The 126269-nt window shown below is 41.8% G+C and overlaps 20 protein-coding genes and 1 long non-coding RNA gene across 27 annotated transcripts in view; 12 read left to right on the forward strand and 9 right to left on the reverse strand.

Annotated features, from left to right (window-relative positions):
• LOC135650791 (protein ROS1A-like) overlaps window positions 1-6460 on the reverse strand; it is a 12066-nt gene extending 5606 nt beyond the window's left edge. Inside the window, exons 1-6 of one of the 2 annotated variants that reach the window (XM_065170388.1) lie at window positions 6304-6460; window positions 6084-6200; window positions 4909-5700; window positions 2409-4826; window positions 1437-1527; window positions 1-1310 (exon numbers count right to left, since the gene is read on the reverse strand). The exon at window positions 1-1310 is cut by the window's left edge and continues 212 nt beyond it. In XM_065170388.1, coding sequence (XP_065026460.1) covers window positions 1-1310; window positions 1437-1527; window positions 2409-4826; window positions 4909-5503 — 4414 coding nt within the window. In that variant the 5' untranslated portion in view covers window positions 5504-5700; window positions 6084-6200; window positions 6304-6460. Of the gene's footprint in view, window positions 1311-1436; window positions 1528-2408; window positions 4827-4908; window positions 5701-5792; window positions 6060-6083; window positions 6201-6303 lie in introns of those variants that run through there. The other variant, XM_065170389.1, reaches the window with a different exon arrangement.
• Window positions 6461-15820: 9360 nt separating this feature from the next.
• On the forward strand, window positions 15821-19040 carry LOC104000734 (peroxiredoxin-2E-2, chloroplastic). Of its 2 annotated transcripts, none has more exons than XM_065172608.1 (2): window positions 15821-16633; window positions 18310-19040. In XM_065172608.1, the coding sequence occupies exon 1, from the start codon at window positions 15907-15909 to the stop codon at window positions 16597-16599; it is 693 nt and encodes a 230-aa protein (XP_065028680.1). In that variant the 5' UTR covers window positions 15821-15906; the 3' UTR covers window positions 16600-16633; window positions 18310-19040. The 2 variants fall into 2 exon arrangements, with proteins under 2 accessions (XP_065028680.1, XP_009421123.1); XM_009422848.3 differs by lacking the exon at window positions 18310-19040 and adding an exon at window positions 17407-17585 and having other exon boundaries at window positions 15822-16633.
• A 5636-nt stretch (window positions 19041-24676) lies between these two features.
• Window positions 24677-29694, forward strand: LOC104000733 (glucomannan 4-beta-mannosyltransferase 9). Its single transcript, XM_009422847.3, has 9 exons — window positions 24677-25411; window positions 25512-25610; window positions 26137-26389; window positions 27626-27736; window positions 27821-27957; window positions 28100-28213; window positions 28311-28510; window positions 28599-28793; window positions 28965-29694. Exons 1-9 carry the CDS (start codon window positions 25082-25084, stop codon window positions 29125-29127), a joined length of 1602 nt encoding a protein of 533 aa, XP_009421122.2. The 5' UTR covers window positions 24677-25081; the 3' UTR covers window positions 29128-29694.
• A 694-nt stretch (window positions 29695-30388) lies between these two features.
• On the forward strand, window positions 30389-36314 carry LOC135582896 (peptidyl-prolyl cis-trans isomerase CYP21-4-like). 2 transcript variants are annotated; one of them, XM_065169909.1, is made up of 8 exons: window positions 30389-30595; window positions 31646-31806; window positions 31987-32026; window positions 32298-32348; window positions 32552-32637; window positions 34660-34797; window positions 34921-35071; window positions 35909-36314. In XM_065169909.1, exons 2-8 carry the CDS (start codon window positions 31655-31657, stop codon window positions 35993-35995), a joined length of 705 nt encoding a protein of 234 aa, XP_065025981.1. In that variant the 5' UTR covers window positions 30389-30595; window positions 31646-31654; the 3' UTR covers window positions 35996-36314. The 2 variants fall into 2 exon arrangements, with proteins under 2 accessions (XP_065025981.1, XP_065025982.1); XM_065169910.1 differs by having other exon boundaries at window positions 30410-30595; window positions 31624-31806.
• Window positions 36315-36632: 318 nt separating this feature from the next.
• LOC104000731 (UDP-D-apiose/UDP-D-xylose synthase 2) lies at window positions 36633-40814 on the reverse strand. The gene is made up of 10 exons (XM_009422844.3): window positions 40657-40814; window positions 40216-40542; window positions 39841-39933; window positions 39632-39739; window positions 37939-38053; window positions 37723-37856; window positions 37531-37632; window positions 37362-37454; window positions 37153-37288; window positions 36633-37049 (listed from the first exon to the last, which is right to left on the reverse strand). The coding sequence occupies exons 2-10, from the start codon at window positions 40510-40512 to the stop codon at window positions 36931-36933; spliced, it is 1197 nt and encodes a 398-aa protein (XP_009421119.1). The 5' UTR covers window positions 40513-40542; window positions 40657-40814; the 3' UTR covers window positions 36633-36930.
• A 3139-nt stretch (window positions 40815-43953) lies between these two features.
• LOC135650505 (uncharacterized) lies at window positions 43954-45087 on the reverse strand. The gene is made up of 4 exons (XM_065169911.1): window positions 44856-45087; window positions 44572-44760; window positions 44302-44484; window positions 43954-44197 (listed from the first exon to the last, which is right to left on the reverse strand). Exons 1-4 carry the CDS (start codon window positions 44859-44861, stop codon window positions 44141-44143), a joined length of 435 nt encoding a protein of 144 aa, XP_065025983.1. The 5' UTR covers window positions 44862-45087; the 3' UTR covers window positions 43954-44140.
• Window positions 45088-47111: 2024 nt separating this feature from the next.
• LOC104000728 (uncharacterized) lies at window positions 47112-50109 on the forward strand. Its single transcript, XM_009422839.3, has 7 exons — window positions 47112-47841; window positions 47906-48178; window positions 48280-48796; window positions 48873-49072; window positions 49329-49441; window positions 49654-49794; window positions 49871-50109. The coding sequence occupies exons 1-7, from the start codon at window positions 47278-47280 to the stop codon at window positions 49950-49952; spliced, it is 1890 nt and encodes a 629-aa protein (XP_009421114.2). The 5' UTR covers window positions 47112-47277; the 3' UTR covers window positions 49953-50109.
• Window positions 50110-50134: 25 nt separating this feature from the next.
• LOC135651065 (pathogen-related protein-like) lies at window positions 50135-51302 on the reverse strand. Its single transcript, XM_065170854.1, has 4 exons — window positions 51142-51302; window positions 50949-51081; window positions 50524-50825; window positions 50135-50414 (listed from the first exon to the last, which is right to left on the reverse strand). Exons 1-4 carry the CDS (start codon window positions 51274-51276, stop codon window positions 50292-50294), a joined length of 693 nt encoding a protein of 230 aa, XP_065026926.1. The 5' UTR covers window positions 51277-51302; the 3' UTR covers window positions 50135-50291.
• A 4626-nt stretch (window positions 51303-55928) lies between these two features.
• Window positions 55929-56606, forward strand: LOC104000726 (stigma-specific STIG1-like protein 3). The gene has a single exon (XM_009422838.3). The coding sequence runs from the start codon at window positions 56007-56009 to the stop codon at window positions 56376-56378; it is 372 nt and encodes a 123-aa protein (XP_009421113.3). The 5' UTR covers window positions 55929-56006; the 3' UTR covers window positions 56379-56606.
• Window positions 56607-61919: 5313 nt separating this feature from the next.
• On the forward strand, window positions 61920-66433 carry LOC104000786 (myosin-binding protein 2). The gene is made up of 4 exons (XM_009422917.3): window positions 61920-63748; window positions 63881-64060; window positions 64184-65565; window positions 65924-66433. The coding sequence occupies exons 1-3, from the start codon at window positions 62047-62049 to the stop codon at window positions 65545-65547; spliced, it is 3246 nt and encodes a 1081-aa protein (XP_009421192.2). The 5' UTR covers window positions 61920-62046; the 3' UTR covers window positions 65548-65565; window positions 65924-66433.
• A 1417-nt stretch (window positions 66434-67850) lies between these two features.
• LOC135650394 (chemocyanin-like) lies at window positions 67851-68550 on the reverse strand. Its single transcript, XM_065169669.1, has 2 exons — window positions 68316-68550; window positions 67851-68206 (listed from the first exon to the last, which is right to left on the reverse strand). The coding sequence occupies exons 1-2, from the start codon at window positions 68485-68487 to the stop codon at window positions 68007-68009; spliced, it is 372 nt and encodes a 123-aa protein (XP_065025741.1). The 5' UTR covers window positions 68488-68550; the 3' UTR covers window positions 67851-68006.
• Window positions 68551-70038: 1488 nt separating this feature from the next.
• LOC104000724 (homologous-pairing protein 2 homolog) lies at window positions 70039-73460 on the forward strand. The gene is made up of 6 exons (XM_009422836.3): window positions 70039-70165; window positions 70256-70281; window positions 72258-72525; window positions 72717-72787; window positions 72880-73068; window positions 73157-73460. The coding sequence occupies exons 1-6, from the start codon at window positions 70138-70140 to the stop codon at window positions 73253-73255; spliced, it is 681 nt and encodes a 226-aa protein (XP_009421111.2). The 5' UTR covers window positions 70039-70137; the 3' UTR covers window positions 73256-73460.
• A 125-nt stretch (window positions 73461-73585) lies between these two features.
• LOC135651171 (uncharacterized) lies at window positions 73586-75449 on the reverse strand. The gene is made up of 5 exons (XM_065171043.1): window positions 75258-75449; window positions 75076-75176; window positions 74828-74999; window positions 74636-74758; window positions 73586-74544 (listed from the first exon to the last, which is right to left on the reverse strand). The coding sequence occupies exons 1-5, from the start codon at window positions 75447-75449 to the stop codon at window positions 73702-73704; spliced, it is 1431 nt and encodes a 476-aa protein (XP_065027115.1). The 3' UTR covers window positions 73586-73701.
• A 4716-nt stretch (window positions 75450-80165) lies between these two features.
• LOC135650642 (probable carboxylesterase 17) lies at window positions 80166-82225 on the forward strand. Its single transcript, XM_065170136.1, has one exon. It carries the CDS (start codon window positions 80382-80384, stop codon window positions 81405-81407), a length of 1026 nt encoding a protein of 341 aa, XP_065026208.1. The 5' UTR covers window positions 80166-80381; the 3' UTR covers window positions 81408-82225.
• Window positions 82226-84671: 2446 nt separating this feature from the next.
• On the forward strand, window positions 84672-86416 carry LOC104000722 (U-box domain-containing protein 4). The gene is made up of 2 exons (XM_009422834.3): window positions 84672-86039; window positions 86165-86416. The coding sequence occupies exons 1-2, from the start codon at window positions 85029-85031 to the stop codon at window positions 86222-86224; spliced, it is 1071 nt and encodes a 356-aa protein (XP_009421109.2). The 5' UTR covers window positions 84672-85028; the 3' UTR covers window positions 86225-86416.
• Window positions 86417-89970: 3554 nt separating this feature from the next.
• Window positions 89971-93988, reverse strand: LOC104000721 (uncharacterized). Of its 2 annotated transcripts, none has more exons than XM_065170549.1 (4): window positions 93762-93988; window positions 91177-91330; window positions 90912-91023; window positions 89971-90819 (listed from the first exon to the last, which is right to left on the reverse strand). In XM_065170549.1, the coding sequence occupies exons 1-4, from the start codon at window positions 93887-93889 to the stop codon at window positions 90218-90220; spliced, it is 996 nt and encodes a 331-aa protein (XP_065026621.1). In that variant the 5' UTR covers window positions 93890-93988; the 3' UTR covers window positions 89971-90217. The 2 variants fall into 2 exon arrangements, with proteins under 2 accessions (XP_065026621.1, XP_009421108.2); XM_009422833.3 differs by having other exon boundaries at window positions 90912-90969; window positions 93762-93985.
• A 907-nt stretch (window positions 93989-94895) lies between these two features.
• LOC135650651 (glucan endo-1,3-beta-glucosidase 7-like) lies at window positions 94896-98227 on the forward strand. Its single transcript, XM_065170146.1, has 4 exons — window positions 94896-95307; window positions 95393-96397; window positions 96722-96808; window positions 98014-98227. Exons 1-3 carry the CDS (start codon window positions 95244-95246, stop codon window positions 96751-96753), a joined length of 1101 nt encoding a protein of 366 aa, XP_065026218.1. The 5' UTR covers window positions 94896-95243; the 3' UTR covers window positions 96754-96808; window positions 98014-98227.
• Window positions 98228-99119: 892 nt separating this feature from the next.
• On the forward strand, window positions 99120-106578 carry LOC135650422 (vacuolar-sorting receptor 3-like). The gene is made up of 12 exons (XM_065169739.1): window positions 99120-99658; window positions 100934-101626; window positions 101989-102077; window positions 102226-102295; window positions 102362-102445; window positions 102548-102624; window positions 102690-102771; window positions 103850-103932; window positions 104072-104138; window positions 104345-104473; window positions 104554-104663; window positions 106247-106578. Exons 1-12 carry the CDS (start codon window positions 99343-99345, stop codon window positions 106346-106348), a joined length of 1902 nt encoding a protein of 633 aa, XP_065025811.1. The 5' UTR covers window positions 99120-99342; the 3' UTR covers window positions 106349-106578.
• Window positions 106579-108920: 2342 nt separating this feature from the next.
• LOC104000718 (BTB/POZ domain-containing protein NPY4) lies at window positions 108921-116635 on the forward strand. The gene is made up of 5 exons (XM_009422828.3): window positions 108921-109292; window positions 109960-110506; window positions 113538-113607; window positions 114191-115372; window positions 115535-116635. The coding sequence occupies exons 2-5, from the start codon at window positions 110445-110447 to the stop codon at window positions 116030-116032; spliced, it is 1812 nt and encodes a 603-aa protein (XP_009421103.2). The 5' UTR covers window positions 108921-109292; window positions 109960-110444; the 3' UTR covers window positions 116033-116635.
• Window positions 116636-118159: 1524 nt separating this feature from the next.
• Window positions 118160-120165, reverse strand: LOC135651170 (probable N-acetyltransferase HLS1-like). The gene is made up of 3 exons (XM_065171042.1): window positions 119621-120165; window positions 119348-119535; window positions 118160-119249 (listed from the first exon to the last, which is right to left on the reverse strand). Exons 1-3 carry the CDS (start codon window positions 119798-119800, stop codon window positions 118391-118393), a joined length of 1227 nt encoding a protein of 408 aa, XP_065027114.1. The 5' UTR covers window positions 119801-120165; the 3' UTR covers window positions 118160-118390.
• Window positions 120166-122948: 2783 nt separating this feature from the next.
• LOC104000715 (uncharacterized) lies at window positions 122949-125521 on the reverse strand. Of its 3 annotated transcripts, none has more exons than XR_010501855.1 (4): window positions 125363-125521; window positions 124645-125289; window positions 124462-124547; window positions 122949-123491 (listed from the first exon to the last, which is right to left on the reverse strand). It is a non-coding gene; the product is annotated as an uncharacterized LOC104000715 (long non-coding RNA). The 3 variants fall into 3 exon arrangements; XR_010501854.1 differs by lacking the exon at window positions 122949-123491 and having other exon boundaries at window positions 123840-124547; window positions 124645-125070; window positions 125159-125289; XR_001975761.2 differs by lacking the exon at window positions 122949-123491 and having other exon boundaries at window positions 123840-124547.
• Between the last annotated feature and the right edge of the window lie 748 nt (window positions 125522-126269).

Genomic DNA, 126269 nt, shown 5'->3' on the forward strand with positions numbered 1-126269 from the left:
TTGACTTTCTTTTTGGTGTTTCAGCTGAAATCTTTTTAGAAACATATGCATCATCCTTCAAGTCTAATTGTACTTTCTCAGAAGCTTCCAGTGGATTCCCATTATTATGCAAATTTGGAAAATTTTGCTGGTTGTCAGAATTCTGCTTCAGAAGTTGAAACTGAACTGCCTGTTTCGTGCTTTCAACTTCGAATTGCCTTTTCTCGTCCTTCTGAAATTTTACTATATTATCATCTGGTAAAAGCGAGTATTTCTGGGAAATGGATTCGCACATGGGGGCTTCATTTATGTCTGTCTGAAGGTTACCAGGACAGCAGAACTGCTTTATAAGGAATGATTCTGCTTCTGGACTAGCTGAAGGTTGTATAAAGTGTTTGTATGTTGGTGCATATATATCAACTGCAGGTAGAGATCTAGGGATTGCTGCCAAATTCTGCTGTCTTAGAAGTTCAGAGATATTGCCTACTGAATGCTCACTTGATGACTCCATTTTTCCAAAGTTGCTTGTGGTTTTTTCCCCAGAACTTGAATCTTGATTAAATATGCTTTCATCACTGAGTGCATTGACACACTCCATTACCACCAATCCTGAACTTGATGATTCGTGGAAGTGATGAGGCAATGGAAGAGAAGCAGATATACTTGCCTCAACAAGATTTGCATCTTGAAGATTGGTAATAGATGTTGACATGGATGACTTTACATCTCTGAGATTACCTGAGACATCCAACACAGAGTTTAGAAGCTCTGTAAATGAAGTCGAATTGGCCATATTGTCACATACACTTTGAATTGTCACATTTTCTACTCTAATGCTTGACAAGGAGTTTATTCCAATCGGATCAGCTGTCTGAACTGGGTTTTCTGAAAAATTTTGTGAAGAAACAACAGAGTTTTGTGACGAACCAGCGTCCTCCACTGACCATCTGTCTTCAGCCTCTGCTACACTTGCACTTCCTGTAAGGGTGACTGGCGTGCCTGACTCAGTATCAGGTGATTCATGACTGACGTCTGTTACTGTATCCTTTGAGTCCAGATAGACTTTTGAATAGTCAACTACTTTTCCACTAATATTACTTCCAAATGATTCATTACTGTTTGCAGTTTCATTGTCTCCTACAATCACTAGAGAACTTGGATCATGCAACTCTTTATCTGATATCTGTCCTTGCCATTCGTTGGTGTTGCCATCAGGGGTTACAATGCAGCTACCTTCATGCTTGATACATGAATCCGTTTCTTGTGCATTGGTTTCTGAACCATGGCATCCTGACAGAGGGAATCTTGCAGCAAGTGCCATGAAGGCAGAGCTGTGAAGATCAAAAAGATTATCAATGGAGTATGAAGGTGAAAGCAGGAGTAAATAGTTATTACTAAAATGTCTAATTTGCATCTGCATATTTCATTTACCATCCAATCTTGATATTTTACTTTACCTTGATAGATGGTCTGAAACATTCTGGGTAAGAAAGACACCAACAACCGAGTCCACAACCGAACCTTTCCACTTAGAGAAACGCCTATCCCCTGCATTAAGAAACACCACAAGAAGTAAAATTTATAGGAAATGAAGTAGAGGAACAAATCATGGTCAGTAGCTGGTAAAGTATCACAGATGAAGATTTAATGTTATTGCACTGTCATGTCTATTTTATATTATCACGTAGAGCTATAAAAAGTGGTTTATAGTCAGTACAAATATGTCAGATATATATATATATATATATATATATATATATATATATATATATAAAATTCTTGCAGCATAAAATTTAGCTGGACATATGATATAATTGATGACTGAGAAAAGAAGCAACAGTTCGTCATACATTACTCTTAAAATCCTGTAAGGAAAACCTTTAGCACAAAAGGACTTATATAGGAAACAACCAAGAGTAAGCACATCATAGTAATCTTATCAGAAGCCTTTGTTAATGAAGCAAAGGCAAAAATAAATGCTGACCTATAAAAACACCACCAGAATTTGTTAGAATCTAATGGAAAGTTTGTCATGAAGTCTTTTAAGGTAAAAAGCCATATTGAAGTGTAAACAATGTTTACCACACTCAGGAAGGAAAGATAAATACTCCTAAAACATAGAGAATTTTAGTAAAACCAATAGTATGACTTTTATTGTGGTGCACAATCTGATGTTGTTTCAGATTATTATAAATTATGTCTTTCTTCAGGGATCTTGTACTATGTTCCATCACTATTTAGATGTTTTCAGCAGTGCATTTTTGTTCAAGATTCACTCCAAGTTGAACATCACAGCACTACCATGGTTGTATTGGCATTAGAGAAGAGAACTAATGAACTGGGACCACTTAAGCATATTGATCCCTCGATATGCAGAAATTTAGATAGAAACTTTGATAATATACAGAAGTTAAGAGTTCGAGTGATACCTTGGACAAGATGCATTCGTGCAATGAATGAATCTACCCGTCCACAGAAAACTCGCCTTTCTTCTGCCCACCATTTCTCTTTTTCACGTTCTGTTCCATCACCCACTTCACCGCCTTCTTTGCCCATCAGAAGATTCCAGACCCTGTTTGTCTCAGAATCTAAATCAACCTTGGGTCGAGGGCGACGTCTTTTAGCAAGATCAAATAGGCCCCCATATGGAATAATCACACCAGCTCCTTCATAAGGGACGATAGCATTCTGTGTTTTAGCTGTATCAGCCTTATGGAGCCCATTTATTGTCAGATGTCTTAACTTCCAAATGATATCATCTAAGGGATCTCCATATAATACTATTGCTCCAGGATTTAAGCAACTACCACTAGAGGTATGTGAAACTTCCGTTCTGAAATCTTGTGAAATTAGTGAAGTTGCCTCCGGAATCTTTTGACCAGGACAATTCTTGAATCTACATGAAGCAGCCACTTGTCTTTGAAATTCTACTTGGTTGGCATTTATCAGATGATTGACAAGCTGCACTTCTTCCTTTCTTTGTTGCTTTGTTCTCGTTCTTGATTTGTTGCTTACCACTTGGTTTTGCATGCAGGTTAGGAATTCATGATTCTGACTTTGTCGACCATCAGTACCTGAAAATGGCTGAGGAGGAGATGAGAGCTTGTTATGGTCCATGGCATACTGTCCAGTTTGGTTCCCATGTTTTCTTATATGGCCAAAGTTCACCGAAGAACTCAACGAATTAGCAGAATGCAGTTCAAAGGGTGGCTCTGATCTCTTTGCTGCACTGTTTATGGTTTCATAAATTGCTGGCACATCTTCTGCTATTAGCTGTCTTTTGGGGCCCATTAAGTTTTGTGGATCAGCTGAAGTAAAAACTTCAGCAGTATTTGCCTCCCTCTGGTGTGTTATAAAATCATTCAAAGGCATGCATGTGAAAGCAGTAGCAGATGTGAGTCCATTTTCATGCTCGATTCTTTGCTTCTTGTAACCCTGAGATGCACATGGATCATTGCAAGTTGCACCATGTAATTCACCTAGTCCATCGACCCTGTCACAGGCATGCATGAACTGTGTATTTGTCGAATTTGGAACATCATGATCGAGAATATGGTTGTTTTGTGTCCTGAGCAGCAAATTTGGTGTTTCATGCGAGGCGAACTGATTTATATGAGCTTCTTGAGATCTATCTGGATTGGAAGTGATCCTAAGGAAGTTCTTCCTAGCTAGTTTCTTCAAGTTCTCCCTTTTGTAAGGCCGAGGAGGTGTTGTTGGATTTTCTGGCATTGTTCTACATTCACCTAGAATCTGATCAGCTCTCACTGTTTCTCTTCTATTATGTTGAGGACGTGGGATTGGATTTTCCACGAATCTTATGTACTCATTTGCAACTTTATCTCTTGCACTGTGGAGGACAACTGGATCCCCTGGTGCGAGGTTGTCTGCCGCTGCCACTGCTCGAGCATAATGTAAGCTCGGAGCCACATCTATGCTGATGGTGTTGCCCCCCACAGTGCATGACTCTTGAGCTTGAGATCCTGCATTGTTTGCAAAATTCAGCACTGATTCTGGAAATCCACCTCTGGCTTTTGGAGCCTCTGCATCAAAGTTCAGACATCGTCTAACTGATTTAGTTCCATGACTACTCTCTGGATCTGCAGTTACCCCTGGTATGCTGAGGGGATTGTCTGAAGAGTTCTCAATTTTTTTCTTACGCACATACTTCCTCTTGCCGGAGGGGTTGTCTTCTTTATTCTTCACAGACCTTCGAACTGATTTGGTCCCGTCCATGCTGCCTGGAGCAGCAGCTTCTTCCTCTGGCTCACCGGAGGGGTTCTCAGAGGCCACCTGAACTTTGTTCCTTCGCACATACTTCCTCTTACCGGAAGGGTTTACGGGCTTGGGAGTGGCTGGCTTCGGAGTTCTTTTCGGTTTGCCTTCTCGGATGACCTTGGGCCTGTGCTTCTTCCTTTTAGGCTTCTGCCGTGGCGTCTTGTTCAGGTCGATGCCGTTGTTTTCTACGTTGCCTTGTGCCTCTGCATTCAGCGGCCGATCGATGCCTTCTTCAGATGTGACAACTGCCCTCGTTTCGGGTTGCTGTTGCTGGGAGAGGACCACTTCAAATGACATTACCGTGGTTAAAGAAGATGATGGTGCTACAGGATCCTCCGAAAAGCAAAGTTCGACTTGGTTCGCGACCGGGGCTTGCGGCCTCCCTGCCTCCTCTCCGCCGGGACTATCGTCCACCAGGTCGATGACTTGAAGAGGCAAGCCATCTTGCACGAGCTTATTTTTCTCCAGACTCACTGGGGTGCGTGGATATTGCATCAAATCTCTCGTAGCATAGCTTACTGTTTCCTCCCAGGAGGAATTAAGATTTGGAAGAGCACTCATGGTTAATTCATCTGCAATAATTCAAGCTGAGAGAATCAATCTACTTAATTCGTAGAAGAGGAGAGCAGTTGGTCAGGTGGAAGAGAGACTCACTCTGTGCTCCCATAATGGGGCTAAGATTACAACAAGAAAGGCTTGAGTTCAGCAACACCTTTCCATTCAGCAACAACTGGTTCGCAGATTCAGGCATTCTGTGGCCGCCTTCGATCTGCGAAAGCATGAGCGGCGTGAAAAATGGGACCTTGCTCGCGGCGGCGGCCGCTTCGGCAAAGGCCATCAGGTTCATGTGAGGCGTCTGCGTCCATCCGTCGGAGGGATTGCCGAAAACGGACATGCCCGGCCCCAGCCCCAAATTGTAATTGCTGACTTGGGGGTCATGGATTTGGCCGGAATAAGCCAATGCCGCCGCCTCGTCGATGGTGTTGAGATCCTGCAACCGGCCGACATAGCCCGCCGCACTGGAGGCATTCGATCCCGAGAAAAGGGCGTCCTGCGAGAAGCCGCCACCGTCGCTTCCGTTCAAGACGTCGAGCCAGCTCGGCGCTGGCGGTGCGTGGCTTATCTGGCCATGGCCGGGGACGAGTGTCCTCCTCGCCGGGACGGGCTTTGCCGGCGTAATTGGCGCCCAAGGACTCTGGATCTCGAAATCCTGCTCTTGCCAAAGAGGAACTTCTCGATTGAAGTCCATCCCCAGGCGACAAGCTCGGTTCTGACACCTCAGTCTTCGCCGAGAGCTTCAGATCCCATCGTCTCAAGCCACGCCGCAGCAGATCTCACTCCATCCCTGCCTTCCCCTCTCCAAGTGATGCCTCCGAATGAAGATAGGCAAGAAGGAAAAGGGCACGGAAGGAAGGGAGCGTTGGGGTTTCCTCAATGCTTCTTGTCCTGGAAACAGAGGAAGATGGAAAGAGTAAATAGACGATCAAACCTGAATCTTGACACTATCTCTGCACTTAAAGGCCACAAGATCTCCCCACCAGGAGTCCCGCTCCCTCTGTCTCTCTCACGCACACAGATTTAAGGCAAAATGGGGAAATCTGTATCAACTTGGAAAACAGTAAAACAGATTTATGTCAAGCAAATTCGGACAACCGGCAGATGAAGCAAGGAGGAGAAATCGTGAAGATGAATCAGGAAGGAAGGTCAAAAGAAACCAAAAGCGAAAAGAATAATCGGAGAAAAATGAGAGGAAAACAGCAACTCGATCCGGCAGTTTCTTCCCCACACAGACCACCACGGAAGGAATGGCGAACGCCTCAGAATCTCACCCGGTCGAAAAATCTCGAGGTTCTTCACCCCCTTCGCTCTCGAATCTCGCAGGGGAATGAAGATACGAAAAGAAGGAGAAAAGAATTAACTGCATCAAATCTCGAGGTTCTTCGCCCCTGCGAGAAATAGGGAAAAAATAAAAGCAATTACTTGTGGATTTTTGCAGGAAATTCTTCCGAGAGAGAGAGAACAATTAAAGCAAGACGAAAGAAAACGCACTTCTTCTTCACTCTACATAGCGGAAGCCATTCAATGCAGGTTGCGAAGGCGGAGGAAAAGATTACGAGTGTAGAGCAGGAAGGATCGAGGAGAGATGAGAGACCAGAGGGGGAAGGAGGGAAGGGGGGGAGGGGGGGGGGAAAGAGAGGGAAGACTCGTTCTTGCTGTTCCTCTTCTTCTTATTAGAGTCAGCCTTTTTCCAACTCGCTCCTTTGGTTCCTATCTTTGTTTTTGTTTTTGTTTTCGTCTTCTTCGTCGTCGCCGTCGTCGTCGTCGTTATTTGATAGCGTAATAGTTATAATGATAGGAAAATACATAGCCACCACCACTTATAACGTAGTCTGCAATTAGACAAAGGGAATTTACCGTTGGATTGGTAACTCAAAATAAATATTAAATATAAGTAAATAGAACTGTGGAAACTGATGCTCGTGAGAGTCTGTGACGGACTTGTCAACTAACCAAACGGCCTTTGGCGGGTCGCTTGCTGCCTGCAACTCCTGCACGCATTTCCGGGCATCATACACGCCTCCTTCCTTTCCCACATGTTTATTCCGTGATTACTATTGCTTTTATTCTTATACCTCCTGTCTTTTTTAAAATAATTATTATATTTTTTTATACTTTATTAAATAATTTTGTGTGCATTAGAAATATATATATTTTTAAAAAACATACGTTTTTATAAAATAATCAAATATTATATTTTAATAAAAATTTATCGATATAAAAAAATGATTAGTATATAAGGAGATAGATTGAGAAGAAATTAATATATACGGTCTTACCCTTCGAAGTCTACGAGTAAAGAAAAAATTATTTTTGTAAGTCAAACGTAAACCTCAGTCAACCATGTCTTAAGTGAGAAATCATATCATAATATCAAAACACGATTTTATTAAATTAATTATGATTATTGAAGCATCAAAAGAATTGTTTATTTATTTTTTAATTTAAAAGGTACCATGTCATTCACACGACGTTGACATGACAATGATACGACAATCGACATGTGGCGATGATGCAGCAATCATGTGTACTTCACATGTGGCTAAAATTTTGATGGTAATATGACACGTGGCTTCCACGTCATAAATCGGAAATTGAAGGTGATTTATTCATTTTTCGTAGACGTGTAAATGAAGGTTAACGGGGTTGATGAAGCAGTCGGTGAGGCGTAAAATAGAACCGGAGGAAGGATGATGATGAAGTGGTCCAAAGGGTGTGCGAGTGATGCGCCACTGGCTTTGGCTGCTTTTGCTTTAGAGACCGTGTGCTGCTGCCTTTAATTATGAGGGTTCCTTGTCTTTGCGTTGGCTTCTTACTGTTTGCTCTTCTCCCCATGGTTAGGAGGTGTGTAAACAACGTGAGCACTCTGACCAAGGTAAAATAGGACCACACTCTGTTATTACCCCATCTCCATGGCACCAACGTAATGGCGCATCTTCCATGGCTGGTTAGATCTGAGCCGCCATCCTCGTGCGTGTATGTTTCATCTTTGTCTCGTGACGCATTATATTTTGCATTATCATATATGGGCTCATTCGACGAGAGACGTGAAAAATAAAATATTATGAATTTAGTTAAAATTATCACGAAGGTCAACCTCAGTAGAATCTTGTTTATGAACGGATGTGTCGTGGCTCGATAGTCAGCACGGTCTGATCCACGGGTCGATGTCGAGAGTGTCCCGTCGGTTGAGCTGGACGTCGAAACGTCGATCGACCCTCGGTGTCGGGTTCTTGGTCAGCGTTCCTCAGCCTGGAGGCTGAATAGTCGATGGCTCGCCTGCGAGGTCGTCGGTCGACGGCTTTTGAGGTTAGGGCGCCCGTGAATCGTGGGTGGTCGCTTTCCTGTAGAAAAAGACTTTCGCCGGGTGATCCCCGACCGTGATCCCTCCGACGAGCAAATTAGTTGAATGTTTTTCCCCTCCCGAAATCCCCCTTTTGTGGGTATCCACGAAGGGTTCTTATACCATGGCATGAGGGTGGGTCGTACACGGTTCGAGGTGATGAGTGTGTCAGACAGTGTCTCAGCACGCATGGACTCTGACCTTGCATGAGAGGGTGGTGACATCCTGGATTTATCGAAATGAGGTGTGTGGAATGTCATGACGTGTGACATTTTGGTATGGATTCAGACTGTACGTGTGGGATGTGGTCACGTGTCTCGAGTCCATAATTTGTCATATCAAATCTCGTATCAAAAGATCTATAAAATAAAAAGTTGATTAAATTTGAAAACGAACGATACATAAATTTTTACACCATGATTAAAAGTTAACAAGAACATAATGATTTTGAATAGTGAAAAAGATATCAGGAAGTCTAACATCAATCACTTAACCCAGTATCAAGTCGTTTGATAAGGTTACGTAAGCTTTTATTTATTATTTATTTTTATTTTAAGATTAATATGTCGCACATGATAACAAATATAGATGATGATAGTGTTACGATGATAAATAATTTTGGATTCATCAAACGGTTGTCGTTAAAAGAAAAGGAATCTTAATATGAAAATGACATCTTATCAATGAAAAATTCAAAAACAATTAAGATATGATTATTCTATAAATATCTTCACAAGTTTCTCTTTATGAATTTAAAGAGGATAAAAAAAAAGGATTAGTATTTCAGTTGAGTTTAACTCAAGGAAAGTATGTTAAAGTGGTGTGAAGTTTTATTTCCTATTGTAAGAGTTATCAAACTATGTTAATTTAACATCAATTTTTTGGTTTGTTAAATATAAATTCTTCTTCTTCTTCTTTTTTATAATCATCTCTCGCCCTAAGCAAGAGATAATAACCACAAACTTCATTTAATTATTTTCTACTCAATTACATGCACCGAACATTCGACCCACCAATTTGTTCTTAGATGTTGCTCACTTGCAAACTCCCTAAATTGCAATGTGATGAAATCATAAGATTTAGAGAGTTATTGGAGTGCGAAAGAACGAGATATTATTATTGGAGTGTTGGTAAACAATAAGAGGCTCGTCGCATGTGAGAAATAAATGACAGACCAATCGGCTCACAACCACCTCATGTTACTCATCATATCAAACATTAATCACCATCTGACTCGAATCTACCAACACATAACCATCACACCGATGCCAACCAACTTGTCTTCGGCTTAATAACAATGTTACTGAAATTATATACAGTTAAAAGAGAAATTAATACTAATAATAATAATTAGAATAAAAAGTAAAATTTTTTACTACCAATTCAGTCATGCACTACAGAAAAAAAAAGAATGGAAGAAAATAAGAACAATATAGTTATATTGTTATATATATATATATATATATATATATATATATATATATATATATATATATATATATATATATATATATATATATATATATATATATTACTACCAATTCAGTTATATATTACTACCAATTCAGTTATATATATATATATATATATATATATATATATATATATATATATATATATATATATATATATATATATATATATATATATATATATATATATATATAACACCTCAATATTCTTCCGGTCTCTTTCTCCGCTCATCTTAGAGATTTGAGCATTGAAAAGTCAGTCCAAGTTGAGAATATATCAAACAACAATGATTTTTTCCTATAGATAAAGACACGAGAAGTTTTGCTAATCTCCTGAAAAGACACTCGAGGTGGATAGTTTCACATTTGTGTCGAAATTTTGGATCAAAACCCGATTGAATCATCATGCGATTCAAATTGATGATTAACTTTGGAACTAACAAATTACGAGGAAAAAAAATCCATATTGGAAAGTTAAATGTAGAGACTCTAACGACAAGTCATAATCATCGAAGAATAATTCAATTGGAGGAATATTTGTGCATACTAAAATTTCAAGCATTTGTTAAATCATGTGATTGTATCGTAGCTCATAAAACATCAAAAATATTTTAATCCACCGAGGTTTTACGAGTTTATACAAACTTTATGCTACTTTAGTAAGATAAAAGATAATATGATGCACAAGACAATATGGTACTGATGGAGGAGTTGGTTAGAGAGAGACTAAATTGAAATCCTCAACCCTCCATCCACTGCTCGATTCGACCTAACTTCCTAACGCATTGAAAAGTCCTAAGTTATCTAAGGAGGCCAAGCAATAAGTGGTGGAGATGGGTTGATGACGAGTTGAGAGAAGAAACCACGCAAAGATTGATAAGGACCGTTCGATAGGAAGAGGAAAACGAGATATCTTACCCAACAAAAACGGTTTAGATGTTGTCGTAAGGAGATATCTTAGTACATGCATAGGAGTCATAACTCGCGTGAGGTGTACTCCTAATTGACATTAATATGTGGGCCAAACGTTGAATTGATGTTAAGCTGTGTTAAATGGGATATTAAAGTTTCAACCCTACGAAAATAATCTGTTGTTGCTTGGTGTTGTTGACCGGAAAGCCAATAGGGCCTAGTTTTCTCAAAGGTACAGTTTCATTTTGGGGGCTCACCTCATGATGGGTATGTGACGTGACCGGACGACCAAGGTGACAAGTGAACTTCCGAAGTGTTGCATGTTCTCGATGATTGACCCGCGGTCATCTCAAGGAATAGCTTATCTATTCAAGGAAGTTCGTGACTTGGTCTTACTTGGAAGTACTCAGTGTTGTCTCAAGGTGTTCTTTAGACGTGTCGGAGTCTTACATAAGCGATAAGTGTCGGGGATGTCCCGGCCCAACTCTTCCAATGTTTAAGTCATTATAATAAGTGAATGGAGGTTTAGTAAAGCTTAGAAGAGTTTAGATACAGCCCGATTATCCTTATTTGGCCTGAGGACTTAGTTTTTATACTTGAGCTGTTGATGGCGTAAAGCCGGTGGTGGGTTAGGTAATCTTTACCTTGTCTGGAGAATCATTAATTGTCGTTGATGGGCATATCCTCCAAAAGATGACGTCAGGATGGAACAACTGCGATGATGTATATTGCTTGGGCTTTTGACTCATCTGAGATAAGCAGAGGATGGTCCTCTGTGTCGTTCGTCCCGAAAGGAGGAGCTTGATAAGTCCAAAACTTAAAAAGACATCAAAGAATCGCGTACTTAAAGAATTATAATTTCATTATTATTGTTGTGGTTGTACTACTAAAACTTGAAAAGACATCGAAAGAATGGCATCCAAAACTTCCAAATCAGTTCAAGCGACAAATCATCGGATTGGTTTCGTCATGTCACCTCCAAAATGCTGGTGGATATCATTTTAATATGAAACGTGATGCGATGGGTGGATTTGCCCACACTTAAAACCAATCCAAACTAATATGAAGTTCGTATCATTTCAATTTTCTCAAAGTGATAACTCCGCTTTGACCTTCATTACTAGAGGTGCCAATGTGAGATAAGAAATTATCCTCGCCAAGTCCAACAATTACTTACTAGCAGCATCGGCTTAGATACTACTTACTGTTCTAATCCTTTCTTTAATAACTTGTTAAAGTATATTTTAATTAATGTGAGATAAAAAATTATCCTAGTCAAGTCCAACAACTACTTACTATTAGCATCGACTTAAATGCTACTTACTATTCTAATCTTTTCTTTAATAAATTGTTAAAGTATATTTTAATTATTCGACTAACATGAAATTAATGTCTTACTCGTTATCTATCTAGTTTTGGATGAAAAGATCCCCCAACTGAACCCAACAATCTTACATTCTTAATGAAATCTTCGTATAGTTTGTTTGAGAGTAAATATATCGAAAGAGTTTAAGCTTTAAGAATATACTTTGAGGAGTCTTTTTATAGCGTTGTTTAGTGCCATTGTAATTAAATTCATGGTCAAATGTCGAGAATGGTAATATAATAAATGTGATCATATATTATTGAAATCGAAGAACATTAAGTAATGATATCGATCACGATGTGTTAAAGTCTTGGTCACGTGGTAATAAAAGATCGATAATCTTTCATGTGTCATTATATCAATATCACAACTTAATTATAAAAAATATTAAATAAAATACAAAGTACTCTTAAACAACTTACCACCATAACAAGGCTTTTAATTAAGGGTATTAATAAGAAAGATTCTAAGATCTCGACTAAGTTAGATATTGGTCAGAGCGATGGGCCCATTCTGTTGTTCTTTTTCGTAATGGGCTGAGTCCAAAACGATAGAAAATGAAGTTATGCTCGTTACCAATCACTTGAACAAAAGATTAATTACTTTTGGTTAACATGGTGTTGGATTTCGACTAGACTTGGATCAGCCCTCCTCTATGTTTGATGTTTACCACCGTACACCAATTTATTTCCCGTGTTAATAATATCAGCTCAAGATCTAAAACATTGTGCTACTTATGTTATTCCATATGGTGATTCTCTCTCTCTCTCTCTCTCGATATATATATATATATATATATATATATATATATATATATATATATATATATATATATATATTTATATTTATATTTATATTTATATATGAATCAAAAGTTTTTCTAATGACAAGCAAATCATTACTTGCATTTTTTTTCAGTCTCTCTATATTTGAATCATTAAATTTCTTTAATAATCCATAATAAAATTATTTTTTTAATGATAAACTAAATACCGATGCTATATTTTTCTAATAACATAATTAAGTTTCTTTTGGTTATCAATAATTTTCTTAACCTAGTTGACCTTCATGATATTTGTATGCATTCATCAAGCATTTGATCTATTTATCTATGTCGAGCTTGGATAATACATGAATTCGATGGATAGTCTATGAATAGTATATAGACTAATATGAAATATTTGTCATCTCACTCGATCTTACTAATATGAAATATGCTTAGAACAACGTGACCAAGTTGGAATCTAACATGAAAACGGATTGACTTAACTCAAAGTATCGAGGAGTAGAAATGAACCGATAAATGGTATTAAAATACTATGGTGGAATCTCTTAAAATTATGCTTCGAATGTCCTGTTGTGGAGTCGAAAAGTGTCTAAAGGATAAAATATTCGATATTTTTGACTCGATCACTCACTCGATGCATAAGTTGTGTGAAGATTTTGTAATTGTACGAGAGTTCGTACGAATGAGAGAGAAAAGTACATACTATTTATAGTTAAAGCTTTGTTATCATAATATTCTCACGTGGAGGATTGAGTGACTGCTGATACACAATTCGACTCAGTAAATCTTATCATTTTACGCCGGAAAAGATAAATTTACCATTGACAGGGTTGATCGGATGTACTGCAAGAAGTAAGCCTCGTTGTGCACCGACGACAGCTTCGCCGTGACATTTTTTGGGGTACGCGTGAAGGAGCAGTCGGCATCTTCCTTTAATGGCCTCCCTCTTTCTCCATCGGATGCAGCAATGTGCTGATACACTCATTATTCCCCATCATCACCCACCTCATGCCTTCCCAAAAATATCGAGCACGGCAAGCTGGCTCTCCTCCTTTGGGAGATTCAAGTTTCGTGGAACTCCATATTTCTCATTTATGCTCAAATGGGACGAATCCTTTTCTTCGGTTATTAGACTTCGTCTGGCAGAGGAAAATTCTATGAACACAAGAGATCAATTAGACATCTTAGACCAATCTTAGTCCACTTGGAAAATGCTTTCTCGTCTCGGCTCAAAGGACCACATGTTTCATTCTTTTGTGTCTATTCCTTCATGTGCTTCGTGGACTCTGCAAAGAATGGGATCGATCGTGCATTTGGGTGTCCTACATAGTTCATGTTCTATGGGAATCCCATCTTGTTCGAGAAGGGCAGCCATCGTATGAGGCAGAACCCAAAGGAAAAGAAAGAGAGACACTGCCTCTTTTTCTCCTTGGACAGAGCTCTCTCTCTCTCTCTCTCTCTCTCTCTCTCTGGACGTATTGTTTAAGTAGAAACGAAGCAGATCAATTGGGCTTCGGTTGCTGCGTCTTTGTTATGTCCTCTTTAGGCAGTGGAATTTAGCTCAAAAGAAGAGAAGCAACGACAAGTGCATGATGGTGAAGGGAGATGCCATGCCGGCGCATGATTAGTGTCCAATGGATTCTCTTCTCTTCCTTTTCCGAGCACTATTTATGTAGGGCTCTGATCGACGGGAGCTCTGCTCCTCAATTTTGTCCTTTGAGATGCGTGTGGGATGGATCATGATGAGTCATTCATGATCATGACGTGGATGATCAGAAGCCATGTACTGTTTCCTAATATTTGGTGTTCTATATTATATAGGCGGATAATCTATCGTAAAAAATGGGTATAAAAAACATAAATCTTCATATGCGATACATTATTTTTTTAGATTAAATAAATAATAATAATGTAACGGATATATTATTTTGCGAATTCACTTTGATAACATCTTGATTTGCTTTAGAATGCTTAGTCTTTGCAGCAGGTAAAGCCAAGTGAGAGACTGAGCTGAGCTATTACCTACCTTTTTCCCTTTCCCCTACAAAGTCACTGAGCTTGGGCTTCTCTGTCACGCCCACGCTCTGCAGCTTCTGCACCACGTCGGTGCTTCCAATGCCTCAGTGCTGCTGATCGAGGCATCGTCTATGGATGTGTCAGTCGTACGTGTTCCATGCACTTAAAAGATTAATGCAGGACAAAAGCAATACGGCAAGTCGATTCATCATACGATATATATACATAATGTGTCGGGCGGGCATCTCGCTCGAGCACCTTTCTTTAATTTCCGGGTGCAGTCTCGAGGCTGTGAAACGTTGTAGCCAACTTAGCTCTCTCTCTCTCTCTCTCTCTCTCTCTCTCTCTCTCCTCAGTCAATTTAGGTGGGCCATTGTGGTGGAATCATTCATCAATAAGCTTCACGAGAATTGGGACCATTGTCCTTTCCAGTCTGACCTCTGATAAGAAAAGAGAGGACTCTCTCTCTCCTCTAGGAAAGTGACGTTGGATCAACAGACCCATGATTTCCCCCTCTCCTACTCACATCAGAGCTAATCGAGATCAATTAATAGCCACAAGCATTCATCACGGTAATGGGCCAAGCCACCGCCACTGATCATAGTGGGCCGACCCATTTTTTAATCTCTGGGCCTATCGTTAATACTTGTTTGGGTTGAACTAAGCTGAGCCCAACTAATCTCGAAAAGGTTGGCCGCTCGCTCGATCGAAACCTCGGATGGCTCGTTCTGAGGGGGAGCGGTGAGGACCCCTTCAATTTAAAGTGATGGATGTGCACTGTCACATCAAATAAATAAATAATATGCGTTCTTAGAGGAGTTTCGGATGAAAGAGCACGCCCGCATCCGATCCATCCAACCATTGAAGCTCCGAAGAGACGGGGAGACAACGCCGTTCCCTGCCGTCCAAGCAATGAGCAAAGCGAAACAGAAGAGACAATAAAAATTGTACACTTACACCGCCGAGGCTTACCCTTCTCCCATACCATGAGAGTCCGGGGTCCACTGGAGGTCCTGACAGAACTCAAATGGCTTCAGCAGTATTTGTCGGGTAGATCGGGAAAACGAAATATCAACGTTCCCTTTCCCTGATATAATCCGGCCACATTGTGTGTATCGAACCATATATCCCCTCGGTCTCGTCCACGCCACCCGCTCAAACCCCCAAAGATCAGGTAGACCAGATAGGGAGGAGAAAGATGGCAACTTCCGTCGCCGCAAAGCTCGTCGCCCCCGTCTCGCTATCCTCCTCCGTCGTCCGGCTCGTCCCGGCCGTCGCCGCCGCCGCTCGCATCCCCCGCCTCCATTCCCCAGCTGTCGCCCCCCTCCGCCTCCGCGCTCGCCGTCCCGCTACCTACCCCCGCTTCTTCGCTTCATCTGTTTCCGCCCCCGCCACGTCGGCAACCATCTCCATTGGCGACAAGCTCCCCGACGCCACCCTTTCCTACTTCGGCGCTGATGGGGAACTCAAGACCGTCACCGTGTCCGAACTCACCAAGGGCAAGAAGGCCGTCCTCTTCGCGGTTCCCGGGGCCTTCACCCCGACGTGCTCCCAGAAGCATCTCCCCGGGTTCGTGGAGAAGGCAGGTGAGTTGCGCGCCAAGGGCGTGGATACCATAGCTTGCATCTCCGTCAACGACGCCTTCGTGATGCGGGCATGGAAGGAGGACCTCAAGATCGGGGACGAGGTACTGCTGCTCGCCGACGGGAACGGGGAGTTCACCAAGGCCCTCGGTGTGGAGCTCGACCTGCGAGACAAGCCCGTAGGACTGGGCGTCCGGTCCCGGCGCTACGCGATGCTGGCGGACGATGGGGTCGTCAAAGTTCTCAACTTGGAGGAGGGTGGCGCCTTCACCTTCAGCAGCGCCGACGACATGCTTAAGGCCCTTTAATGCCTTTCCTAACTCATCTTGCCGTCTCCACCAGGTTTGCAGTCTACTTTTTGTTTCTTAGCGCTCTCTTCCATACAATGAATTTGGAGATTTGACATCTCACTACGTCTCTTTGTAATCTGTTCCGGTCTCGTATTACGAAATAATGGAGTCTTATCGCCGTTAACGCCTTTCTGTATTATTTTATTGCAAGTTCCCGAGTTTTTGGACAGCACATGATGCACGCATGTTGTGCAACTGTGAATGGTGTGGCCGGAGATGTGTTTGTTGAAATGCCGGACTAGAAAATCTAAGTAGTGAACATGGAAGTCTGGTGGCAACACTAAAAAAGACACCACGTGATGCACGCATATTGTGTCGCTAGAATGGTGTGGCAGAAGAAGTGTTTGTTGGAATGCCAGACTAGAAATTCCATGGGTGAAAAGTCTGGTGAGAATACTTGAGACATAGGTCATTCAATGTAGGAAACATATCTTAGGAGTGTTTGCAGCATTATATTACAAGCATCTGTGCACAACTTTATTCCTTAGCCATCTCAGATTAATTTTAGGAAAGTCTGCTAGTTTTGGTGACATAATTTATTTATTTCCCTGCTATATTTTTTGTCATATGCATTCTTGTCAATGTGGTATGATCATCAGTCTTTCATATCATGACTGTTTAAGGTTGCTAGGAGATCATAGAGTCAATGTTTGTCCAGGATAGTTATTTGATTTCTCAAAGTTAAAGAACTAGAAATATATGCCTGATATATTGGCAAGAGTTTTCATTTCTGAAAGTAATATGGATTTAAATTGCTTGAAACAGGGCTTCCACTTGAGACAAAGCAAAGCATAACAGAGACACTGCCAACAATTTTTATCTTCTTACATATGATTGACAATGTCCACAAATTGACAGCTTCACTTTTTGGTTGTGGGTGCTAAATCATCCATCAAGGAAGGAATATGTTAAATACCCTTTATAAAACTATTCTTGATGTGTCATTCTAGTAGCAAATTCAACCTAATTGCACATCAAATGCCTTCCAATTTCCAAAATGATATCCTAGGAATCGGCTAGCTGTGCTGTCTTTTACCTTTTTCTATTTTGCAGCTAAGCTCATATTATTTATTTATCTAGAGCATGTATGTTTTTTAATACTGTCTTATTGTCAAATCTCCTTTTGTTGATTTTAATTAGATCTCCATAGTTGGAGTATCAATAGACTTCATAAATCTTCAGGACTTATACTAAATCTCTTCTGGATATCTTCGTATTCTCATTTTGAATATTCTCATTAAGGATATAATCTTTTGCGGAGCTTAGTGACAGTAAAACTTTCATATAGTCGATCCCAAATAATTAAGATGTTGCAGTTTATTATTTTTGTTATTGTTGCTATAGAGAGTACTTTAAACCGTAAAATCACATCAGGGAAGACCAGTATTTTGCTATGGTAGAAACTGCTTTGGCAACCAGTATTTGTTTTTCTACAAGAGATTTGTTTTAAGAATCAGTGATGCATCAACCTTGCAGTACAAAACCTCATAGTAGTTGTCAATTTCTTGTTAAAAGGCAATTGAAAACCCAAAAAATAAACATGTTAACATGTGAATCAGGGAAAATTTTATAGGTACACTTTTGCTCTCAAGTTGCAAAATAATAGTTACCCTTCTGATGTTAATGAACTTCAACGAAAATGCATTTCTTTTTACAATTTCCTTTCAGGATTCAGAAAGAAGGTTGAATGAGTTTGTGACCGGCCGGCCCAAAGTGTGATAACATTTTATTACAATGCACTATTTGGATACATGGTGATTGATGTTAATAGTTTGTTCATTTATGCTACTGATAACTAATACGACATTGATCTTTCTGATGATTCATATGGTGACTCTTCGTTGGTTCTCCCATCGCTTCTACAGAAATGAGAAATCAGATCACGTTAATCTGTTGTACTCGATTAGGTCGGACTAGTACTGGATCCAATTGAGCTAACTGCAACACGTACAACAGGAATGGAATGGGTCGGGCTGAGATGAGATAGCGAGGACCTAAATGGATGGCCTCAACCGTACTTGATCCAGTAGCGAGTTGAGATGGGTCTGTTTAGCCCAAGTACACCTTTGTTGGGTCAATGGGTTGGGTTAAGGTCAAATACTCGGAGATGACTGCGTACGGAAAAAGCTGCAAAGCCTCGTTTCGCGAAGATGCGTTAGCCGAAGGAACCATGGCTTTCTTGGGAAGGCATCAGAAACTATGGTTGCACGCGGAGTGAGTGGTCTGAGATATCAGACAAGACGACTCTTCTCCATCAGAGTTTTCCTGTAGCTGCAGGGGTAAGGTGAAAGTGTTGGCTTGAAGGAGAATCAATTGAGATGGTGAATTATTCCTCTGGCTGTTGCATGTGCAGTCATAGTGAACACTTGTGCTGCTGCGGCTGGGTCTCGCTGTAAGAACTTGTATCTTTATTTAGGCCATGGTCATGGATTTCGAAGCTGAGATAGCTTCAAGGATCCAACAACTCATAGGACAGCCTCAAGTCGATCTTAAGGACGGTCCAGAAATCGCTTCGCCGTGAAGGTTCATCATTAGCGGGAAGGCCTAAACTGGAGTCGACGGCTACAAGCCAGTTATGCTCTACTGCAGCTAAAGGCGCACAGGGTCCCACAGAGTAAGTTTCGCACATGTGGCCTCGTGGGCTCTGGGTTGGCACCACCGGTGGTGGTGTTGGCGTATCAGAGGGACACAAGTCAGTGACAGCTTTCGTACGCCGGAAGTCATGGCGAGTTGCTACGTGTTCAGAGACGCCCGTGCCTCATTATTCATAGGCCAGTCGACATAAAAAGCTTTTAACCCATCTGGCCGCTTGTTCTATACGATACTGGCAATCTCCACTTTCACGTGGTAGCAGTCGGACTTCTTCCTGCCACGGAGAGCGAGTCCACCACAAACTCACGCCTCCGGCCATCTTTATTAATTGACTTCCATCTAAAATCATGCGTTAACATTAACAAACTTGTCCGATCGAGCCCATTTAATCTTCCTTGCTTTATCCATTTAGCTATAGGAAGCACATTTGCTCAGATTAAGAAAAAGGAACGGGTTCATTAATTTTTATTTCCTCTTTAAGTCGGCTCGTCCATTGACTCACCTAATACGGGTACGATCTTTAGAACATTAGTAAAGCTCGATTAGCCAAAAGGCACCATGAAGATGACAAGGTCGGTGTTGAATTCGTCGCCAATATGGAACGGGTCTTCGTCTCAGTGATGCTGTCAATGCCTGCTGCTGCCTTCTCCTCAGCTTCACCGCTTCTCTTTCTTCGACAATGTCCTTTTCTTTTATCTTTTGGGTCATTGGTTGAGAAGGATGAACCAACAAAGAGTAGACAAGCAAGGTTTACTAAAAGCACATCCTAACAGTCCCAATGATTAGATATTTGACCTTGATATTGAATATTTATATGAACTATATATATATATATGTGTATATATATACACACACACACAAACTCTTGAAGTGGCTCCTACAATTGAAAGGTATTTGCAACCTAAACGGCACTCAACTCCATAATCCACACAAGGAGCCTACAAAAGATGAAGCCACCACAAGATCAAGGATTGGGCAGCTTAATGCGTCAGTGACAGAGATATAATACCCTCTAATTCTGTTGATTAGTCAATACAAAACCTTCATCTGTGAATTTTTTGTGCTGTGCCTCTATTATTATTCGGACGACACGAAATGTAAACACCCGCTGCGTACTCTAAAATGTTTTCTATGGAAGAAAGGTTCTACACAGATTTCCACATGAGGACGCATGGTTTGGTTCTTCCGTCTCTCATTATTGTATCTGCTTTGAGAATCGGAATGTGCTCTCTGATATCTGCATTCATTATTACTTTCTATCTGTGCACTCTGTTCGAACGAGTCTTCGCCTCATGTCGGTTGTAAATGGAGGAGGAAGAAGAAGAAGAAGGAGAAGAAAACTAATCATGCAGAAATTTCATTTCCCAATCCATTGACAGACTTGAATACCATGTTGATCATCTGGAATACAGCGATAGACCACCAAAATGATGAAAGCCACGTACCAACTCCAAGCCACTGAGCTACTCAATCAGGCAAACTTTTTCCACCATGTCTGCGGCCTGCTTTCTTCTACCAAAACCCAATAATGTATCTTCTTAGCTTCTAGTTCATGATGCTACTCTCCTGCTCGGAAGGAGAAATGGATGGCATACCCACTGAATTGACATCACAACCAATATGAGACCGGCGGTATACGTCTAGCCTGGCTGTAGGACTCTCTGCAGCTGCTGCTTGAAAGCTTATGTGATGTTTACTCTCTTTAATACTCGGTTGTTTTGTCCCGATTCCATCGTGCCCACAATTTAGTTAGAAGAAGCACCCCTACAGGAACACCTTGTCGGTATGAAGCTTTGGCAAGTTGCTGGATTGAGAAGCCATATTTAGCCTGCGGCAAGAGGAATATACCACCATCACGTATAATATAGTGTGCTTCTAAGGCCTCTCTGCTTTGATGAAAGCTACAGTGTTGTTAGTAATTAACATGAGATGATCAAACAATATATCTCTGCGTGGATTCAGTTCTTATATGCACCACACACATACAATACAATCTTCAGGATATGTTCCTCCCTACCGAATTCAGCACAGATCACTCTCTATTATAATTATTGATCGAGATGCACTCAATCATCAAGTCGGCTCCAAGAAGAACTCAGTTGTTAGGAGATTCACGTCCTAATAAAAACATAAATCCAAAGATGCAACAGCATCAAAATTTGTTTGTTTTATGCGCATGATGAGCATCATGGGCCATGATGCCTTTTGTTCCACAGAAGCCTTTTCTTTTCATTGTTTTCTCTTTTTTTAGTGCTACTTCGAACATATAAACAGCAAACATTTTAATTTTACTCATAAATAATTTTCCACTTGAAATTAGATTGCTGGGTTCATGTACTAATGTTGTCAAAACTTGCAGATTCTTGTATTGGAATACTCCATCGCAACTCATGATGATAACATCATCAAAGCGATATGCTTGTGTCTTCTTTTCCACCTTTCCCCCCCATTATTTTACCATCAAAATGGCATGCATCAAAATCCAGTAGATTAGTCTTCTTCCGGTAGCCTTTAGCTAAAGTGAGTTGCTGAACTAAAAGTAAAGACAGCTAATTCTTTGTCGACATAAAAATGGTGCCTACATCTCTCTTTCTCTGATGCATCTCTTTTCCCCTCCTACCAAATGCTGCAACTTGGTCCACTTGTTGCGGGTGAAAGGTCATGTTCATTCAGACTATTAGTATATGAGTAAGATATCTTTTCCTCTTCTTTTTTCTTTTTTCTGGGAGATAGCAAAGAGAAATATTTTAGTTAGATAAATAAATATGTATTCACAATGTATTAGTATTTATATCATGTGCAAACTTTCTTATGAGTTTAGGAATAAGGTCTGAAACACCAACAAGAAAGCTATTATTTGACTGAGTAATTAGGTACACACTTTATTCTTTTATGTGTTCTTTCCTGTTCTTATCATTATTAATGGCTCGAGTTATTATCGCTGATGACATATATGATTCATGCAATATTTATGTCTACATCAAATTTGTATTCATATCAAAACGAAGATACAATTTCTTGTCAGCCTAAAATACTATACATTCTCACATTTGCTGGCCGAAATCAATGATAAAGACATTACTAATCAAATCTGCGACCTTCGGGGATAGGCACAGACAGCAGGGGTTCCCACCACCCCTTATAAACCTTAAGCGAAGCTAATCATATTATGTCACACCATATGGAGAATCCTTAGTTCTCTTTATATGCTACATCATGTCACGTCCTGTAAATATATTTCTAAGATCAAAACTAAGCCCACCACGACATATAAGTTTTGAACGCTCTGATCATTTCTTGGTTGAGTCTGCGTGGCTCAGGTGCTCCTCCTCAGTGTAATCTTGTCGGTGTATACAGCATTGCTACAAGCTAAAACCTTCAAGCTGTCGTTTTAGTCGTCGTCCTCCATTTGAGACCGCACCGAACGTCATGTTTCCCTAAGCAAAAAAATAAGCGGCGGCGTGTTCTTCATGGAGATGCTAACAACACGCACCCTCAGCTAGCTTCAAATCTACTGAGCGTGACGATGTGGAGCCGCTTGCAGAATCGAATCTCGCATAGAAAAAGGTACACCAGCACAGAAATGGACAAAGGAAACAAAGGAGACCTCTTCGGGCTCTTCTTTCATTGGCTTAACAGCAAGCAATGTGATCGATAAACGAATTTGGATCCCGTGGAATTAATTCTGTGAGCACAAGGAAGCTAAGAAATCCGAAGGAAGTGTAGATGGGAGATGTGACGCCACGCAAGTGAATTCTTGATGCCTCGAGCGGCTTCTCCTACCTACTAAACTGTCGGCAATCCTTGAGAATTGCACTAGAATATGCTCTCCAGCACCACCTTAATTACTAGGTGGGTGCAATTAGGCTGTTGCTTCGACCTTGCATTACACCTTGAACAGCGTCTTCGTACCCAAGAAAATTACAGGAACCTCAAAGGCATTGCATATAAGGGAAAAAATGGGTTAATTAATATAATATTAAGGTCCTGAAACGTGCCTGTTAGATAAAATAAATGGTCTACTTGTACAAAACCAAGAATACAGGATTATAAATCGACCACAAATGAGATATAAAATAATTATACCTAAAGTAGGTTCAACCTTCACCGGCGCTTTATCATATAATAAGTGTTAAGTTGCTTTACAGACTCCTGTAACATATTCAAGTGTACCAAGTTTGAGATTGCATGCCCACTCTCTTTAAGAAGAAGAAGAAGAAGAAGAAGAAGAAGAAGAAGCTGGTCCATGTTATGCGCCTCAATCTATGAATTGAGATCTCTTGGACCTCATGAAGGAGATGTCTATAAGGATAGAAGTAACTTTTGACTCCAATGAGACCTTGATTCTCTACTCTCTACTTAGATGAAGCATATTCTCTTTATGAAATAATCTGGCAGCTGGAACCTCTTTCTGTTTACTTCTTCTCTCTCTTCTAAGATATAAAATATGAATTGATGTGGTAATCACCCAATCTTCAATGCCACTAGAAAAGAAATGATCTCCCAATCAGTGACAATTACGCCCCACCGACAACATGCGCGGCCAAAACTACGTTCCGTTCTTCGCATGTATCCACCTTCTGTTACCGCGCACGCAAAGATGGTGTTGGATGCATGTGGGTGGCGGAGTCCGGTCGTAATCGTCAGACTACAATCTATTTCTTTGCCATGTCCATTTGTTATTGTGTCTCAGGTGGTGTTGTGACTGCAATTTTCAGTGTACCGATTTGTTTGGATCAAACAACTACAAATCTTACTGTTTGTACGTTAGCTAAATTCTCTGTCAAAGCTTGTGCTCCGTATAGTGTGTGTGTGTGTATTTGCCTTTTGTTTGGAAGGGAATGCATGTGTACTTTTGATGCACTTGTTGTATAAACATGACTAGATTATTCTCTGTCTATACGCTAAGATCGATTGAGATGTTTCACTTCTCAATGTAAGCATACTTAAATTAATGAGTTGAGTAGATGAGAGGCACATATATAAACCTTGTGCTTACTCTACAAAAGAAAGAGTTTGCTGGAAACTTTTGATGCTATGGACTGCCCGTCGCTTTTATTTGTTTTTGCAGATGTATTGATGTGGACTGTCCATCGTCATTAGTTGGATTGTATTTCATAGATCAAAATTTACGTAAAATGATAAATATGTAAGTTTATAATTGAAAGTAATTTGAAATGACAGCATGATTCAATCGTAGTTTTTGCTATCAGCAGTGAAAAGTGTTTGTATATATGACAAATGGTGCTGTTAACTGATAGAAAGGATGGGAGTGTCTCAGTATGAGAGGTTCTAAGAAGCAAGAAGGGGATGTGCTGCACCGGTCGGTCTACGGTCCTATTTCTTGTTTGTTCTTCCTTCCACGGTTCATATATTAAACTACAATAAAAAACCATGGACGTGTCCTTTCTCTCCTTTCCTTTCATTGGAGGGGTTTATTTAAGGCTCGTGCTCGCGACCCTTGCGTCTCTGCCTGCTCGTCTCTCCCTCCTCTGCATCCTGTCCTTTTTCTTGCCGACTACCGTCACATTACTAGGGGAGGAGGAAAAGAGACGTGAGCAGGGCTAAGCGCACTGTGAAGGACGCCCAATTCCGACAATATAAGACCAGCGGCGTGGTTCACCTTCGGCTTACCGCTCTCGATCTCTCGCTGTCGTCCTGGTTCCCGTGGATCTAACTAGGAGGAGAAGGGCTCTGCTCTTGTTTCTATTCCTCTGTTATTTCCAAGTCCGTTTCGAAGTAGTGCTGCGCCAAGCACCGACAGTCCGCATTTCCTCTGTTCTTTCTTTCCGTCTCTGCTCTCCACCGCTTTGTAGGAGAGCGAAGGAAAGAAGAGAAGTAGAAAGGAATGGATAGGCTTTCGTCGACGGCCCTTCTCCCGGAGGCGTTCCAGGGGACGAGGGACGACATTACGCAGCAGATGGGGATCGTGTGGGAGCAGATCAGGACGCCGGTGGTCGTCCCCCTGCTCCGGCTCTCTGTGTTCTTGTGCCTGGTCATGTCCGTCATGCTCTTCGTGGAGAAGGTGTACATGGCCGTCGTCATCGTCCTCGTCAAGCTCTTCCGGTGGCGGCCCGAGACGCGCTACAAATGTGAGCCTATGGGGGACGATCCCGAGCTCGGCAATGCCGGTTACCCCATGGTCCTCATCCAAATCCCCATGTACAACGAAAAAGAGGTGTCCTTTGTTTCCTTTTTGGTTGCCAGTTTCAGCATCTCGATCCGTTCCTCCCCCCTCTCCACAACGTACATGCATTAACTGTAATCGACTTTTACAGGTCTACCAGCTCTCCATTGGAGCTGCATGCGGTCTTTCATGGCCATCGGATCGTATCATAATCCAAGTGCTCGACGACTCCACAGATCCAGCAATCAAGGTAGCTACTCTTCACTGCATCGAACCAACACAGGAGACTTAATTTTGAGATAGTAGTTGATCTAAAGCGTAAATCCTCCATCTTATTCTCTCAAAATTTCCATCTATATGTTCATATATGTAGCTATCAGTTAACATCAGTAATTACTACATAAAATGCTCCATGTGATACTTCCTCAGAGCATTAATTTCGTCCGGAAAGATTCGTCGACCCTTTTCTTATCAGTAAATAAGAACAATGTTTCCAGGCTCATTTTCACGGAAACAATAGCAAAACAACAACTTCACATCCTACTCTCTGCCCTGTACATTCTCACAGTTCCTCTCATTTCTCTACTGCAGCAGTAGTATCTTCAACAGGGCCCTCTGTGACAAATAAGCTCATCCTGAATCCATTTCATCAGTGTATTTTGTGTGATCATCTGACTTATTGTCGGTCCAGATTTTACGATACATAATTGCATGGCACCTAAAGTTTGGCAATGACATCTTACATCAAACATGGACGGTGGCGGTGTGCATGGCAGGAACTGGTCCAGATAGAGTGCCAGCGGTGGGCGAGCAAAGGGGTGAACATCAAATACGAGATCAGGGACAACAGGAACGGCTACAAGGCCGGGGCGCTCAAGGAGGGGATGAAGCACAGCTACGTGAAGCACTGCGACTACGTGGCCATCTTCGACGCCGACTTCCAGCCCGAGCCCGACTTCCTCTGGCGCACCATCCCCTTCCTCGAGCACAACCCCCGGATCGGCCTCGTCCAAGGACGCTGGAAATTTGGTAATCTTCTTCTCTCTTCTGCAACTCCACTCCAGTGAAACATCTGCTGCTGCTTCACTCCGAGCAGTCAAAATCTCTATTAGTGAGAGAGGAGAATCATATATCACATCGTTCAAATGATACGAGTAACGGGCCTCGATTCAATCATGGGGAGTAAGTTAGGTTGGAGGAAGAAAGAGTGTCGGTGGTCGTTCTTTATTAGATTTTCTCTATCTAACGTATCTTTCTGCCTGGATTTACCTACCATCCCATTCTCCCTTTAGAATCCAATGCCCTTCTCAGACGCCTTCCTCTAAACGTTCGTCTGAAGGTTTTCTTTGGGTCATCCTTTTCTATATTGTTTTGCCTTAGTATAATAATAGATCTCGTTAAGACCTTTCACCTGCCTTGACTCCTAAAAGCAATAGCAGTTACTCAGCATACTTCACCATATTTATTTTACCTGTAAAAACTATTTTTATTTCTCTTCGAAGAAAAACATAATAATATTTTAACGTATATTGAGACTTGTGGACCTCCTGAAACTGGTTGACAATTGAAGAGGCCCACCAATAATAGTTATAGCGACAAATGTACCACCGTAGGGAAGCCCTACGCATCAGTAGAACATGAGACCCACGTAGTCGGTAAAGGTTCGTTGTTTGAACTCCATCTTGATCGAGACGGATCAGCCACACCACACCATTATTGATGTCTAACCTATGATTGCCTTGCAAATGACCATGGTTGGGTCTGAGTCGCATCCGATTGGCTCCTACGGTGTCAATTCGCAAATGAAATTGCTAAATATATTTGCAGTGCTATGTATATAATTTTCTCATTTTCGTAGACCACCATATCACCCTTTGCTGAGAACTCATAAAAATTCCTGAAATAAAATACTCAAATATATAATTTAAATGTGCTTTCATACATTTAGACCAAGAAAGTGACATGTCTACTTTTGGGCCACGTGTTCGTGTGGATCCCATCACCTGTGTCAGTAAGTGGTTTCCATGTCACCCATGAATCTTTGCGTGTGGCTGTGGCCACATTCCAAATATTTGGAACAAGGAAAATGGTCCCATGTTTTGAGCTTGGTATAAATGTACTGTTATACTGTAAGGCTATACAGAAGAGTAATATCTTCTGTAGCAATTGACTTTACTTGTCGGTCACACGTTATACTGCAGAATAGTCTTGAATGGATCGGAGTCCGTTGATTCTTCTAACCAAACCTTACAATACGCAACGCAGTGAACTCGAATGACTGTTTGATGACGAGGATGCAGGAGATGTCTCTGGATTACCATTTCACTGTGGAGCAGGAAGTGGGTTCCTCCACCTACGCCTTCTTCGGCTTCAACGGTGAGCTCTTCGTACATCGATTACTGGGAAAGGCTACCTTTTATCTCAATGTTAAGCACATTGTTGACTCGGTTCTCTTCACAGGGACTGCCGGCGTGTGGCGGATTAACGCTCTCAATGAAGCCGGAGGTTGGAAGGACCGCACCACGGTAGAAGACATGGATTTGGCTGTTCGAGCGAGCCTCAAGGGCTGGAAATTCATATTCCTTGGAGATCTCAGAGTACGTATTTGTTGTTATGATCATCTGAGTATAATATTAGAGCTATATACAGATATCTGCTGTTAAACCTGATGTTGCTTTATCGAGTTGGGGGTCTTCTCATCAGTTCATTTCATGATTTCTATTGAATCCCTGAGTTCAGGTTAAAAGTGAGCTGCCGAGTACTCTTACGGCCTACCGCTATCAGCAACATAGATGGTCTTGCGGACCGGCAAACTTGTTTAGGAAAATGGTGCTGGAGATTGCCAAGAACAAGGTCGGTTCCCTTTTCATTATGTCAGGTGATTGAAGAAAAGACAGAGTCACCTTTCTATGAATTCTGATCAGTTTATATACCTTCTTTGATGATACAGAAAGTAACACTGTGGACGAAAGTTCATGTGATCTACAGCTTCTTCTTCGTTCGGAAGATCGTCGCTCACATCGTGACCTTCATATTTTACTGCGTCGTGATCCCTGCAACTGTTCTGGTCCCCGAAGTACAAGTACCAAAGTGGGGTTTAGTCTACATTCCCTCCATAATAACACTTCTGAATGCTGTCGGAACACCGAGGTACGGAATGGACTCAAACTTCTCTTCTGCGTTCTCCCCGAGATTCATGGTTAGACGTCAAGGAAACTCTGCTGAATTCGATGCACAGGTCTCTTCACTTGCTAGTGTTCTGGATCCTTTTCGAGAACGTCATGTCTCTCCACAGAACAAAAGCCACCTTCATCGGCCTCTTGGAAGCAGGGAGAGTGAATGAATGGGTGGTCACTGAGAAGCTGGGGGACGGCATGAAGACCAAAGCGGGTGCCAAAGCAGCTAAGATACCAAGAATCAGGATCGGTGAGAGGTAAATCCATAATTCTGTGTCATCTATCAGCCAACTCTCTTAGATGAACCTGCAGCACCGAAATCACAAAAAGCTAATTTTTTATCATCAAATCACGCACAAAAAAAACACCAAAATTTAAGTGCAGCCCATATCTATTGCATTAAAGTTTACCTTCGTCATCAAAACCAGGTTACATCTGCTGGAGCTCTTGACTGGAGCTTACCTCGTCTTCTGTGGGTGCTATGATTTGGCCTTTGGGAAGAACTATTACTACCTCTACCTCTTCTTCCAAGCAGTTGCTTTCTTCATCGTTGGGTTTGGTTACGTTGGCACCTTCGTTCCACATCCTTAATGGTCATAGTTTGCTATACCAGCGAACACCTTGCGGTATACATTGTGGCACAGATGTATCTTTTACCTGGATTGCATAGATAAGCTTTTGAGCAGCCATGGAGGTCAATAAATAAACCTCAATTCATTAGCCATGCAAGGCAGATTTCAGCCTGATAGGATCCCCCCGTGTGCATATTATGTTGAGCAATATAAGTATCATGGTCTACACAAATATGATAGATAGGAATGATTCAGTCTCCCCACAACAGCTGCGACTGCAGTAGTAGTGAGTGAATTTATCATGTCTGGAGTCAAACACCGGTAGAAGTATTATGATCATTGGACAAGCCGACAATCTTTTGTTGCATGTGTTATATCCAGAAGAAGAAGAAGAAGAAGAAGAAACAAAATTGTAGCCACAATTTGTTAGGTTTCAAATACTGAAGTCTTTTTTTGCGGTCATCATGATATGCAGACACTAAAGCCATTCAGTTTCTTGCAAGATCTAAGTTCTTTGTGCAGTTGTGTTTGTAAAATGAAATGCTTCTACAATGAGAATGAGGAATCCCATGTGTGCTTTGCTTTCCGTTGAGCAGCTAAATATATACTGCTGAAGCAGCACACTGATGCTTTGTGTTGTTCTGTTCTTAACATCATAACAATTGCGAGATCCAAACAGTGTAGAGCAAAGCTGGTATACCGATAAAGAGAAGGGGCAACCATAGTCGGACTCGCCCTCGTTAACAGGCTGCTCCGCTCTCACAGTAACGTCACATCTCTGCTTTCAGTCTTCTCGGTGGTGGGGCGGGAGGTGTTTCGGATTACTTGGTTCTGTTTCGTCTTCTTCCCGTGGCGATCATTGAACGAGTCGTCAGGCATTGGGGTGCTAAAGCACATTCTCAAAGTAGACGATGGAAGACGAAAGATGTGACAGACTGGCCGATCGCGATGAAAGAGAAGTGATGGGATGTGGTGCAGCAGGACTTCGCAGATGCGTCGCTTGGCGGCACTGATGGCAGAACCCGGGCGGAGACGGCAGGTTCGCTATTTCTCCCCCTCCTCGCTCGGGGACGCACCCAACCCCAACTTGAGCCGACAGATAACAGTGGAAACCATGTGAGTAAAAGCAGACCTCTTTTGGGCCGGTTTAGGATCCAAGAACACACACTGGGCCGGAAATCATCAACCCGTGTTCGTTCAAAGAGGGACCACCATGTCACGTGCGATTGCACGACCCGCATCGGTGTCACTTACGATTGCACGACGCATATCGGTCCATCACCTCTCCCGCTGGCGATGGATGAATCTTCTTCGTCTGACGGTCTTCTACCAACCGCGTTGGACGCCGTAGGAAGCAAACCGAATCCTCTTTCCTTCCGCTCCCTTTCACCCTCCTTTAAATCTGTCTCTCTCTCTCTTTCTCGTTCGATCCCCGCACCGGAATAGGAAGGGCAAAGGAACGAGGCGAGGAACAGCCGCTCTACCTTGTGAGTCCCCCTTTCGTCTCTTGCGCTGCACGGTGTTCTTCTCTCTCAATTTCTTCGACCTGCCAATCCCTAATTCTGTTCGCTGTATTATATTCATAAGATCTGCATGCTTACCCGCCTTTATTAACGAATCGATGAAGCGATTAAGTTCTTCTTGAAAGATGATCTTGAGGGTTTGCTTCTCCTGATCTTTGCGTCCAGTTCTCCACTGTACCCCTTGCTATTAGCGAACCGATGAAGCGATCTAAAATCTTCTTGATTTAATTTGCTGAAAGAAAGTAGTCGGGGCAGTGCTGCTTGTCGTCAAGAATTTATTTGCTTGTTACTCGTTTGAACACGACAAGAATCGATGTAATCACCAAATTTTTACTGTCCAATCAAGAAGCAATTTATCGAGGGTTTCTTTTTAATCGATGTGGAACTGATCGCTTAGAATAAGAAGAAACAAGACGAAGTGAATCTTTGTAGTTTGTTAGATATTATATCATCTTATATATAACTATTCGAGCAAAAAATTGCCAAGTGATGGAAGGGGAAAGGATAGCGAGTAAGGTTCAGGAAACTTGTTTCTTGACTAATTATTGCTTTTCTGATATTTGTTTCCGTCAAGGATAAGGGGGAGGATTCAGAGAATTTGTTTCTAGACTAATTGTTACTATCTTGATATTTATTATAGTCACGCATCAGCTTGCATGTCCTCAATCGTGACCAACATGTACTGATAGTTATTACATGATGATCATCATAAATACACATCCATATTTGTGTGGTTTTAGTTACTTGGAATTTCAAGTAGTGGGTTCATTTGACACCTTGTATAAGACTATTTTGTGCTATGTCATATAAACAGAAGGGTAGTTTTGCACTTTTGAGGTAGTTGTATATTCAATTCTTTGATCAAAATTAACATTAAGCGAAGCAAAAGTCTACAGAGATAGGTTCTTTAGTTACTTATTTATAAGCTTGCTTAGACTCATATGAACCTTATGTAAATTAGTGATAATTTGTCCTTGATTGTTCAAAGACAGCTTTTGTCTTTATTTTTTGCAGAAGCATCTCATGGCTAAAATCAAACCACAAGCATTACTACTACAGAGTAAAAAGAAGAAGGGACCAACTCGAATCAATCCTAGTACTGTCATTACTTGCAACATCATTGTTATATTGATTGTATTGTCCCTATATGCTACGTACAGAAACTGGTTTAACAGGTTAGCCTCTTTAGCTGCAATTTGTTTCATGCACATGTATATGCTCTTGCTACTGCAATTGATTTATTAATTTTTTTCATTGTGAGTTCAAAATTACAGAAAGTTTTATCAGTCTGCAACATAATATTCTGTTAGTAACTGTTTGTAAAGTATTCTTAATGTTGATCAATTTTATTGAAGGTCAAGCAATCAATTAGGGAACGGCTTGGAAAATTTTGAGGTATATAACTGAGATTTCACATTTCTTTAACTCGTTCATGAACTCATTACTCTCTTTAACTCTTTGGAAGTACTTAGCTTTCTTGAATCTTTCTAGCTTGCTGCAGTTAGTTTACTATTTACATCTGTTAACTTCATGACGAGACTATTCTGTTGAATCTCCATGTTAAGTTCTTACCTGAACCTTAACTATCTGGCTATCTGTAGTTCACCATTAGTTTTTGATATGATATTAGTGAAGTCTGATTGATTTTTTTCTCTTTTTGTTGAAGCATTCAGTAACATCTGGACAATCAACAGGAACTCATCTTCCTAGCTATGCTGTAAGTTTCTTCATCTGTGTGATGTCTTGTCAATTTGTTATTGAATTTATTTTTTATATCTAGTCGAAATTATTTTTTTATTAACGCTTGTGCATTGCATATTGACTTTCATCAAGTTTGAAGATTACATCTTTGGATATATTTTCAGTGAAGTATTTCCTGTATTCTTGAATTAGTTCTAAATCATTGTTATTTTTTAATAGATTTTCAATACTGCAAAGGGTTCAATAACTATTGAGCTCTACAAGGATGCTTCTCGTGATGTGGTGAATAAGTTTGTGAATTTATGGTAAGCACTTTTGATGATTCTGCAGGTTATATATTTTTTTTCTTTGGTTCATGAAAGTAGTGGAGAATTAACTACCATCTTTGCCTGCATTAGATCAGACAACATTCCACATAGAAAGCTATATTAATGCAAAGATTCTAGAAGTGAGAATCTGAGATATTGAAAAGAAGATCACGGTGCTTCAGAAAGAAAGAATAGAGTTTAGGAGGAAAAAAGATGTATAATACAAATGTCTGAGAAGCAAGGACAAGGTTTAGAAGGAAAAGAAGAGGAAATTGAACAGGGAAAGAAAAAAGTACAAGCCTATTTATTGATATCATGTATAGGGACATTCTTTGCTTCTTTTAGTGATATAGTTTTGCGCTCTCTGTTATAAAATAGTTGTCACTAGATTTGAATAGCTGTCCAAAAGTGGCTTTGGCAACTGATCAAACTGGCATGGTACCGGCACATAGGCAGTATACCAACTTCGACCACCCAATACAGTTGAAGAAAAAAAAGTTAAATATTAACTGGTAGCAACCCACACAGTCCAGTGCTAGTCCTTGGTCGAAACAATAAGTACCAGTCGGGTATGTATTGACCGACCGGTATTTAAAACCTTGTTATGAACTAAGAAAAGTTTACACTTTGTATTGTCATAATGGATATTATGTTAATCCATTGATTGTATTTAGCTGCAATAGTACAATTAGTATTGCATTTTTTAAGGGCCAAGAAGTTTTAGTATTATAAATGTAAAAATTTACTGTTGATAGTAAGACACTATTATTTAAGTTCATAAATGATACACATGTATACAAGTGAATAAAAGGATGTCAAGTATTGTTGGGTCTAACAGCCATCTTATTCTTCATAGCATATAGCACTAGTAGTTGCATCACACCTACCCACCCAATTCCCTTACAAAAAAAGAATTGAAAGAAAACAGAACGTTGCTCGGTTGAAACTGAGAACGAGAAAGTTCCATTACAGGCTTCTTCTTTGTTTACCGTGCATATAGATTCATGATACCATAAGTTAAATGACCAAGAAATAACATTTTAGGATTAGCAGGAATATCAAATTGAGCATTGGTGAATTTATTTATCTTGACCCCTCCTGAATATATACAAATTTGACTTAGAATTTCTTTTGTCTTCTGTAACAGAGAACCATAGTAGATTTTTATTTGTGAAATAGTCTACAAGGAGGTGGAAATGGTTTCTAATGGCTGCCACATGATTGGCAAGCAAGTGCAATTTTGTGGGTGGATAACATGGCATGAAGGATTGGGTTATCAAGAAGTGGGCTATCAAGAAGAGAAGAGAGACAAGGTCGTGTTTGGTGCTATAGATCATAGTTATCCAAATCGAACTGGGAAGCGACCCTGTCAAGTCTTGGATCACTAGGTTACTCATTGAATTGGTGGGTCAACTGGCCAGACCGAATGTTTAATTATTATTTTTAAGTATTAAATAAATTAAAATTATAAAAATCAAAATTTTAAGAATTAATAAAAATATATATAATGATAATATCAACCAATATTATAAACATAAATATTGGTGGTGATTACACTAAATTAAATCAGTTTTAATTTATTTCTCACATCAACTCTAATTTATTATTGACGTAAATGCCCTCTTAAACAAATAATAAAAAAAATGTGAGTTAAGGCATTTAAGTAATCTTTCGTTATATTACAAAACTGGATCAGTTCATGTGACCCGGTAAGTTCATGCAGGTTATCCAAAAATCGGGCAAGTCAATCAGTTCATGCTAGTTTTTCAACACATCCGATCCAATAATTGAATCAGACCAGTTAATGGTCCAATCCCCGATTTTTCTGGTCCGAACACCCAGTTCGATCTGGAACTGGTAACTATGCTCTAGATTGTATGCAGAACATCGTTGTTGTAAACACTGAAAATATACATCTTTGTTGTATGTTTGTACTCCTACGTTTTGGTGCTTGATTAGTTTGCTCATCTCACTCTGTCCTTGCATCTCATCCTCATGAAGAATCTAATCTTTGTTCAGTCAGAAGGGATATTTTAAAGGGATGCTTTTCAACCATGTCATTAAAAATTTTGTAATTCAAGGAGGGCATTCACAAAAACTTGAAGGTGCAGGAGACTGGATACTGAAAGGAAAAGCCCACAGTCAGCTTGCTACAAGGTTATTTAGCCTTCAACTTTTGATAAAAGGGACACCTTTTCTTCTTACACAATGTTATTATATTGTGCTTTTTTTTTTGCCAAAATTTGCTTCTATTTGAAACTTCTGGTCATGTATGTGCAGCCCAAAGCATGAGGCTTTTATGCTTGGAACCTTAAAGCCTAATAAGGACAGCAAAGAATTTGAGCTTTTTATAACAACAGCACCGATTCCTGACCTAAGTGATAAACTTATCATCTTCGGACGGGTCATCAAGGGGGAGGATGTTGTCCAGGTAGTTAACTTGGTCCCCTTTGTTTTTCACTATTCCGGTGATTTATGTCTAAACACATTTTGTTTTGGTCACTTTAGTTTAGTTAGTTATTTTTTATTTATATTCGTAATTTAACAAAAGCAGGACATTGGCTTGATGCAAAGCGATGCACTGGGTTGCACAAATGGATTCACAAAACTAAGAAGCTATGAAACTCAGTTCAGTTCGATTAGAGGTTTAAGAACTAATTATGGTGGCAAATGGGATAACTTTCATATGAATTCAGCTCGAGACTCAAACAAACGTGGCCAGGCATATATAATCTAGGGAACCTACACTAACGTGTATATTATCATCATAACGTATGATATTCCTAAGGATGTATAACATATGTAAAAATCATATACTTCACCCAAGTGTCAGAATGGCCAGCCAGTAACAAAAACTAGTAAGGAACAGGAAGGTAAAAACAACAATGTTGTGGTGTGTGAATGCTGGTAACCCCTCAAGCTTAAAACAGTCTTTGTTATCATTTTTTTTTTTTCAATGCATTCGACCCTGTTATGTGCAGTTGCATCTTGTACATTCCTCTGGCCAGAAATGCATTTTATGCCCCCTTTATGTCTAGTGGTATTAATATTTAGCTTTTGCTTGCATTGCCTCTCGACTAGCACGTTCAGCATGAAGCTGACAAACTTTTGCATGGGCTTATGTTTACGATGATACGGAAAGAAAGTTCCAATAAAGGGCTAAACTTTTGTGCTTCTGTCAGGTTTAGGAAATTGAAGTTGGAAATTTTATTATTACAGGCTTTTGCTTGGGCTCATGTATTTTCTTTTTCTGGAATTACTTCCCTAGGAAATTGAGGAAGTTGACACTGATGAACATTATCGACCCAAATCACCTGTGGGGATTGTAGACATTGCATTGAAGCAGGAAGCTTGAGTAAATATAGGTGTGTTTCTCTTATGGCTCCACTCAAAACGAGTGTTCAGGTATGCGAGCCCCAAATGTGTTTCTCAGAGAATTTTGGCAACAACTTTAGTCAAATATGTGGGTCGAATCAAGATTGAGTTGTAGTAATCCTTACAGTTGATGCTATCAGTTGCTGTTTTGAATTCGAAGGGTTTTAAAGACAAAGATACGTGTTAACTTTTATAGAATGTATCAGTTGACTGATTCATTCTCCGTTTTGGGGCTGTATATTGAAGAAATTTTGTCGTTTATGCATCAAGAACATAGGAGGATGTGAATCTTCTGCTTATCATGGCCGTGGCCTGCATATTCATTGAATTTAATGAATTTTTTATGTGGGTCATCTTGATCCCGAGTTATTTTTTATTTGGGTAAATATAGAGAGTTTAATGAATTTTTGATTTTTTATTGAACTCTATTTTGATCATGTGGATGTTTTCTATAGCCGCTCTGGCATTTGGCTACAACTGGTAAAAAACAAGGTGGGGCAGCTGGTCTAATACCTATCATGAGACTCCTAGCACAAAATTCTCGTACGTGCCAAAATCCCAAGCAAAGACGAAGAAGGTGCAATTCTCGTACAATCTCCGTAACAGAAAAACCACGATGAATATGACCATGGCAATAGCTCATGGTCCCCGTAAATCACACGTAATATAAGCCTTAGGATCACACCTTTGTCATGGCATATACAAACAGTCGCTATCCTACAGTCAATAATTTCTTCAAAAATAGGTAAAAGAAAAAAAAATTATCAGTCACAAACTCCACATTAACTACTAAGAGAATGAATAAAATGCAACTGGCTGATAAAATGTATGGCCTTCAAAATGGATTAAAGCAAAAAATATGCTTCAGCTATGCCTTGTAGGAGAGAACCAATTCAAGAACCTAATTCAAAGCATCTAGCTGGATGATGCAACAGGTTTAGCCATTGCCCTCTTGATGGCCTCTGCGTAGGTCCTATGCTGATAGGTCAGTGTTGAGTCCAGCAAGTCCCACAGGGATGTCTTCGGATTCCAACCTGCATTTGCAACATCTCTTTAGCTACAGTTTTTCTCTGACATCATTATTAGGAAAAATGAAAAACCCACTTAATGTAAATATGATGGGGGCGGATTATATACCAAGTTGCTTATTGATTATGGTCATGTCAGGAATCCGCTTATCACTGTCATCGTATCCCTCACCATAGAACTCCTTGGAACTCACATCGATAGTGGCCACCTCCAGAGGAGGCTCCCCTGATACCTTTGAATATACCTGCAGAGCAGACGATAACATAAAGACTGTCAAACATCTGCAATCTTCCCATGGCAAATATGCATTGCCATACCTGTGTCATAATTTCAGCAAGTTGCTTTACAGTGACTTCATTGTTGGGATTTCCCACATTAAAGATGTGGCCATTAGCTCGCTCAGGATTTTCCTACAGTAGATTAGAACAGTATTTATATCACCATAAAGGTACAAGAGAGATAACAAGATGACAGGAAAACACGCACAATCATGAGGAGAACAGCTTCTATTGCATCCTTGATGTAGACAAAAGTTCTTTGGGACTGACCACCATCGACAAGTTTCAGAGGCTCACGTCGCAGGAGATTCTGCATTATGTAAATAACTAGGTGATCTTAATAGTGTAGAAAGGCCAATGAAACTATTTTCTCCTGAATCATGAGGACCATGATACATACATTACTGAAGCATGCCAAAACCCTGGGAACACCCTCGCTAGGACCATCGATTCCAGGGATAAAGTCCATCCTTGGTCCAATCCAATTAAAAGGTCTCACAATGGTGAATTCAAGACCATTCTCCGCACCCTCAGCTTGGAATGGACCAAATAAAATATATAAGGACAAGGTATAAGTACAGCATTACTGTAACTAAAAATTAGTAAGTGAACTCACCATAAATCAGCCTCTCAATAAGTTGCTTTGCACATGCATAAGACCATCTCTGCTTCTCGATAGAACCAAAAATGCATGGGGAGGCATCTTCCTTAAGTACATAGAAGTCGGGTTCCTATTTGATCACATATATTCTCAATGGTAGAGTAGAAAAACATATAAATGTTTCAAGAAAAAATATACTCGAAAAACAGAAGTAACATCAAGAGTACATTATGGATAGCACAACGTAGATGTCACTTATTGTGTAGAAACAAATATAAGAACTGAGGTTGCCAATCATATGTCACAACAAGTCACTATGTCCCACCAATAATTTCCTGAAGAGGGTACCACTGATAAAAATTGACAAGATCATAAAGAATTTATAAAGTAAAGTCCCCCAACAAAATTGATTTCATGTTACACAAATGCTCGTCTTTAAGCACACATGAAAATTCCAGACAGGACTTTAAGTATAGGAATTTAGACCACTACTTTCTCCATATATAATATGCATCCTATTTGAATAGTTACCTCATGTATAGAATACAGAAAGTCCAACTAAGCATAACTTATGCACAATATCATGGAACATTAGCTAATTGGTGTGATGGGGTACATATCCATCAACCATTGCAATTAAAAGATTATATACTACATTGGTGTCTTGCTCATACAACAGTTACAGCACATTAACAGTGCTTTGTGCCATTCCGTATGTTGCAGCTATTCTGAACCAAAAATAAGAAAAATATAGGCTATTCAACATTAAGTTTTTCACTTAGCTATCATCAGCAGCACTACCAGAGACGATTGTCAGCCTCTGAAACATTTCATCATTCCCAAATTTCACTTCCATGAACTTACAATAAGAACATAATGCAAGTAGTATATTTGATTATAAAGTTCAAAAGTAAACTAAGAGTTGTACACTTTCAAGAACATGCACAACGTACCATAAGCAGATTTAAATAATTTTTAAAATTTAAGGTACAAGGCTTCTTATGGATTTATCATTTAATAATTATCATTCTCAACAATAAAGGTACATACATAGCTTAATCTAGTGAGCCATATGTCTCCCATACAACCTAACATCACATTTTTCTCATTGCTATATCAAACGCTATAATATACTTCCAAATTTGATATTTTTGCTTATGTATCCAGGCAACAATTCAAAGGCTTTGTCAAAAATGTGTCACACAAGTTTCAACCATGTAATAAACTTTAATGATTTCATATTCATATGATACAAAATCTTCTCCTGTTTTACATATCCACCAATTTTTATAATGAAGTCCATAAAAGGCATAATGACACTCCTAGGGTCTACATAGCTATATGCAGAATTTGAGAGTGGAAAATACAAGCAAATGTGTGTGAAGAAATTACAAATATACTATAAGAAAGTCACACTGATGTACAGTATGCTTTACATGAAAAGTCATGCAAACAACAAACTAGTTTTTTCTTTTCTGATTCCGAGGAGTTACATCAACAAGCTGTCTCTAATCACACCATAAGAAGCTTCAATAGTGTCCATCATACATGAATTGCAAGTTTGACATCATATAAGCACTGGTTTTCAAGTTGAACATAAGTCGTTACCATATGGAACCAAATATTACTAAGCTACGAAAGATTTAGAAGTAATTTTCGATATAAAACATATCCTCACGCATTTCAAAGAATCATTTCAGAGAAATACCTTTCTTAGAGGGTGATCCTTGGGAAGGAAGCTGCCAATTGTTTTCCCATACACTTCACAAGTGGAGAAGTGAATCAGGCGCTTGTTGTTTTCTGAGCAGTATCTAACCTGCACAACCATGTTCTGAAGAAATCACACCCAAACACACACACACACCAAGATTCTAGAAAGCCAAATAGAAGAGAAGAGACAGGAATTCCCAAACTTACAACTGGGAGAGCATCGATGAAATTACTGTAGATGGTGTCTAGTGGACGGGTGTTATAATCCGCTGGTGTACATATTGCTGCCAGGTTGATCGTCTGTAGAGCAAAATAAAATTGAAAACTACTTCATCAAGATTCCTTGTCAGAGGGAAACACAACGACAGTTGAGCAGGTCCGCAGGAAGAATTAACAACAGATGAAAAGAGACCAGTTCCTAAATCCAAAGAAACACTGCAGAAAAAGCAGGGAGAGGTAAAAGAAGAAGCAGATCTGTGTAGATCAAATGGTAAAGTGGGAAAAAGACCCAGAGGCCGAGATCTGATTCAAGAATTAATGTGCAACGAGGACGAGGGAATGGTAATTGCAGCAGGGTCAAACCAGATCGGACATCTTGATGAGGCCCTCGAGCCTGGAGTCGTGCTTGATGTTAAGGCGGTGGAACTGGATCCGGCCATCCCAGGAGTGGCGGGCCTGCTGTCCCTCCGCAGCCGTCGGTGGATCGAGGAGGTGCTTGATCTTGTCGCTGTAGACGTCGACGGCCAGCACCGTGTGCGGCGTCTCCGCCATCAGCTTCTCGCAGAGGTGGGATCCAATGAACCCCCCGGCCCCGATCATGCAGATCGTCATCGGCCTAATCGGGTTCCCGTCAAGATCCAACCGCCCAGCCGCTGCCATCTCCGAATCCCCTCAACAAACCCTCACAAACTGCAAGATCCGCACCGACAAATCGGACGAGATCAAGAAAACACACTCAAAGAAACTGAGACAAAGGGCGAAGTCGGTGAGGGATCAAGAAAGGAATGCAGGAGCGTGGTGTACCTCTCCGAGCGAGAAACGCGGATCGGAATGGAGAAAGAGCGGAGGAGCGACGGATCTCGAGCGATCAGCGCGGAGAGGCGGATGTATTGGTGAGGCGAGGGGGGATGCGAGCGTGGGCTATTTAAACACCCACCATCTCCCATACGCCTCTTCGCCCCTCTCTTTGGTTTATTAATGATGTGGTTTGTTTGATTAATGACGGTGATTTTTCACTTAAACCTCGTCGTCCTCCAAACAAACTGAAACAAACAAACAAACAAACAAGAAGAAAGTCGACATCAAAAAAAATTAAAGGGAAAAAAACTCAATTTTTGCAATTTTATTTGGATATAATTTTGATTAAAATGGTCTATTTATTCCTAAAAAACTTTTTAATATTAATTTATTAAAACATTTATAATTGCATCTCTCAGGATCACGTTATGGTGGGTCCGACGGCCAGGTTGGAGTGACCGACAGTTCCGCCGAGTGACCAGCCTCTCATTTAAGTGGAGGCGGCTATGCGTGATGTTGCTCACCGGGTTTACGATTGCGATAGAAGAGGAAACGAGTGATCGCGAGACACCACCGACAAGCGGTGTGTGTGGCAGAGCGACGAGGCATGTACCACGTTTTCGGCGACAGCTGATCACTCGAGAGAGGGGTACGAGTGTGCGTCATTCTATTTACAAATGTCGTGACAGTCTGGAATAGCTTCGAGGTGGAAGACAGACTAGACTTATATATGGAGTAGTAGTAGTAGTAGTCCGATTCAATGAAAGAGGGGGAAAACATCATAGCCGGCTATTGCCCCCTCCACGTGTAGCTTTCCACAATCGTCACATAAAGGGATGATTAGGCTGAAATGACAGCTTACATTATCCTCTGTGAGAAAGTTACATACCACCCGATCTAAGGGGATTAGAGATATATCTCAAATGTACCGCAAGTCCCATATCAGAGGGCGTAAAGATAGACGGCTCGAATCTCATGCTATGTTCGAGTCGCAAGGACCAATAGAGAAGGCGTAAATTCTTCCAACGCTGTGGACTGGGCTTATTGCGGAGGATTAGAGGGAGGATTAGGCACCGAGATATTAGTCCTCATATCAGCTCCATCGGTCGGCGCGCAGTTGTCCTTCACGTGAATCCCTGCGGGGGCCGCGGCGGCTCTCCCGCCCCTCGGTTTGACAAACGCAGTGGTCTGTGTGCTGCGTTTGGCGGAAAGGCTCCTGTTGCATCGCGACGAGGGGACAAGTGTTGCCCCGTTTCGGCTTCGTCGTTGCTATCCCTTTGTCGCCATCCGATGCTCGGCCCCGCGGCTCCGGCGAGCTTGTTACGTGCGACATCAAGAAAGGGGAGGAAGAGGGAACGAGGAAATGGAGTTGGAGGAGGACGGGGGTAGGAAGAGAGAATGGGCATGCGTGGATTGCTCCCTGATGGGCCATGCGTTGCACGTGAACTGCCTCGTGGCTTCTCTTGGGCTTCTGCAGCTCGCTGCGCGCTCGGCGTTCCCAGCATCCGCGAATCTCCCGGAGCGAGGCTCGGGAAAGAGCTTTTCCGCCAATACAGTCTCAGTCTAATATATATATATATATATATATATATATATATATATATATATGACATCGATCATCTATGTGTTTTTGCATGAATAATGTATAGTACACAACGTCATCTATTTCTCGATATGTCACAGACGCATCCATATTTCTCGTAATTTTGAGTTTATGAAGGAATCCAAAGAATCATGAGATTTCATGGTTTAATTTGATCGTATTATACCATCCAATCGCTGCAAATTTGATGGGACAGTAAAACTGATGACGTTGTGTGCATCTGTAAGTAATAAAACGTAGTCAATGGAGGCCCAGCTTTACGTGAAACCTTGCCAATCACAGAGATTGCAACCTTGGAAATGAACCCTAGGAATACTCTCCTGCTCTGAGACTTCAGTTAACTCTCTCTCTCTCTCTCTCTCTCTCTCTCTCTCTCTCTCTCTCTCTCTCTCTCTCTCCTCTCCTACAATAACCTGAGGTTGGTAGTCCACAATGAACTCGGTTGTTTTGGATACAAATTTTGCTGTTTCTATCTTGACCCCATGTTGACACCAATCGATCCAACCCCACTTCTGCCTGAGCCATTTTGCTTTGGTAACACTCACATTTTAGTGACTGTCCTCATCTGTCACCACCACCAAGGGAGTTTCATGTACATGGAGTAGCCCAAGCTTAACTACTAAAGTACAGTTTGCCCTCAAGCTTTAAACAGACACCATTAATCCCCCACTAGAAGCTGGATTGCCTTTTAGAAAGGTTACAATTTGAAAGACAAAGAAGTCCTCAACTTATCTGATCACCATCTTTTTCTTGTGCTTCCGTTGGTTGCAAACTTGGTCCTTGTCCGAGTCCTAAGATATGGCACAAAGGATTACAAGGTGGTATTATGGAACGAGAAGTAGTACGAAAAGGACAACCTCACATTATAGCACCATAGCCTTTGAGGGACACAGCAAGCAGCTTTTTTAGGAAATAGCACTATTGTAAACACGCCGACTGGCAGCTCGGGAACCCCCAAAATGATGAGGACTTGATGGCACAGAGGACCGGGCAGGGCCTCAAGATTGCCACTTCTAATGGGTTGAAGTGATTGATTTAGAGAACTAAGTACGTGACATGGGAAGAAGGAAAGAAAAATTCTTCTCATGCGAGTTAGCAAATATGCTTAAGATTTTGAGCCAACACTGTCCTCGAAAAATAGCCCACCTGCATTCTCCTCCTGTGCTGAAATTATTTGGTTCTCCCAAGTACTTTCCATTTTGTGTAAATTTTGTTTGAAATAAGAACTCTTGTAATGATTATAACGACTGTGGTAATGATTTTAGGATGATGTTATGTGGGAAGAACAGCCATTCTCACTGTTCATCAAATATATATATACACATGAAGTTTGACATGTTGCTTGATTTTGATAGTCACAAAATAACAATGATTTGATTTGGTTTTTTTCCGTTTGGGGGCTATGATAAGTTATGGTAGTATGTTAAAGGGGGAAAAAAAAGATTAAAATGGGAGGAGATCTCATACGCAAATAGTAGTATATATATCTCAGTTTGCTAAGAAGTAACTTGAACCTGAGTGATATATCAGTAGCATTTCTGAGAAGCTTTCTACTGTAGAAATTTGCAGGATAACTTTGAATAGTATTGACACAAGCCATATCCTGCCAAATAAATGGCTGATTACCAGACCAGTCTCTCTTTCATTAATTTATAGCCTACAACAAAAACCATATATATATATATATATATATATATATATATATATATATATATATACCCTTCACTTCTGACTGAGAGAAGTCACTGTTCAATGATATATCACATCACATTGATCAAAGCCTGGAAAAGATCACAACGGCGACTGAAGAGGGAAAATAAAAAGGATCTCCATGGTGCTAAAGCTTCGGCATGCGATGCGCTCTCACTCCATCGGTCGTTCGTCCTCTCAGGCAACGCTATTGAGTCCCATACATCCTGACCATAACTTCTTTAACGATCTCTTCTGCAAACAGGAAAAGGAATTGGCCGAGTTTGTCAGATACATACACTGGCACGGAAGAAGAAGAAATCTGTGTAGGAAAGGGAGCAAACAGGAGTGAGAGATACCCTCTTGGGCTTCTGGTAGAGGAGCTCAGGTGGGATCTTGTACAAGTCCTCGTCCACGGCCTTGGGAGCTCTATGCCTCCTCGGGGTGGCTTGGATCTTCAGGTCGCTGATTACCTTCACTTGCTTCCTCTGCTGCCCTTTACCGTAGTGCTTCTCTCCTCCTATATCACCAGCCTTTTTCACCTAAAACCAAAATTTGATCAATGACACAAGTCAAGGCATGAGATACATGTAGTTGGAAAGAGTATGTAGTCTGAGATCAATGATAACCTTTCTCTGGTGGTTAAGATAAGCCGGTCTCACTTGGGCTGACACGTTAAAGAGATCGTCATCTTCACCAAAAAAATGGCCTCGGATCAACCCAGCCTGCACTGCTGACTCGAAGTAGCGGGTGATGGGAAGCTCGTCGCAGTAATCCCAGTACCCAAATGCTGGAACCTGGTGCCTCTTCATCATGCCCTGTGACCAAAGGTAAGCACAAACATCAGCTGCTAAAGCCACACTTCATACTCCAACGAGAAAAATAACCAAAGCTCGTGGCCATGTTTACATACCTCCATCGTCGTATATGTATACGAAGAAGCCAATCTGTGTGAAGTGACCAAGCAATCGTTGAAGCGTTGGTGGTTAATATATAGGAGACCCCAAGGGAGCAGTAGTAGCAGCAGCAGTAGCGGGGGGTAAGGTGAAGTCTCAATCACAAGGACAAGGGAAGGAAGTGCTTTGGCCTTCTTTATCAGGCATGGCCTGCCCTCAGCTTAGGAAGCTTACTCATTGCCACTCAAAGACCCCATTCTTTTCCTCTCCCACCAAGTCTCTGGCTTTTTGGCTCTTGTCCCAAAGCCAACAGTAGTGATTCTTTTGCCCCCCGCCATGCCTGGATACACGAGTCCTCAAAGGATTAGGCCTTTGACGTTTTGGCCTCGAAAGCTGGGGTCAGGAGGGGGCCGCCGTTTAAGATTCTTTTACCTCGGTTGCCATGCGCAGTCATGTGAAACCCTTATCCCCCCTCTCTCTCTCTCTCTCTCTCTCGATTTTTTAGGTCTACTCTGCCACTGACTGCGCAGCATGCGTAATGTATGGAGACCAACCAGGAAAGGATGGTTTTATTGATTGTTAACCAGACTGATGAACGGCTTCCTTTCTCTTTCGAAAAGTTGTGTGTTGGGAAGCAGGAACGAGAGCCTCCGGTTTTTGTGGATTCAGCGATTGGATGAATGAGATGGGAAATGTTTTGGCAAGGAAAAGAAAGGTTCTAATGGCTCGTACTGAGTTACAATCTACGAAACCGACAAGGACATGGAATGAGGCCTTTCAATTATGACATCTTGTTGGGGTACGCATGGCGATGGTTAGTCATAGACAGCCTTTTCCGTTAGCTTTCCACTGTAACTTCACTCCGCTCTCTTCACATATTTTATTAGCACCCTCATAATTCCGCACTAATTGCGCAGGCTTCGTAGCAAATGCGATGGTTGAGTGCGTACCAGAGGAACACTCTCGGCCTGTCAAGGGTTTCTAGCTACGTACTACGCAACATGGGAAAAGATATTACGTAGCTACGTAAGCATATCCTCGAAACATACTTAAAAGCGTTTTAGGATTTAACAGAAACACTTATGTTTTGCAAGAGGAACAAAGCTGTTGATGTTGGCTGACAGAGAGAAAAGATGGAGTAGTAGAAACGACCAAAGCTTGCATCTGCATTCAGCGAGTACGGATGTACTAATCATGATTGTGATTGGTGAAGAGTCTGCTGCATTGCATCGGAAAGGAAGGAAGAGGAGCACGCTGCATTAGAAAGCGCCCAAACCAGGGTTATAATTGTGATTGGTCAATGCAAAGCCCAGCACGAGAAGAAGACATGCGAATCAATGCCACATGTCAATCATGCGAAAACTTTTAGTTGTTATGTATCGGGCAAATAGTGTTCGCACTTTGGGGAACAAAGGTCCGGCGACGGTCAAATCACGGTGTTGACTCATAGCGGTCATTTTTCTGTGCTGCCTTTTCATTAAAACATTTGTCAATTCGATTAAAATAATAGTTTGATCATATGAGACTCGAATAAATGTAATATATCCTTTTGCTGAAATGAAGATTTTGGTTACTCAATGCATATTAATAAATGTACGTTTGGGTTTTTTTACATATTAATATATATATAATATAATACCATGATGGGTGCTCAAGGAATGTTAGTTAGTTATGTTATATATAAACTGACACAGAATGATGGGCCACGTAATGACCATGGATGGATCGGCCTGCCCAGGTTGATCGTGGTTTGGTAAGCCGAAGTTTGACCTCCTTTGTCTGCGTCGAAGTCAACAGGGCCTGCCTCTTTGGTGGGGTCGCATCCGCCCATCCATAGCGAGGTCTCACCAGCGCCGCATGCATCACATCACAGCAAGGGGAGTCGCCTACTCCTCTTAAACCTCCCATTGCACCGCGCAGATCTTACCGTCTCTTTCGGCGTCGCAACGCTCCAACGTCCCAAAGTTCCAACTTTATTATGGGCCTCACAGGCACTATCATTTCCGACTTCTCCATCGCAAACTGACGAAGAACATGAAAACAGTTATCTCCAGTCCTCCGATATTTCTCGCGGAAGAACATGAAACACGAAAATGAGGGGAAATATCGAAGTAATGAGTTCATTGGCTACGAAGTTGATTTCAATTGGAAGATATTTTCATAGCGCAAGCAGGGGAAGAAACAAGAGAACAAATCAAATCGAGGCAATGAGATATTTTCCTGGTTTAATCAAGAAAAAGAAAAGAAGGAATGAAATCAGAGGAACGTGTTGTTGTAAGATATTTTCCAGTGCAAACAAAATAACACATCTATATCTATCTAGCCATGGTTGTCGAGTGGTATAGATCGAACTAAGTGATCCATGTGGTTGCCGCTGCGTGATCCTAAAGGAAGTTCTTATCTTGCCAAGGCTACGTTCTGACACCCTACTGCAGTTGCATGGTCATGGCTGCTCCGGCTGCTCCGTCCACTTTGTATCCAACTCCTCGGTGCAATTCCAGTGGAAATATCGTTCCATTTCCGGCGAATCCATTCAAGAGGTCAGCCACGCTGCTCGACCGCCCATTCCGACAAGCTCTGAGACTCGCGGCCACCGTGTCGCAGGCGGTCAGCGGCACCGACCAGCAGACGAACGTCCTCAGCGCAAACGAGGAAGGAGACACAATCCGGAGGCTACAGAATGGGTCTGACGTGCGCGGGGTTGCTCTAGAGGGAGAGAAGGGCCGCAGCGTCGACCTTACGCCCCAGGCGGTGGAGGCGATCGCCGAGAGCTTCGGAGAGTGGGTCATGGAGAGCCTGACGAAGGAAAGTGAGCAGGAGATGGCGAAGGTGCGGGTGTCCTTCGGGCGAGACCCACGTCTATCCGGGCCGGCGCTGAGCACGGCGGTGTTGGCCGGGCTGTCGAGAGCCGGCTGCCTCGTCTTCGACATGGGTCTCGCCACCACCCCAGCATGCTTCATGAGCACCGTCCTGCCGCAGTTCGCCTACGACGCGTCGATCATGGTAAGATCTGCACTTGCCGAAGGAGCAGCATGCATATGACGATGCTAAAAACCGATGAACCCAGATGACGGCGTCGCACCTACCGTACACCCGCAACGGGCTCAAGTTCTTCACCAGGAGAGGGGGGTTAAACGCTAGCGAAGTGGAGGACATATGCGACCGAGCTGCCCGGAAACATACGACGAGAAGGATGGGGCTTGGGTACAGTGGCAGCGTGCCATCGCTGACGAGGAACAACGTGGACTTCATGAGTGCGTACGCCGAGCACCTTCGCACCATTATCAAAGAGAGAATAAACCATCCCCACCATTACGACACTCCCCTCGAAGGATTCAAGGTACGCGCACAGCACATTTCATGGCACGTAATGTGGATACTAAGATTACGGTATCAGCAAACGAACGACCTGAGTCCATGTCGTATAAACTGTTCCTGCAGGTGGTAGTGAACGCCGGAAATGGTTCCGGGGGTTTCTTCACCTGGAACGTGTTGGACAAGCTGGGAGCCGATACCTTCGGCAGCCTCCACTTGGAGCCCGACGGGATGTTCCCCAACCACATCCCCAACCCGGAGGACCGCACCGCCATGTCGCTCACCAGAGCGGCCGTCCTCGAGCAACAGGCCGACCTCGGCATCGTCTTCGATACCGACGTCGACCGGAGCGGCGTCGTCGACAGCACCGGCGCCGCCATCAACGGCGATCGGCTGATCGCGCTGATGGCTGCCATCGTGCTGAGGGAGCATCCGGGGACGACGGTCGTGACCGACGCGAGGACCAGCGTGGCCCTCACGGAGTTCATCGCCGCCCGTGGCGGACACCACTGCCTGTACCGCGTGGGGTATCGGAACGTGATCGACAAGGGCATTCAGCTCAACCGGGACGGCATAGAGACGCATCTGATGATGGAGACCACAGGGCACGGCGCACTCAAAGAGAACCATTTTCTTGATGATGGTAAAACCGCCCCGCATCACTTTTCTTCGTCTTTTGCTTATTACGTATTCACCTGCTTCATGATCTCTGCCTATAGGTGCATACATGGTCGTAAAGATCATCATCGAGATGGTACGCATGAAACTGATGGGCTCCAGCGAGGGGATCGGAAGTCTCATTAAGGAACTCAAGGATCCACTGGAGTCGGTGGAACTGAGGATGAACATCCTGACCCAGCCGAAGCACGCCAAACAGAAGGGCGCTGAGGTTGTGGAGACACTAAAACAAAACATCGAGGTGAAACTCTTGTCCCCCTCCTCTTCTTGTTTGGCATGGTTAGTGTTGACCAGTTGCAGTGAAGTTGGACTTTGTGTTGGTATACTTCACTCAAGCCTGTTCTAACCAAAAAATTATCTCTCTCGATCCTGATGCAACATCTTGCATCTTTGACTTGTTGAGATCTTGGTAGAAAACGTAATCTGGTCTCTCGTTCGATGTGCATCGATTGCTCTGTTCAAAGCGTGCAACTCAATGGGCTAATTGTGGAACGCAGGAAGGGCGACTCCGAGGATGGCATCTCGACGCTTGCGGCGACTGCTGGGTGAGTGATGGCTGCCTTGTCGACTCAAATGACACACCAGTTGACATCGATGCTCGTATGTACAGGTATAGGAAGAGCTTGCTTGTCCTGCATTTTCTTTATTCTGATATACTATGCGCATACATACCTCTCCAAGAAGACATCCTTTTGTGTTCGCCTGATATCATCTTAAGAAGACATGTCTCATTTATTGTGAGAAAGCATAGTGCTGATTTGCGTAGGAAAATAATTGAACAATCATCGTTGACTATTTTGAATGAACAATGTTGACCGACAGAGCCAGAGTCTCGGATGAAGTCCACGGGCAACATGGTTGGATCCAAATCCGCCAGAGTGTTCATAACCCAAACATTGCAATTAATATGCAATCCTCTATGGTGGGTGGCTGCCAAGCAATCACAACCACCCTTAGAGATGAGTATGTTAAATGATTTTGTAATATCGTATTCTTCTTTATTTTATGAAATACTTGATGTCATCAGATGCATTTACAGGTTTTTACTAGCAAGTGGTTTGGAAGAGTTTGTCGACATAAGCCAAGTCGACGCATACGCCAGAAGTGGATCTTTGGGCTGATTTGATCTAGCGATGCTGATGAGAAAGCTCCATGTACAACATAATTGTATTAGATTGATGTTCATACTATTTAAAATTCTTGTAATGATAGTAAGAAATTTAAGATTATTTTAAGTAGTAATAATTATCTGTGGTTGAATCCCACGAATATTAAATATTTATGCAGCCTTTGCAATGCAAAGTTGTTGAACAGCTGTGCTCACTGAAGTGGAGTAAGCACCGTTGACTTTTACTAAGTCGTACTGACTCGACAAACTAATGTTTTGACCAATTATTGCTCCAAACCATCAGTGACTCACAGCAACGGACTTGTTTCGTTCGGCTTCACCCATCCATCCACTATATCTTCATGACAGGGCAGCGCGAACCAGACGCTGCAGGCGCTCCTTTCACAAAGCTCGCAAGGAAGTCTCCACGCTCGTAGAAGAACTCCACCTTCTCGACCTTCATTTCATCATCCACCTATCGAACATTCACATCACAATTGACATCACAGAGAGAGAGAGAGAGAGAGAGAGAGAGAGAGAGAGAGAGAGAGAGAGAGAGAGAGAGAGAGAGAGAGAGGGATTACGTGATAGATGGCGATCCCAAAGAACTCAACCAATTCTCCGGAGGGAGGGTGCCCCTGGAATGGGCCGTCCATATAGCTCCAGTGCCGGAACTTGAATGCGATCGTCGGCGGGCCACTGTACACCTGGAGTATCTCCAAGGCGAAACCACGGGGAAACGTCGTGGTGAAGGCCTTGTGCGACGAGTCCATCGTCTCCGCCTCTGGGTCGTAGATCCGTAGTTCTTTAGGCAGGTTGGTCTGCAAGAAGGCGTTGTAGCCTCCTCCCATCTCCCGTATTTCCTGCAAACTAATTCCTCTTCTTCCTGTCTCCCAAGTAATATATATGGCATTCATAAGATAATACCTCATCAGAACTATATGTAGGCCTCGTGTGGATCAAATTTGATCCACTTCAGCCGCAGCATGGGGTTGGTAAAGTGAATCACCATTCACGCTGAATCGAAACTTCTCTCGGTTGACAGACTTGAAGTCCTCTGGCCGTATCTTGTGCTGCAACTCCATTTCGAGTGACTTCACTATGCGCTGAACCTTCTCTTCCAGCGATCCCACGGGCCACTCCTGTCATAACTAGAGATGAGACACGAAGGGCGGAGGAGGAGGAGGAGGTGATGGCTTTACCTGAGTTCGGCCCTCCTCAAAAAGCTTGTTGACGAGATCATAGTCCGGAGGAGCTCCGAACCTCCACTGGGTGTTCCTTTCGCCCTCTCCATGCATGAAAGAGCGGTACTTGTCTCCTCCAGCTGAGATCGCCATGTCACCTACTCCGTGCGTGGGAGATGGCCTGGCCATCAACTGACATTTATAGTGACGATTCAAGGCTAGAGTGTTGGACAAGACACGTTCGGCGATTACCCAAGTCAAAATAGATCCTAGATTTCAATCGTCATAGTAAGAACATTTGAGCTTTGCACTTCCATCCAAATCAATGATGAAGCTTATAAATTGGTAGTGGTGGGTGGGTTTGAACATTCAAACTTTTCCATGATCCTTTAACCATGGAATCCTAAGATTAATAAACCCAATAGCATGACATACAAGTTGTTGACTTGATCTTTGAGATTATCCGTAGAGTATTCAAATGGAAGAATGATAGCATGATCACCTAACCATTCGTCGCTTTATTCTACGATCCATAAATATTCAATTGGTATGATGGAATATGATGAATTCATCCGTTGTCTTTAGAATATTTAGTACAAACAACTCTTTGGGCTACCATAAACTAGAACGGACATCACTTTCATCTGAAATCATACCTTTCATCTGAAATCATACCAGCATACAGTTTAATTAAAACCTAACCAGAAATTTTTGTGATAGACAAATTATCAATGATGTCGAAATCAATCCGACTCGATTCAATCCATGTAAAAAAGATTTAATGACCTTTGCGATGAAAAAGACGATTCGAACACTAGCTCGTAGCTAAGATGGACTTAGATCGGATATATTTCCTGACATGTTCCCTTCAATGCATAAATCAATAGTCGACAATGATAAAGTAAATTTAATAAATAATAATTGATATTAATTATCATGATAATAATAATATTTTATAATGAGTAAATAAAGAGAAATATTTCATTAAATACTCCTCCCTTATTATTTTTGGACCGGATAGAATGTTTCCTAATTGTTATTTTGGATTCATGTTCACGAGACTTGATTGTTGATCAGATTTGACCCTCTCATCGTTGACTTGACAAAGGAGATTTCCCCTATCATTCTGGAACTCTAACTATTTCATTAGTATAGATGCTGAAGTTACTCAGAGAAACACATGTGGTAAGTTCTGTTCGTACTCATATTTCCATATTCAACCGATCAAGATATAATAATATACACGTATATTTGTTTGTATTTGTATCTATCGCGGGGTTCTTTTTATTATGTCTTGAGATCGAAGATAACTTATGGTTGTGTTTTTCGTAATTTTATTATTTTTATCTATAAAAGTCGATGAATATGCTTGAGTTAGTTTATTTATTATTTCTATTGACATTATACGATCTATATTTGAATTAGTATTTGTTCTAAATTTGATCTGATTAGGTATAAGTATATATGTATCGAACCGAGATGGATAGACAATAAATTTTAATTTAATTTCTATGTTGGGATTTCAATAGTAGATCACGCTTTGCTACATAAAGATGGTAAGATGGTAACATATATCCACCTCAACTCTTTCACAATAGCATTATTACCACCTTGATATTTTCATGGTATCGAGCTTATACCTCCATGACACACATGACTATTACGATAAGAAAATCAAGTTATTATTATTTTAAAAAATATTAATCATCATTTTCTTACTAGATATAGCTTACTATTATAAGTTGAGATTTAGACTATCGATCACCACAATAAGCTGGTATGTTGATATTGATGATGAAAAGAAATCCATATTGATATTGTTGAGTCCGACCCCATATGTAAGCTTGGACAATTGAACCTTTTGAACCCAAATCATTAATTAAAAAGAAAAGGAAAAGAGATAATAAATGTGAGAGACGGCAGCGTACATGCGTGCAGAGAACGACGACAGTGCACAATGAGAGGAAAGAGAGAGAGAGAGAGAGAGAGGAGGAATAAAAATAGTTTTCTGCTTGATAATCTATAGTTTACCCTTTCTGAGGTACTTTCCTTTGATATCCACTTTGTGAGATCTAAAATTCTCTTATTACGAGATTAATCTATGTGATGAAGATATGCTATTCTTGAGCTAAGATATATGTTATTGACGTTATTATGATCCTCTTGCTATTCTAAAGAAGACTTATTATAAACTTGTTATCATTATTATTGATAGTGAAAGTTTGAGGTGGACTATGGTCCCGTGATTTTTTTTGCATTGGTTTTTTACGTTAAAAATTTGGTTTCACATTAAAATTTTGATCTCACTATGTGATTGATTTATTGCTCGACTGTTTATACTATTCTTATTTATATTTATATTTTTGATATAAAGTTAGTACTTTGATGAGGAATCTATGTTGATATACAAAGAATCCATATGAGAGAGGAATTAGTCGAAAATTTTTTCTTATATAGGGAACCCAGGAGATCAATGAATCCATCTAAGAGAGCAATTAGTCGAAATTTTTTTCTTTTCTTCCATAAGAAATTTCTATCCCTTCTCTTTCGGAAGAGAAAAATTAAAAAAATTATTGAAGTGGGTATAAGAACCTCCTCCTCCGAAAGAAAACTCTTCCCATGAAAACAAACGACTCCCGATGGGGGTCAATAAAGGAAAAAAATTATTTTAATTTTTTTTTTCTCTCTTATGCTCAAAGCTGCTCATACCAAAATGTAATATTTTTTTTTAATTTAAGTGTCAAAAGGAGATTGTCACTCAACCTTCAACACCTTTTCTCTATTTGTCCGGTAGGTCAAACTCTAGAGATCCAAATATAGAAGCTAAACAATAATTTGTTTTGAGACCAAGATAAATATAGAGAAAATCTTACGGAAATAGAGCGAGTTATACGCACCATCACATGGACGAATAACATATACCTATCAGAATATAACATCCATCAAATGTAAAAACTTGAATTTTCTTAGTCGCGATCAATGCCTATACATCAACATAACTTTCTTTAATATTATAATTGTGCAGGTAAGACCATTATCGATTTATCTCAAGTTGCTTTAAAAAATATAATACAATCGGATATAAAATAAACACGAATGCCAAAAGTTCATAACCCCTCCCACTGTCGTGTCGTGTGAGACAAGCGCTTAACCCGGGATTCCATCTTGAGCTTTGGGAAAATACCTCGTCAATCGAGCATAACATTATCGTAGTCAATATATCTTTTTTAATCGCTTAATTCCCAATATTATAATTGTGAAGTAATTGATAGTTGACTGAAGGCAGTACGACCAAAGCATTCACCAATCGTGGCACCCATCTTTCTCCAAGTTGCCAACTCCTCTAACGTCATTTGCTGTCAAGAATATATATATATATATATATATATATTAGGTTAGACATAAATGTAACTCAAAAACTTAGATTTATAGGTCAAGCCCAGTTACTTATAACCCAATCACTAACCACATAAAAATATTATCATGACTCACATCTTGTTTCATGGGTTAACTAATCTATCAATTTCGTTTGTCTTAAATTACTAGTTAAAATAATAGTACATTCATCAAACCTTATTATAATATAAATCAAACTCTAACACAGTACATGTAAAGCATCGTAATAAGTCATTGACTTCATCCACAAATAGTCTTTTACTACTTGAACTCCTTCATCATACTCAAATACTATGTTGACTTTAATATCAAATGTTACGACTCGAGCCTAATAGGTTAATTAACCTATCAATTTCATTTAACCCAAACTAAACAAGATATTTAAATTTAAGTTAATAGTAGTACATTCCTTGAATCATTATAAGTAAATTTTAATCTTATATCCTTCTTATTTGACACATAATGAAACTAATATAGTGTTTCTAATCAGAGTTTAAAGAACCATCACATTAGTTCATTTGATGCGAACCTCGGGTGATAATTCAAAGAACTTATACCAAATATGCATATCGAAGAAGCAACAAAGGCCGGTCTTAGTCCACCCCCAGCGGTTACTAGAGAACAATAAAGGAAAAGGCGTTGTAACATCGTACACAAATTAGCATGTAGAGAATGATTCGATCTCTGTTTCATGTTAATTCACGTTATCCCAAACATGCCTCCGATTAAGTTAAACATGTCAGAGTTTTCCATCATCATGATGCATTCTTTGACAATCGTGCCATGTTTCGGAATTCAACTTCACTTCGTGGTCTGATACACACGATTCTTTGACAATCGTGTTCATCTAGAGATATGCGGAACTCGTATACTATCGATGCCAAACTCACTATTCCTACGTATAAAGTTACATGCAATTTCTGCTACGTGTACATATGTATACACATTTTATGTACGGAGGAAGCGTGTATATGCTATTCGTAATTTTCGTATGATGGTAATGGTGATGGCCGACGGGATGAGTCGAGAAGATAATGAAACGAGAACCAAACGCCATGTTCAGATCTCGTCCACCTACGTAGCACTCACTGTAAGCAGATCAAAGTTGAGGACGCTAATGCAGACTGCGGATTCATTTGCACCAGAGACGGAATCACATTCTTCAAAACTACTTGACTAAAAATAAAATGGTTCTCTTCTCGAGTCATCGAGCGTACGTGCATGCATGTGATGACAGAACACACACACGGTCCTAAAGCTGTTTGACTATTGGCGTCTAGCTTGCACTCGAAACCCTTCAAAGCCACTCTCCCGCCTTTACTTTCCATCTTCTCTATACCTTTTGCACTGCAACTCAACCGGCCATGGAGATCCGATCATCGCTTATAAATCCCTGCGTCGTTGTTCGAAGCCCCAGTTTCCTTCTCAACCCTAACTTTCCAATCTGCAGCGCCCAGCCACTGGTCAACATTCCTTGCCATCCTGCCATGGGGCAAGCTGCCGTCCTCCTCATGGCAATAGCCATAGCTCTAGCTCTCAGTCCGACAGCCACGGGAGACATCGGGGGAGGTCGGAGAAGCCGATTTCTGGCCGTGACGGCACCCAAGAACAAGAAGTGCAGCATCGATCCTATGGTCTGCTACGGCGCCGGGAGCCCCGGGCGGCGCTGCTGCGGTGACCAGTGCGTCGACACTGACAGCGATCCCTTCAACTGCGGCAAGTGCGGCAAGATGTGCAAGTTCACGCGGGCTTGCTGCGGTGGGAAGTGCGTGAGGTTGGCGTTCGATAAGAAGAACTGTGGGAGCTGCTTCAACCGGTGCAAGAAGACCTGCATGTATGGCTTGTGTGACTACGCTTAGACGAAGGATTGCAGGCGAATCAAAGCCTTCCTGCATTTGTTTGAATACCAATAAATGCGTCAATGCAATTGGCCTTTTTTGTCGAGGTCCATATCATTAAACTGAAGGGTCATTAATATACATGTATTATTACCACATACTGATGCTATATATATATATATATACATATATATATATATATATTACTTGTTTTTTAATGGAAATATGCTGCAAATATGCCATGGATTGAATAAAATTTTACATTGCAAAGAAGAATTGCATACGGGGATGTAACTCAGATGATAGAGCGCTCGCTTAGCATGCGAGAGGTACGGGGATTGATACCCGTATCTCCAATTACTAAAATTTTACTTATAAAAAAAAAAAAGAATTGCATGCATCATCATGAGATGTTCAATTAATCGACCACAATTCCTATGGAAATAAACCCTCTTTTTTGCTACAATATTCTTGAAGCCGATCGAAACGAAGTGACTGCAAACGACGAGGTGGCGTAAAGAAGGGATGAAGAGATCAAGTGCTGTCATGAATCAATATCATATCATGAGGATTCGGATCTTCTGCATTAACTGTTGGTAAGGTAGAGTTCATCATCGGCAATCACTCATGTGGCTTCTTCTCATTCACAGAAGAACAACGTGACTCGTATGCTTCCCAATCAGTCATAGACTTCTACGTTCTTGCAACCAAATGAACTAAACTCATGGCTACGTTGCTTTCCATCCGATGCTTCTTACGGTTGACCTCCATCCGTTCCCATATGGAAAACGAAACAACACTGGACGCTCGATCGGTGGGTGGACGCACGCCACCAGAGTCTTCAGCTTGACGAAGAAAAAACTGTGGTGCGATGGATGGCAGTGGGAATCGATGGCACCGAGTGCATCCATAGAGTCACAAAAGCAATGCCCATGTGGTGCAACACGAGCATTGCTTCTCCTGCAGGTTCGCTTTCTTTCCCTCTCTCACATGCCCGGTGACGGCAAAGATGGCAGACATCGAAAGCCACGGCGAAAGAAACAGATGTGTTGCTTGTTATGATAGCAAGCAGCCGACTCCTACATCTGTTCTGCGAGTGGTTGTAGCATTTATTCGATGCCGTCAGTCTGCTTTGCAATTGAACGTGGCATGTAATGTAAGTCGGGAATAGACTTCGCCGTGGACTTTAGGCAATGTTGACTCGCACAATACCTCAAATAATGAACGATATATGGAAACTTATTATAATAAATTATATTTATATAATTAAATCAATTAATAGAGCCTTGACTAATAATTAACTTATGATTTATCAGGAATCTAACAATAATGAGAGTGAGTCAAATTGATCGGACTAACATAAACCAAAATGATTATCAATTCAATTCAAAAGATTAATTTTTTATTGGGATGTGGGTCATATACAATAAATGTAATCCGATTCTTACGATCAGCATCGATCATATCAAGAGATATGATAAAATAACCTTGCTGTCAATTTGGGTTTATGTGATACATCTTGTTGGTGAACCTTTACGTCGTGATCGATGTGTTAGCATGGTTCGGTCCAGTCTTGGACGTACAAGGTTGCTCACGTGGATACTCAGGTTATGTCGATGTCAGGCAGGGTTAGGTCCAAGCATCGTCTCCGGAACGTGGTTCTCCCTCGACGGGTTATTGTTGTTTTGTTGTTAGTTCCTGTACAAAGATCGAGGTCGGGAGGGGGATTTTCCGACTCGACCCCTTTGAAGTTCAAATCAGTGTTATGGAGTTAAGGGGAGTTGAGTGTCATCTTTTTCTGATCAAGGAGGGTTAGCTTTTATACCTACGAGGATGAGTTGGTCGTATAGGGTCAATTAACTGCGATCGGCTTCTCGAATGGTCTCGGCTTAAGCTTTTGTGTGAGTGTCGATCGACCTGCATGGATCGACGTCGCGCAGCACTGCCCCGAACTTTCCGAGACGACTGTACCGTGATGATATCATTCGTACGGAGGGGGCGACGAGTGGCTGCCCATCACGTGTGTGCTACACGTCACATCAGTTTTGAAGTTTCACGTCTACATCGTGGTGTGGGTCCATATTGGCGATACCAAAATATGTCCTATCACATCCTAAACTCAAAATCCTTTAGCATTGGGGAGTTTTACGTATTATTCTTTTTCAGATACTCTATGCCATGGTATGAAATTGTATTGGTTGGTTTTGAATGGATAAATGCAGTGAACATTTTCTTTCATGTCGCTATATTGTTGACAAGGAACGGCGGAAACGTCGTCTATGGGGGTGTAGGAATCCCCAGCCCTATGACTTTACCTTTGAAGCTCAGAGCCCATCACGAGGCAAAGAGAAGTTGTTTTGAGCTTTACTTCTCTATTACGAACAAGTGTTTGCCTATTTGCTTCTTTCGGGGTGGATGTATGATTTACACTTCAACAATTATTTTTAATTGCATGTGTGTGCATTTTTTTTTTTTGACCTCGAAGAAAAAAAGATTTCTAGAAATTTGGATGTTCTTTCGTAAAGGAATATTTACATGATACTAATATAACTTTTCAAGTTTCAAATGTACACTATGATTTTATGTAAAATTACAAGATTTCCAAAAACGATAATGTAGGAAATCAATATGATTTATATTTTCTATGAAGATAAAATTATTTATATTTTATTTATATGATTGTATTTTTTATTTATCATATATTCGGTCATATGAAATTTTTTACAAGATTACATATATTCATTTATTTATTTTATATTTTTACTTAATAATTTAAATAAAAAAATATGTATTTAATATATAATTTTATAAAACAACACTTATATCAATGTATACAATATACAGTTTTCATGTATCATTTAACCAAACAAACTTATTTCTTTAATTGCACATTAAAAATTTAATTATGTTTTGAAATGAAGCCTAAGACCACATAGTCCATTGGATGCCCAAATTAGATTCATGAATTGTGGATTTCAACTGTGTCCATCTATATTTACCTTTTATAGTCGATCCTCCTCTAATTATTTATGATTAGGGAGATATTCCACATCAAAATTTACTAATATAGCACAATGTTTTCTTCTATCGATGGAACGTATTTATTGGTTGAGCTTATTATTATTATTATCATTATTTTTATGACGTGACTATCATGCGTCGAAACGAGATGAATATCTCTTATTAGATACAACAGATTGACTACATGATGATCTCTTAATCACTATAATATTTCCTTAGAGATTCTCACCCCCTTATCTTACATTGACAAGATGAATCTTGTCGATGTGCATAACCATGGTCCAAAACTTCAGGTCCAAAGAGACTTGAGCTCAACCGAGGTTTGCTGCACCGACGAAGAATTGCCACAGAGATGCAAACATGGCAGAGGGAAAGATCGGGACTAACAGCAAAGAAGTCCACACTCTCTCGATGCGATGCATACTAATTCTCCGCTGGGATCCAATTTAAACTGGTGAACATGAAAGAGTTGACTCCTCCGTGGCTTCACCGACGATGACTGTGTGCCAGAAACGAAGAAAAATGGGAGAGAGATTAGACATTGCTTGGCTTCCAAGAGTTTTATCTGTCCTCCACACTTTCTATGTCAAAGTGTCGGCACTACTTTTCCATCTATTCTTCTGATTCATGGATCGGTGTTCTTGTAGTGGCCTTTCGGGCAAAGAACTCGACATGTGACAGCCTAATTAAATCGAGATGGTCGATGATTTGATTAATGATTGAGACATATAAACATCCATCTGATATAAAATTTTAAGAATTATTTTATTCATATCACTAAGTATTTATTCTCATTAAATTAATTATAAAAGTTTATTAATTTATATTAATCGAGATCAATTACTATTTTACATGAAACTTTCACTTCTCAGTTTGTGACTTACTTATCATCAAAGAGATAATGTTACTCGATCTTGATCTTTACGTAGGTTGACATCCACCTAGATTTTTTATGCATATTAATTTAAACTTAGTGAGATTGATCCAAACATCACACCACATCTCTCAGTTTATTTTGATGTTAAAAGAATGACTCGTATCACAATAACATCATCTCGTCTACTCATCACTCAATGAACACTAAGATGTTCCACCCCGACTTATAGTAACTTAACTCATGGTGAGCAACATTCCATATTCCTATTCCTAGCTCTCGATTTAGAATATCTAGCATTGGTGATTCCTACGAAAGCTTTTTTAGCCTCACTCTTGAGTAAGTTCAAACGTTGGTCGAGATGATGTAGTCAATCATCTCCTGATCCCTCATTTGGCTTAGTCTATGACAGCCTTGGCTTCTGAGCAATCGACAGCCCCTCCAACGCCTGTTGAGATGCCTCGATAAGCCGTCACCCATGACATCCAAGAACACCGGCAGCCAACGAATCACCTAGTGGCCATGGACGGAGTGCCCGCGGCCAACGCCCTGACGACTTCCATGGCTGATGAAGAGTATATAGCACAGTGCAACACTCGAAAGGATCTAAAAATGGTCGTTTGACTAATTCGTTCTACATTAAGCATATCGATGACTATATGATTTAGTCATGGCTTCTTCAGAAACGATGGGATGATTAGCTAAATCCTAGCGTGAGCAAACTTGTCAGATGCTGCGGCGTACAGCCCTCGTTCCTTTCTTTTCTCCGGTAGCTCCATTTATAGGAGATCATCATCGTCTCACCAGCCAGCCAGCCAGCCATTCCCTTGTGCATACCCACCCACCTCGGCCATGTGTTCCCCAAAAGGCATTTCCGACGACCGATTCGATCACCTCCTTAAGAGGCTTTCAGAGCCTCTACTGATTGTGACATGGATATCACGAGCATAGATAGTCATCTTTACACATCGTATGTTCACGGTATTACCATTCACGACGATCGTAATGATATCATGATACAAGAAGAAGAGGGAATCGAGAGCCAAACGTGCAGTTGTACACTGCATACCAACTTTGTCAGTAATCATTCTTATTCAGTGATCGGTGACTTTTTGGCTCTGCAACTTCTCATCTCTTTCTGCACGATGCTCCCTCCTTGACCATGCTTAGTCGTAGGATATATAATTTTGCATCATGCATTTGATAGATGTCATCAAAAGTGTTTTGACTAAACCAAAATCACTGGTTTGACTAATAAACCAATATCCATCTCAAGATTAAGTCCATCAAAACACCAGATGGACGACAAAGGGAAACCTCCAATACGGCGGGTGCGTAGACATTGCCTTAATATTCGTGGTTCTATGATGGAGATGAGGAACATGAGTCGGGCACCCTATGCTTCGACAACACGTTACTTTTGGGCAGGCAAGAGAGGAAAGAGGGGCGGGGGGGCGATGCCGTGGCGGGGCCTCTCGACCGTCAGATCCATTTCGGTGGCGGTGGATCCCTGTCGTTGAAAAGTAGGACAGCAAGGTGTTCCAAAGCCAAAGCTGGGATTGAATCGGGCACGCAGCTGGTTCTCCAGAATCCGACCCGTTATACGTTTGCTTCTCTGCTCGTATATATATCTACCTTCTTGTAATTGGCCCGACACCAATTCCTTCCAATTTTTTCGGTTTATACCTTTCTTCTTCTTCGTCTGTCTCCTTCCAATTGTCATCCCGATTGATACGATCTCTCTCGAAGCAGACTGTAACCCGTCCTCCTCTAGCGCATCTGATCTCATCTATCATGGCGGCCAACAAGTTCGCGACCGTCTTGCACCGGAACAGCCACAGGATGGCGGTGATACTGGTGTACGCCATCCTGGAATGGGCCCTCATCCTCTTCCTCCTGCTCAACGGTCTCTTCGGCTACCTCATCGCCCGGTTCGCTGCCTTCTTCGGCCTCAAGGCACCCTGTATCTTCTGCTCCCGAGTGGATCACCTCTTCGAGAAAGATGAGGGTCGGCGGAGACACGCCTACCGCGACCTCCTCTGCGATGAGCATGCCGCCGAGGTCACCAAGCTGGGCTACTGCGCCTACCATCGGAGGCTGGCGGAGGCCGGGGAGATGTGTGAGGACTGCTGCTTCTCGACCCGGCCGGTCGAGGCCGCTGTCCTGTCTTGGATGAAGCGGAGCGAGGAGGGGGAGAAGGATCTGAGGTGCTCCTGCTGCGACGTCGTCCTCGAGAGCGGGTTCTACTCGCCCTACCTCCTTTTCAAGCCTTCTTGGGGCGCCGTGGAGTATGACCACAAGGGGAACTTGGTGGATGAGGTTGCCGTCGTCGATCGCGAGCTTCTTAGAGAAGATGCCGTCTTTTGCCAAGAAAAGGTGGAAAGGGGTGGGTTGGTATCTCCAGATCAAGTTGATGGATTCCATGATGATCCTGATGATGATAAGGAGGAGGAGGAGGAGGAGGATCATATTGAAGTAAAGATCAACGGAGAGGAGGCAACAGACGCTATCATTTCGAAGAGCGAGTTGGAAGAACTAGAAACCCTCATCGACTTCTCTGTTGCCTGTCCATTGGTGGAAGATGCTTCCTTGGAAGTTCTCACTCGGTATCTGGAGAACGTATACGATGAGGACAGGTTGATACCGGTGGAGCTGATCGACTCTGCGACTATGACAAAAAGTCATGCTGCGTGTGTATTTGGCAAACAAGATCAGATAGAGTTTCGGCATCTCGAAGGAGAAGAAGTTGGCAGGGACGAGAGCAAAGCGGTGGCTTTCACTGAAGAGAGGCCTAATTTCATCGAAAAGAATTCTTCTGGGAATGAAAAAGTGGAGGACGATGGTAGATCTTTTGATAAGGGGAGCATTACAGGGGTGGAAAAGGGATTGGTTTCTGCTATAGAGATGGCTGATATTGTTGAAGCGAATCCTTCAGGAAATGTTGAAGTGGAAAACAAAGCGATGGTTGTTGATGTTGGCTGCATTATGGAGGAGGAGAAGCTGTCGTCTTTGGCTGTGGGGAGTGCTGATGTTGTCAAAGAAAATTCCTCTGAGGATGTTGCAGTAGAACTACAATCTGATGCTCTTGAATATACAGTATTTGTTACAGAGGAGGAAAATATGTTGGCTTCTGCCGAAGAGAGAGCAGATACCACCGAAGAGACTTCTTCTGAGATGAATGAAGCCCCACAATGCTCTATGGCTGATACTGTTGAAGATAATTCTTCTGAGACGGATGGAAGCCAACAAAATGCCATGATTCTTGATATAGGAATTACTCCAGCCGAGGGAGATGTATCATCTTTGTCTAATACGGAGAGGGGCGAGATCCTGGAGCAGAATTCTGTAGTCCTTCCTTCTTCAGAGAACATTGGTGAATGCTCATCTGATCACCAATTTGTTGCTCCTCTAGCAACACCAATGATAACATCCCCAGATGGTGGTGGTGTTCAAGTGGAATCATTGATGGGAGAGGAAGACCTTCCTGGAACTCAAGGTAAGATAATCTTTTAATTAAAAGGGAAATTTTAGTCAATTTTGTTGAGTTGGCATAATCAATATTATTTCATGTGTTCATTGATATAGCTATGTGCCTCTTAAGGATCATACATTTTATTGATGGTTACAGCTTATGAAGAAGACAATAAATTGATCGATGTGGAGACCAATTGTGAGATATCTATAGGGAGTGAGATATGTGATCAGGAACACATTGATCACGCACATCGTCATGAACCAATATTAATGTCAGAAAGCACACATGAGGAACCCTCGGAGAGCTATAATGACATTATTGATATAAACCGAGGTACCTGCTTCACATCATCCCTTATAACCATCCTCTGGACAATTTTTTCTTTCTTTTTGGTCGGTTACATATGATGCATTTGCTTTGTTCTTATGTCCTGATTAATGCTTTTCTTTGACAAAGAAATGCCAGCCGCCAAAAGCGAACCAATAGTGACTACTGCACAATGCCCGGACCATATAGCTGGATTTCAAGAGCATAATGAGATTGAAGAGGAGAGGCAACCTGAGACGCCAACTTCTTCTGATGGCATTAACAATTTACATAAGAGGTTCTTGTTTGGAAGGAGAGAATCAGGAACAGAGTCTCTAGATGGTAGTGTTGCTGGTGAGTTTGAAGGCTGCGATACATTGACTGGAGATCAGCTTAAAGCTGCCCTTCAAGCAGAACGGAAGACCCTGAGTGCATTATATGCTGAGCTTGAGGAAGAGAGAAGTGCTGCTGCCATTGCTGCCAACCAAACAATGGCAATGATAACCAGGCTTCAAGAAGAGAAAGCTGCTATGCAGATGGAAGCATTGCAATATCAGCGGATGATGGAGGAACAGTCAGAGTATGATCAGGAAGCCTTGCAGCTCTTGAATGAGTTGATGACGAAAAGGGAGAAGGAGAAACAGGATTTAGAGAAGGAACTTGAAGTTTACAGAAAGAAGGTTCTACGCCACGAAGCCAAGGAGAGGAGACAAATGGCGCAGAACAAGGTCGATGGTAAGGGTCGAGCATCTTCCGCTTCATCAAGTGCTGAAGACAGTGACGACCTCTTGTTTGAGTTCCAACAAGGTGATGAGTTTACCTGCAGTCCTAATGAAAGTAATCAAAATACTCCTACTGATGCTGTGTTAAGTTCAGGGGCAGAGCAAGGCACTGAAAAGCATCTAATTACACTGAACGAATCATTGGCTGATTTTGAGGAAGAGAGACTCTCCATCCTCGAGCAACTAAGGGCATTGGAAAAGAAACTTCTTATATCGGACGATGAAGACCCCCAAAATTTAGATGCCGTGGGGAACATTTCAGATGCAAATGGTCATGTTTCAAATGGAAATTGTGAACCTCTGATTGATGATTTACATGATGATGTGAATGGTTCCTCAGAAGAACTAGAAGCTAACAGGAAGCTTCATAGTGAACAAAGAAACATTGTTAAAGGAAAGAGGCTTCTTCCTCTCTTTGATGCTATTGATAATGAAAATGAAGATGATATATGCATCAAGGAAGAGGCAATAGATGCTTCCCCTGAAACAATTTTAAATGTTGCGGAAGAGCAGAAGCAGCTTGCAATTATAGAGGAGGTTGATAACATCTATGAGCGACTGCAAGCTCTTGAGGCAGACCGAGAGTTTCTCAAGCATTGTATCAGTTCCTTGAAGAAAGGTGACAAGGGAATACACCTTCTGCAAGAGATACTGGAACATCTTCATGATCTGAGAAGTGTGGAACTTCGAGCGAGGAACTCATGTGATTATTTTCCTTCATTCGCAGCTTAGTATGCAGAAGAAATGAAGGTAAGTTGGCTCGACCGATCATTTTGATTCTCGTATTCATGTACAGGCAACTACCGCATATCATCAAACTCCAGTCATGATGTGCTACTCATTACAGTTATTAACTGCTCATGTCTTTTTTCTGCTTAGACTTCTGCATACCGGTCACAGTTTTAATCGTCTTTATCCTTAACAAAAGAAAAAAAAGAGTCTACAAAGAAGCATAAACCGAGAATCAACACACGCGTACACACACCCACCCGAATGAAAGGAAAAGAACAAAGGAGATGTTTCACCTAGAAAGCATCTCCCTGTCTGATCCTAATGTGTCGGGTTTCTTCTTTAGATAACGTTCAAACTGAATGGATTTTGTTGACAGATGGAGGAGTGGATGGGTTGTCTGGAAATGCGGTTGCAACAATAACCATCGAACATGAGTAATGGATGAATGCGTTCTTCTTGCATGCAAATCGGTCACGCCGGTGGTGAAACTGAGCTCCTGGTTCTGTATCTTGTCGGTTGCTTTACAGCGTGCGGGAGCAGGCCATGGATGGAATCTGCTTTCCCAGGCCCGGCTTTTCATGAGGCTTTCTTTTCTTCTATTTCTTTCCTTTTCTATTTCTCCTTGTTCTGGGCTCATCACTTTTGCTGTGGGGGAGGCAAGGTGGCTGAGGCAGGGGAGGGTGGTGGGTGGTGTGGCAGCCACTCACTGTGATTGTGCCAGAAATCATGGCTTTCAATGCTGTACAAAGTCTTACGAAGAGAGTAGAGTGGATGGAGTTCCTCTTGTTCTTTTCACTTCTTTTTCCTGTCCCCTAGAGAGAGAAAGTGGCAGTTGTATGATGATCTTTGAGCATGGGTTTGAATATAGTTAACAAAGTTCTTTCTATATGCTCGGTCATTACAGCATGATGTCTTCCATCCCTCGAGGACAGTTGTGGTCCAATGGATGCCCCGCACATCCATCCATTTTCAAACACAAAAGCTGGCATCAAGGAGCTCCACAACGTTGGCTAGTTGTTCCAATGAGAAGAAGACCAGCAGGATCTTTATACCTAAATCTCAAGCTGGGACACATCAGGGAGTAGGTAATGTAGTTGGGCTGTAGAATCATTGCCTTCGAAGGTGTGCACCAACAAAACCCCGACTCTGGACTTTGATCCCTTTTGCTTTAAGCATCAACAAAACCCCGACTCTTTGTAGTACACTTTAAGGTCACTTGACAACATTGTTCTGGTGTGGAGTTGATGTGTGTGTCAAGGCTGCGTCTCATCAACCTGTCGTAATAGTCTGCCTAAAGTGAGGGTTATGTTTTGCCCTTGTTTGTAGTAGTACGACGAGGAGCAGGTGTTTTCTTTGAGCTTGATGATTACCATGAGGCCAACATGTACTCGGTCATCTTTCTCTGCAACATTTGTTTTCAGATCAGTAATATCTTATTGAAACACTGGCCAGAACGCCTGCAGAAAGTGGCCATCACGCTCCCGAGTGAGAGACCCTTTTAATTTATTGGCTTGAAATAAAAATTGAGTTTCTTCTACTTGCAGAAAACTTTTGGCAGATTACATTCCCAGCACACGTTATCCGTTCAGTATAAGCATACACGTTTCATTGGCAGCATCACGTCGAGTCAATCTCATCCGTCGACTTCCAAGGTGAACTTTGGGTTAAAGCATCGTGGGTCGGATTTCGGCCATGGGCTTTGAATCGGTAGATCATGGGAAATCCACGAACACCAAGGCCCAACTCAGCGTCAACTCATGGTTAGATCATTCTCTGCCATTTCGGGAACTCCTCCTCATGCACCTGCCATTTCGGCGCCGCCACTGTCGAGAAAAATCATTCATGTAGCAAATTTCTCGCTGTGAGCAGAGATGTTTGAATGCACCCGTTCGTTGGGTAAACAGTGGCCTCATCGCATGTGGACTCTGCTTCATATTAAGGCAGGATTTATGGAACTTTTGTCTTGCAGATGTTTTGTTATGACAAATTGTTCGATATATTTTCTTTTCCTTCATCGTAGACCTCCGCAAGCATGGTTTCGGGTCGGTTTCTCTTTCCTCGGAGAACACTATGTTTCAAGAGGCTTATCTGGAGGTAGAAGATGACGTAGTCCAGACAAAACGCAATCCCAAGTGCACAAGAGAAGATGACGAAGTCGATGAACACCGAACTACACATGGAACACAAAAGAATACCTTTTGCAGTCTCCAGAAGGAGGAGGAAACGATTAGATCGATAATATTATAAGAAGCAATTAATTCCAGTAGCACACAGCAATCACAGTCCACAGGAAGCCACTTCACTGTCGCTATGTTATGCCTCATCATTGAACCAAAGCTCATCAACCACGAACAACCAACCGACTTTATTTAATGACCACTCAAGCACGACATATCGTTCTGCATCTTTCACGCACGCTACTATGACTATAATTATTGTCCATCTCATCTGCCAGGGAGCTACACGGCGGTGACGGCAATCTTCATGCCGGCCTGGCAGTGGCCGGCGAAGCTGCAGATAAAGTAGTTCGTTCCTCGGGCCAGCGTGATGCGGTCGTTCCCGGAAGTGAAGACCCTCGAGCCTCTCGGAGCCGAGCAACCCCTGTAGCCGGCCGCGTTCACCGCGACCACGTTGTGAACCGAAGGATTGTACCTGAAAACTGCACCAGTTCACGAACGCGACAAACAACAGCGCATCAATCAATCAATCAATCAGTCCTGTGAAGGCAAGTGGCTAAGATGCATGCACAAGAGGCAGTGATCGCTCACCGAGCACGTCGCCGGGCCTGAAGCGCTTCCCACTGGGCCAGCCGACAACGTTGAAGGTCCAGCCGCCGCTGTCGCCGACGACGTACGTGGCGGCGTCCGCGATCTCGCTGTGGATGAGGAGGCAAAGCAGGGCCAACCCCAGAGCCACGGCACTGCCCCTTCCCTGAGCCATCGATCACTCCCAACTCAAGAGCTACGACTACGAGCAGTGGTGAGTCAAAGGCTTGTTGTGGAGCTCCGCAAGCAAAGGATGGCCTTTTATAGCCATCCGACCAAGGAAGGGGATGAGTGGGGTGGGGAAGGAATGGGACCCTTTGAGGTCGAAAAGTCCACGCAGCTCATTACTTTTAGCCTGCGGTGGAAACAGAGGGTAAACTGGAAGCGGCCAACCACCCCAATACGAGGCCAAAACGTTGGACCAGGGAGTCGCTGCTACGATAACTTGGCCTGTCGACTAGTGGAAGAAAAGGTCGTGTGAGCAGGCGAACGAAGACACTGAAACGACGGAAGCCGAGTGATGCCACGGTCGTCGTCGTCGCCGCATTCCGAGCACTGACTGTGCCATGGAGGGTGTCGCTACATCAAACTTCCACTGCGGCTCAGTGTCGTATGGCTTATAACAATAGATCATTAGAATCCTTCAAAAAACATTCGTGTGGCAGGTCAATATAAAACACAATTTCTGCACAAAACACTAAAAATAATTGCTTATAATTAGGTAAGGTTTGATATGAACTAAGGCCGAGAAGACACTAAATGTATGTATAACGTGAATCATTCCTAAAGTCTGGCGTACACGATTAAAACATACGGATCTAACATTGCTGCGAGCACAATTGTCTCCATATGGATTTTACCAGTCCACAAAAACAGGTGGAATTTTTACCCTAATCCATACTCCAAAATTCATCCTTGCCTTTGTGTTCTAAGTTTTGCCATGTAAGAGTTGACTAATTGCTGAATCATCGAACGACGAAATCCGATTAGCTTTAGAGCTTTTACATGCACGATTTACGGCACAAACTGTGGACATTATTACCAGTTTCCAATCCTAATCTTCTTAGGTGTAGAAACCCTGAAGGGGCTAAGGAACTCCGACGACGAGATATGTATGGTTCACATCTTTCTTCTTGTTGGTTCGGAAACAGAGAAGACGAGGAACAGAACAATTTGGTAGCGCCTAACGCACGAGAAACTCATACGGCGCGAGTGTTGGCGGTATTCGACTCCTTCCAAAGTGCATCAGCTTCTCTTGCACTGGTAATTTTCTGGTAGGTAGGTCGAGAGCCACCCACCCGTCTCGTCTTCTTCACCAGTGCGATATGCCATTAGTTGGAATCGGAACTGTGCTATCCAGAAAATTAAAAGAGAGGAAATTCCACTCGATTGTTGCTTCCTGTACTGTTGTTGGGTTTTGATAGTGACCAACCAGAGTTTGTTTACTGGTGTTTAGTTACCAATTCATAGGTACAGTTAGTTGTTGGTTAGGTGACGATTGGTGTTTGGAGATACAAATATATTATTGTATGTCACACTCATTATGTCTCAAGCTACATACTCGATAATTGACAGTTAAGTTAGTTAATAAAGACTTTGAAGTGGCGTTTCTCAAGAAATATTGTTTTATAATTAGGTGCAGTCTTTGGCAACACATATTTCGGTGTCTCGCATCCGCCAAACCCTAATTTGGGCCTCCATGTCAATAATGTGCCATTTCACCGGCCCATGACCTTTTGGAGGGAATTGAAACACAGAGAGAGAGAGAGAGAGAGAGAGAGAGAGAGAGAGAGAGGCGGTACGAGGAAGGAACAGGAGGAAGAAGATGCCGCCTAAATCCGATAGCGTCGAAGGTACTCGATCCTCGTCGCTTCTCTTATCGTGCGAATTGATTCGCATAAATATCCTCCCCTTCGTAACGGAGCGATCGTATATTTTTGCAGGCATTGTTCTTGGCTTCGTCAATGAGGTGAGCGAAAGCTTCCATCGAAATCCACATTCGGAAATCCCACTCTTCTTTTATTTTTATGTTGATTGGATGATGTTAAGGCGTGGATATTTGAGTAAAATTACCTTTCTTATTCGCTTTTCTTCCATGTCGTCTACTATGGGTTTGGCCCTAATTGGTCAATCTTCTTCTTACCGCTTAAGTACACGTGAAGTGTTTAATGTTTCTGCTAATTTGATGCATCATAAAGTTAGGATGAACAATTCACTATATTTTGGCCTAAGTTCTGATCCACAATCCAGCTTCAGCATTTGCTACTCGACACCACAAGTCGATTTACTTTTGTTGCAACCCTATGCTCCTGATTTCGTGGTAGCTTTTCTCTGGACGTTGTGATTCGCACCAATATTTTGTCATTTCTTGTTTCACATGTCTTACTCATTTACTCTCGAGCGGAATTATCTAAACGAGGGTTGCAGTTTACTTATCCTTATTTTCATTTGCAGTGCTTGGTAAAAACCAACTGTGTTTCTGCTACAAATCCAACAAAAAAATAAAAAGTCTTTGGTTGGCTTCAATTTGCCTTGTCACGTCCCAGTATACCAAAATGTAGTTATCAAGTTAAGAAATCGTTGCTTCAGCACATTATGAATCACTGGTTTGTAAAAGAATCATCGTCTAGGTCTGCTTGGTTGTATTTGTCAGAGATGGATCTTTTTAAAAGGTAACCATGTGGTTCATGTATAGGATTGCCACTATTTTTCGCATCTAGAAGATTAAGGGCATTACGTAAACGCAGATGCACAATTAGACATTGAGCTAGGGTCTTGTGCAATCATTATGACTTAGCAGCGTTTTCAAGAGCTTAAGCAGATTTACAAGTAATAGTGCAAAATACAATAGCGGTCATAAATGCGGGGTCTCTTATGAAGTTTTTGAACTTCTGTACTGGAGTGTTTCAAAAAGGTGTGTATCAAATAGTTCTGAAAGAAAGAGCCAGAGGTTGTTCTAGAGGTATCATTTTAAATAGTTCTCGCATGTTTTTATTTATCTATGTTTATTTTCTAGTATTTTCATAAATTTCACATTGAAATTTGATGATTTGTTGGTGCTAATCGTAAGCTTGGGTTTTCTCATACAGCTGAAAGTTTGGTTCCCTAGGAGGGTGTTATGCTCTTTTATGTTTTCAAATATATATTATGTATTGTAACCCACTTAACAGGGCCATCTTGTGATCATTCATATATCTCCTCGAAGAAGATAAGATGCACTATCATTATCGATGAAAATCTTTCTTGGAAACTTGCTTAATATAGATTATTACAGAATTGCATCAGGAAAAGGCATGATAAATTAGAAATGATACAAAACAACATAGCATAAATGCTAGGAAGGGTGATATATGATCTTCTGCAATAATTTGTTGGCTTTCATGTCCAAATATGACTAGAAAGTTGAAACATCAAAAAATGGCATTTGCATCCTTAGAAATGTCTGCATATCAAACATCACTCCGGAATTCTTTTATAGTTTCGATAATAACAGTTGAATGGTTGTTTGTGTAAAGAAAGGTTGTGATCTCATAACATCCAGTATAGAGATTGCAAGAAAATGACTATGACTGCAGTATTGAGAAGTGAGGTCAAGATGTTCTCTAAGAATGGATCATGCCTATCTTGAAGTGGCCAAAAGTTAGTGTGTACAATTTGGAAGTCTGTTTTCCCAAACCCACTGTTTTGCATGACTTTTTTGTTTTTGTTTTTAATTAGATAAAGGAACTGTTTTTAGAAAGCAGAAAGCTACAATAAGGAAACATAATCGACCTCTTCCCATAGCCTCCATTCTAGAACAATTATCTGGCCATCTACCTTTTGGTACACGTACGCTAAAAGGAAATAAATATTATCTGTACCTTTTCATGCTGGAAAACTGATTATAAGTGATAGTTCTGTAATCTTTTATGTATTTTTGACTAATAATATTTTCTTTTTTGCCAGCAAAATAGGCCATTGAACTCTCAGAACGTTGCTGACGCCCTGCAGAAATATAATCTGAAAAAAACTGCCGTCCAGAAAGCACTGGACACACTAGCGGATAATGGACAAATTTCATATAAAGAGTATGGCAAACAGAAGATCTACCTTGCTCGTCAGGATCACTTCAAGATACCAAATAACCAAGAGCTGGATCAGATGAAGAAGGACAATAGCAAATTACAGGATGAACTCGGAGCACAAAAGAAAACTATAAGCGAGGTGGAGGCCGGTATTCTACTATTCCCTCATAAAGCCATGAAACTATGGCTTGGAAACATCATATTCGAATGTGTTAATAGGGTTATCAACCATCTCACCCTTGTCAAACACATCATATTTATTTTCATCCATAATGGTCTCGTAAAAGAGGGCAAGCGTCGATTTTCTTCTGAAGTTGAAATATGTACATTCTGTTTGCAGAAATTCGAGTTCTTCATTCGAATTTGACATTGGAAGAAATACAAGATAAGGAGGCTAAGCTAATTGGCGAGGTAAATCAGATTGACATTCTAGTTAAGGTGTTCCTTGCTGGTAAACTGAAATATCCAAATATAAGTTAATCGGAAACAATTTCATTGTTTAGGTCGAGGAAATGGAAGAAAAACTGAGTACATTGCGCAGTGGGGTTGTTTTGGTAAAGGCAGAAGACAAAAAGGTGATTGAAGAAACCTATGCTGAGAAGATCAATCAGTGGAGAAAGCGTAAGAGGATATTTAAAGAGTTATGGGATGCTATAACTGAGAACTCACCTAAGGACCTGAAAGAATTTAAGGTTTTCTTATTTTGAGCTCATCTTCTTGGTTATATCTGAAATTTACTGTTCTGCTTCTCCATTGAAACCCTTGCTCATACTTTTACAGGAGGAACTTGGTCTGGAGTATGATGAAGATGTTGGAGTGAGTCTGCAATCTTGCAGTGAACTGATTAATCCTGGTAAGAGAAGAAAAACAGCCCGTTGATATCACCTACCTGTTTCTATGAATGATGCTATGTTATTCATATACGATCCTTAAAAGGTTTAGACACTCTTAAGAGAAGAGTTAAGAAGTTCTTTGATGTTGTCTTCTTTTACCGTTGCTAATTTTGGTAGCAGCCCAAATGATGTTGATCTTGTCATAGAAACTTCTTATGAGTAGCTATTATATCAGCAAAAGAAATTACTAACATTGGTCGTCTTCTTGTCTTCTGTTAGATTTTTATTATAGGACCTACAGGACCAACTTCTCTTTGGTTGCAATGACAAGCATGAGCACAAGTTCAATACCACACCCCACTCTTAACTCTGACACTGAGACAGCCAAAATCTCATTTTGCATGTTTCAATTCGTCTAAACAAGGAAAAGAGTTTATTGTTTGCCCCCTAAAGTCATCTTGTCCTCACTGAGATGGGTTCCTTTCCTGAACTCTAATGCAGTCGGCGCAATTCTACAGAATCCAGGTATGCGTTCTCTGCATTATTATACATTGCATTATTGCCCAAGGTTCCCGATCTGAGTCCCACCTTGTTTGTCTCTTCATGCAATGAATTGATGTTCTTCTCACCGGACCTTATTTCTTTTCCTCTGCGGTAGGCAGGAGGAAGCAAGTCGTATTCTTCTCCGTGCTTGTCTTCTAAAGATGCAGCGAACTGCCTCTGCTCTGAGCCTTCGTGCCCATTGTTCCCTCGGCGACTCGGCTGCTCGTTGCCAACAACATATAATGTTCTTCTTGCTAAACTCCCGCGTCTCCCTGTCTCGTTCCTGCCTATCTCATGACCACTTTCATCAAACAAAATATTCTTTATATTGATTCCTGCTGAGTGTTGCGCATTCCAACTCATATTATCTTCCTCATCACTGGAGTCAGAGCTCGAAGAAGATAGCCTCCTTCGCTGCTTGAAGCACTTCTCCCTATATCTTTCTTCTCGAAGCAAATCTTTCTGTTTTGCTTTTGTCCCCTCTTCTGCATCTGAACCGTAAGCGCCCGCAGAAGTCTCTGCTTTGGCCGTCTTAGCTTCCTTGATCGCACTTGTCTTGTGGCTACCAGCTTTGTTCTCGTCATCGGAGCCTTTTCCTTGGGACTCCGATCGGCAAAGCTCCACTGCAGCCCTTGCAGCTGCCGCAGCATAGGCAGCTGATTCAAAAGCCGCCTGTGCTGCCCCAGCCGCATCGTTATACTTGTGATGGCTGTGGCTCCTCGGCCAAAGATTCTCATCTGGTAAGAACTGATCCTGAATGAAATCCACCGGTGGTTTCACGACGGGCTCTCCCTGAATCAAAGAGGTCATATATCCTTCTTCAGTTTGCTTCGATTGGAACAGCCGCTTGAGAAGCGAGATAGATTCGGTATAATATACTGACCTCTGCAACATCAGAAGAGGGATCATAACATCCCAGTTTGTGGCCTTTCTCGGCGGCGATCTCCTTCGTCACCCTCTGTCTGATCTCCAGGCTTGGCTGCGCGGTCGACAGCTTCTGAATCATCTGCACGAAGAAGATCCAAGATCAGTAAGGGCCCCTTTTCAATGAGAGCTAAACATTACCCTATACAACCTTGGCATTGACACAACAGTCGTTACGCAGCTCGAGAGCGGCACACACGAATTCCTTCCCATATTTGGAGGAAAAGATGCCTCGGACCTCGTGCAGCTCCGGTAACTCCGCGCATCTCGACGCGGCAAAGATCAGGCTCGCGATCGCCTCCCGCAGCTCCTCCGGGCACTCCCTGCGTCGGAGAAGAATACGGTTTGATCAACCAGGGCAAGAGTCCCAAGACAAACACGGAGGAGAAGCGTAGTGACCTGTGATCCAGGAGGACGGCCCTCTCACCCAGAAGATGACAGTAGTGTTCTACCATGGCGAACGCGTCCAATATGTTCTGCTCCTTGATCACATACTCCACCTGAGGAGGAGGACGTCAGTATCACATACGAAGCAATCGCGGTGAATGGGTGTCTGGCGAATGAGATGTTTGGTCACGTACGCGGAGGAGGGCGCTGTCGACATGGCCGAGCTGGAGGAGCTGAGCAACGTCTTCCCGTGCCTGGTCGCATCGGGCCTGGCGGCGGTTGCGGAGCACGGCGAGGCGGCAGACGGTGAGGCTCAACAGGGACTTCAGCATGGGCATCTGCCTCGAACTCCTCCTCCCCAGCAGAACGTCCAGCTTCCGTCCCATCTCCTCTTCCCTCTCCTAACTTCTCCCACGCTCTTCTTCTACCATGTGTCCTTCTCGAGCGCGTCTCACTATATATATGGCGTAGCAGTGAGCCGTTTCACGTAGAGGGAGAGACGACGGTGGTGGTGTGCAAGGGGCGGGGGTTTTCCATTGCTTCGAGGCCAAGGCTTTGAACTATTGCGGCGGGAAACTTCGCGAAAATAACCCATCTCTTTGAGAGGCTGACCTAGTCAATTACTCATGTTGACAGAAGCTTTTGAGTTGAAATATGATCCGAGCGTAGTCTGTTGATCAAGTCATCGCACTGTGGTCTGTATAACTTCCAAGCTCAGCATGATTTTGAGCATCGATCAATTGAATTCTAGCTTCTTTAGTTCATTCTACCAGCTGTTACCGTGAAGTCAAGTAAGCGATACCGTCTTACAGAGTTTTGGATGGATCATTAACATGAGATGGTCGCCATGGATTCTTATCCTCCTGTAGGTTCGTCGTTGGTTTCGTGTATCGCATCAGTTAGCTAAGAACTCATTATCAAGAGACTCACCTAAAAGTTTCTGTTGCTTTCGAAAACGTCAACATGGCCAAGCTTGCACTTCATCAGAAACCAAAAGCAGGCAGAGCTGAAATGTTGACAAGTCATAGTGCAGTGTTCTTCGTCTCTCTATTAAGAACATCTAACCTGCGGTTGCTTCCAATTGCAGAAAGCTGGTCGGACGAGGAGATATAGGACAGATAGGAAACAGTGGTGATTGCACTCTCTTGCAAGTGAAACTTTGGCTGTTAATCCTTGTTTTGTCTCCTGACATGTTTGGGTTTATTTTACTCTTCTTCACTGTTGTTGTCATCGTATTATTAGAGAAGATTCTTTGAATTATGAATTATAAATAATATTCTTCACTTTCATATGGATCATGTCATCTTAAAAGATATGGAATCCTACAAACATCCCATATATTTTAGGTTTTTATTTTTGTGATTCATAAAAAAATTAAAAATTAGTTCTTTTATAAACATTTTGTCATGAGGCTCATACCTATTGAATTACAATTAATATGCTAAGAAGCATAAATAATATAAATATATTATCCTTATTTAATGACATAATTTATGATGTCTATGTTTCATAAATATAAAAAATGATATGCTTTTTTTTTACTTTTAAAGTTGAAATACATATTTTTTTAAAAAATATTTATAATGTTCTACGAAAATGTTAGTTGAGTATGCATAAATATTGATATTTATTTTAAATATATTTTATAGTAAAAAGATATAATCATTCGATGCAACAAGCCTAAGTGTATTAGCGGACTTGAAATTAAGTTATGATAAGAAGCCTATATATTTAGTAATAAAAAGTGATGGTTGAATTGTAATTGACCTTAAGTGAATCTCATGACTTAAATGAGTTTATTTAAATGAGTTTCACCTGATTAAAGTAAGGAAGTTTGAGTTTTATACCTCATGTATTACATGATAAGATAATAAACTACTTTAACATGGATGAAATAATAAAAAATTAAATGGAGATGAAAATCAAATATAAGTGTTATATTAAGAATGTTGTGATACATAATTAAGATTGAGGGACTGAGTTTAGATCAAAAATATCATCGTTATCAAACCAAATTAGACTTAGTAGAAGTTGTTATAATACTAAAATTATATTAGTAATGTTAGGAACGAGTCGGTTAAAAAAAGCTTCGTATGATAAAATCTGGCTTATACGAAAATCGTTTCGAAAAGATCTTTAAATTGAAATTATACGGAAGTATAGTTGATGAAAAGTAAGAAAGGCAGTTTGCAGTTAAGATAAATGGTAAAACAAAAATTCAAACCGATTTATAGTGGTTCGGTCGTCATGACTTACATTCACTCTTCTTATTCCTCTTCCGTCGAGGCCACCGGCATCCACTATCGATCTTCCTTTAATAGGTGAAGATCAACCTTCTTCTTACACCCATCTTCTCCTTTTACCGGGTTTAGGAGACAACCCTTACAAGCACACACACTCCTCTCTAAATAGAATTCTAATGTTAGATCTAGAGGAGGGATTTCTCAAGTGATTTCTACAATGTTTTCTCACTTTAAAACTCTCTGTGCTTGTGTGTGTTAACCAGGGATGAGAGGGGTATTTATAGACTTCAAGTTGATTCAAACTTGGAGCCTAAAAAGGTCTCATCCCAGGTTTTCTGGGTACTGGCGGTACCACCATCATTCCTGGGCGGTACTATCATCACAGGATCTGGTATTAGGTAGTACCACCATCGAACAGGGGCGATACCATCGCTGACAGATTTCCTGGGGTGATGTTCCCCAGGTAGTGCCACCGTTGGCTAGGGTTTCAGCACCCTGATTGGGCCTTGAATCTGACCCAAACTAGCCCACCTTCAGGCCCAGTTGGCCCCTAACAGAGTTGATGGGATTACCTCCCAATCCCAACTCCAATTATATGCTAACTACGATTCTTAAGACATAATCTAAGCAAGATAAGTCCGGTTTCTTCCTGTGAGCTTCCGGCGATCTTCCGGTGAACTTCCAACGATCTCTCAGCAATGATCCGGTAGTCTCCCGGCAAGCTCCTGGACTTCATGATGATCTTCTAGGCAAGTTTCAATAAGCTTCTTTGGTAAGCTCTTGGATTTCTCGGTTGGTTCCGTCAGAACTTCCGACAAACTGTCACGACCTTAGCTGGTTTTGCCTAAGGCGTGCGGCACCCTCGCGCGTCCGTCCGCAAAGGTCAGCCTCCCCGAAGCCTCCCATTGTCCCTTAGGACCAACAAAAGAGAGAACGGGTTAAAGAGAACGCCTCAATCGGGATCCACAAGCAAACATGTCCGAAAAACACTTCATAGACAATGCAAATTACAAAGAGACTTTACAAGCTCTGAATAGTTGCACAACAAAAGGTAAAATGGTCCATTACAGACCGAAAAGCTCTCGAACGTGTCCACATGACACAACCTTTATTTACAAGCCTAAAGAGGCCACCAACCCAACTAAAATGGGACTATTAAGCCTTCGGCCGCCCCTTTACATTCTTTACAAGGCATGAACATGCCAAAAGACAACGGATAGACATAAGCATTACCTCCAACATCTTGTTTAGAAGTTTGTCCGTTACAAAACGTCCAAACTTCCGAAGAACTCTCGAACTCCCAACAAAATCGCGTTCTTGACTCCGGGACTTCATTTTGCTTTATGTCTTGCTATCGTAGTTAATCCTGCACACACAAAAACATACTTTAATCTAGAAAATTATTACTAAGCATGAATCATGTTGTCCAGCATGTCATTGGTCCATCGACGCTTCGTCCAATTCGTATCGTCCTCTCTTGCGGTCTATTGTCCAATCGACCAGTTGACCTCCGCAACTCCGATATCCTTAGTGCAATATCCGCTCTTCTTGGCCCGATGCTCAAATCTATGGCCTGAAGCCTTCTGTTGATACGTCGATCGATCATTTGGCCTGACATCCAATCTTCCGATACGTTTTTCTCCGACCCAACATGATTCTTCCTGTTTTAATTGTCTCTCCCTGATCGAAGCATCCTGCATCACTCAAAACGCAGATTAAATCATAAACACTTATCAATTAGTTTCATCATCAAAATCCAAGATTCAACAAGTAAGAGAAGAAAATAAAATAAAAATTTGAATCAGACCTAATGAAATTAAACCCTAGACCTAAAGATTACCTCTTATACACTTCTACTCTATTTTGAACTTATCCTTCGTACCCAGCAAATAACCAACGACTCTTTCTTTCATTCTTCAGCTATTTTTTTGAACTTTTCACCATTTTCAAAGAAGATGAGATAAAGAAAAGCTCAATTCTTTTCTTACTATGCATAGGATTAAGGTTTAGTTTTTCTATAAACATTTTATATATCTTTAGACTTTGATAATAAAGAACAAGAAATGATGAATACTTTCTAAAATATAAAAAAAATACTTTCTAAAATTATTAAAGAGGGTGAGAGAAGATGCCAGCACCATATAAAATGATTATATTTAAGTAAGCATAACTCAAGCATTTTATAATTGATTTCATATAATTTTTTTTTAATTTTTATATAAATATAGATAATAAACTATCGAACCTCATTAACCTTACATTAATTTTTAATATATTTTTAAATTATTATCCTATTAATTGTTTTAATTTTCTAGTGTTCGTATCTCCCTCCCCATGCATGTTTTTGATATGGACTGTTGAGTTTGCAGCCTCCTCCACTTACCACCCATGAATGTACTGCTCTTAGTGCACTGATTACTTTAGTTTATTAAAGAAATCCCAATCATGTCGATGCACCATCACCTCTCATTCCTAAGCTGCCAATTGGCCCCCTGCACACTCTTCAATTGGATTAGGCTAATATGATACTACTCTTTGTTCCGGAGAAGTTAGGGAGACGTCAACTCCAAGTTAGGCCATTAATATATTATTTATCTTCCTCCTAAGAAAAGCCAATTGATGAGTTTTGAGTCCTTTAGGGCTTTGGGTTAGGCCAGGGAGCATGAGTTTTGGCCACAAGAGAGGGTATTGGAGACTGCCACCACCAACACAGTCACTCCCACTTGTTGTGTAATGGTAGATGATTAAGCCACTCAGGACTTTGGAAGGTAAACAATGAATCCAGCCTCTTTCGGATGCATCGATCTGCCATGCTGCATTCACCGGAGTACAGAATGTATACGTAATGTGGCACTTGTCACACGCAAGGCAGGAATGACACCCCTTGCTTGCACTCGATAAGAACATTCCCTCTCCCTTCTGACCACACCATGGGAACGAGATCCTTAATTTCACTCGTATAAGGTGGTCTCGGCAATGGAGATGAGATTAGCAGGTTCGACAGGGAGAGAGGAGGTCATCCCTATTGCTTTGTAGATTCCTGTGCTTGCCACTCTTCTTACCGGGAGGAGAAGGATGGGAGCCCTTCCCCAACTGATCGGTGACCGGAGGAGAAACTTCCATCCTAGGGAAGAAGACATTGGCCCTGTGATCGAAGAGATCGAGGGGCTCATCAAAGTCTACAGAGATGGCCATGTCGAACGCCTGCCCGCTGTCGTCGAGGTTCCATGCACGTGGGCCCCTGAGCCTGACGTGGTCAGCAACGACGTGGCCGTCGGCCACTCCGCCGGCCTCTGGGCCCGGTTCTACGTGCCTGAGCTCCGGAAGCAGAAGCTGCCCTTGCTCGTGTACTTCCATGGCGGCGGGTTCTGCGTCGGCTCCGCTTCATGGAGATGCTACCATGAGTTTCTGGCCCGTTTGGCCTCGCAGGCGAGTTGCGTGGTCCTCTCGGTGAACTACCGTCTCGCCCCGGAGCACCGCTTGCCCGCGGCCTACGAGGATGGCCTTGCGGTGATGAGATGGGTGAGGCAGCAGGCGAGCCATCGAGGTCCGGACGAGCTCGGATGGTGGCGTGCCTGCTGCGACTTCGCTCGTGTGTTCCTCGGCGGAGACAGCGCCGGCGCGGCCATAGCCTACAACGTGGCCGTGCAGCTGGGATCGCTCGGCGTGCCGGCCTGCCTCAGGGGAGTGATCCTGATCCAGCCTTTCTTCGGTGGGGTGGCTCGGACCTCGTCGGAGAAGAACACGATGCAATCTTCGAGATCAGCGCTTAGCTTGACGACGTCGGATTGCTACTGGAGGATGGCGTTGCCGCCGGGCACCGATCGGGACCACCCCTGGTGCAACCCCCTGGCCAAGAGCTCCCCAAAGCTGGAGGACTTGAGGCTTCCTCCTCTGCTAGTATGCGTCTCAGAGTTGGACATACTAAGGGACAGGAACTTGGAGCTCTGCGAGGCCATGAGCAGCGCAGGCAAGAGTGTGGAACAGGCAATCTTTGTTGGAGTTGGGCATGCCTTCCAACTGCTCCACAATCACCATACATCTGACGCCCGGACCAGTGAGATGCTAACACATATTAGGGCCTTCATCAACAACAGTTAAAAGGTAGAGATGTTTTGTCGGTACCGAATGGAGTACGTACATCAGGAATGATGGGATATAAACATGAATAAATTTTATATATGAACAAATACTAGAAAACTGTAGCGGAATTAAATGGAACCACAATCAAATAGAACATTTCTTTAATGTGAAGTATAAAAATCACGGGATAAACTAGAGATAATTCACTATGAGAATAAATTTCTTGCCCTAAACCCTAGCAACAATCACAAGAGAATAACTAGGATACAAGGATCACGTCACTGTTTATAATATCTAAAACCTTCATAAGTAATCACAGCAAGAGTCTACTGTAGATTTGATCTAACTTGAGATGAGAATACTGTTAGATGATTGAGAACAGCCTATCTGTGTTGTCCTTATCTTCTTTCCTTTCTTTCTCTTCCTTTTGTGTTGTCTTGTCTTCTTCCCTTTCTTTTTTTTTTTTTTTTTTTTATTCTTTTCTCCCACGTTGCTGTCCTATTTATACTTTTTTCTATCTCCAAAACGTAACCATCACACCCCATAATGTTAATTAGGGTTAGGTTAAGAGGAGATGTGAGCTATGGACTGCCCAAGCCCACTATAGGTTGAATACGTGAGTTGCCAGCCCAACGAGGAACACAAGCAAGATTGAGTTAGAAGGGTTGCTTGTACAAAGAAATACATACGTGCTTCAACAAACCAACTTCAACTTGTCTTTGTTTAGTTTGATGACACGAACGTCTGGATTCCAAGTTTTGGGCTGCTTCATGTGATGCAACATGGGATCCATTACACTGGAATCCATGACAGAGTACTCTGCACCCAAAACAAAGTTTCCCACAGCTTGCTAAGCTCATGGGTGTTCTAAAAGATACGTTTGCTGAGAATCTCATATTCATCTACTTTTAAGATCTTCTTTTCCTCGAAGCTCAAAAGTGCCTTTGAATTCTACAGGACACGGTTTGCTGTCCGTATGTGAGAGACCTCACGATCGGATCTCGAATCTTACATCTCTCTTTATATAGATTCTGATGATGTACGGTTATGAAACGTCGTTAATTTGTTAGTATAAAATCTATAAGAGTATCATCGATCAGAAATATCAATCTACAAAGAGGACTAGATCATTCTCCTTTCTTTCTATATTTTCAGATGATCACTCAGATTGATTGTTTAAAAAAATTGAAAGAAAAATTTTAATTTTTCAAGCGTTAATATACATCTTTTTAGCATCTAGAAGTCATGTCTATTTATAGATGAGAACAGAGGATCTAAGATAAGTTATTAGAAAAGTTCCTCCCAATATCATCATCTCCTAAGAAATATTATTATAATATAAACTTCTTTTTTATTGATCAATAACTATAATCAAAATTCAATTATATCTATAATATATCTTACCTAATTAAATAGAACCACATAATCCAACACAATCTACATAAATATAAATATAAGAGAATAAATTCTTTCATATAATTTTTAAAATTCTTTTGAGGCTGATGGCTTTAAATTGGCATTTACCGCTTTAAATTGGCATTTTAAATTGGCTTTAAAATTCTTTTTTCAGGGAGAATAAATTCATGGTGACGATTGGCTTCGCAGGATGTGTTCAATCTAACTTTTGGTAGCATTTGTCATCCTCCCTGAAACCAGAGTGAATCAAACCATGATGTGTTCATTTGTTCGACGAGTTTGAATCAAACCAGTCAGAGTTATCGTATATCAATCTGAACACTAATTCAATCCAAAAATCTAATCTTTTTAATGTATCGATCGAACCTGCAGATAGGTGAATCATGTCCTCCGAATTTGTTAAGCTCATTGCAGTCTAAATATTAACAGAGTGGATTCCTAAAGAAAGGGCAGTACATGAATTACCTGAAGAACTCTGCCATAATGTTAAATGGTCGTCATCAGTGTCCATCATGATAGTTACTCAGCATCACTTGTGGACTAGCAAAGCAGAGTGCCACAAAGAGAGGACAGCTATGAGTGATGAGTGGTGTACCAGGAGAGGGATGTGGCAACTAAGCCCCCACCGATTGAGCTATTCCTTTTTTGTGGAGAGTAATGATACTGTGGATGGGGTTCCATCGTCTTTAATTCCTCACATTGGCAGTGTCTCACAAAGTGACAAGAAGAACAACACAAGAAGAACCAGGAATGGCGGCTTGTAACTTTGGAACAGAAGATGCGTACGGTGAATGATGCACATGCAATGCCCTCCACCTTCATGTGCATTAAATTGCAGGAACAGACTCGCATCATCCGTTGACCTGCAAAATGCTGCGATCAATAGCAATGGCCCCTCACCGAACCAGAGATTGATGTGTCTGCATCAAAACTTATTTCTCGCATGCATCAGACTTGATGGTTTCTCCCTGTTTTGAAGATTCTCTCCACAGTATAAGGAATTCTATGTACAAGTAACAATGATCTAATCAAGAGACTCGCAAAAAAAAGATGTCAGATCACCACAAGCGAAGCAATTGCTACAGATCAGTCTGTCTCACTGTGCCTATGCTTCTACCGCAGCAAGCACATGAGCTCAAGGACCCATGGCGTCCTGCAATTAAAGAGTCCCTACACTAAGCTTCTTGGCGCCGCTACCGACACCACTAAAAGACATGTCCATCTTCGAAGCCTAAACCCGACGCCCTGCGACGGAAGTATGCCACTCCTCAAGAAAGCTTCTCGGATAAATTACAGTGTATCTGGAAAATGACTCACCGAAATTAATGAGTAAAACTTAATGCACGAGGAAGAGTCTTCCCCGTAGCTTCCCTTCCCTTTCAAAAGGAGTCTTTGAACTGCATCCACCGAGCGAGGCTTAGGAATCTTTCCATCGATTGTCTTGAGATCCAATTTATATCATCTGCAACTCGTGCCATTTCCGCAGGTGACTTTTTGATTCATTTACCAACGAGCGACGAATCTGACCAATACCTCTTCCAATAGTAACTGGAAGAAAGGTCCGCGAGCTTGTTCTCGGCAAATGCAAGCACCAATCACCTCCCAAGTATGATGACATGAGTTATCTAGTGAGATATGGAACCACTCCCAACTTTAAAAGTAAGATGGGAGGCCACAGAAACCCCCTTTTATCCATGGAAGACTCCGGAAAAGCGCGAGTGAAGAATGCGTACGATGGACTTCGCCGATGCTGCATGCTTTGGTGCTTCTCTTTTGACTCAGCCACCAATGAGAGTGACGTGCATTGTCTCTCTTCTTTCCTAGTAAGATAATACCGAGCTGTTTCTAACCCCTAAAATGAATAGTGGGAATAAATGAGTGCCAGAATCTGTAGCTGCTGTTAGCAGCCACAAGGCAAGAGGAAGAGGGCGGCGTGGGGTCTTCCGACCGGTGCTGTGCCGTTGGCTGTCTTCTCTCCTTACCAGTAACCGCAGACCAACGCCACACGCGTCGGGCCTTCCCCCACGTGCGCCGGCGCCACTGAGATTGCTCGGCTTGGTACGGTCGCGGTCGTCTCACGTGACGATCACGTGACCCCTACCCTTTATTACCTCCCTCCGGTCCGCCTTCCCCACTTGCGAGCGGCGAGGGCAAAGCGTCGTCCGCCACCAACGAAGGTTACTTTGTTTGTACTGTTCTTCGAGCGGATTTGGTCGAGGTCGGATGGAGGCGGAGAGCCCGTCGAGCTATCGGTACATGGGGCGGAGCTACAGCGACAGCGGCGACTCCTCCGGCGCCTTCAGCGACTGCAACAGCGACCATTCCGGCGAGTTTCCCTCCTCCGGATCGCCCACCTCGTCGACTTCTTCCTCTGGCGGCGGACTCCACCGGCTTCTCATCTCCTGCGCCGCTGATTACTCGGACGAGGTGGTGCGCGGGCTCATCTCTGAAATCGAGTCCCCTTCCGTCACCGTGGAGTCGCAGCGCCGCGCCGCCATGGAGCTCCGCCTCCTCGCAAAGCACAGCTCGGAGAACCGGCTGCGCATCGTGGCTGCCGGCGCCGTCGGGCCCCTCGTCGCGCTGCTCTCCCACCCGGACCCCCATCTGCAGGAGCACGGCGTCACCGCCATCCTGAACCTCTCCCTATGCGACGAGAACAAAGCCCCGATCGCGGCCGCCGGCGCCATCCGACCGCTCATCCGCATCCTACGAACCGGCACCCCCGCTGCCCGGGAGAACGCCGCCTGCGCCCTCCTCCGCCTCGCCCAGCTCGACGACCTCCGGGCTGCCATCGGCCGCTCCGGCGCCATCCCTCCCCTGGTGGCCCTCCTCGAGTTTGGCGGCCCCCGCGGGAAGAAGGACGCCGCCACCGCCCTCTTCACCCTGCTCGCCTCCCGCGAGAACAAGGCCCGGGCCGTCGAGGCCGGAATCGTGCGGCCGCTCCTGGACCTGATGGCCGACCCGGAGTCCGGCATGGTGGACAAGGCCGCGTACGTGCTGCACGCGGTGGTGGAGGTGGCGGAGGGGCGGGCGGCGGCGGTGGACGAGGACGGCATCCCGGTTCTGGTGGAGATGGTGGAGAGGGGCACCCCGCGGCAGAAGGAGACGGCCGTCCGCTCCCTCCTCGAGATCTGCAACGATAGCGCCGTCTACCGCAAGATGGTCGCCCACGAGGGCGCCATCCCCCCTCTCGTCGACCTCTCCCAGTCCGGCACCAAGAAGGCCAAGGAGAAGGTAAACCTCACCTCGCCGACGACAACCCCACCTCTTACTTATATCGATCTTCTTTTTTTTCCTGTAATTATTTCCTTCCCCTAACTCCTCTTTTAATCCAATTTAAACGCTCAAACCAAAACCAGGCGGAATCGCTGCTCGAGCTACTGCGGCAACCGAGGACGACCGGCAACTCACACCGGTAGAACTGGACACGTGGCGCGATTCCAGAGCCGGTGACCCTCGATGTAAGATATGTGACCGCGAGTGACTGTGAATTTTCCTAAGCCAATGGAAAATGGAAAAAGAAGCTTTTTTCTTTTAACATAATGCGATTGTTTTTTTTTGGGTGTGTATTTTTGAGATGGTAAAATTAAAAAGAAAAAAAAAACAGTGAAGCCGTGGGTGATTCGTGTATGCTAATTTATGGCGTGGCGAGTGCATGAGGATGTGAAGTAGGGAGGAGGAAGAGATGGATGGAAGGGGATGATGATGGGAGCATGTGATGGTCCTGCGGATCGCGTCCTCCGAACCTGTACCTCAAGTACGGACACACGGCAATGCCTTATCCGTTTCGTCGAGGTTGGCGACGAGTCGCCCGCGCCAAGGAAAGACTCGTTCCGCCGCACTCGCTCTTACCGCCGTTTTGATGTGGTAATTTTGTTAGAGGATTAAATTAAGATTAATTCATTCATTAAACTTATATCAGATTTTATGAGTTACGTTCGATTTCACATTATGATGATGTGCATTCTAATTCTTAATATCTATAAATCTGAATCAAATCGTATGATCTTGAATTTGATTCGATTCAATTTCGATGTTTGAAATATGGATGTTCCTATCCTTCCTTCTTGTTCTCGAGCTGTCCCCTTTCGTCCATTAAATGAAATAAAATAGTTTACGTGATGTGCTCGGCATCTCTGTGAAAAGGAAATCAATAACGCATCGGATTGCGGCGGGATGGCAAATGGAGACATCCCCATAACGCGGCTCGAGTCATGCATGAGGCCTTCCTTACATCCCTCTCCCGGTTATGGGAACGCAAAAGTCGCTCATGGTGTCCTCTTATCCTCATTCATTGCACCCTCCGTCGTCACAAACTTGAAGGCTAATGTTTGGATGTGGTGGTGCCATTATTAGGTTGATATTGACACTACGACATGATAAGTGAGTCGCATCCTTCATTTACAGGTTTCGGCTTTTAATTCGACGACTCATAAACTCTTCTCACGACAGCATGTTCTATTAAACAATATGATAAAATAATAATAATAATTAATCATCATTATTAAAAATATTAATCATCACTACAGCATGTCGTATTAAACGTCTAATCGTTACGATCGTCATTTAAGGTTATCTTTCTCTTATCGTCGACATGCATAAAATATCAAAAAAAGATATTAAAATAATTATAAATTATTCCTTTCGAGATCATATATAAAAGTTAACCCTTGACATTATGTCCAAGGCTTTCTTCCTAAAATTTTTTTTTATTTATTATATATTTTAATTATTAACCTGAGCATTAAAAGAATCGGGTCAAAAAATTTCATTGTCATAGTATAAGTAGTGCATCAAGAGAGCGACACTTCAACCTTAAGTCATATTTAAATCATTACGGAGCCATCTCGGAGCTATCTCAAAATCACCTATAATCGTCACCTTAGATATTCTTGTGCTTTTGGGTTCGAACCGGATGGATTTAGATATTGACGATAAAATCCTTTAACATAGTCACATTTATACCTAAGCAATAAATTTAACATAGAATTAATAATTGATAGTCATCTAATGTAAAGCTAAATGAAGTGAGATTCATAATTTTTTATATTTTTATAAAAAATAAATGATGAAGATATAATTTAAACTATAAATAATCAAAACCTTCTTTATTAGCTAAATTAATTATTATTTTTATCCTTGTATTGGTAATCTAACTTAAGCCAACATGATTTTATGGTCAATATTTTCATCAAAAAATTACACAGTACAATGAGACTTTTTCTCGACAAAGTCTGGTACTCGGACCATGAAAGTCAAGTCAACCCCATGGCAAAGCCACTAAGCTGCTATACATTGGAACAGTTGAATCTGAACAAGAAAATAAAGATCCATTAATGCGTCCTTTCCTACTTTGAAAAGACTCGTCAAACTTTAAAGGAGGCCGTGAAACAAACTTTGGTTTATGTGACACACGAACAAAGAATAAAAGGTTGATCCAACTCGGGCATTGATGTTGCTACTTTATTAGTTTTTGTACTTTTTGTTTTGTTTCTGTCTTTTGTCTAATTCCTTTTCCCTTTTTGTTCTTCTTTTCAATGTAAATGAAAGAAGGGGAAGCACAGATAAACTCTTGAGCTAATCACAGATAAACAACATGAAATTAGGTCAAAGAACAAATGGGTTAAGCGTATTTATTCTCAAACAAGACAAAATCAACATTCACAAGAAACACGAGGAATCCAAGACAACAGTCCAGAAAACACTTTCCCATGAACAATGTCAAACATCCCAATAGTTCATTTCCTTAGCCTGCATGATGGAGAGTATTCAACCATCAAAACACGATCAGCAGCTGTTCTCTGCAGAAACACGCAGAGAGAGAGAGAGAGCTACATGGTTTTGCACCTTTTCTTCTCCAAGACACAAAGTGGATCGACTTTGGCGGTTGCAAAAAGACACAAAAAGCTGAGCAAAAAAGTAAATCCTTCCATTCGTTCTCCATCCTCAGAACTCTGAACAGGAAAAATCCAAGTCAGTGTCATGTTCTCCACTGGATCTCTCATGCCTCCATTGAAGCAGACATATCCTTTGAAAGCCGATTTGCTTGCTCATTCGTCTCCACCACCTTTTAGCCATACCAATCATTCATGACACATGATCTCTTGGTTACCACTAAAGCAGTAAATATCTTCTAACTCCTAATTATCTCTCTCTCTCTCTCTCTCTCTCTATATATATATATATATATATATATATAGAAATGGTAAACTGCGCTTTCTCTTCATTTCGCTTTCCGGTGTTCGCAGCCTCCATGTTGGATCTCGTGTTCATGCTTCGCATGTCAGTATCGCTGTCACTTTCTTAAGCACCGAGCCAACTCTGCCTTGCGTTGCTCCACTGCACCGGCCATCGGATTGCTACTGTTCGAGCTGCAGGAGCTTCCTCCAACCAAAAGAAAGCTCCGCCATTTGAGAGCACCACATGGATCACGAAACAGCTACTGTATTCAAATACGACGGCTGGGATCATATACACAATGGGTTGGTGAGATGTGCGACTTCGTTCCACGAAGTTGCAAGTCAAGTGGGCATGCAGTGGAACAACTTTAGCGGCCGCCGACGAAGTGAAATCGACGTGTTTCCGGTACTACTACTTTAATCTGCCTCATCCAGCTTTAAAGAACTGGCGGTCATACTTGGCATGAGGAAGGTGACTCATGGGATACGATTAAGCCAATATACTAACGAAGACTACGAAGCAAGTCAACATGATATTAACCAAAGATCTTCCGGTTCACCGAACACCTGAGAGACCAAGTGTTGTTGCTGGGATTCGCATAAAAAGAATTCATCTCGTGGCCCGACGGAGCAACGAGTTATAGATCATAATTTTGCATCTGAGACTGCCATTTCTCTGAATTGATGCACTCGACCAATAAAAGGAACAGAGAAAAGGGAATGTGGTATTGCATTGCCCCCCTAATGATAGAATGCAGAAACTATGACTAAGGACAATGGAAAAAACAAAGGCAGAAACGCTTGCAATGGAATCCAGGAGTTGTTTACCGGTGAATCGGGCTAGCAGACAACAATAATAATAAATAGATCCCAAGACAGATTAGTTGACTATGGCCTCGAATCTAATTGTTAGTGAACCAAGCTATCACACAAAATCACAACAAAGAAAAGGTCAAGTGAGCGAATGATCAATGGAGGTTTTGTACTTGAGAATAAGAATCAAGAAAAACACGGATTTACTGGAGGAAAAACTATGACCTCAAACATAGTTCGTGCAAAAGAGAAACAAAATAAGGAGGAAAAAACACGCTATCTTTAGACAACAGAATAGCATAAGATACAGAATTATCAAACTCTTTTGAGTGATTTTGCTTTGAGTACGCTAAAGAAACACCACTATCTCTTGAGAAATATCAGATGGAACCGTTCAAGATGTCTTGACGGATGCAATGGCTACAGAGCCAACAGTGCTTCAACCTTAGCTATGTGCTCTTCTTCATTCTTTGGGGTTGGGCTTCTATTTGCTTCATCAAAAAGATCATGCCTCCATCTTTCTACTTGCAAACCACTCTGTCGATAGGTGTTTTTCTCGCCATATCTTCCAGCAAAAGTTTCCCTGCCCCTTGTGTCCCTGCTACCATGCCTCTCTCTCGACTGATAACCAGCTCTGTACGTTTCATTTCTTTGGTGATATCTGTCTCCCCAGCTATCATGTTTATCTCCGGCCTGATGGAAAAATCTCTCGAGCTCATCTCCATGTGAAAAGTAGTTTTCCTTTTCCATCCGTCCTGAAACACCAAAAGTTTGTCGATCATGGCGGTTTCTGAATTCTGATCTAGTGGGAGGGACATCTTCTGCTGGCATTTTCTTTTCACCGAATGCAGGCCTTTTCCTGGGAGCTGATGCCTCAGCCTCCAATTCAAAATACCCATCATGTCTCCACTTGTCGTCATCTTCACATGCTTTACTCCTGTCATGTTTCCTCTGCAAATCAGATGCCTCTATCTTGTCCACCATGCTGCCATTATGCTCTTTTAAATTACTCCGTCCATCGTCTTTATGACGACACATAAAAGAAGTTTTAAAAAAGAAGATGTAAATTTAAAAGGAGTCAACTGATTAACTCTAATTAAATGATTTAAGTTACCAGCAGCTATGTGAACATAGCTTTGACCACCATGCCCAGCACTGCCACATTCATCGTGCTGCAAAGGTAGCCTAAGATTGTTATATAAAATGAGGTACTTTGAGGCACGGGTCTGAACAAGAATCCCGCAACACCAGGAGGAAAAAGAGGTTCATATGCAATGAATAACAAATTAAAAGAACAAATATCTCAGTTAAATAATTAATATGATGCACTTTAGAATGTCAAGACTGTTGGAACCATCTTTAAGAATGTCAGACTGCACCTTAGAATTTGCTGCTAAAGAATTCTCATATGGCATAGTATCTTGAAACCGCCCAAGATGCTTCCGTTCCCTATTGTCATCAATGTCCAAATCATGGTTATGAGAGTATGTTCTTGCTGATGCTGGTTTTCCATGTCTCCTGAATCTTTTTGGACTGTTAAAAAAGGGAAACTTTGGTTAGAAAAAGTGAGAAGCAACACCATCCGTCCTAGTGATGAATCCAGAAACAAATACTAAAGGCTTGTAAGAAAAAACCTACAATTTATTTAGCTGTAGATTATTTTTTTCTTAAATTAAAAAAGCAAATTGCGGATGGCCTTTCTTCGTGACGTTTTAGTTCCGCAAAATGATGACCAGAAGCAGTCAAAGAGAATCAATGATACATACGTTGAGGTGTCCCTACATAATTTTTGACCTGTTCTGTTTTGCTGTGTTGAAAATTTGTCATGTGCTGCTGTGACAGAAAGTTGTCAAAGAATATTAAATGGATTTTAAAGCATTTATGAAATACAATGATTTCAAACATTTATGAACTAAAGGTAAATGAATTTCATAATTATACATGGCCCAGAACATTGTCCTCACCCAGCATAATAGTCTATTGAATTCAAAGCACTGATGATAAAACAATATGTGTTATAAAAGAAACATTTCATCCAAGTTTCAATCAATAGAAATTTGGTTCAAAGATAGTGAAGATTTGTATATCAAAGGGGGAGGGATGAAGATAGTAGATAGCAGTGAGATAGAAATGAAAGGAGAGACAGCCAGAGGTTTTCACATGTTGACTTGGAAAATATAAAATTTTAAAAATTGATTGCAGAGTTGTTCATTATCATAAAGGCAAACTGAAGACAAGCAAAATGGACATGTACAATCACATCATAATGTCAACGAAATCAATCACAAACAAAAAGAGGACTTCTGATGAGAGGGAAAAAAACAAGAAATGGCATACAATCATTAAAGGTTAATATCAGCACGTGGTTTTCAAAGTAACAATACAAAAGATATGGTCAGGAAAGCAAGAACATAAATGCAACCATTTTTTTTTTCAAGCTTGTCTCCTACCCATAATGTTCCTTAGAACTAACTTTTGTGAGACATAACCACTGAAAAATGGCAAAGGTCAAGACAGGGCTCAGACTTCTGACTAATCATCAAGTCTTGTCCCTAATGAGTTATTTACAATTTCAGATAATAAAAACACATTAAAGAAGATTTTACCAAGCAGGCCCCACCTTTTGAAAAAGTAGTAGATTAGCATATCTGAAAGTTAAATCAATTTTTCATCAGTTGTTGAATTATGATTTATATTAATTTTCTATCATTGTAATTTCCACAAACAGAGACCTTTATAACACTGAGGCTAATCAATTATCACACTTCCAACATCTTTTAGCCAAGGTTCAAGTCACGGAAATAGTCTTTTTGCTTACAAGGCTAAGACTACATACATTAACGTCCCTACACTCTGCATTAGCAGAAACCTTGTTTTCTCAGCTATGCTTTTTAGAAAAAGATTGTTATGCACACTGAATTATTTCTCCTCCCTTAGTTATGCTTTGTATTGATTGTGTATCATTTTCTGCAAACGAAGACCTTTGTAAAACTAGGGCTAATCAATTATCATGCTTTAAATTATCCTTCAGTGAAGGTTGAACTTACCAACCCAAAGTAAACATAAGTAAATACATATTTTGGGATACTATCAACAGAAAAGCACCCAATAACACAAGAAATGATGATGTAAACTGAGCACTGGAGTCTAATGTGCCAACAGTGCAACAGACAATGCAGAAGAAATATCTCCTATACGGAGGATAACACTAAATAGGTTTTTTGTTGGTTTACAAGAGATTCAAAATGGCAGCAATTTCCGGTGCAACCACAGAATGTCCTTACAATGCAACAGACAATGCACAAGAAATGTCTCCTACAGGGCCACTAAGAGTAGAGTCTCTTGGTTTAGAAGAAATCCAAAACGGCAGTAATTCCTGCTGCAAATTTACTCAAACCATGAGCCTTGCCAATCAATAGGTATAGCACCTTGCAAAACTAGGATTCAATGCTACAAAGTTAATTTCTTGGCCATGACTACGAGCGTCTTAGGAAAATTCTAGCTTGGGAATTAGACATCCAGTTTTGAGGGCTTTCAGCAAGTTCTATAGTACATACTACACAGATATCGTCGGAGCAAAGGTCTTGGTTGCTGGTCAATAATAATCTTACACAAGTGCCTTCTTCTCCGAAGCATAGGCCGCGGGGAGTACCACCGAATCAATACTAAAGGTAAAGGACCACCGAATACAGAACCCCCTGTAACATCTACTCTAAGCAGACACCCAATTGCAAGAAATACCCATTCTCGTCAACTACAGCTACTTCCCCAAGTCTTGCACTCCCATAACCATCTTACACAAAACAAATGATAAAAGAACAAAAATCAAGACTCCCACAGATTAGATTTTTAGGAACCTGTCGCCGACCTGATCCTAGAATGAATCGATCCCCCGAAGAAAGACTCGGGAACGAAATTGCACTGTCAAGATATGGCACGTGTGTGAGAGAGATGAGCTGGGCACCTGGGTTCCCTTTCTTTTTCCCTTTCCGATCGGGAGGACAGGCGTCTGCCATCGCAATCACGGCCCTCTCGACGAGACAACGATCCTCCTCCCTCCCCGCCTTCCCTTCGTCTCCGCTCCTCCGGCATCTTCACCGCAAGCGAGGATGGCAATCGTAAAGCACAACCTTTCTCCTTAGGGCTTCGCCATCGTTTACATCAACAGCCCGCCCGCTCCTGTGGAATTCCGTCCCGTCGGACCGTAACTCGGTTCGCATCGGACCCGTTCGAGCGCTAATCCGGCTCGACCGGATTCAGGTCCACGTTAAATCCAACCGCTTTATCTGGCGTCATATGGATGAGAAGCCAAATGAAAAATCATATATATTTTTCATATATCGACCGACATCTTTTAAAAATATTTAAATATTTATATAGTAATATTAGTGTAATATCAGTCGAATTTGCTTGCAGGAAACAAACCACGGCGGTGCCGGCGAACTCTCTCCCATGATCGAAGCAAAGTTACTGTATGAATGGTGAATTCATCCATTGTGTAGTAAGCTCTTTCCCTCCCGGAATGGCACCCTCTACCATGCATCAACTGCACTGATGCCATAATGCTTTCATGAGGCACTCATTACCCGCGCTGGCTTCCCCGCTTAGATCTGCTGCCATTAACAGCAGAGCAAGACGAAGCAGCTCCCGAAGCGCCCCGAAACGGGAAGCAGAGCAGCCGGACCGGTCAGTCGTAGTACTGCCACCTTGACTGCCTTTTAATGCTTAATTACTTACTGATTTCCCAATGCAGTCCCCCGTTCATCGCATTTCACTACTTTCAACTCAAACATTCTCGTGAACCCCTCAGCTCTGCACCCGCAGGGACATCATTGTCTGAATTCACATGTAACTCTCGGGAGCTTCGTCTCATGCGATTACAGTGAGGTTTAGTCAGGCATACTCCACAATCAAAGATTAATCATGCAAATCTTCTTGTGAATGGAGCAAGAACAAAGTTTGAATTCCCCCTGGCGGCAGCAATCTCCATGATCGTGCAGTTATCATCGGTGAGGACCAGCACAACATATAAAGGCAGAGGTTTTGAACACGCAGGGCGACATGTTGCAGTAAAGTAGTACAGTTGCAGAAAATAAAGCCCCGTTTCCACAGTTTGTTTCACGTCAAAATGCGCAAAAAGGCTTGATCTTTTCTCTGGTTTGGCCGTGAAAGTGGGGCACACTTCCCACGCCTTCGTCCTTGGGGCCTCAGAAGCGCCCTCCTCGATGCTATGGAAGGACAGGCACAAGCTCGCCACAATGCGATGGCCAGACTCCGATTCCGAGCACCAGCTCCCCTCCGCTTTATTGGCTAAAGACCAACCCGCTTCTCCTTGCCCTCGCATCCCCAAAAAGTCACCCTTTCACCGCCCGTCCCCCCTCCGGCTTCCTAAGGGTTTTATCCCACCTCCCTGTTCTTCCCACTAGAACACGAGCAAGATAAGAAGATGGTCGGGTTTCGCTGCTGCTTTGTTCACTTTCTCTACCTTATCCTTCTATCGGGTCTTACAGGTAACTATCTGTTTGTTATTCCTTCTTTCTTGAACCCTTTTTGTGTTGATATATGTTATTGATGTGTTCTTCTTTTCCGCTTCAGTTACAGGTCAAGAAGGCTTTGAGGTCGTACACCTCCAGGAACCAGACTCACATGGGAAGCGGCCTTCGGTTGGGGTCTCAGTAAGCGACGCAGACCTCCCCGTGGTCTCTTCCAATGTCTTAGCAGCTGAAACCTGGCTGAGATCGCATGTCTTAGCTCGCTACCCTTCCACTAGGATTACCACCATCATAGTAGGAAGAGGCGTTCACTGTAACAAGAGCCATGAACACCAGTGGGACTTTGTTCTCCCTTCTGTCAAGAACCTTCACTACTCTCTTGTAAGGTGGGGGCTCGTGAGGGAGATCAAAGTCTCAGCTGCCTTCTCCGCCGACTGTCTGCACCAGCACTCTCGCGTTACACTCAAACCCATACTTGGTTTTCTGCAAGAGAGTGGCTCAGCTTATGCCATAGACGAGCCTTCCTTTTCTGCTCACCAAGATGCTTGGAAAAGGTTGGGCATTTCTAAGCCTAAGGACATCAGAGTGGTGAGGGAGAGCAGAAAGCTGTCGTCTTTGACCTCGCCTTCAGCTTCAGAAATGCCAAAGCCAGTTGGCTTTCAGGTTCCCTCGCACTTAGCCAAGAAACCAAGTCCCCCACCCATGATATTTCCATCGCCGCCTGATGGTTCCTTTTCTTTTCCACCTGATGCCTCGCCCGCGTTGGTCCCTCCTGCAAGCCCACCTGACGTGTTCTTGGCCTCGCCACCAACATGCCTGCCGACACCGGCTGCACCTGCTCCAGGGTCAGGGGAGGGGCAAAAGGTTGGCTTGTGGTGTGTAGCAAAGCCAACCGTTCCAATGGAGAAGTTGCAGGAGGCAATGGATTACGCTTGTGGTGAGGGTGGGGCTAATTGTGAGGAAATTGGGCCCGATGGGAGCTGCTATTACCCTGATAATGTGGTAGCTCATGCTTCCTACGCTTTTAATAGCTATTGGCAGAAAACAAAACAATCTGGAGGCAGTTGCAGCTTCGACAGCACCGCAGTGCTCATCAATTCAGATCCAAGTATGTGTTCGTTCGCATCATTTGCACTTCTTTCACTAATTCATGTCTCAAAACTTTAAACTGGTTCTTACAATTACATATGCCAATTTGAGTTGGTCCCCTATTGTATTGGTCTGACATCTGCTGTATCATTGGTAATCTATTGTCTTATGGTGCTTTTTAAGTGTTATAAAACTCTAAAAATCCAAAAGGCTAGCTGAAGGACAGTAATGGAAAACAGTAATAGCTTAGGTAAATTGTTACCCACTTGCTCATAGATTGAGCTGTTTTGAATGCATAGTATGGTTATCTTTTGTCCATTTGATGGACCTGGATATTTTGCAGGCTTTCTAGGGTGTCATTTTGAACTCAGCTGAGGCTTTATGCTGGAAAATGTCTTGTTACATTGGGAATGGCTCCTATTGAATCCATGTAAGTTTCTATCTTGTTGTTGAAATTGAAAGCATTTTTTGTGAATTTATAGTTGACATGGTAATGAATGTCTTATGCTTGATTATTTGGTAAAAAGGGAGAGCCTGTTGCCATATGATCATTGGAACACTTAGCTCTAATCTTTCTAGGTGATCTATCAAACTCAACTCTGACCGGTTTGATCTCTGTCAGATTAAGAAGATTCCATTTGGTTTCAGTTGAGTTTCTAATTCTTAGTTGGTTCCTTTACATCCAACTAGCTGAGCAGGTTTCAACAAATTACCAATTGGTCAGGTTATCTTGTAGACCTTGACAGCAAGCCCCACATAAGCAAGTCTGTTCAAGTCCTTTAAGAGACATTTTATTCTTATATATATATATATATATATATATATATCTGCCTCTGGTCAATTTCAAAAGGAAAAGGAAAATCACAGGTCCTCTTTATTGGTCATAGGCTTTGCTAATGCTTTTCAAGTGTCAGGTGAGCATAAAATAATCATTCAAAGGCATTGGCATAAAAAAAATTACAGAGAGCTTCTCTACATATCAGAGCCAGGTTTCATCCTGGGACCTGGTTATGCTGGTGGACCTGATTGTTGTACAAGATATGATTGATCTGTAATAAGGCCAAAAATGTACACCCTACTCAACAAGTTCCTGTTATCTGGGGACATCTACATGTATAATCATTCTTTCTCTGCTTTATCTGCTACTTCTAATGGGACAGCTACCCATCTGAACATAAGCCATTTTTATTATAAAAGGCAAACCATTATCAGGGTTTATTTCTTTCAAAGTTTGATCTACTACTTTACATTAAATAGTGGATGGTTTCTTTAAGGTTGGTTATGTCTTAATCCAGCCAAAAGAATGGGTTAAGTTAGTCACTGGACCAACTACAGAAAAAACAAAAACCCATGCCTTTGAAGTTTCATGGAATCATAGATGCCATGTTGCTTCAGTAAATTATTTTACATATTTGCATCATCTACTTTAAACTGCAGTTTGCTCAGACAGAGAATTTTTATTCTATTCTTATTGTTTGGCTTTGGTATGAAACTAAGCTGAAGCAATTTCACTTTGAATCTCTGGTTCTTCTGGGTGTTTTTACTACAACTTTTATTTTTTTAGAAATTAAACTTACAGAACTCTGTTTCTACAATTTTTTTTGTTGCTTATGAATTCTTTTTCTTCTTTTTCAGGCCTTATACATTGCTCAGATGTGCTTATGGGTAGGAGATCTGTGAAGCATTAGTTTGCAAGTCTTTGCATGGTTTAGGACTCCTTTTGTGGCTTCTTTTATGCATGTGTTAAAGTAATCAACAACTTTGAATGTTCTGTTGTTTGTGTTAGATGGGTACTGACTACATGATATTGAGACTATCTGAATGGAAAAGAGTAGCTTCTTTGTTCATATATTTGGAATCTAGTTGCTTCTATATAAAATAATTGTTTACTAGGATTGAAATATCTGCTTTGTTGCATTTTCCAGAAACAGGAATAATCAAATGTTATTGCATTTGATTATTGCATATTACAGGTTATTTCTTACAAAAGGAGACCCCAGTTCAAAGTAACAGCTGCACAGGAATCAAGCCTGTGTTATTGCATATTACAGGAATAGGGATAATTTTGTGTATAGATTCTGAAACATTTTATGAGAAAGTAAAAAAACAAAAACAAAACAAATCCTCACTTTTTTCTGATCTTTTAGTGTGGGAAAAAAAAGATTCAGGATTTTATAAATAACATATTGGATGTGAGACTATGAATCTTTTATATGTGAAATTGTCAATCAGTTCTTCAAATTTCAGGGAATGTTTGGATTATTTGACAGCACTAATGATATTTAGGAGGGAGTGTTTGAGTATGTGAAGTGATGAAATTATACTACGAGACAGGTGTCCCTTTCTGAGAAGATTATGGCCACACTTGATGGTCTCTTATTCCTATGACAAAAATTGAGGATGAGGTTATAATTGATTGATACTGCAAACTCTTCTCAGGTTAATGCCATAAACAAGTTCATTGGATTGGAAATGACTCGTGTACTGACATCCACCCGTCTCATATTTTTCTATACCTTTATGTTTTTCATCTTATTTATTCTTATTTTTATTTAATAATTATTCATATATCTAATGAAGATAGGCTAATATATATATATATATATATATATATATATATATATATATATATATATATATAATGGTTTTAACACGTAAAATGCCATTTTTTGGGTGGGTAAAGGCATATATATATATATATATATATATATAATGGTTTTAACCCGTAAAATTCCATTTTTTGGGTGGGTAAAGGCTTTCTTCGTTTTCGTCGTCGGAACTAATCTCTTTACGTCGACTCCCCTCCGACGACAGAAGAATAAGTAGACGGGAATCATAGAGAGAAGAAATCCTTCCAAGGAAGCGTGCTTCGTACGTGATATAAGGGCATCGAAGGGCGAAGCAGAACGAGCACTCGAAGGTCCGAATTTTTTGTTTCCTCTACCCGTAGGGAAGGGGAAAGTGATGGGGCCATCTGCCGGCTTTGGCCTAGGGTTTGTCCTGGTGGCGTGGGGGTTGGTCTCGGGGATTTGGGCGCCGCCGGTGGCGGGGCGTTTCGTGGTGGAGAAGAACAGCTTGATGGTGATCTCGCCATCCGAGATCAAGGGGAAGCATGACAGCGCCATCGGCAACTTCGGCATCCCGCAGTATGGCGGGAGTATGGCCGGCGCGGTGGTGTACCCCAAGGAGAACGCCGCGGCCTGCGACGAGTTCTCGCGCCCCGATCTATTTAGGTCCAAGGTTGGCGCGCTTCCCAATTTTCTCCTCATTGATCGCGGAGGTAAAATGTGTGTGTATCGGACAATCGTTTTTTTCATTTTTCCCGTCACAATGTGAATATCTTTGGAGATCTTTGGCGTCTTAGAGGAAGTTTGATGCTAGATGTCGTCTTTAACCGTTTAATTCTGTCTCTTGAGCTCCGTTGGCGTTTAATAGAAAATGCGACAATGGATATAGTTTCCTTTACTTAACATATTCTGTTTCTTTGAAATCTAAATTATAATGTAGTAGATGAGAGATTATTTACTCAAAAGAATAGGGGAAACAAAACACACAGGTGATAGATTAATTACTCAAAATAATTGGAGAAGCGGAACACACACTCAAATTTGATAGGCTGATGATTCAGAATCGTTTATATTTGAAATTTGAATTTAGAAAACTTTGGGAGGTTCAGAAGGGGCACACAAATATTTTTTAAGCGTTCAATTAGAAAAGGGGAGGTCATTAGCATTATTTTGCTGATGATCTTGGGACGTTACTTCTATTGTAGTTGAAGATAAAAACACTCAGCTAACCTGTAGCCATTGTGGTTCATGGATTTTAGGGTTTGATATAAAAAATTGAAGAATTGAATGCTTATTCCATATGAATCTCATTGATTTTTGTGACTTTGTGTGCTTCTCCAATCTAGGTTTTTTTTTCCTCCTAGATCTTCTTAGTCTTTTCTTTAGTGAAATACATGAACCCCTTCTTCTCCTAGTTCATATTCGCTTCTTTTTTACTTCAATGGGAGGCATGAAGTTATTTGTTGGTTACAAGCTCCATATAGATAAAGGATGGTGGTTGAGTTTATTGAAAGATTTTTTTTTACAAATGTTGATGGAAACTGTCTTTTGGTCATTTGAAATGTCTCAACAAGTAAACGAGTCTGTTTCTAAACTTTGATTTATGTGATTATAATTGTACTGTAACAAATTACAACTCAAAATCTTTCATTTCCATCATCGAGCATCTTTTAATAGTCCATTGTGTCAGTGCCCTCTATGTTGTAATTTTGTTTAAAACTTGTCGAAGTTCTGGACGAGGTCTTGCCTCGACAAAGCGGTGACATTTCTGAAATGTGTCGAGAGGTTTCATGCACCTCATCTAATTTGCTATGAGTTTCACATGAGATCGCTGCACATGCGATTATGTCAGTTTTGAGTTTAATAGATGAACTTGTAATCATTATTTTCTAATGGCAAAACAAGAGCAATGATTTTTCTCCCAAGGATTTAATTAGACTATGATATGTCGTTTAACTACCATTATATTCTTTTTCCTATTTATACAGATTGCCTTTTCACCAAAAAGGTCTGGAACGCACAGAATGCTGGTGCCTCTGCAGTGCTTGTTGTAGATGACAAGGATGAACCTTTGATAACCATGGATTTACCTCTGGAGGATGATGAATCTGCAAAATATATTCAGAACATAACAATTCCCTCTGCTCTCATTGATAAAAGGTTTGGTGAACAGTTAAAGACGGCTGTCCGCAGCGGTGAAATGGTCAATGTGAACCTTGATTGGAGAGAAGCTGTTCCACACCCAGATGAGCGGGTGGAGTATGAATTGTGGACTAATAGCAATGATGAGTGTGGTGCTAAATGTGACATGTTGATGAACTTCTTGAAGGAATTCAGGGGTGTAGCTCAACTGCTTGAGAAAGGTGGTTATAGTCAATTTACACCTCATTACATTACCTGGTACTGTCCTCAAGCTTTCATCATCAGTAAACAGTGCAAGTCACAATGCATCAATAAGGGGAGATACTGTGCACCTGATCCAGAGCAAGATTTCAGCACTGGTTATGATGGGAAGGATGTAGTTATTGAGAACTTGAGACAACTCTGTGTATTTAGAGTTGCAAATGAAAGTAAAAGACCCTGGGTTTGGTGGGATTATGTAACTGATTTTCATATACGGTGTCCTATGAATGAGAAGAAGTACAACAAAGACTGTGCAGATACTGTTATGGAGTCTCTGGGTAGGTGCATTTCAAGAATTAATTAGATATGAATGATAGGTCTTGCCAACATTGTTACTGTCTAACATGCTTCAATCTGTATCATCTTCATGCTATGTTCTTCTGGCATTTATGTTTCTCAAATTGGAATTCTTTTGATTGACTTGCAGTGTTATTTGATGTAATACATGATCTAGTCTCTCATTGTAGGAATAACAAGAAGATGGTATTGATAGTTAAGTGTGTATGATAATTTATGATGATTTGCTATGCTGTGCAACTATTATTGTCAAAGCCATGGTTTATGATATTGAAAAACACAAAGACTGTGAAAAGCAATATATCATTTGTGAGAACTCATATAACATGCTTATTTTGGGCAGGGTTAGACATTAAGAAGGTTGAACAGTGTATGGGAGACCCAAATGCTGATAGTGACAATCCTTTACTGAAGATGGAACAAGATGCTCAGGTCAGTCATTCTTGTCATGCACTTTCAGTAGAACTGAACAAGGTCATGACCCTTGTTGTGGAAACAATGCTTTTGTCTGCAGTCCTTCTGAACATCAAATGTTAATCTGAACCAATACCTAATTTCCAGTTGAAATTCCTTTCTGTAGGTTGGAACAGGTTCAAGGGGAGATGTTACTATATTGCCTACACTCATTGTTAATAATCGACAGTATCGAGGTTAGTCCTGGATAATATAAGTTCCAAACTTTTGAGTGCATTTATAATTCAAAAGAATAAATGCAGGAAAATTAGAGAAAAAGGCTGTCTTAAAAGCTATTTGTGCTGGTTTTGAGGAAACTACTGAGCCACCTGCTTGCCTGAGTGATGGTGAGGTTCAGTAACTTTGCACTGTTCTTCAACCTTCCATTTTCATGATCAAAACTAGTAGATGAAAAAAAAACTTCACTGTTGCAAATGGTCATGACACAGATATAGAAACAAATGAATGTCTGGATGATAATGGTGGATGCTGGCATGACAAAGCATCCAACATTACTGCCTGCAAGGTACCAATTTAACTTCCAGATGTAAGTCAGCCCATTCTTTGTTTAATGGTTGCATTATCTTCCAGGATACTTTCCGTGGCAGAGTCTGCGAGTGCCCTGTATTCAATGGTGTGCAGTTTAAGGGTGATGGATATAGCAACTGTGAAGGTAGCACCTTGTTCCTCTCTAGAAGAAAATCTAGAATTTGAAACCTCCCAATATGCTTTAAGTCTTCATCAATTTGAATCTGTATCCTTAACTAACTGAATGACAGAAAACACAGACCAATATATTTTTGCTCGAGTCAAAAGGAAAATTACAGTGAAGAACTTATCATCATACTGTTGTCAGTTAATGCATCTTTGTTTCTATGTGCTGAATGAACCTGTTTCTGCATATGGAGATTGACCATCCCCTAGAAACAATTTTTTGTGTATATCATCTTTTGTTTAACATTATATAATGTACTTTTGTTAGGTTGTACATTTTCTTCTGCTACCTTTAGAAATATATCAAAAAACTTCATCTTGAACATGAAACTAAATCAAGATATTTTGTGTTAGTTTCTTTGGTTTTTGTTGTTGCATTTGGACTTTTGATATTTTCATAGAATTCATTCTCGATACGGTCCAACTACTTCAGGCAGCAGGTTACAATTGATGTCAGGCCTGGCCTGCATTTCCAGTTATGAAGCATCGATAATGATATCACTGTTTTAATAGTTAAATTATGTGGAAATATCAACCAGCTTTTGTTTTTGACTTCTCTGGATGAATCTTTTCTCTGACCTGCATGCTTTCTGAATCTTATATTTTACATTGTTATGCTTTCTTTATAACTTTAACTTTTTTGTTCTTATACATTGAAATTCATAAATTGCACATGTTTTATCATGCCTATCTTGCGTTATTGCACTTTAGCATATTGATGTTACTTTTTCATTCTAGGTTTTGGGTCATTTTAAATTCATTTGTTGATCATGTTGGTGCTGTCACATCATGGCCTATAAATGGTATGGGAGTGGCCATAGGAGTAAAAAACTAACAGCATGAAAGGCCAGCTTAGATGACTTTGATAGTTTATTGGTTCTGCTTAGTGTTATGATAGCTCCTCTGTTGGAAAGGCCATCGCTAAAACTTGCTTGTAAAAGTATATTGCTCTTTATGACTTTTCCCCTTATGACATTTGCAAAGTCAACAAATGTAGTGCAGACGAATGCACATCTAACATTTCATCTGCTCTTCAGCAATTGGGCCTGGAAGGTGCAGGATAAACAATGGAGGCTGTTGGCAAGAAACTCGTGATGGCAAGACAGTTTCTGCATGTCAGGTTCGTCCAGTTCCATGACCCATAATGTTTCAATAGAATAGCGTTGTTGATCAACAAAACTATGGGCTAACTAGCTGTTCTGTTATTGCAATTTGTGAATTCCAGAGTTATTTCAGTTTATTTGAATCTGTCTGTTCAGGAATCTGGTGATGGTAAATGCCAGTGCCCCCTAGGATTTGAAGGTGATGCTGTCAAAGTCTGTGAAAGTAAGAATGCTCGGTTGCTCTTTCTTGCAAGTAAATTTGCACAACAATAAGTTCGTTGCTATTTTCTAAGGTGGTGTTTGTGCAAGGCAATAGGTTTTAACTTTGAAAAATAGCAGCTTTGTTAGACCCAATCTACTGCTACCACACATGTGCTGAATTATCAAATCCGTTTCAGCAAATGTAATTATTTTCTTTTCTTGACTTAGATATCAATGAGTGCGAGAAGAAAACAGCTTGTCAGTGCCCTGAATGCAGCTGCAAAGATACGTGGGGAAGTTATGAGTGCACCTGCAGTGGGGACCTTCTATACATCAAAGAACAAGATACTTGCATAAGTGAGATTCCAAGTTACTTTGTCCATGTAATCATCTTAGGTGAACCATATCATAAATACTCTTTGATGAATCATGTGCAGGCAAGAAAGCTAGCGAAGCAAAGGCTACATGGGCTGCTGCATGGGTGCTTTTGATGGTGTTGGCTATTGCTTCTTTTGGAGCATATGTTATATACAAGTACAGATTAAGGGTAAGTAAACAAGACAACACAAATTGTTTTGTCATTGTTCTTTTATGGGATATCATATTCACCATTGCATTTTATTTGGAAGCCTCAATTTGACCTATAGTCTCTTTTTAGGTTTTATCTTGCCTAATTTTGAATTTTGAGAACTGGATGGTTGACACAAACCCTGTTGTAATCGGGCGGATGACAGCTAGTTTTAGAAAATTTTGACCGTTAGTGCAGCCAATTTGAGAGAATCGGTGTAAGTTGGTGGAATTCTAATGTGAACTTTGAAATGTTCGCTGCACTTGATCACAATCCCTTATGTTTCTGCTTGTAGACCTCCCAATATCCCTCCATGCAGAAGTTTTTAGGTAACTAGGCAATCCCTTCCCTATTTTTGTGTTAGCTATGAATTTGTCTCTAGCTTCAAGGCAGTTGATATTAGGTTAGGAACATTTCTTAGAAATTTGTCAGATCCTTGGCATCGCCTGGTCGATTGCAATTGTTTCGAAGAGCCGATCCATGCTGGTGGAAATGGCCTCAACAATGATGGTCTGAGACTCTGAGCTATCTTTTATTTTGACATTGTAAGGCCTATTTATTGCACTAGGGCAGTGGGGACCAAATGTAACACAATGGAAGAGCAAAGTCCAACTGTTAACTGTGAAACCTTAGGTGCTGACAGCTCTCATGGTTCTGTGCACTAGTTTTTGTTTCTGTATTACTGCGATTAGCAGCAGCAACACTAACAATGAGTTGCAAGGTGTAAGTTCCCAATTATTTAAGGTCAGCTACATGGACCTTTTGTGCCCCTTGAGCTATGTTTAGGTTCACATATTTAGTAACAACAGATCTATTGCTAATAATTCTTATAAGGACTTTGATCTTCCTTTATCTCCTCCCACCACCTGTCTTATCTTACCATTGCATATGTAGACTCTCCTGAGACATCCACATAATCATAAATAAATCGGTTGCTCTATCAGTTAGAAATATTGCTTTTTCTTATGCTGTATATCAAAAACCTATCTCAGGTACACCAACTTTTTATGTATGTATGTTTTTTAATTATTCCAACATTACAAATGTCAAATTGTTGTTGACGCCACAACCTTTTAGTCTAAGGAACACATCATGATTACACAAGACTTCCTATATTTGCATTTTAACCATCATCGTGACTACAAAGTACTAATATCTTTGATTTAATATTTGGCATGTAAAATTGCCCTGTTTGCTACCTTCATTGAGAAATAGCCCGACTGATTGATTAGGATGGTACCAGGATTTGTTCTATGCATCTCTATCAGTAATCAGATTAAAATAGTTGCTAAGATCATGATGCCCATGGTTTCTGAATTGAACTTCAAGGGCATTGGTTAGGAATTACAAACTAAACAATATTTAAGCTTTTCTTTATTATTATTATTTGCTTTGTTGCTGAAAAGAAAAATTACAATTCGATTAGCATTTGCGATGAGGAAGTTGCTTGACAAAATTGGTTGGTGCCGCACATATGATTTACCTTAAAACATCTTGTATACTATTCAGTTCAGACCTTTAATAAAATTTTGATGTGTTTTCACTTTCTCCCTGTTTTCCAGTCATACATGGACTCAGAGATCAGGGCTATAATGGCACAGTACATGCCGCTGGACGGCCAAGGAGAGCTTCCAAACCATTCTCTCGAGGAAATCCATGCCTGAAGTTTTTCCATTTACATTTTTAGGATCTTTCTCATTTTGGTTTTGCCCCCAACATGGAAGGGCAATACATGCCTTGGTGGAGAAATAAAAGATGCATGTGGGTCGGCCATAAAAGAGTAGAAACAGATGTACAAGAAAGAAATTTTGTGCTACAATGGGTTGTTAGGAGATCTGTAATAGACTAACTGTGTTAACTGTTCATGCATAAGCTTCTCATGTGCTAATTAATATCTCCCACTAACTACAGTTGGATAGAGCAGGCATTAATGGGTCTGTGTGTGCACCCATTAATGTTTTGCATAGCTAAGCTTTCCATTGCCAATCTTACATTATCATGAGTAGCAAACACTATTATACTGTATAATAATGTTTACATTTCTCATATCAATTAATGTTATTAAAAATTAATTAGCATGGTTATGTACTGATCCATCTTAATATTATTTGTCGGTTTCATATGCCTTACCTAAGACAGTTTTTATGTGTCCTCCTGCACATCAATAAAATCTATCCTTATGCCTTCTCAGTTGACCTGTTAACAGACATATGGGTTGACCATTTACACATGCCCACCTTGCCCGCCGACCACCTAATGAAGTCGGATGTCACCTCTATTGGTGCATGCTTCGCGAGTAGCTCTTAGGACATTGAGTACCCACTTTGTCCCCCTCCTTTTCTGTGCCTTATAATATTTGTCAATGGACTGCACCAAGCACCATATCTTGTGCTTCTAATCATCTCTGTCCCCATCTTGACACATACATGATGTTTTGGACTTTTCATGACACCAAAATCTCTTTATTTATATCCCCATCCCTTTTGGATTGACTCAAGATACTTGATATCAAGATCAGTACAGTAGCATCATATCAAAGTCCCTGGATATCATTCTGTCCTGAGTCTTGTTCCATTGTGTATATGATGCTTTGTGGTTTGTACTCATTAGCACATTCACTGTTTTCTTGAATTATTTACATATGCCAAGAAACATAGCATGGGGTGCTATCCTTTTGTTTCAGTGGATTTGACATGATTTTAAGAACATGTCTCGATGTTACTACGACATCCAATTTCCAGTGTCACTGCAAATCTTTTCTTTTGGTCAGGCTTCTCAGTTCCAAACCTAAACTTCTTCGTCTGGCTTGCATTTGTGTGCCACTAAAATAAACCTAAATATTAATGGAGCCAAGAAGTCTGAATGCAAACCATGATCTTTTGTCAAGTGCTCAACATATAATCCACATGAACTTGATTTTTAGAACCACGAAGGCTGAAAACAATTATGCCGTGATGCAAGGAAAAAGATCTCGCAGTATCTTGATAGAATATGATTCCATGAACCTTGTCAACATCTATAGCAGGGACAAGACTTCTTGGAATGATCAAAGTTCTATTACTGTTTGGAATCATCATCTTCTTATACTGTGAGACCAGTAAATTTGCTGATTAGTTTGTGATTTTATACATCTCAAAGAACAAGCCACAAAACCATACTTTATATGCGGATGGAGAGTTCTATAATCCTTGAGATGTGCTCTAAATTTGACGATATCGCAATTTAAGGTGAATAAAATGAGTATGTTCTTATCGTGTTTCTTCCCAGATTTCACTTGATACCCATCTTGAGAGACTCCTCCTCCCTTCTTTTGCTACAATATTTAGGCTAGTTTAAGAATAAGCACCGAATCTTCCTTGGAGGTGAAGTGGATAACACATGAGATTAGAATACACTATGTTGGTCAAGTTTCATGAACTCCTACAGCATGATTTTGGGGACCCAACATAGAATAATTTACTAATCTAATTTGAAAACCCATTCATCCTCTGCTTTTGACTATTAATTCATTGAAGATTCACAGAGGATCAACTTGATTGTTGAAGTTTGAACTGCCTTGAGAAAGCCACAAGCAGTGTACCAACAATCCTATACAAATTCAGCACAGATTCTTTGTCCCTTAATCCATCATCAGCTCCATGTGTCGGCACTCGAGTAGTTTACAAGGTTCAGAAGAGAAGGTGACCTTCAACTCGAATTAAAAATGGAAGGCATCATCACTGAGAAAGTGCAGCAAGTGGAAAAGCTTTGGTTTGGTTTCCAAAGATGTTATGGTGCATGAACTTGGTGTCGAGGTTAAGAGGAAGGAAGGGAACGAGGAAAGAAGGATGAAACAGGTGTCCAGGAAATTTCCCAGAAACGAACTACGATTAATTGATATTTATTTAGTTATATATGAGTTTTAATTTTAGAGCATTCTTTAGGATAAGAGATGGACACACGCGTTTATAATTTGCACAATGAGGACATCCTCATTGGCTTCGAGGAGGAGGAGCAACAAGAGATTAAACGTGGTAAAAGTAGATGGGCACTACGTAGAACCACTGATAGGTTGCAAGCACCGAGACGAATTCGACTGATCTCAATTGTTCCATCACGCCTGCAGTGGCATCTACAGGTGTTCATGAGGGAATGAGGTGCAGAAGTGTAACTTCACAAGTTTCGGATCGAGTGAGCGAGGCATGCAAGCGGGAACACAGAGAGAGAGAGAGAGAGAGAGAGAGAGAGAGAGAGAGAGAAGGGGGAGTGAGGTGAGGAAGTGTGACTTTGTGTCGGAAGCTGTAGCTATAAATTAATGCATAAACTACAATAAAAAGCAGAGAAAGCAGAGAGAAGGAAAAGCTTTTCATGTTAAAAGCCTCTTCTCTTTCTCTCTCACTGTGACAGCGGAGGAGTTCAGAGTTCTTGAACACTAGCGGCCGCTGGATTTGGGGATACCTCTTCGTCTTCTTCTTCTTCTGTTGCTTGTGTTGCTTTTTAGGTGGCCAGCAACTGACACGGCTCGGAGAGAGGGAAAGGCGGGTGTGGGCGGGGAAGGAGGCATGATGGCCTACTGCCTCTTCTGCGGAGGAGGACGCCTGCCGGGAACCAAGTCGATCGATGTTTCAGGTGCTGTGCCCGTCTCCCTTCGTTCTTTTTCCGCAGAACGCATTCCCTTTTAAGGCGAAAATGTTGCCCTCTTCTCTTCTTGAATGTTACCGTGTTGGGCTTCATGCTTGATTCTGTGGGCTCTTTTCATGCACTCTACTCTTGTGTCTTCCTCCTCTCTTCATGCAAAGAGTAGCTTGTTTTGTGTTGCTTGTGAGCTGTTTCTGTTCCTCTAGTTCGGAAAAGATGCTGCTTCTGTTGCTGTTTTTCTGAGTAGCTTTAAATCTTCTTCATGTGATTTCCATCTATCTAGTAATATAAATTACTTTCCCCTGGTGAGGGATTCCAGTGACTTGATGACATTCTTCATGCACCAGCAATATTAGATTAAAGATTTGATGTGTATAACCTGCATTACCAGTTTAGTTTCTTGCTATCTTGCCCTGTAGAACCTCTATATTCTCCATTTATTCTCCAGGATATGCATAACCTGTATTACCAGTTACTCTTGCTATCTTACCCTATTCTGATCATATTTCAGTATCTTGTGTTATATATAATGACTGCAAAGGGCTTGCATTTCTAGATGAACCTTTTTTTCTTTTTTACTTTTGCTCTCATGTAGTTACTCCATACTCTTTCTAATGTGTGTTTTTGGCGATTTGACTAGATTATTTCATCTTAATAGGAGAATTGATCTATGAAGGAACTTGGCTCTGGGTATAATTCTTAACAAGTATTGGAGGTTTCAGTTCACTGTTTGTGGGTGTCTGCTCTCTGTAGTTGTTATCTGGCCTAGAGAGATCGTTGCCGTTCCTTTGACCGACCAATTTGCTTGCCCAAGTTCATGTGGGCTTGGTTGCAGATCTGTTGAGAAGCAAATCTCTTGCTCAAAAGGCATCTTTGAAGTGAAAGTGAAATGGTCACATGGCTTCAGGGACTCCAGGGCCATTTCTTCCTCCATCTTGAAGCAAGATGTTAACTGCTCTACAACTTCTTCTGTGTGCTAATCATGATTAACTTTTTGTCTTCGTCATACAAGAAGTCCATGCATTTATCGGAGTCGTTAGCATTGATAGAGATGTACTCCGTGGTATAGATTAGATATTAAGTGTTAGGAAGCGTGGGGTGTTGTTGACGTCATTGAAGTGAAGGAGCTCTATTTATCCTACAATGAAGTTTATGAAGCTTGGCTCAAAGCCTGATTCTTTTCAGTCGAAAGGGCAGAATATCAGGTGAGTAGTGCTTCACTAAGGTATCCACATTTTCTGCTTAAATATGTACTGGCAGTGTTATTTTGTTTTTCTTTTCTTTTGCATTCTTTTTTGTTTGATATCTATCTATCGATGTTTGTTTCTGTACTTCAGTGGTTAACCACCTTTTGAGAAGTGAAAGTGGATTTTTAAAATATCTACAATTTTTTGTTCCCCATTCTTGAAAAAAAGGGGAATAAAATTAAAGATCACTGAATTGGATATTCCATTCTTGCTAGCCACATGAATGTGATTATTTGGTCCAAAAATGGTCAATCCATCCATTCCTAACAAATTCGGTCTGGCTCATTGGTCAGAATCTAATTGAATTGCTGCTTCTGCTTCGGACAATACTCTGTTTGCACTAATTCTATATTAAATGTAATTTTATAGGTAACATGTGAATTTGGTAATATGATTCTTGGTCTCATTGATTTATTTTTAATCTTTAAATAATCTGCCTGATCAAATATTTGAGTTAACCAGGTACTTGCATTCTCATGCTGCAATTGCTTCAAATCATCTAAAGATTCTGAACCGTTTCAATTTTCTATGAAGGAATCCTGACTTCTTTTGAAACTCTGTTTTTATCCATGCTTTTGTCAAAGGTAATACAATATTATGAAGAGCTCAAGTTCTCTATTGTAGAGGTTGGTTCAATGAGCATCGATATGTGATAGATTCATGTTTATTCTCACTGTGGGCCTAAAAACATCAGATGTATACAATTTCCAGAGTTATTATTTTATGTAAACACACACAAAAGCTACTGGCTTCTCATAGAAAGGAAAAGAAGTCCAGACTAAAAGGATATTTTAGTAGCTGACAAATATAAAAAGGTTTTTTATTCATTAATACTAAAAATCTTTGGCATTCTTATGTCTATCAATCCTTTGTATTTGTTTAATGATATTTGAGATCCCACAACATACTATATTATAGTCCTTCGGCCCATTGAAATTAATTATATCATGACTTAGGTAAGCATGCAGAAGAAACACTCTTGACAGTTGACACCACATATTTCATTCTAAAGAGATGATGTATATTTTTATCCATTATTGCCTCTCTTTGTAATTATCTGATAGCTTTTTATTCTCTAATCACCCATCACTATGTAGTTTGAATAATTATCCATCTAAGCTTCAAAAACATAGCAAGACTTGATTCTTGACACCCTCAAAGTCGCATCACCAGACGCTTGTTGTAAATGATATGAGAGATAGGTTAGTTAATAAAAAAACGGAAGCACCAACATTCTTCATTACAATGATGGATCATAGGACAATTAACAGTTTAGGAGGAAAAATATGGATTTAGAAATTTTAAGGAGGATTAAATGGACAACAGATTATTGTATTAGATTCAGGATATGCTATTTGGAAGTGGATACTGAGTTCACAAGACAGTTGATTTTATTTTCTAGTGGCATATGGTACATGTGGCACTATGTTGTCATCTCCATTTCAGAACATGTCTTTCACCATCCTACTGAGCCCAAGGCCATATGCAATGTTTTCCTTTATATAATACAGGCTTGTTTTCATCTCATGAAAGAGAGTACAAGAGCATTCAGTTCATGGTAGAATTTCGTTAATTTATATTTATCTAAGCTTGTTTACATTCGACATGAAGATAAAAGAACAGAAAGATTGAGACTTCTGATGAAAAGATATAAGTCATCTATTATTTTGCTATGCAAGTAAAAGAATTATTTTTTTAGATACTTTGTATTTCTAAACAGACTTTTCATGAAATTTCTTGTAAGCAAACAATTTAATTCTCGGTTGGTAGCTTGTGTTACACCCTTAAGTTTCTATGTAGTCAAATGTATGAAGCATTTGTCTTGAATAAATGTAATTGATATAAACCTGTGGACTAGCAAACTAAACAGACAACTTATTTCCATTTCACAATCTAATAAGCTCACTTGTTATCCAGCTTAGATGATTGTATTCTGAATTCTATTTTAGTATCTTCTTCACGTACAATTTCTTGGTCAATAACTTAATGGAACAATACCAACCATGCTTGAACTTTAAGAAAGTTATGGTGACATGAGAGGGATCAAAACTTACATTTTTCAAAGAGAGAAATTCTATGCCCTAGGTGAACAAAAGTGATTGTGTCAAATCGCACATCTAAATTTTTTATAAATATTTCTCAAAGGGAAATGGAAATACGTTATACAATAACAATTGAAAGTTTTCTTAAAGAAATGTTTTCATATCTTTAAATCATATTGAACACTAGTGGTGTTTCGCCAAAGTTCGTGATATTGTAGTGATACCACAATGTCATGGACTTAGCTGGAATTGCTTAAGTCGTGAGGTACCCTTGCGAAAAAGTCACGGACTTATCTAGAGTTGCCTAAGTCGTGAAGCACTATTGTGCCAACTTCTCAGACTTAGCTGGAATTGCCTAAGTCATGAGGCGTCATTGCGATGTATGCATCCACAAAGGATCAGCCTAGTTGTAACCTGGTACAGGTCCCAAAGAACCTATAAAATAACAAATTGATTAGTTTGAAAATGAGCGACGGACAAGTCCCGATCTCTCGCGAAGAGGGAAGCTTTATAAGCAATTCAGCGAGCACCTTGAGTGCAAGAGAGGAAGGAGAAGACAAGGACTTTAGAAGGCTAAAAGAACAGTTGCAAGTCCGCAAACAACTGCTCATTGGGTGTCAGGCGTTGAACACTCTTTACAAGTTCGCATGTTAACTTGACGGGAACTTGCCTTCGCGCCCGACACCCGATGAGCAATTATTTGCGGACTTACAATTGTTTGTTCAGCCTTCTAAAGTCCTTGTTTTCTCAAATATTTGAAGCATTATCTACCGATGTGGTTCATCTTATACATTCTATCTACATCTTTACAGTTCTATAACATCTTATTCTACAAAGAAAATGCTATCCTTTATTGTATGTAGATCTGATTTTATGCAAATCTGATTGTCTGTGTCATTAATTCATCTGAAAAGGTTTGACAAAAAAAATCTTGCTCATGCTTGCAGGTTTGTACAATCTGAGTTAGAGATTGACATCATTGTTAAAGTAGGAGATGTAATATTCCATCTACACAAGGTGAGCTGAGCTATTTTTGGAATTTTATGGCATATAGGAGTTCATCATGCATGAAACTCCAACACTCAACTTTTATTTGACTTTGTTACTAAATTTGCAACAAGGCACATGCCTACATGAATTGGATGCACTTAAAGGGGAAACATGGACCACGCTGACTGGCTAGGTATGCTCAGGGCACCCTACAACTATAGGAGACTGCCAGGCTTGTCTCACAAATGTGATGGCTCAATCCGGAAATTTGAAACCATTAGCCCAACATAGTCCAAGCCTGGGGCCCAAGGATTGCACACTGTTGTTTGTTCTTTTTTGTTTTTAGTTTTTAATAATTTATTTACTTTTATATGATTGAGAAAAGACTAGCCCAGAATATAAAAGATTTTTTTGATGACCCTTCTATCACATATATTTGACACACTGTTATGTAACTACATCACACCGTATTACAAATATTTTACCCGACTTTCCAAGGTAAGCATTGTTCCTTTTACACATCTCTTTTTCTATGTACAATGTTAATTAATATTATCTCTTTTTTTGTACTTATAATGTTTAGTTTTTTGTGGACCAATCGACAATGCAGTTTCCACTTCTGTCCAAGAGTTCTCGTATGCAGAAGTTGGTGACAACTAACAATGATGACAACCTTGGTGAGATTCACATTCCAGACATCCCCGGTGGTCCTGCTGCCTTTGAAATCTGCGTCAAATTTTGCTATGGCATGACTGTCATTCTCAATGCTTATAATGTAGTTTCTGCACGTTGTGCTGCTGAGTACTTAGAAATGCATGAAACAGTCGAAAAAGGGAACCTCATTTATAAAATTGAAGTTCTCCTAAGCAGTAGCATATTTCATGCCTGGAAAGACTCTATCATTGCTCTGCGGACTATGAAGTCGTTGTTACCATGGTCTGAGGACTTGAAGTTGGTCAGCAATTGCATAGACTCTATAGCTTCCAAGGCTTCTGTCAGTCCCTCTAAGGTTGAATGGTCATACACATATAACCAGAAAAAGGTTCCGTCTGAGAATAGTCTTGATCCTCTGTGGAATGGCATTGTAAAAGAGCAGTCAGTACCAATGGACTGGTGGGTCGAGGACCTATGTGAGCTTGCGATAGATTTCTACACGAAGATTATAGTTGCCATAAAAGCAAAGAGGAGAGTGTCTTCTGAAGTGATTGGAGAAGCTCTTAAAGCTTACACGTTTAGGTGGCTCTCAAATTTGGGCGCAGCATCCATGAATTCTGCAATTGATGCTGCAAAATATCAGTCTATACTACAAACCATTATTTGGTTGTTGCCAGCAGAGAAAGGTTCTGTGTCATGTCGATTCCTTTTTAAGCTACTTGGAGCTATCATTTTGATAGATGGTGGTGAAAGAAGCATGAAAGAACTCATCAAACAAATAGGCCACCATTTAGAGTATGCTTCAGTGTCTGATTTGCTAATTCCTGTTATGCCAGGGCAAAACACCATATACGACATTGACACTGTTATGAGTATAGTGAAAGAATTCTTGATGCAGCACAGTATTGCTTCTCAATCCAGTCCAAATGACACTGAAGAAACAGAGACGATGAATCTAGCTTTAGTCTCTGATGGTTCAAAGATGGCTGTAGCAAAGCTTATTGATGGCTACCTTGCTGAGGTTGCAAAAGATCCTAACCTGCTTTGTTCCAAGTTTACTGATCTTGCTGCATTAATATCAAGCAAATCAAGGACTGTGCATGATGGGCTGTATCATGCTATTGACATCTATCTAAAGGTAAATCCTCATGATTTTTATACCGCTGCACCTGTTTTCCAAAGAACAAAATAATCATATTCTACTGTGAAACATATAATATTTCTTGAAAATTAGTGGAGTACATTTGTATAGATGTTTTTCTGGAGGCACCAGTGCATGATTGTCGCATGAAATGAGCAGGAACACCCTAGCCTGAGCAAGAGCGAGAAGAAAAAGCTATGTGGTTTATTGGACTGCAAGAAACTCTCAGCAGAAATTTGCATTCACGCGGTGCAGAATGAGCGGCTTCCTTTACGATTGGTGGTGCAAATCCTCTTCTTCGAGCAGATGAGAGCATCTTCTGCCTGCAGTGGACGAGCTGAGAGTGGTGGCTCTTACGGAAGCTCAAGGTCTGGCATCACAACCAATGCCGAGGATGAATGGGACGGAATGCCGACAGCTGAGGTCCTTGGATCATTCAAATCCACGAAACTCACCCATGGAAACGGTGGAAGCCAAAGGAATTCTGGCAGCAGCGACACAACCAAGAGCGATGGTCATGACAAGAGCGGCAATGCCAAGGCAAAAGGCATCAAGATGCCAAGGAAGATGCTGGGTGAACTGTTGTCAAGCAAGAGGCAAACTGGGGAGAACAGTAGTTCCTCCAACACCTCGGTTTCAGAAGAGACGCACAACTAGCAGACAAGCTCCGTGAACTGATAAACCGGTTCTTTTTCGGAAATGATGGGCTCTATTTTGTGTGTGCCAAACAAGAGTAAAAGAATTATGCCTTCCTCTTCAGAAGTTTACATGAGAAAGGTTTGTCATGGGGTATGTGTTACTGTCTCTATTTTCTGTTGTTAGTGTGGTTAGATCTGCAAATGTTGTATGAGCCTTTTTCACTCAGCTGAAAGTAAATAATTTAGAGTGTTGTGAGACTGTGTGTGACTTGTGATATTGAGGCTGTTCAAGAAAGTGGGGAATCATACCTTGGTACAGACAAGATAACCATAGAGCCCACCTGGTCTTTGGCCTGCCTGGCCTGTGTGTTTGAATTCTCTTGTTGCCATCCACATGGAAGCTATGGCTTCTGGAATCACCAGGAGGTTTCAGTACAGTGACCACAACAAGGCCATGGCTCAATTGCAGAGGCTTGTAGCCCCTCTTATTCCCACTTTATGGTCTGTTTTGTACATGGTGATGTAATGTTCAAAGGTCCACCTCTGGTTGGGGTCTTTAGAAAGATGTGATCCACAGATTGGACGCACCCCATTGTACCTTTTGCTCTCCTCAAAGTTGGAAAAGATTTTGACCGTTGGCCTTCTGACATTAGTATGACATGAAACATGAGAAATTATTTGTGCCTCACAAGTCACAACCCACAAATGTTTGGGTATCTTTTTGTTTGGTGGCTGAGAGCACTTTCTTTCGGCTGCGAGATGGAACCTTTTGGGTTGTCGGGCCCCCAAACATGACAGGATTTGGATGCTTGTGTGCCGCCATAGATTGCACTGGATGCTCTCTTGCTGCTCGTGTTGGTTAACCAGAAAGGTAGAACAAGTCTTTGCATCAGATGTAGCCACCACACATCAGAACCTAATGGCCAAGCCAACCTCTGTTGCTTGCAGCTCTAATGCACAAAATGCTTGCTTTGTTTCGGTTGACTTGTACATTACTTGTATGTTCCATGAGAAGTCAACGCCAAACACGTAATTAGATCGCAGTGCCGGACCTGGGAGACGACGCTACGCGGCTAGAGCGTCGACCGAAGGACACAGCAAACCTGCCGATTAGGCTTACGCACCCAGTCAAATTTTTGGCTAATGGCGATCCCATTATGTGTTCCTTCAAGCCTTTTTGACCACCTCGTCTACCAAGACCACCATAAGAAACGTGCATCACTTGGATCGATTCGGTGGATGATGTACCGGTGGTCTTCGATCCCATCTCCGAGTGCCAATGCCGTACATCATCCCTGCATTTACTATACCGATGAGAAGACTTGCGGCACCGTCTCGAGGTCTTTGAGGTGAGTGGATTCCGAGATGGCCATTATTGGGGTGGGGGGGGTGGTTTAGGCCGGAGGTGAACCCCTCCTGCGGCCTAAATCCTCTCGTCTACTAGGGGCCCCACTCCGCGCATGTTTTAAGATTAACACGTGGCCTTCGTGGATACTGTCGAGTTGATGTGGTGACCCAGTCGGCTTAGCTTTAGATAGAAACGGCAACGGGTCGGATTTCATCGAATCTCCACGTCTGCAGTGTACGCGTTAATAATCCGAATTTAGGATGAAATTACATATCTAAATAGTCGATTAGAAATGGAACTGAAATAACATTAAATTCGTCTTATACGGTTGACGATGGCAACATTAATTAAGTTCATCGACAACGAGAAAGACATCTTCCATCACAATTTTGTCTTTGAGATAGATCACTTTTCCTGTGACCTTTCTCCATTGCTTTTCCTCGTGAAGACCGCATGATTCTTCTTCGTCGACTTCGTTACGAATCCATTAGCATGACTTCCAACGCGCTGTCCGTGAGGAGGCAGCGGTGCAAGTTCTTGCAAACACAGACAGCAAAAGAAACATGAAAAAAGGGGTGATTTTTTTTACATTAATTGAACCCCAAAAACAAAAACAAAAAGAGAGAGAAGGTTAATAATCGTCGTTCGTTCGTTCATCTCAATAAATCTTGAGATACTAAATAAGAGAACCGCTGGCGATCGATCTAAAAGTTATGGCTTTGTTTATGTATAGGGATGTATGAAAGGGAAAAAAAGATGCTGTGAAAAGAACAAGAGAGATTGTGTGGAGCCATGAAGGAAACCAAGATGCCACTTTTGCTTTCGCCCTTAACCTCCTCCTCCATGAGATTCTCCATCACCGAATTTACAGAGAGAACTTAGGAGAAGTTACAGAACAAAGAAAACCCTCAGGAAAATAATAGTGCTCTTTGTACAAAAGGAAAGAAAGAAATAGACGAAAAGAAGACCAAAACAGTAGTTCAGCAAGAAAGAGGGAGCGTCTCCCTACTCCTCCGTCTCTGGCAGTCCTTACAACTCCCTGGGGTCCACGAATATGGAGGGCCCCGGCGTCGACTTGGTCCAATCGCCGACCGCCCCGTCGCTGTACTCCTCCGCCAGCCGCTTCACGCACCACACGTCATCGGCCCCCGACAGCAGCCGCCACCGTGGTATTCCTCGACGGAGCGGCTCCATCTCCGCTACCTCAGCTGCCACCACGGCCGCCGCCCCCCTCGCCGTGTTGTGCGCCTCCCGCCACACCGCAGCAGCCATCGTCGCCGCCGCCGGACCCTCCCCCCCGATACCGTACAGGAACCAGGCCCCGAACGGCCGGAACAGGTCCGGCACGGACGGGATCCGCAGCCACGGCATAGCCCGGTCCGCCGCACGCGTGGCGGCCGCTGCCGCCCGCCGCAGCCGCGACGCCCCTCGGATTTCTAGCCGGAACACGCCGCCGCAGTCCCACACGCTGGCAATCGCCCATGACTCCGGCGGGGCCGCGAGGAAGGCCTCCGCGCCGGGCCACCGCTCTGACGCGGCGCATCCGGCCGGCACGGCGAGGAGGGTGACCACGGACAGGGGGTTGGCGAGGACGGCGTCGATGTCTCGGGGGAAGAACTCGGTGGCGGCGAGGCGGCGGCGGTATATGACCTCGGCGTCGGCGGGGGGGATTCGGAGAACGGCGGCCGAGCGGGGAACGGGGAGGCGGTGGACGAACACCGGGTGGACCAGGATGGAGGGCGTCCGGAACTTGGAGTAGCCGCACCCGGTGAAGAGGCCGAGCGACGCGTCGTTGCCCTTCGTCGTCGCCATGTACGCGTACTCCGCCCCCTTCTCCCCAAACCATTCCTCCATTCGCTTCACCAGCTTCAACCCAATCCCCATCCTCCTGTTGGACGCATCAAACAACAACGAAATGAGAACAAAGCCTAGCACAGAAAGCTACAAACCCACATACGAAGTGGAGGAATCAACGGGTAAATTTACCGGTGCGATGGCAAGACGCGAAGCCCAAGGATGTAGCCGACCTTGGTATATATCGGGGCGGCCGCCGGACCATGGGTTCTGGTCCCTCCGCCGCCTTGTCGAGGCATCTTCCTACCGCAGGCGACTATCTTCACGCTGCCGCGGATGACGCCAACGATTTCTCTCACCGGGCCGCTCGTCTCAGCTACCTACGAATGAGACATCAGCACGAGTAAGGAACAAGATAGAATTCACACTACACGAGGGCATATATAGGAAGGGAGAGAAGGTTACCAGCATGAGGTAGGCCGGGGAATGGCGGATGCGGGAGACGGGGTCGCCGAGGAGGTCCATGCAGAGCGACACCTTGCCGCTGGTGCCCACCTCGCATATCCGGTCGACCGCCTCCGCCGCCGACCGGTCAGTCTCGGCGTCGTACTCCCTGACGACAATGATCAGTTCCTCCCTCTCCATCTCCTCCTCTGCCTCTTCCTACTGATATACTTAACGGCAGACGTTACCCTTTGCACCGCGTCAAAATTAATCGCCGGAAGAAACGGCGGTGATAGACACGAAATGAACAATCGCAGCAATTATTACTGTGGCTGCTCTACTAGGCAAGCATGGGAATGAACACGACTGTGCACGCCAAGCTCCCTTGAGCTTCCTCCCTCTCGGTCTCTTCCCTGCCACTCTCTAGGTGGGGTGGGACTCCGTTTGGGTGTAGGGAGAAGCTAAATGCTTGAGCTACCGATGCGGGAGTGAGAGGGAGGGGTGTATAAATAGACGTGTCGCACGGCGGTGGGGTTTCGGTGATGGCCCAAACTCTCCGCCCTCTCGCCCGACACGATGCTCATTTCCTTCTCTCTCTCTCTCTCCTCTCTATGGAGAGCTCACACTGGCGAATATTAAATTGGGTGATGTGAGCAACAATAAATGGCATGGGAGAACGTAGGTGGAGATTGGGTAAAGGAGGGATAGAAAAGAAATGGCGGCTGTGACTGCGCGGTCCGGTGAGTGTCCACCCCGTTTATTAAATCATTTAAGTTCTACGGACCAGAAGGCGTATCCCCTCAATTACGAGCCATGCCCAATCATTTATGGTTATCCATTACCGCAGGCGTGATCGAGCCCAGCATGTCCCCATGCCCCATCGCCATACATCCATGCCCGCCCCCCTCGACATGCATGCATGTGGCGCTGCAAGCCCTCGAACAACATGTCGACATTGATTTGCACGAAAATTTTAGATCCTGCACTCTGATTAGTGCCTTGGTTCTGAAAGATTTACTTCGAAGTGTGCATATATATCTGGGGATGGATCGCCCGAGACACCTGTTTTAGGAATTCTTTGCGTAGAATATGAGCCACTTTTGTCTGAGATTATTTTAGCTGCGGGAGGAACATAATCACTGTATTTAGAGGAAAAGTATTCGAGATGAAGTCATCTTCTTGCATACCGAGTGAAGTCATCTCTCGAGTCCACCACAGGGTCGAGCGATCGATCCACCGAAGAAAGGAAACACCGGCAAAACATCTGCCGTTGCTCGTTTAGCTAATGGAAACACAAACTAAGCTAATTAATTCTTCATCGTCAGCAAGTCATTTTATATTTGCAGTGACAACAAATCGAACCCCAGACTGGAATCTCCATACTTGCAGCAGATGCTAATTCTTCGACCTCGGTCATGGGTGGGGTTGCAGCATGAGATATAAGATAGCTGTAAGTCTAGTATGTGCCTAAAAATCCAAGTCCTTGTGCCCCACTGGTATTCCATGAAATGTTGGTCCACAGGATTTCTGTTGCTAGTCATTTTCTTCTGTGTTGAACTCATGGATATTATTCATATTGCCCAATCTCATTATAGGATGTTGTCAGCAGGGCATCACCGGTATCACGAGATTTGGACCACAGACATGGAATTCACGCACCATCCATTGCAGTGTCTGAGATCAGATACAGGCACTGCTTCAACCCAGATATAGGATAAAGAAGTAGGAAACTTCCCTGGCAAAACAGATGGTTTGATGTACTTGGTTCATGGAACCTTCTCATGTTGAATGAGGTCCAACGATTCCATAACTAGTTCACCGAAGAAGGGTCATTGCAATTCCTCATGATTAGAATAGGAGATGAAGAAGCACTTAAATAATGGCCCTTCTTCTTCTTCTTCTTGAATGGAGGAGTCAGAAGGTCCGCCCGCAGGCATTTTCATGTACTATACATCAGCTTGTGTTTGACTAGCACAAGTAACGTTGCCAAGTAGAGAAGAAGATTGAATGGCTTGCCAACCAAAGTCATTTTACTCCATGCACAAGAGACTGAGGGTGGCTGTCAATAATGAAAGCTTACAACAGTGGCACTATGTTTGGCTTGATGAGAGTGACATTAATACTGAAACCGATAACGACGACGACAGCATTGACCAATGACAGTGATGAAGGGCTCCATTTCAATTTGTTTTTCCCCCCCCCTCTTCGTATTAGGAAATTGCACAGAAACATTTGAGTGATGATGGAAGACGATCACACAAGTTTTCAAGTGTTACACGACCCTTAGCTCTTACCGATCTTCTGACTTCCCCACCTGCCACTCTCACTTGCCTTTCTTTTGGCAAGACAGGGGGACGCCCAACCACCATGCCTTACTATAATCTTTTCTTCGTGAGTTCTTCCCTCGTTTTTTCTCTCTCTCTCTCTCTGTCTTCGGAGCGAAGCTTCCTCGCACGGGAGGGGGGTTGACGCTGACCTCTCAGCCACAACGCCCTTTTCGCCCATTCTTTATCTTTTGGCCAGGAATAGCTGTTGTTTGTCTGTGATGCGTACACATTAAAGCTAGGGGTTGTTTGACCTGAAGTGAGTCACGTAAACGAATAGAAAACTCAGATAAAGCCTCATGAAGTCGTGCCTCTCTTTATTCTGTTTCCTTTAGACCTTTATTTCGTTATGAGATGACATTCGATGAGCTCCTGCCATCCATTCCTCTCGAGAAAGGGAAAACGATGGGAAGCATGTGAGCCCGAGCTTGGCTTCATGCGTCTTGTGGCATGTGGAGCGTATACAAGTCGAGATGGTGAGGACATGCACGGTGGGGTCTTGCGTCCAGGGATCGATTGAAGCCGGAGGAAGAAGATTTCAAGTTCATGGTCACTTGGGGATGAGGTCAAGGTTGAACCAGTGATGGCCACATTCCTTGTGTACCGGGCTTTGTCTTTCCCTATTTCATGTCAGTGGGGCCTTCGTGTGCCTCAATCCTAAGATAATGATGCCCAACTTTTACTGGGTCTCACGCTCCGATTTCATCTTCAAATATCCATGTATTTTGTGCAATTTATATATATATATATATATATAGGCTGAAATAATCTGGATCTTGTCACTATAGAGTTCTCCATTCCTAATTAATCAGATCACAAACATATAATCTAATTATGACATCAACATTCATGCTCACACATAATTATAAATTTAATGAAAAATTACAAGTTTATGCTAATTAAATAATTAGAAACCTAGCTAAGTAAAACATAGAACAATAAGATTAATTGATAACTTGAGTTGAGTTGGTGGTCCACCACCTAAAGGGAACAAAGGATACTGATGAACAATGGAACAGGTGAACTCAATTATTTCAATGTGTCGGACTGCACATGTTCATTGGAAGGTTATCAGGAGATGGAAACAACAAGATAACTCCATAATACATGTGCCCTCATAAATCTCCTCCTCCTCTTCTTCTTCTTCTTCTTCCCCAAATCATCTTTCCATTATCGTTTGTTTACTCTAATTACGAGGCAACTTCGACCAAGGAAATAGCAAGCCAATGTGCTTGCTTGCTGATTCAGAGTTTGGAGTGTGCCAAGTAGGGTTATTCTTCTTCAGGCACTCGTCATGGGTGAATGGAAACATTGGAGGACGATGATCACGTGCTAATAGTTGGTGAAATGAGGACTGGGGAGAAAGGGGAGACATCATTCTCACTCGACCGAAAGGTACAAGCTTGATGTGTTGCATCAACATGGCAATGGAAACATTGACCAGTCTTTAGCTTAATCCAAATTAGCTTGATTGTACTCGTGTCGGACTTTGATGTGATCTCTCTCTTTAGGGGATACATCATCAGCATTGTTTCGATTTATCTTGCAGAGAAGAAGATCAAAGGCCACTGCAGGAAAAAGCCAAAGAGACATGAGATAGGGGATGTAGACGACCACTTGTTCTTATTCTTCTTCTTCTTGTTCTTCTTCTTTTGGATTAAGATTTCTAATCATGACTAGAAAAAAAAAAAAAACAACATCAAATATAAATCAGAAATTTCTTTTTGATGTGACAAATCATTTGGAATTACATATAGCAGGAATTTGTCTCTATAGAGAACAATAATAGAGGAAAAAATTAAAGAGATTAGGGATGAAGATGACATCTTCTTTTTTCTTCCTTTTTTCTGATTTAAGTTTCTAAATTATAACTAGAAAAAAAGAATTGGTCTTAGAAACACTTAAATCCTTAGCACTGCAAAAACAAACTAATTAAGCTTGTAATATGATATTAAGAATAGCAATCGAACTTGTTAAAGATGCCTAATAAATCAGAGTGATCCAGGAATTTGGACTCTTCTAATGATCTGATTCTATTCTCTCCCTCTTTCTCTCACTCACTCACTCACTCTCATCAGCACTATATTTGGTTGAACACATCAGGAGGAATCTCCTAAACGGTGTGCGATGCAGATGCAGTCAAGCCGGCAGGACAAAGCGTTTGACCCCGCGTAGCCCATGTCTTGGTTTCTAAGAACTTTGTCTGGGTGTTGATCCTGGAATGGATGCCACCACCCGCGTGGGGCCTACGTGTTCGCCCCCACACATGCTTTTGACACGGTCAACCGGTTTGACCAGCAGGTAGATTTTTGGGCTATCAAACAAGAATGGGACAGAGAGAGAAGGGAGAGGGGAGGGAAGAGGTGGGGCCGACTTGTTCACCCACTCATCCATGCTTTTTTTGACAGTCATCTAGTTTGACCACCTGGTAGATCTTTTGAGCTATCGGACAAGAACGAGAGGGAGAGAGGGTGGAGAGCACAGGGATTGGAGGTGGAAGAGGGGACAAAGCGGAGATTTGGGGCATAAGACGCGTACTTTCGGCAGTGGGGATGTGACGTCTCCGTCGTTTGTTAGGGTTTGGGCTGTGGGCCTTCCGGCCCGACAAGACTGTGAGGCCCGACCTGTGCAATTTCATATTTCTCTTAGTACCAAGTAATAAGAAGATTCCTGAGGGAGAAGTCGAAGAGACAAATGGACAAACGGGTTCAGGGCACCGACCGGGGGGAAGGCATCAATGGCCGCGCGCGAGGGCACTGCGCCTCCACCGCCCTTGTCCTGCGACAGGAGAGCACCGAGCCCGGGCGCAAGACCCACGTGTTGGACGGAGGCTCGTCCACCGGCCACCTTCCACAGTCGGACGAGAGCAGAGCCACGACTGTGGTGGCTTGACCAGACGAGTCCGGCTTGCCCCCTCCTCGTCTCGACCTCCCATGTGGCCGCGAACAGTGGCTGGGGCCTCGCAGGGTTGTCCGGGTACGTCTCGCGCCCAACCAAACACTCACATGAGCCTCTCTGCAGGCGTTCCAGTGGCCGATGGCCGTGAGACCCATGTCGCTGGCCTCACTTCCATGGAGGCTCATGGGGCGCAAGGTCCACACCAGGACATCCCTTTTGCTAACAACAAAGCACACTCAGTAACTCCTCCTGCATCACAGTTCATGAAAGCTTATCCTCAAGGAATATTGGTACCGAGAAGGTGAATAATTTCATCATGTTCTGAGGAAAAGTGGACCAGATGTCAGACATCCTCAGCGCTTGTACTGCCATGCATCGATCTGATGAGATTTGGAGTCCCCTGCTTTGACGAACAAAGCTTTTCCTTCTTCTGCCACCACCAAACTTCTTGTACACCGATGCCGATTCCTTCATCGTCATGTTGGTACACCAAATCCGACTTCAAAATTAATGAAATGTATAAGAAAGATTTTGAATTTACCTTACTGTCGCTGAGTCATATCTAATACAAAAAGATCACATCACGTCTGTATCAGTGCCACTAGTGCGGCAGTTAACCTTTGCTTTCGCCTCCACGGCAGGACAGGATCGCAAAGGTAATCGACATGGAGCTAATGTAAGAGGAAACGCTCGTATGCGATCGTACTTGCGAACTGTACAACGTACCACTGTATGAGTAGGGGGAGGGGTGGTTGGGGATGGAGATAGGAACAAAACTGACACATAGCCATCGCATGCATCTATCATGGATGATGCCATGTCACGGACGCATGCATGCATGCATGCACGCATGGGGAGCACACGTCTGACATTCTTCGGATGGCTCCGGGAATCGCTCTCCGATGTCCGCATCATGGTGGGATGGGGGTGACAAGAACGCATGGGCCTTCGTATTTCTTGTCCATGGCCTACGACAGTGAGATTATTATGTGTGGTCGGGGACCGGATGGTCCTACCCATTTAATGGCATGACAAATGTTGGGTTGGGATTGAGATGCTGACGTGGGAATAATTAGGTTTTCCGGTTGCAAGTGTTCGGTGACGTGGCCCATGGGCCCAAGCCTACGTAGATAGCGTCTGCCTCAGGAGGATTCTGGGCCGTCCATCACAATCACACGAGAGCTCATCCTAACTCATCATAGCGTATGAAAAGATAAAAAGAGGTTTTCTCTGCATACGGATAACCAACAAAGAGAATGAATGATGTGATCTATAGCAACAGATTAGTTCGCTATGGAAACAAAAGAAAGTTGACGCAACCCTCTAAAAGCGATCGAAGCATCGCATTCCAAGAAAAAGACAGAAACCGAACAAGATTTTATGAGGAAGAGCGACTTACTCTGGCCACCGATCTCGAACTTGGGAAGACAGCAAGATGTTAGAAACAC

The sequence above is a fragment of the Musa acuminata genome, chromosome BXJ3-10, assembly GCF_036884655.1.
Source record: "Musa acuminata AAA Group cultivar baxijiao chromosome BXJ3-10, Cavendish_Baxijiao_AAA, whole genome shotgun sequence".
Taxonomy (NCBI): domain Eukaryota; kingdom Viridiplantae; phylum Streptophyta; class Magnoliopsida; order Zingiberales; family Musaceae; genus Musa; species Musa acuminata.

What these genes read in the sequence shown, in the direction of transcription:
- LOC104000734 (XM_065172608.1), top strand. Translation starts at nt 15,907, where the DNA reads ATGGCAACTTCCGTCGCCGCAAAGCTCGTCGCCCCCGTCTCGCTATCC.
- LOC104000733 (XM_009422847.3), top strand. Translation starts at nt 25,082, where the DNA reads ATGGATAGGCTTTCGTCGACGGCCCTTCTCCCGGAGGCGTTCCAGGGG. An exon ending in CCATGTACAACGAAAAAGAG is followed by an intron (nt 25,412 to 25,511) that starts GTGTCCTTTGTT and finishes CGACTTTTACAG; the next exon opens with GTCTACCAGCTCTCCATTGG. An exon ending in CCAAGGACGCTGGAAATTTG is followed by an intron (nt 26,390 to 27,625) that starts GTAATCTTCTTC and finishes TACGCAACGCAG; the next exon opens with TGAACTCGAATGACTGTTTG.
- LOC135582896 (XM_065169909.1), top strand. Translation starts at nt 31,655, where the DNA reads ATGGCTAAAATCAAACCACAAGCATTACTACTACAGAGTAAAAAGAAG. An exon ending in ACGGCTTGGAAAATTTTGAG is followed by an intron (nt 32,027 to 32,297) that starts GTATATAACTGA and finishes TTTTTGTTGAAG; the next exon opens with CATTCAGTAACATCTGGACA. An exon ending in AGGGGGAGGATGTTGTCCAG is followed by an intron (nt 35,072 to 35,908) that starts GTAGTTAACTTG and finishes TTACTTCCCTAG; the next exon opens with GAAATTGAGGAAGTTGACAC.
- LOC104000731 (XM_009422844.3), bottom strand. Translation starts at nt 40,512, where the DNA reads ATGGCAGCGGCTGGGCGGTTGGATCTTGACGGGAACCCGATTAGGCCG. An exon ending in TATTGAGAGGCTGATTTATG is followed by an intron (nt 37,857 to 37,938) that starts GTGAGTTCACTT and finishes GTCCATTCCAAG; the next exon opens with CTGAGGGTGCGGAGAATGGT. An exon ending in TTTTGGCATGCTTCAGTAAT is followed by an intron (nt 37,633 to 37,722) that starts GTATGTATCATG and finishes TACATAATGCAG; the next exon opens with AATCTCCTGCGACGTGAGCC.
- LOC135650505 (XM_065169911.1), bottom strand. An exon ending in ATCTTAACCACCAGAGAAAG is followed by an intron (nt 44,485 to 44,571) that starts GTTATCATTGAT and finishes TTTTGGTTTTAG; the next exon opens with GTGAAAAAGGCTGGTGATAT. An exon ending in TCTACCAGAAGCCCAAGAGG is followed by an intron (nt 44,198 to 44,301) that starts GTATCTCTCACT and finishes TCCTGTTTGCAG; the next exon opens with AAGAGATCGTTAAAGAAGTT.
- LOC104000728 (XM_009422839.3), top strand. Translation starts at nt 47,278, where the DNA reads ATGGTCATGGCTGCTCCGGCTGCTCCGTCCACTTTGTATCCAACTCCT. An exon ending in GAACCATTTTCTTGATGATG is followed by an intron (nt 48,797 to 48,872) that starts GTAAAACCGCCC and finishes CTCTGCCTATAG; the next exon opens with GTGCATACATGGTCGTAAAG. An exon ending in ATCGATGCTCGTATGTACAG is followed by an intron (nt 49,442 to 49,653) that starts GTATAGGAAGAG and finishes GTTGACCGACAG; the next exon opens with AGCCAGAGTCTCGGATGAAG.
- LOC135651065 (XM_065170854.1), bottom strand. Translation starts at nt 51,276, where the DNA reads ATGGCGATCTCAGCTGGAGGAGACAAGTACCGCTCTTTCATGCATGGA. An exon ending in GTTTCGATTCAGCGTGAATG is followed by an intron (nt 50,826 to 50,948) that starts GTGATTCACTTT and finishes CTTGGGAGACAG; the next exon opens with GAAGAAGAGGAATTAGTTTG. An exon ending in TTGGGATCGCCATCTATCAC is followed by an intron (nt 50,415 to 50,523) that starts GTAATCCCTCTC and finishes AATGTTCGATAG; the next exon opens with GTGGATGATGAAATGAAGGT.
- LOC104000726 (XM_009422838.3), top strand. Translation starts at nt 56,007, where the DNA reads ATGGGGCAAGCTGCCGTCCTCCTCATGGCAATAGCCATAGCTCTAGCT.
- LOC104000786 (XM_009422917.3), top strand. Translation starts at nt 62,047, where the DNA reads ATGGCGGCCAACAAGTTCGCGACCGTCTTGCACCGGAACAGCCACAGG. An exon ending in AGACCTTCCTGGAACTCAAG is followed by an intron (nt 63,749 to 63,880) that starts GTAAGATAATCT and finishes TGATGGTTACAG; the next exon opens with CTTATGAAGAAGACAATAAA. An exon ending in CATTATTGATATAAACCGAG is followed by an intron (nt 64,061 to 64,183) that starts GTACCTGCTTCA and finishes TCTTTGACAAAG; the next exon opens with AAATGCCAGCCGCCAAAAGC.
- LOC135650394 (XM_065169669.1), bottom strand. Translation starts at nt 68,487, where the DNA reads ATGGCTCAGGGAAGGGGCAGTGCCGTGGCTCTGGGGTTGGCCCTGCTT. An exon ending in CAGGCCCGGCGACGTGCTCG is followed by an intron (nt 68,207 to 68,315) that starts GTGAGCGATCAC and finishes GAACTGGTGCAG; the next exon opens with TTTTCAGGTACAATCCTTCG.
- LOC104000724 (XM_009422836.3), top strand. Translation starts at nt 70,138, where the DNA reads ATGCCGCCTAAATCCGATAGCGTCGAAG. An exon ending in TATAAGCGAGGTGGAGGCCG is followed by an intron (nt 72,526 to 72,716) that starts GTATTCTACTAT and finishes TTCTGTTTGCAG; the next exon opens with AAATTCGAGTTCTTCATTCG. An exon ending in AGGACCTGAAAGAATTTAAG is followed by an intron (nt 73,069 to 73,156) that starts GTTTTCTTATTT and finishes ATACTTTTACAG; the next exon opens with GAGGAACTTGGTCTGGAGTA.
- LOC135651171 (XM_065171043.1), bottom strand. Translation starts at nt 75,449, where the DNA reads ATGGGACGGAAGCTGGACGTTCTGCTGGGGAGGAGGAGTTCGAGGCAG. An exon ending in ACTGTTGTGTCAATGCCAAG is followed by an intron (nt 74,759 to 74,827) that starts GTTGTATAGGGT and finishes TTCTTCGTGCAG; the next exon opens with ATGATTCAGAAGCTGTCGAC. An exon ending in CCTCTTCTGATGTTGCAGAG is followed by an intron (nt 74,545 to 74,635) that starts GTCAGTATATTA and finishes TCTTTGATTCAG; the next exon opens with GGAGAGCCCGTCGTGAAACC.
- LOC135650642 (XM_065170136.1), top strand. Translation starts at nt 80,382, where the DNA reads ATGGGAGCCCTTCCCCAACTGATCGGTGACCGGAGGAGAAACTTCCAT.
- LOC104000722 (XM_009422834.3), top strand. Translation starts at nt 85,029, where the DNA reads ATGGAGGCGGAGAGCCCGTCGAGCTATCGGTACATGGGGCGGAGCTAC. An exon ending in CCAAGAAGGCCAAGGAGAAG is followed by an intron (nt 86,040 to 86,164) that starts GTAAACCTCACC and finishes AACCAAAACCAG; the next exon opens with GCGGAATCGCTGCTCGAGCT.
- LOC104000721 (XM_065170549.1), bottom strand. Translation starts at nt 93,889, where the DNA reads ATGCCGGAGGAGCGGAGACGAAGGGAAGGCGGGGAGGGAGGAGGATCG. An exon ending in GAAAAAGAAAGGGAACCCAG is followed by an intron (nt 91,331 to 93,761) that starts GTGCCCAGCTCA and finishes CTTTTTTAACAG; the next exon opens with TCCAAAAAGATTCAGGAGAC. An exon ending in CTATGTTCACATAGCTGCTG is followed by an intron (nt 90,820 to 90,911) that starts GTAACTTAAATC and finishes GTCGTCATAAAG; the next exon opens with ACGATGGACGGAGTAATTTA.
- LOC135650651 (XM_065170146.1), top strand. Translation starts at nt 95,244, where the DNA reads ATGGTCGGGTTTCGCTGCTGCTTTGTTCACTTTCTCTACCTTATCCTT. An exon ending in CCTTCTATCGGGTCTTACAG is followed by an intron (nt 95,308 to 95,392) that starts GTAACTATCTGT and finishes TTTCCGCTTCAG; the next exon opens with TTACAGGTCAAGAAGGCTTT. An exon ending in GCTCATCAATTCAGATCCAA is followed by an intron (nt 96,398 to 96,721) that starts GTATGTGTTCGT and finishes GATATTTTGCAG; the next exon opens with GCTTTCTAGGGTGTCATTTT.
- LOC135650422 (XM_065169739.1), top strand. Translation starts at nt 99,343, where the DNA reads ATGGGGCCATCTGCCGGCTTTGGCCTAGGGTTTGTCCTGGTGGCGTGG. An exon ending in TCTCCTCATTGATCGCGGAG is followed by an intron (nt 99,659 to 100,933) that starts GTAAAATGTGTG and finishes CTATTTATACAG; the next exon opens with ATTGCCTTTTCACCAAAAAG. An exon ending in TGCTGTCAAAGTCTGTGAAA is followed by an intron (nt 104,139 to 104,344) that starts GTAAGAATGCTC and finishes TTCTTGACTTAG; the next exon opens with ATATCAATGAGTGCGAGAAG.
- LOC104000718 (XM_009422828.3), top strand. Translation starts at nt 110,445, where the DNA reads ATGAAGTTTATGAAGCTTGGCTCAAAGCCTGATTCTTTTCAGTCGAAA. An exon ending in TCGAAAGGGCAGAATATCAG is followed by an intron (nt 110,507 to 113,537) that starts GTGAGTAGTGCT and finishes TCATGCTTGCAG; the next exon opens with GTTTGTACAATCTGAGTTAG. An exon ending in TAATATTCCATCTACACAAG is followed by an intron (nt 113,608 to 114,190) that starts GTGAGCTGAGCT and finishes TCGACAATGCAG; the next exon opens with TTTCCACTTCTGTCCAAGAG.
- LOC135651170 (XM_065171042.1), bottom strand. Translation starts at nt 119,800, where the DNA reads ATGGAGAGGGAGGAACTGATCATTGTCGTCAGGGAGTACGACGCCGAG. An exon ending in CCCCGGCCTACCTCATGCTG is followed by an intron (nt 119,536 to 119,620) that starts GTAACCTTCTCT and finishes TCTCATTCGTAG; the next exon opens with GTAGCTGAGACGAGCGGCCC. An exon ending in CGCGTCTTGCCATCGCACCG is followed by an intron (nt 119,250 to 119,347) that starts GTAAATTTACCC and finishes TGCGTCCAACAG; the next exon opens with GAGGATGGGGATTGGGTTGA.